Genomic DNA, 144,179 nt, shown 5'->3' on the forward strand with positions numbered 1-144,179 from the left:
GCAAATACCTTCAAGAAGAAAGTCTGGGCTAAAAGGGCTTCATCTCAGTCTAGAGGATATACCTCACAGGGTCTTTGAACATTTGGTGACAGGCATTTTGGGCATGTCTTCTAGGCTGAGGTGTAGCCCTTATGGGACAGACTCACTCTGGAAGAAGCTCAAGTCTCACCTCAAGATTTCTGTCTCCTCTGTCTGGGGCTGTCAGGGGGGACAGAAGCCAAGGGAACCCTGCACTTGGGGATCAGCCATAGGAGCTGCTCCCCAGGTGGGAAGATGGGAGTTAGCAGCTCAGGATGGGGACACAAGGTGAGTTCCAAACAGCTCTGTCTCAGAGAGTGTCAGCAGAGCTTTGTGATGTCAATTGCAAAGAGAGGGGGCATGTGACAGAAGAAGCCCTGAGTCACAGCCCCATTCTGAGGCAAGGGAGAAGCAAGTAGCATCCTGAGGCTCTCTTGCCTTATTAACCCATTGCATTTATTCTCAGAACCTCCTGCCTAAAATAAAGACATTATTCCACCTCCATCTCCTTACATTCTAAGCCAGAAATACGTGTGAGTTATCACTCAAGTGCACAGAGATCTCTATTTTCTTCCTCCTTAAATGATACTTTTAATACTAATAAATTCCTCAAAATTTTTACCACACATAGGGGAGGCAGAAGAAATAGAGCTTCAACACTGATTTAATTAAAAATAATTCAAGCTAATTATTATTAATGAGATGCTTGCTTGGCTGCTTAAGCATGTATTGTTATAACACCCAAAAAATAATGAAAACACTGTTCAAAATTTATGGTGTGAAGGAAAATAATTAGCTTGAATTGTTCAATAATTATTTTCCTTCACACCATAAATTTTGAACAGCGTTTTCATTATTCTTTGGGTGTTATAACAATACATGCTTAAGCAGCCAAGCAAGCATATCCTCAGTCTTTACTAATGATTCCAAGGAAAGGCAACTCTACTTCCTAAGGGTAGTCAAAGTATGTGAAATGTAGAGGGTGAGGGAAGAAAAGGTGGTAGCTGGAGGTTCCAACATTCAATCAGGTTTAATTTATTTACTTTTGTCCTGGTATATAATTCTATTATTTTTATTCTTGTTTGGTAAGTTTTTTCAGTTTTATTTTTGATTGACAAATAGTAATTTTCATATTTATGGTGTACAATGTAAAATTTCCATACATGCATACATTGTGTAATGACCAAATCAGGGTAACCATGATATTCACCACCTTAAACACATATTATTTGTTACAAATATTTATCAAATTAAAATGAAAATGTTTATCAGTGGTGTCCTTCTCTCAATTTGTTTTACACACACTAGTGTCTAAGGCTATGTGCTATCCACTTGTCCACTTCAGTGGGCTCTTTCAAGTTAAGTTTTTGCTCTTCGAAAGAAATACTTCTCCTATCACTTTCTTCAGTCTCCAAATGTAAATGCACAATAAATGTTCTGGACAGTATAGAAAAATTACTAGACTGCGGATTGTGGTAAATTCCAAATCACATTAAATAGCAGTAAAGGGTATCCACAGGCTCTTCCTTTATTCATGCATATTTATTTCTTAGCTGTGGTCATCAACCTTTGGAATTCTCTAATTGACTACTCTTTCACTTTGTAATAAATGTTAAATATTATCTATATGATATTTTATTTGAGTATTCTATTACCAAGGAGATGAATACTCTTTCATATATGGTAAATTATTTATTCATTTATTTTTAACCGTGAGCATTAATTTTTTAATATTGTATGTATTGCAGATTTGTGTGTCAGTTTTTTGTCTCTAATTTTAATATGTTTTAAATATATTAAATAATGTATTTAAAATATATCTAATTTTAATATATTTGAATTTGTTAGTTTCTTGTTTCCTCTTTTCCTTACGTCAAAAACTGCCTATTCTTTGTCAAAAAATAACCCCACGGTGACTTCTGCAAGTTTGCCAGTTGTACTTTGCACATTTGAATCTACAATCGATTATTATCTATAGAATAGAGAGGAATGAATGCATTTTACCGATTAAGGCCAGGCACAGTGACACACCTGTAATCCCAGCACTTTGGGAGGCCAAGGCGGGTGGATCATGAAGTCAGGAGTTTGAGACCATCCTGGCCAAGATGGTGAAACCCCGTCTCTACTAAAAATGCAAAAATTAGCCAGGTATGGTCGTGGGCGCCTGTAATCCCAGCTCCTTGGGAGTCTAAGGCGGGAGAATCGCTTGAACCTGGGAGGTGGAGGTTACAGCAGGCAGAGATGGCGCCACTGCACTCTAGACGAGCAAAACCATGTCTCAAAAAAGATAAATAAAATTTAAAAAAAAGAAAGAAAAATCTTAAAAGTAGGGAGATAAAAAACAGAGGTAAGCCACAAATTTGTAGGTACCATCCACAAGGCCCTGATAGAACCCAGAAGAAAAAGAAGTAGATAGTGAGTATAATAATTAATATTTAGTGAAATATCGTTAATAGATAAGGATAAAAATAAAACATTCTCAAAAATATGAAGACAAAGAGATTTTATTACCAGATATTCTTAATATTATGCTTCCAAAAGAAATGAAAAAGAGACACTTGTAAACATACTGCAATATCTATCATGTATATTAAACTAAAAATGAGAGAATTGGCAGCATTAATTTCAGAACTATTTAGACACATCGAAACTGTAAGTCCATACATTTAAGTTAAATTAGATGGCAAGTTCTGTACTACTTAAATAATTTATGTGGTGACAGAATAATCTGTTTTTAATAAAAATATCTTGTTAACTTTCTGTCTCACAGTTTTCATCACACTGATTATCTTTTTATCAGATCTGAGTAGCACAAAAGGACTGACAGTGGCATATACATTGTTCACAAGCCTCTGGACACCCAGGACAACAAGGTCATATGCCCACAGCAAGGTTGAGGTGAATGAGATGATGAAATCTACCCAGTAGATGACCACAAAGAAACTCACTAGGAGCAAGATGGTCTGAGTGGCACTTTTCTCTGGGGAAGGTCTTGGGGAGAGGCTGGTGCTGTAAAAGTACTGGAATTTCTTCTGGTGCCTGAACAAAAGCACCACCATGTATGCACTTGAAAGCAGCATTATTCTTATAAGCAAAACATCTCTGGATAATGACAGAGTAAGAAACAGTCTTCTGATGATGGAGTTCATGGTGGAAAAGCCAACAGTATTTACTGATATGCAGAAGATTGCTCAGGGTTACACTGGAAGAAGCTATAGTGTACAAGATGAGATTACTACTGAAAAAGAAAAAAACCTGAGAAAACATAAAAAGAAGAAGAAATGGCAGGTGAAAACGGTGGGTTTATGGTTAAACCTCACCAATCAAGAGCTGCTGGGGCTGATAATTATGCCCTGAAGAACACTCAGGAAGCAGGTTGTGCAGATGGAGAAACTTCTCATTATCTTGTTTAGGTAGGATAATACTTTACACTTGAAGTCATTCTGAAAATACAGTGACTCAAACACACCTGGAGAAAACAATGACAGCATAGTAAGGAGCATCACTATGTGGATGAGGGCCAGGTGATAAATGGTCAGGTCAGTGGGCTTAGGACTGCATTACAGAAGTGTGAAGAAAATGAGGAAGCTGATGGTTGAGATTCCAATGCCAGCTTGGAAAAAAGAGGTATTCTTCAATGAAAACTTAAGTGGAATATAATAATATAAACTGTGAAAGAGAAACATATTTTGAATATCTCAAAATAAGACTTTACATCATAAATGTTATTTATGGTATGTTCAAATCATCACTAACATGTTTTTATCTCATAAAATTCTTAATTCTAGTACATAAAACTTCAAAAATAGTCTCAGCATTATTTTATACACTATAGTGTATAAATATATATATTCCAAGAATATTTGTGGGTATACATATTTAAAAAATTTTTTTTTAAATCTGACTCTCGCATCACAGCATTTTCTCAGACTCTCTTTCATATTTAAGAACTTTTGTGATTACCTAGGCTCACACTCAATTCAGGTAAGATCAGGTGCATTCAGGGTGGTATGGCTGTAGACACCAAACTCGTAATTCAAATTAAGCTCCTTATTTTAGAGTCAACTGATTATCACCCTTGGTTGTATCTGCAGCCTCTGTTTGTCTTTGTCATATAATATATGGCTGTGGACACCAAACTCGTAATTCAAATTAATCTCCTTATTTTAGAGTCAACTGATTATCACCCTTGGTTGTATCTGCAGCCTCTGTTTGTCTTTGTCATATAATATATTCCTAGTACCCACGGGTTAACACTTGGGCACTTTTGTGGGGCATTATTTAATTTATCACAACTCCTATTAACTGTATTTTATTAAAATAATCCTGGCTCTGTCCAGCTCGTGTTTCCATCCCAGAGAACCCTTATGTAAACTTTTTTTCTTGGAAGAAAATTGCAACCCAGTGCAGTGGCTCACACCTGTAATCTCAGCACTCTGGAAGGCTGAGGTGGGCAGATCATTTGAGGTCAGGAGTTCAAGGCCAGCCTGGCCAACATGAGGATACCCTGTCTCTACTAAAAATACAAAAATCAGCCAGGAATGGTGGCACGTGTCTGTAATCCCAGCTACTCAGGAGGCTAAGGCAGGAGAATCATTTGAACCTGGGAAGCAAAGGTTGCAGTAAGCCAAGATCATGCCACTGCACTCCAGCCTGAGTGACAGAGCTAGAACTTGTCAAAAGAAGAAGAAAGAAGAAAGAAGAAGTGTAGCAGGACAAAACGGAGTGGGCAAGTTGCAAAGGCCAATCTTACCAAGTTTTAGATCTCCAGACTCCAAGTGCGCATTCCTTCCTGGTGTTCAGCCACTGTGTTGATCCTCCATGGGGGCCTGCCACACACTGCTCTGGCAAGGCATCCCACTGGGGCAAATGCCTACCTGGGAGCGCTCTCAGGATCCACGTTGCTTGGGCTGGTCGGTGTCCCCCACAGGGATGTTCCACAGGGCAGGCTTAAGCCACCTAAGGCGCTGCCTCGACCATCTGCCAATCACCTCGCTTCCCGGTCAGGGAACCAAGAAATGTAGCAGGACAAGCCACAGACAAAACTCCTCAGACATGGAGTTAAAGAAGGAAGGGGTTTATTCAGCCAGGGGCATCGGCAAGACTCATGTCTCCAACAACCGAGCTCCTCGAGTGAGCAATTCCTGTCCCTTTTAAGGGCTCACAACTCTAAGGGAGTGCGTGTGAGAGGGTCATGATTGATTGAGCAAGCAGGGGCTACGTGACTGGGGACTGCCTGCACCAGTAATTAGATCGGAGAAAAACAGGATAGGGATTTTCACAGTGCTTTTCTATAGAATGTCTGTAATCTATAGATAACATAACCGATTAGGTCAGGGGTCGATCTTTAACTACCAGGCCCAGGGTATGGTGCCAGGCTGTCTGCTTGTGGATTTCATTTCCACCTTTTAGTTTTTACTTTTTCTTTCTTTGGAGGCATAAATTGGGCATAAGACAATATGATGGGTGGTCTCCTCCCTTATTCCCCTCCTTTGAGACTCTCACTCAGTAGTGGGAGTTCTCACTTTTATTTTTACTACCCATGTCTTCTTGCAAGACACATTGAGAGTAAATGACACAAGACCAGTATTTACATTTATTTCTACACAGTCCTAATTTATGACAGATGTACTTATTTTCTGCCATATAGCCTCTTTTCTAATTAAGAGAACCACACCTTATTCCTAATTTATTACTATTAATGACAGCACAGGCATCAAATTTTAAGGTGACTTGTTTGGGCACCCCTTTTTCTTCTGTTTTGGCTAACACTTTACTCATATCATTTATGAGCCCCCACCAGTCCTCAGTCCTTAATCTTATTTTAAAAACTGTGCTCAGGGGAGGCTCAGATGGGTCATAACACACATCAGGTTGGTCATTTCCTGGGCTACATAACTTGTATAGAATAACATTATACAAACAAATTCTTTTTAGAGTTTTCTCATGCTTTGGCCGTGCATGGACCAGTCAGCTTCCAGGTGTGACTGGAGCAGGGCTTGTCATCTTTTTCAGAGTCACTTTGCAGGGGTTGGTGAAGCTACTCCCGTACACGTACTGCTCTCAGTCTACTGAGGTTTAAGGATGGTCTCGGAGGTTGGGCCTGCTAGAATGAACTGAATCCAACACCTCTACACAGTTATGTTTAACTGGGCTCTCTGATACAGGGAGCAAGGTGGTGGGGTTTAGGGTGTTGCAAACTTCAATGGTTATGTGGGGATTTTCACATAGCAAGCTTTGGTACTTGGTTAGTCTAGCATTTGTTAACCAATGATGTCTTTTGGTAGTCATTAAAGTTACCACAGCATGGGGGGCCTTTATATTCAGGTTATTCCTAAGGGTTAGTTTATCTGCTTCTTGTGCTAACAGGGCCGTTGCTGCTAGGGCCCTCAGACCTGGGGGCCAGCCTTTGGAAACCCTGTCTAGTTGTTTTGAGAGACAGGCCACTGGCCTTGACCAGGGCCCCACAGTCTGGGTTAAAACTCCAGCTGCCATTTTTTCTCTTTCTGACACATAGAGTGTAAAGAGTTTTGTCAGGTCAGGTAGCCTCAGGGCTGGGGCCGGCATGAGTTTTTCTTTTAACTCACGAAAGCTCGCTGCTGGTGGTTGTAATAGATGTAGTTTATCTAATCTACATTTTTATTAACTGTCATCCACCAAAATATTGACTCAAATCCTCAGCTATTTGATTTCAAGCTTTAAATTGATCTGGTATTCCTCGTGGGACTCCAATTGCATCTAAATAGAGATGAGAGTCCAAAGACCGATAAGGGACTTCTCTCGCTTTATGATGTCTTATTTCTTTCCCTTCTGGTTGATGAAATGCCAGGGTGAAAGGGATAGCCAATTGGACTAAAGTACAAGTGCCCCTCCAGTTATTCGGCAGAGTGCCCAGTAAAGGTCCACCACAATACCACCACACATCCACTCGGAGAGGAACAAGGGCTGACTGATTGATAAGCTCTTGAAAATTCTTAAGCTCACTGCATCCTTTCAGGTCTCCAGGGAATGTTAAGTTTTCTCCCTGTCGTGAGAGACACGAAGTGAACTTAGTATTGGGAGATGGAGGCTGGATGGCCCTCGGGGGCTGACCCGCAGGGTGCCGGACTTTGGGATATAGCAGAGAGAGCTTGGCATGACTTATTACTCCAGGCTGTAGAATCCTGGAAAAGAGCTACCATGCAGCCTACACCTGGTCGACTGGAGGACCACCTTAGTGGAAAGGGGACAATCTGGGCCTCTGGCCTGCCATGTGCACAAGCGTAACAATTGCTTTTGTTTAACGTGCAGATGGAATATTTGATCCATTTTAACCAGGCATTTGCATCTTGGTATCCTGTCTTAACTGCTAAAGTTTGTTTTAAGTCTTTAACTTCTATGATTCTCTAGTAAAATGAATGTATGGTTTTAGGAAATTACAAAAACCAGTTGGGGTAGTCCATCCTTGCTCTTTAGTGGTCCACAGAATGTTGGACTAACTACAGCATGAAAGCTCTACACCGGGGGGCAAGACTCCTGGTTGGCACTGGGGTCTTTATTGAAAACTTCCCAGATTAAATGGTCCTAGTTTACTAATGCCCAGTCTGAGGAGAGTCAGGAGGGACAGAAGTACTTTTCTGAAGTAGAAAGCTGTCTTTGACTCAGCAAGTCCTTTCAGGGTATAACAAGGCAAGCATTAAATGCAACAGTTTGAGGTGAAATTGACTTGGTTATGTTAATAACTAGATGGTCAGCAATACAATGAGGAAAGAAGAAAGAGTAATAGAATAGATGAAAAGAGTTAAATTTGTCTTAGCTTTAGTTTGGTAGGGTTTTCCCCTGGGATTATGGCCCACGACTCTGGAGGGGGTGGCGCTTTCTTGACTCAGTTGTGATGAGTCTATCTTTTTTTTTTTTCGTTGTATGAACAGCAGTCTTGGTGGTTAGCAGCACAAGGTAGGGTCCTTCCCAGGCTAGCTCGAGTTTTTCTTCTTTCCACCTTTTGATGAGAACATGATCTTCAGGCTGGTGCTGGTTTACCAGAAATTCTAGGGGGCACATGTGCTAAAAGACTTTTAGTTTTTGAGAGAAAGGAAAGTGGAAGATAAATCAAGTACATACTTCTTAAGAAATTGACCTTTTGTTTAAAATGTGGGGACCTTGGCAGTGGACTTTATAGTCCTTAGTGCCTTTTTACTGAGAAATTTCCTTTAGCACCTATTTTTATTCGTTTTTAAACCAAAGAAAGTCAAATACCATTTTACATTTAACAATGCTTCTTGTATGATTTTTATACCAGATAAGCTAAATTTTATCTTTATATTAGTGTGTTATTAATGTTACATCTAATTTTAATAAAACCTTGTAGACATATTTATCTAATTTTTAATGTTTGACCATAAGGTAAGATTTTATAGACTCTTTTTAACCTTTTATCATTTTTGCTAAAGAACAGGTTGGTGCTTTAAGTAAAACCATTTATGCTTTTACTTTAATGTCCAGTTCACAGAAAAACTGGATGATACTTCTTTAACTTTAGCTAATATGTTTACACACAGAATTTTCTTTACAATTAATGTTTTTAAAACTTGCTTAAACCTTCAAAACAATAATTTTTTTAACTTTTTAATGTAGGTAAAAATGTACATCCTTATGCCTCCTTATAATCCTTTTACCAAAGGTATATTTTACTTTTCTTATACACCTTGCATATAAACCGTTTTTTAAAATAGTTTTACATTCTGGAGGCCTAGTTACTTTTAAATTATACAACATTTTTTGCATAAATTCTTTTTTATAACACTTTTCTCTTTCATGACTTTTGCAGACAATTCTTCGACATCCCTCAACTTTCTGAATTACAAATATTTCTTTCTTTAAACAACAGTTAATTTATTTCAGGACAAGAATTTACCATACAATACTTTCATATAAATTCTGCCCCCCCGTTTTTTTCCCTTTTTCTCCCCCACTTAAGATACTTCTGAACTGGTGAGGTGTGCTCACAATGAGGTTCCCTCTAAAAGTTTTTTTTTTTTTTTTTTACTTTCTTTTTGTTGTTGTTGTTAGTAAAGCAGTTGACACTACAGATTGAATGCATTTGGGCCATCCGCGGGTTATTGGGTTAAGGATTTTTGATAGGAAGGCCTCAGTGTTTTCGGGATACACCCTTGTTTACACTGACAACAAAGTGGTATTGGAGTGTTACAGGGTTATGGAGAATACCTTCAATTATGAATTATAGGTTTTAAATTTACCTTGGCTTTTAAAAGAATAGGGTATGCTTTTTTTTTCCTTAACTACTTGTATATCTCTCTCTCTCTTTGACTTTATCTCTCTTTCCTTTTGCCTCTGTCTCTGCTTCTTTCTCTCTGCCCCTTTCTCTCTCTCTCTCTCCTTGACTCCCTCTTTGTCTGTCTCTTCCTCTCTATCTCTTCCTCTCTCTCTTTGCCTCTTTTCCTCTCTGTCTCTTTCTTTTCTCTCTCTCTGCTGGTCTTTCCTTGACTCTGCCAGCCGCTTATGCTGCTGTTCTCTCAACCACTGTGTGCTGGCACGGGGGGGTCTAAAACCAGCTGTAACCAAGTGTCCATGTATGGGAACTGGTCTGGGTTCCTTGACTTACAGGTTACCTTGTGCCATACCTTTGAAACAAGGGGCCTGTCCAGGCTTCCTTCTAATGGCCAACCTACCTCTAATGCTGGCCAGTCTATCTTACACAAAGTTTTAAGTTTTCCTAGTGTCATAGTACTCCATAGTCTCCTTTAATTGCTTTTTTGAAAATTTTCAACACAGTTCCTAGTAGGGTGGGCTTATTGTACCTGACCTATGCTTCTTTGAGACAAAAAACCACGCCTCACACCACACACACACCACAAAACAAAGAATGGGTAAAAAGGGCACACACACACTTTTGCAGTTTGCAGCAAACCAAAATCAAAATCAAAATCAGAGTATCCAGAAATCCAAGCCAGGTCAAAACCAAAACCAAAGCATCAAACAATCCAAGTCAAATCAAAAACAAAAACCAAAGTGCCAGTACAGGCACACCGTGGGTGATCAGGCCACGCTTCCACTCAAATGGAGTAGGCAAGTTCCCAACCAATCCTGTCAAGCAATTCAAACCAAGTCAAAACCAAAACCAAAACCAAACTGCCGATAAAGGCACACAATGGGTGATCAGGCCACGCTTCCACGACAGAGTGGGCAAGTTTCAAAGACTAGTCTTATCAAGTTTTAGATGTCCAGACTCCAAGTGCCCGTTCCTTCCTGGTGTTCAGCCACTGTGTTGATCCTCCATGGCGGCCTGCCACACACCGCTCTGGCGAGGCGTCCCACCAGGGCAAATGCCTACTTGGGAGCACTCTCAGGATCTGCATCTTTCCGGCTGGTCGGAGTCCCCCGCCGGGATGTTCCACGGGGCAGGCCTAAGCTGCCTAAGGAGCTGCCTCGACCATCCGCGATCACCTCGCTTCCCGGTCAGGGAACCAAGAAATGTAGCAGGACAAGCCTCAGACAAAACTCCTCAGACACCGAGTTAAAGAAGGAAGGGGTTTATTCAGCTGGGAGCATCGGCAAGGTCAGGGGTCAATCTTTAACTACCAGGCCCAGGGTGTGGCGCTGGGCTGTCTGCTTGTGGATTTCATTTCTGCCTTCTAGGTTTTACTTTTTCTTTCCTTGGAGGCAGAAATTGGGCATAAGACAATATGAGGGGTGGTCTCCTCCCTTAGAAGGAGAAGGCGAAAATCAAGCTCTCAGTATTTAGAGGACCTACACTACCATTCTCTGCCTTTTAACATCAAAAAAGTTGCATTAAAATGATGACATGATCTTTGTTGAGACTTCAATTATTACAGAGATATCCTTCCATGCCTTGGAAAAATACTAAGGTCTTTAATACTGAAGATAATTTGCTATATCTTAAAGAAAATATCTCTGTATCAGAATACTTTATAAATTTATGGAATACTTTTGCAATTACTTTTTCTTGTTACTGTCCCTGAATATAGGCACTATTATTGTATCCAATTAAGTTAATCCAAGGCTTAGAATAATTTAGCTTTATAACACACACACACACACACAAATTAACAAACAAATTACTCAAACTTTATGATAAAAATGTTAAATTATGATTTCAAGGTCACTTACAATTCTACCAACCTATAAATGTAAATATGTAAGACAATGAAGATAATTTGACAACATTTTTTGGTTATACTGAGAAATTCACATCTGAGTTAGAACACTGCTCTAATACCAACTGATGTGGATGTTTTTACAAAATAGAAATTGTGTAGTTGATATAATCATTGTTGTTTTATCTCCCAGTGCATAATCTTGTACAGGTACACATTTATCGCAATGTCCAAAACCAAACAACAGACCACTGCCACCAATATATACTGGTGCCTTCAACATACTTGGATTTTGCTTTCATGTTAGATCCAGAAGCTCCAGTATTATGTCAGATTAAAGGAATAATAATCTCTCCATTTAAAGTACAACAGTTTTGTAACAATAAAACAATAGTTGTACTTGAACTACTGACATATAAATAATCATTTAGTAAATATATAGCAATCACTTTACAAATATACTGCATGTATTGTAAGTCATGTCCCAGAAACAAATAATAAAATTAGAAAAAAAGACACAGATAAGAATTCTAGTATTCTTTGCTTGCTCAATGTTGTATCCAGGTCACATATTTTAATACATGCTGCACATTTTTTAAATAACTACTACCTACTACAAAAGAGTTTATCTGTTAAATTATCATTTTTTTTTTTCTCTAATGAGGATTTTGAGGACGTTGGTCCTGAGTCTAGAGGAAAGAACAGTGATTTTCACAAACTAGGCATTTAGTTCAATTTGAATTTTAAGTAAATAATGGATAATTATTTTGCGTAAATATCTTCAAAGAATTGCTTACACATACTACACACAAATATGCATAGCTATACAAAAAAGTTTTTTGTTGTTTATTCTAATTTTAAGCTTAAGTGTGTTTTCTGTATTTTTATTTGGCAAATCTGTCACATCTACCATAAAATTATCATAAAATGTGAAATAACATATTATAGACCTAAGGAAGACAGAACAGAACAAAATTCATACAGGCCATATGATTTGGTCAATGTAAAAGAAAATTGCTTCCTAAATAATATATAAAAATATAAATTGAGATGTATATGTGAGCTCTTGCTATAAGATGTGGCAACCAGGTATTCCTTGGGCTGAGAATAAAGACCCTATGCAATCTGAGAGACATACAATACAGGTCAAGTACATTCTCATTTTACTTGATTTATCTTCTATATAATGCAAGTTTCAATACACACACATGCGTGCACGCGCACACACACACACAATGGTGGGGAAGGTAACACCAATTTTAAATGGACCCAGAATAAGAGACTGATAACAAATTTTGCAGGTTTAGATCATAAAAGAAGACAGTGTTTTAAAAGACATTAGCCATACACAAGAACCCAAGTGCTATTATGCATAGAATAATATTCTATTTTGGACTGGGTGAAGGGACTTATGGCTACAATCCCAGCCCTTCTAGAAACTGAAATAAAAGGATAGCTTGAAGCCACGAGTTCAAGACCAGCCTGGTCAAAATAGTGAGTTCCTGTCTCTACTTTTTTTTTTAGTTTAAATTAACTGGGTGTGGTGGCACATGCCTATAGTCCTAGTTCCTAAAGAGAACGAAGCAGGTGAATCACTCAAGCTCACTGAATTGTGGCTGTAGTTAGCTATAATCATACTACTGCACTCCTACCTGGGTGACAGAGCGAGAGACCCATCTCTGAAAAAAAAAAAAAAGATATAAAGTCTATTTCCTCATTTTTATAATAATGTCTACAGAATTTTACACTGTACCTGATTTGGATTAAAATTACATACAGCCTAAATAATGAAATAAAATAATGCACTTGTTTTATTATTGTATTGATAGCTTCATGGTCATTACCAATTTTATCATATTCTATGAATGGCACTTAACAACTATGACTGGTCACTGACAACATAAAGTGGTTATGAGAATTGCAACTGACAAGTGAGGGGGTTGGATGATTTAGTGGTAATAGCTGAAAACCTTAAAAATAGAGCTTGGCATTGTAGAAAAAAACACTTTTCAACCTAGATTATTGCATGAAAACTGTGAAATGCAGCAATGCCAAAGAAAACCCAATTATGATAGGCATGAAATGACTGAATAGATTAAGTATATTTCAATTTGTTTGGCTATTTAACTTACTGTAGGATGCAGGTAGGACATTTGCTAACATAAAATTTTATGATCTCAAGACACTTAATTCTCAGGTCTCTGAGTAAAAAAAATATAGACTGAAAGTGTCACTGAAGAAACAGGAAACAGAAAACACTTGAGGGGCTTTGTCACAAGCCATGGGCTACAAATTTGGGGAAATTCTAAAATTCTGCCAAGCAGTGGTGTGTGTGTGTGTGTGTGTGTGTGTGTGTGTGTGTGTTGGGGAAACCAGCCCCACTCCACTCAGCGGGTACCCCAAGTCCAGTGGAGACAAAGGAGTTAGAAAGAGACAGAGTAAGTGTTTAAAGGGTGGGTCCAAGGGACCGGAGCATCGGCTCATGGCCCAGAGCTCTTGGGCTCCACCCAATTTATTGGTTTATAAACTCTTTGTTCTTACAGCAGATGGGAGCAGGAGGAATGGATGAGGAAAAGGATTAATCAGTGAAGGAGAACTCATGAGTCATTTGATAGGATGTATAGCAGTGGCAGTTTCTGTGAATTTCCTTGAGCAACAGCGTGTGTCTAAACTATTTAAGATCTTTAACTTACCGGGACTGAAATGGTTGGGAGTGGGTTTCAGGAGGAGCCAAGATGTTTGACTATACTCCACTGCTTCAAGGGAGTGTTATTTCCCTGAGCAACCTGTAGCATGCCACTGAGCAGTTATGCTCTCGGGACATAAAGACATGAAGGCGGTAAGGAGACGTTTCTCCTCAGAGGCGGCCCATGGCTTCCCATGGGTGTCTCACACAGGGGAGACCAACTCAACTGGCACCCCAGAAGCTCTCTTTCCCACGTGTGTGTGTGTAGGGGTGTGTGTGTGTGTTTTAATCTCTGGATGAAGAGTATACATGAGCAAAATAAAAATATAGCACTTTTATTTTTTAAAGCTTGTGAGGTTTTGCACTATTATATCTCTGTGCATCACTCCAATGTGAAGAAGGCTGTATCTAAAATTCAGTTTGAGAGGAAAGACATCTGTGTCCTCTGTACCTCAGGTACACTGATCAGGATCAGCAGAGGTCCCTCGCTTCTGACTTTCTTACTTCCGAATGCATGAATGCAGAGTTTGTTATCATAAATAATTTTAAGACAAATTAAAATAATCTGATGTTCAAGGACACAGAGGTTTACTGTTATGTTTTTAAGACTTTTGTAACCTTGTGTGCCACAATCTCTATCAGCATTATTTTGTGTTTTTATCCTACCCTAATTTCATCCTGTCTTTCATTTTAAAGAAACATAGACACAAAGAACACTATTTCTACTGAACGTAGAAATAGCTAACTTACTAATTCAACAACTAACTTGACATTTACTAGTTATGTTTATGAATATATATTTTAATTAGATGGCAAACTTGGCTGGGAACAGTAGCTCACTCCTGTAATCCCAGCAGTTTGGGAGGCCGAAGCAGGCAGAGCACTTGAGGTGAGAATATCCAGACCAGCCTGGTCAACATGGTGAAACCCAGTCTCTACTAAAAATACAAAAGAATTAGCCAGGCATGGAGGTGGAGGTTGTAGTGAGCCAGCACCATGCCACTGCACTCCAGCCTGGGTGACAAAGTGAGATAGACTTTGTCTCAAAAAAAAAAAGAAAGAAAGATAGGAAAATAAAATCATAAACTTAGAAGTGATAGGGATACAAGAAGACCCTTTTTGAAAAGGAAATACTATAATCTTAATATTTCTGTAAATTATTACTCATGACTAATCAATCTCACCTAAAGAAATATAAAACCAATTTTATCAGTTTAGTTTACAAAACACAGTAATAAAACTGAATTAATTTAAGACAGTATTTAAAATTATGATGAATACTGCAAGTGCCCATTCAGGTAAAATTTTAACTCTGTAAAGATTTAATAAATAGTAAAATGTGACATTTTTAGATAGCTATGTGGTAATCAGAAAAAAAAAGAAAAAATTTTATAAAACAGTAAAACAAAAGGATCTTTGTGGTTTCTGATAATTTTTATTATAAAGTATTGCAAACATCTAATATATTAAGATAACACAATTTGAAGCAATCCTAAAATATTATAAACATGCTAATGATTCTCCAAACTAAAAAGAACAAAGAAAACTAAATAATCTCTCAATTGGCTTATGTTTGCTTTAAAATATAAAATTTTACATAAATGAATAAAATAAGGTATAATATAGCTAATTCATTAAATACCAACTCAAACACAACACCATGAAAATACAAAGGTCTTTCCACAAATCTATAAATTTATGTCCTCATAAGAGTAAATTTATATTTTATCTTGAAAAATGTTCTGCTGTTAGCAGTGATTCAGTGATAGACTGATTATGAGAAGCAATTCTCCTAACATACCACTGAGAAAATGCTGCCTCATGCCACCACCCACTTGAGTCTTCAGTTCTCACTGTTTATGCAGATGAATAATAGACACTCACCCAGCAGAGTCTTTCAGTTGAATCTTTGTATGGAGGTTGAGGCCCACAATATGTTATAAGGAAATGATGCCGAGAGCTCATCTCCCTTTAATTGTCATCTCCCAATAATTGTCATGTCACCTGCAGAAGCAGGATAGCCTAGGGATAAAGATTATTAGAAAGGAGCCAACAAGGGGAAAACTAAACTTAACTAAATTTTAACTCCTGAAAAACAGCAGGTGAGGAACAGATGGGCTTTAAACTTTGTCACATGTGATCTCACTTTCATGGTAACCTTGCCCAGGCAGGTTGTCTGGTCTAAGTCCTTGTCAACAAAACAGAAGTCAAACAATATTTTTACTTAAAAGAAACAGAATATAATATTGGGTTTCTTGATGTAACCCCATTGGTTCCAGAGTGTCCTGTGGTATTGATACATGTTCCTCAATGGTCTCAAAATTCCTCAATGATCTCAGGGTAACAGATAGACTATAAGCTACTTGAGATGCAGTTTTCCTCTTGTTGCCCAAGCTGGAGTGCAATGGCGCAATCTCAGCTCACTGCAACTCCACCTCCCAGGTTCAAGTGATTCTCCTGCCTCAGCCTCCCGATTAGCTGGGATTATAGACACACACCACCATGCCCGACTAATTTTTTGTATTTTTAGTAGAAACGGGGTTTCACCATGTTAGCCAGGCTGGTCTTGAACTCCTGACCTCAGGTGATACACCCACCTCGATCTCCCAAAGTGCTGGGATTACAAGCGTGAGCCACCACGCCTGGCCTAAAATTTGCTCTCTTAAAAAAAAGAGGAATTTTTTTTTTATTACACTTTAAGTTTTAGAAAAAAAAAGGAAATTGAAGTTAATGACTGCAGAAAATTTGGGGAAATTACGTATCTGTGGAAATTGAACAACACACTCCTAAATAACCATAATGTCAAAATAAAATAATTGGATAATATTTTCAGATAAATAATAATAAAGCAACATATTAAAACTTATGAGATGCAGCAAAAACCTGCTCAGATAAATTTATAGCAATAAACACCTACATTAAAAATGAACAACTATAACTTAAAATCAATAAACTAATATTTGGCACAAACATGTAAAGGCAAATTACACATCAAAACTGGAGGAAAAATATCAGTTGGAAAATACAAGTCATGTAGAATAGGAAGACTGGAGAATAAAATGCCTGGGGATAAGGGTTCTGAAAACTGTCCACATATTTCTGAGAATCTAGAAGCCCATATGCATGCTCAGGAGTAGGCACGGGTAAGATCAATGTTCAGAAAAGCTCTAAGAAGATCTTATCAGTCATGACTGCTTTACCCTCGAATATGGTTTGGCTCTGTGATCCAACCCAAATCTCATATCAAATTATAATCCCCACGTGTTGAGGGAAAGAAGTGATTCAATTATGGTGTGGTTTTGCCCATGCTGTTCTCAAGATAGTGAGTGAACTCTCACAAGATCTGCTGGTTTTATAAATGGTAGTTTTTTCTGTTCTCTCACTCTCTCTCCTGCCACCTTGTGAAGAGGGTACTTGCTTCTCCTCCACTTTCTGCCATGATTGTGAATTTCCTGAGGCCACTCCAGTCATGCAGAACTGTGAGTCAATTAAACCTATTTCTTTTATGAATTACCCCATCTCTGGCGTTTCTTTATAGCAGGGTGAGAACAAACTAATACACCTTCAAACTCAGCATAAACAGGGAAAAGAAAAGGCAAAGATCTAATCTTCCTGGTTTGTAAGCTGAGCTGCAATAATTAAGATGTTTTGGGCAAGCAAGCATTTGAGAAAATCTCTGTCAAATTACTAGCTCATAAGATAATGAAACAGAGGCTTTTATTCCATACACAACAAAGAATACAATATTTACATTAATATCTTTGAAAAGTCATTAAACAAATATAAATAGTCATGAGAAACAAAAACCCAAAGGATTAAAAATATGATTTCAAAGTTACCATATTATAATATCAAAATGTAGTTTTCAAAAAAGCAAAACACAAGGCAGGCAAAAAAATATCACTCATTAACAAGATAACAAATTAAAAGAAACAGTCCTAGAGATATCCTAGACATTGAAAGACATTAAAAAGTCTTTAAATCAATGGATTTAAATATGCTGAAAAAGAGAGTAAACCATAAGAAAGAAAAAAAATTGGGAAAATGATGTCTCATCAAATAGAAAGTATCAATAGAGATAGCAATTATAAAATAAACAAAAAATTCTGAATTCAAAAATTAAAATCACTGAAAAAAAAATTTGCCAGAAAGCCTCTACAGTAGAATGAGTAGAAAGAAAAAAAAAAGAAAAGAATTAGCAAAGTTTAGTCTGTTCAATTTTAATGATTTAGACTGACTAGGAGAAAGAGAATTCAGAAAAATTACAAGGCCCTAAGATACTAATGACAAATCATTACAATGCCATCACAAGGATTATGGAAAATCCAAAGAAGAGGGAGATAGTAAAATGATCAGAAAAAAAATTGAAGGAATAGTGGCTGAAAAATTTCTAAACATGATAAAACTCATGAATCCACACATCCAAAAATATAACTGAGCTCAAAATTGTATACCCTCAAAGACCTCCACCAAAGACACATTACAATCAAACTTTCAAAAGTTACAGACAAAAAAAATCTTAAAAATAGTCATAGAGAAAAGACCCATCATATACAAAGATATCATAGCAAAATTAGCAGCTAATTTCTTGCTAGAAAAAAGTCATGAGACAGCAGGATGACATATTTAAAGTGATAAAATAAAACAACAACAAAGAAGTCTATTTCCAGCAAACTATTCTTCAAAGATAAATGAGATATCAACACATTTCTATATTTTAAAAAAATTATACAGAATTTCTCACTAATAGATCCATTCTGCAATACATGATAAAGACTATCTTTTTGGCTGAAATAAAAGGACACACTGTAAAATAACTTAATGCCATATTAAAAGAACAAATAACACCAGTAAAAGTATATATATACAACAATTAAAATGCCACTATGAACATATTTTTATTTCATAACTTATTTAATCTTTTAAAATTCTTTTATATATGATTCAGAAGACTAATGCATAAAAGTAGCTAAAAATCTGTGTTAATTTCAGGCTATGCATAATTATATAAGCTGGAAACACATATAGTTGCAGAAACAAATCTGTGTGTAATCAACCCAAATTTCAAGTGGTATTGATTTATTATACATGGTCATACATTCATGAGATTAGTTATAATCCTTAATCACTAAAACAATAACTTTAAATAGTCAAAAAGGAATTAAAGAGGGAATAAAAACTGTAGACTTGAAAAATATCAATAGAATAAAGACGTCAGCAATAAACTAAATTTGAAAAAGATATATGACAGAAAAATAAGTAGCAAAATGATAGAATAGAATCTTTTGTAAATACTTTAAATAGAAATAAACTGTACAATTACAATGCAAACATTGACAGAATGGTTTAAAAATCATAAACATAATCCAACTTTGTTATCTACAAGAGACTCTCATTAGTTTTCTCTTTAGATCATAAGAATTCCAAAAGATACTTTATACAAACAGTAGCCAAAAGAGCTGGGGTGGCTATACTTCAGCAAAATAAATATTAAGACGAAAGTGTTACAAGTGACAAATGAGGACATTATATATTGAAGAAATGTAAACCTATCAATAAGACATAACAATTGTAAATATGTATGCACCCAACAAAGATCCCAACACATGAAACAAAAAGACAGTTAATGACAGAAGTAGAAAGTTATACAGATTTGTTGACCTAAATATACCAACTAGACCTAGCAGTCAAATACAAGTACATTTCTTCAAAAAGAAATTAATTTGGTTTTCAGATTTTGTGAATAGTTTTTCAGAAATTAATTTAGCAATATTATCCTATGGAATGTTTATTTTTTAAAAGCCATTATTTTAAACTTTGCATAATATCACACTCAATTCAATGTTTCTAGTATATTTATCATTATGAAACCATAAAAGAATAACTTTAAACTATTTCTACTTTCATTAATAGACCATCATGAATCTACTCTCAGACTCTATTGATATGCCTTTTATGAATATTTTTTAAAAACTACACTCTTGTAGTATAATTAACATTTTCTCTCTATGCAATGGTACATTTGGCCATATTTCCAGCTGGTTTCTTTCATTTACTATAATGTATTTGAGACAGTCTATTCTTCCTTTCATTATGTATTAGGAAACGTATTTAGGAGAGAAAAACAGAAACAACCTATGTTGCTTCATATTTCGGCCTCTTTTTCTTTTCCTTAGAAATGTTAAGTCAACTACCAGCAAAAATACTAATTAAGCATTAAGAATTATAAAGTTGGCCAGGCATGGTGGCTCATGCTGAGAAGCCAAGGCAGGTGTATCACTTGAGGCCACGACTCTGAGAACAGTCTCGCCAACATAGAGAAATGCTGTTTCTACTAAAAATACAAAAATTAGCTGGCATGGTAGTGTGTGCCTGTAATCCCAGCTACTCATAAGGCTGATGCACGAGAATCTTTCAAACACAGGAGGTACAGGTTGCAATGAGTCAAGATCATACTACTACACTCCAGCCTGGGTGAGAGAGTAAAACTGTCTCAAAAACAAACAAACAAACAAACAAAAAACAGTTAAAAAAATGAGATCTAGGATTTGGTAAAACAATAGAGTCAACAGTTAACAATAATTCATTGTATGTTCCAAAATAGCTAAAAGAGAAAATTTGGAATAAATATTTGAGCTGATGAATATCCCAATTACTAAGCTTTATTACATATTGTATGCTCATATGAAAACATTACATGTACCTTACATATATGTACAATTGTTACATATCCATCAAAATTAAAAATAGGCCAGGCACGGTGGCTAGTAGGATTTGTTACATAGGATCTGCCACAGTCTTCACATTTCTAGGGTTCTCTCCAGTATGATTTCTCTTATGTTTTGTAACGTCTGAGGACCACCTATAGGCTTTGCCACATTCTTCACATTTGTAAGGTCTCTCTCCAGTATGAATTCTCTTATGTTGAGTAAGCACCAAGAACCACCTACAGGTTTTGCCACATTCTTCACATTTGTAAGGTCTCGGTATAGTATGAATACTCTTATGTTGAGTAAGTTCTGAGAAGCTTTTAAAGGCTCTACCACACTCTTCACATTTGTATAGTTTCTCTCCAGTATGGATTCTCTTGTGTTTAATAAGGTTTGAGGAGCAGGTAAAGGCTTTGCCACATTCTTCACATTTGTAAGGTCTCTCTCCAGAATGAACTCTGTTTAGTAAGGTCTGAGAAGCTATTAAAGGCTCTGCCAAATTCTTCACATTTGTAAGGCTTCTCTCCAGAATGAATTCTCTTATGTTGAGTAAGCTCTGAGAAGCACCTACAGACTTTGCCACATCCTTAACATTTGTAGGGTTTCTCTCCGGTATGGATTATCTTGTGTTCAATAAGGTTTGACGAGCAGCTACAGCTCTTCATAATTCACATTGTTAAGGTCTCTCTCCAGTATGGATTCTCTCGTGTTTAATAAGGGTTGAGGAGTGGCCAAAGGCTTTGCCACATTTTTCACATTTGTAAGGTTTCTCTCCAGTATGAATTCTCTTATGTTTAGTAAATTCTGAGAAGCTTCTGAAGGCTCTTAATTTTTTTCAATATGGAAGAAATGCATTAACCATATTCCCAGCAATCATTCTGCACACAGCATTCTCAGTTCTCAGTATTTACCCCGAGTTACTCAGGGATAATTTGTATCTCTGTAAAGAGGCAGAAGAAGGTGCTAACTGGATGTGCAGCACATTTCACATAAATGCTTTTCACCTGCACATACTGGGGATTTAATTTAATTGGGCTGTCAAATGCATAGCTAGATACTTACTGAATATAGTCATACTATTTTTTTGGCAGCTAATGGCATCTGTTATCCATTAGTTTTATAGAATTATTTGCTTGACTGAAAAATAAATATTTTTACTCTATGTTGAGATACTAAATTTTCAATCTTCAATTTTCAATGTTAAAGCAAATCAGAGAGGAGAAATTTGTGTACTCTGTAGAATGCATTTTTCTGGCCTATCAAAATTCTTCTCGTATTGCATTGGAAACCCTAAGAAGCCACCTGAAAAATATTCCCTTCAAATCCTTTTGGCAGTATTTTAGATTTAGAAGGTCAAATACTTGATGATTGGGCAAAATCAAAATCTTTTCTTTGCTTTTTATTAGTAAACTAGCCATTTTAAAAAACAGGTAATTATACCAAGCCATTCAAAGATGTGAATTTGATTAATTTTTAAAACATTTTATTTGTATACAATTATAAATTACAAACATGTTATTATGGTTTTTCTTACTTTTTTAAAAAATTTATTTTTAATCAACTTACTCCCTTTTTATTTATTTACCATCGGTTTGCTCTCACAGAATAAATTACAAACTATTGTTTTGCTTAATCCTTTTAACCACCATGTCAGGCAAACAGTTGGAGGATATTAGCTCCCATTTTATAGAAAAGAGTGGAAACACAGTACCCATATTTAGTGTAAGACAGAGCTGGGATATAAGCTTTGGGCTTCCATAGTCACAACTGCTTTTTCCATAAGTTTGTAATACGTCATTTTAAAGTAATCTGATTTCACAGTGTTTTACAGTATAAGAGTAACATCTATAGCATCTCTTCTTGGCAGGTTACCTCTGGAGAGAACCAATCTAATTATCTCATAAGTGGGCATCTTTTAAGGCAGTTACACCTCTAACTTGATTTCCCAGCTGTGCTTGAGGGTCCCAGGAGCCAAAACTGCAGCCTAACTGATCTGAAAGGAGCAGGGAATAGAATGGTCAAGCATGTTTCCAAGTTTAACCTAGGCCTGGCACATCCTCACCAACTGCTCAGATGGCAAGTGGGGGGTAAATAAGAGAAGATAGTAGCAGGAAGGCCCACTTGGGGTGGACACTGATAAAAAACACAAGCAATATCAGACCCACTGTTTTCAGGATGAAAATCCCCAGATGCCCACTTGCTGGTCTACTAGCTACTATGTCATTATCAGCAGGACAAGGGGCAATACTTCTGGAGACTAGAATATGCAAGGAAAAAATTAAGGTGCCTGCCTGTCTGGGGCCTACAAAGACAAACTGGGCTAATTTCATTCATGCCAAATGAAGAAAATTGTTAATTCCTTCATGATTTGTGTTTTAAGGGAGAGTGCTGATCATCAGAAAAATCAAGTAATTCTATCCTGAAGCCCAGGGGGAGAAATGGTGGGCATCGACGGTGGAGGGGGCAATGCTATCTGCCACCATGAAGGGAAAAAGCTATCTTGGTAAACTTTGGTCTTCCACAGGGCATGGAACCAGAGTAGCAAGATCAGGGTCTGCATGACAGATCCTGATTAAGAGCAGGACTTCCTCACATAAGGTACACGAGGGCTGGGTGCGGTTGCTCACGCCTGTAATCCCAGCATTTTGGGAGGCAGAGGTGGGTGGATCACTTGGGGTCAGGAGTTCGAGACTAGCCTGGCCAACATGGTGAAAACCCTGTCTCCGTCTCTACTAAAAAAACAAAAATTAGCCAGTCATGATGGCGCATGCCTGTAATCCCAGCTACTTGGGAGGCTGAGGCAGGAGAATCACTTGAACCCAGAAGGTGGAGGCTGCAGTGAGCTGAGATCACACCACTGCACTCCAGCCAGGGCAACAGAGTGTCTCAAAACAAAGACAAAAACAAAAAACAAAACAAACAAAACCTGTAAGGTGCACAGGTATCTGAGAAGGGTCTAAACACCATAGAACTGCAATCAACATTTTGAATTTATACATGTTTTTCTGGTGAAGGGGTCCCCATTCTCAAATCTTGAGCTTTTAGGAAAAAGTACTAAGCCAGTTTCAGCTTAGAATACAAAAGCCACCAGATACACTTAGAGCCAGTCAAGTCTGAGAGCTCTCAAAGCCATCACTGAAAAGTTGGAACATAGACTCACAGCAGAGACAAGTGAATATTTATTTTTGTGCCTTTCTTCCTATGTGTATTTCATGTCTTTTTCAAAACAAGTCCCCAGGAATCTCCAGATTCAGTTATATCCCTGTGCTTGGTTGCCTGCTGCAGGAGTCTTAGGGAGCCTTGTACAAATGCTAGAGTTACTCATTTACCAACATTAAACCCTAGAATAGAAGATGGAACAAAGCAGGACTCCTTCCTCCATAGAATGTGCTGCTTTCAGACGAGGTGGCAGCCAATGTAGAAAACTCTGGAAATTTTCCTTGGAACTGGACTGTGATGAGAGTTACTTGCCATGAACATAAGCTACTGTCTTTTCTTTGACCCTTCCTTTCCAGTTTTTGAAGATAAACCAGGAAATAATCTTCTCTGAAAATACTTGATAAAAATTCTCCAAAAAACCAAAAACATGTTTCCACTTCATTCATAAAAATTCACTGCAGTTTTGGAACCTGGGTCTAGTTCAGCTGGCGGGTACGCTGCTTGATGCGTTCATCTTGATAGCCAGGTGTGCCAATCTCCTTGAGGAAGCCTATTCTATTTTTGGTAGCATGACAGGCTACTGAGAGGTGGAAAGGGCACAGGAAGAAGAAATTGCTTATCTGGAAAGGCAATTTCATGACTAGTCTTCCAAACAAATGACAACAAACTTCCCCAGATGCTCCTCAATCACTGTGTTGTCTGTCAGAGGGATGGTCTTATTCTTGACCTTGGCTTGTCCACGTTTCAAAATGAGTTCCCAGACAGACTTCAGATTTGGAAATACTCAGGTCCCATAAGGTTCCACTATATAAGCTTCCACTATAAGCAGATTTTTAGATTCTGGGGGGTGACTTTTACAAACACACCTCTAAAAATTTTCTTTAGGTGAAGGCTTGCAATGGTTCTCTGCACCAGTAAACTCACACCATCAATCCTTTCGATGAATACAACAAAGGCCAAGGAATGTTTATCTGGCAATTCCAAGGCATAAGGTTTCACTTCTAGTCATCTGAGACACACCTGCTTTGACACAAAATATCCTTAAATAGCACACGATTTTTTCAAACCAATAGATGAATATATTACCATATCTAAATTAATTTTCTTAAATGTGGTGGTATAGATACACAATGGAATACTCTTTAGTCTTAAAAAGGGGTAAATCCTATTATTTAAAACAATATAGATAAATTTGGAGGACATTATGCTAGATGGAATAAACCTGACAAAAAAGACACATACTGCATGATCTCATTTATATGTAGAGTCTAACAAAGTTTAACTCAAAAAAGTAGAAAGTGGCATAATGGTTATTAGAGGCCAGGAGTGGTGGGAAAAAAATAAGAAGTTGTTGATCAAAGGGTACAAGGTTTCAAATAGACAGGGAAAATAGGTTTTGAGATCTATTACACAGCAGCATGACTATAGTAAGCTGTATTATATATTTCAAAATAACCGAGAGTAAATTTCAAATATCTCACCACAAAAAATGATTGCTAAGTGAGCTGATAAATATGTTATTTAACATGGCTTATTTCATATTATATACCTATATTAAAACATCCCATTGTATCCCATAAATGTATACATCTTTGTCAATCTAAAATACTAGTAATTAAAAAAAAGAGAAAAACTAAGAAATTAGGCTAGAGAAAAAATGTTTTTTCATCTTAAAATTCCAGGAAACATACACATATATATTTTTATTTCAACTGGCTTGCTCATTTTGTGATGTAGGTAAGTAAACTTTTAATATCATGAATAGTCTGAACCCAACACTCAGGAATAAAATGTTGATTTTTAATGTTCAAAGCAATATAATACTTTAAAAGACTCTAAAGCAACTGTTTAAAATTCTCTAAATGTCTAAATAATTTACTTCACTTTTTAGAGAAGTTATTTGAATTCATATTTTTAAACTACATTTAAATTTAACAAATGAACATAAAGAATTGATTAAATAGATGAAAAAACAATTTGCCTCCTTCTCTAAATTTAAAATTGACAAACACCCAGCATTTAAATGCTTATTTATCTAGTGTTACTGGAGTGTGAATAGTACTCAATAAGAAATCTTTTCATATTTGTATCCATGCTGTATATGAATATATGGGAATTTGCCAAACTCTATTATACCACAGACTGAATAAGAATGAAAATGAGTTAGAAACTGCTAATGTGGCCACCTTGTTTTCAGGACCAGCATTTATTATGATCTAACAGAATCAACAAATAAGAGCTTATAAATTGTCCATACACTTGCTATGTGCTGAGTGCTCTTCTGGCACCTTTATTTGCATTAATTGCTTCAATTTTACCAAAACCCTAGGATTTTGGCAGTATTATCCTCAGTGTACAGCTGAGGAGTCAAGCACAGAGAGGACATAAAACTATTCAGGTCATACAGCCCCTAAGTGGCTGACCTGGGACGCAATCGGGAACCACCTGATACTTAGTTTCAATCTTAACCATTATGCCAAACACACTCTAATCCAATGCTTGTTTTCATTCCTGACCTCACATTTTGACTTTAAGTTTTCTAATTTAGTAGAAACAAAGAGAAACTTAAATACCATTTTTTTAACCCTTAGCTAGTATGTAGAACTTGATTTTCAGTTTAAAGTACTTATTATTAAGTCTAAAACAAATACTTTGGTAGATGAATTCTAACAATGATGTCGCTGTTCTGACTTAAAAAGGCAATAATTTTACGTTTAAAATATATTGAATTTTTACATTAAAAGCTAACATGAGCCTATTATTATATAGAATATTTGTGGTCTGCAGGCACATCATCATCCATTGAGTTTCTGAAAGTTTCAAAAAGAATAATATAAAAATACTTTTGTTGAATAATTAAATAATATTAAGTTTTCTCAGTGACTAAAATAAAATAGATTGGAATTACTGGTCAGTCACTTACAATGTGGTTTTAAATGTTATTTACTGAACATATGTGAAGTTTTTTAAAAAACTCATTTTAACAACTTATTTTCATTGCTTTTTCACATCTATTAAAAAATCAAAATTTCTGTTACTTGAAATCTATAAATTTTGTCCAGATATAATCATAGTGCTAATCTTAAAAGAGCTGTATACTTAGGATTATGGAAAACCTGTCCTCTATTTATACTTAGAAAATAAACTACTGCTTTCAGGTAAACCCAGTGAGGCAACTGTGACTCAAAATCATACGCTATTAAAATATTAATGCTATCATCCAGATGAAATTTTATGTATCTGCATGTTCAAGTTGTTTAACTTAATAATTCAGAAACTAAATTTTTATAAACTATAAAAAATAAACTAAAAATATAAAGAATTGTTTTTTCTCAGTTTTTAAATACTATCATTATTTCTAGTTGACTTAACAGTAGATTTTAGATGCTGTCACTGTAGAAACTAGAAATGTCATGATTGACTCTGCTTTACTTTCTGCCTTCCTATTTCACACAAACAGAGCAGCACAAGAAAGGCCAGAAGTGCTACATTTTTGTCATTGTTGTTGTTGAGAGGGAGTCACTCTTGTCACCCAAACTGGAGTGCTATGGTGCAATCTTGGCTCACTGCAACCTCTGCCTCCTGGGCTCAAGCGATTCTCCTGCCTCTGACTCTTGAGTAGGTGGGATTACAGGTGTGCACAAACGTGCCAAGCTAATTTTGTATTTTTAGTAGAGATGGGGTTTCACCATGGGCAGCCTGATCTCATTGACCTCAGGTGATTTGCCCACCTTGGCCTCCCAAAGTGCTGGGATTACGTGCATGACCCATTGCGCCTGGCCAGAAATGCTACATTTCGATTCAAACACATTAGTACCCTTCTAGGGAGAATATATGTGTGAGCATATTAACTTGAAATTCATGGCATCTTTTGTTGAAGTACAGACTTCTATATGGCAAATAATAAAAACAGAAATCTAGCACTGCAATTCAATCAGAAAGGTATTCTAAACCTTCTTAACCCATTGTTCCTTTTTTTACCAGAATGATTGTGATGGAGTAAGCATTTGCAGCAATGTAGGTCTTGAATAACCCACACTGTCTGTTTCATCATTTTTGAGCTATGGCAGTAAGACTTTTATGCGTTTTTTAAAAATGTTTCCTTTTCCTAATTCAGCAATTTAGCATGATTTTCACAGCCTCACATTTTCAAAAATGGTTCATTCTGAAAAAAAAAAGGGGGATTAAACATACCATTTTTCCCTAAAAAGAGTTGAATTACAAATTAACTCTATAGTGTATGGTACAGAGAATAAGTGATAAAGATGTAGAGTCATTTATTTTGCTGCATACTTAGGAATAAAACACTTCTCAGGCTATAGGCCAAGAGCTTTCAGAGACAGTAGCTTATAGAATGCAAAGAGACCTGGTAAACAAACATTCATTCCTATGCCTTAAGGAGTAAATAATTATTTCACCACTAATTACAACTATTAACCCAGAACTGGAGAAATCTAACATGTCATTATACCACAAAGGATTTTATTATTTTATTTTAAATTCAGAAAGTACATATGCAGATTTGTAACATTGGTTTATTGCATGACGTTGAGGTTAGGGCACTTAATAATCCCATTTCCCAAGCAGTATATATCATATCTGATAGTTTCTCAATACTTGTCTCCCTTCTTTTTTTCTTTTTAAAATTCCCAGTGTTTACTGTTTCCATCTTTGTTTCCATGTGCACCCAATGTTTAGTTCCCACATATAAGTGAGAACATGTGGTATTTGTTTTTCTGATTTGTGTTAATTTGCTTAGAATATGGCCTTCTGCTGTATACATGTTGCTGCACAAAAAATTACTTTACTATTTTCTGTGGCTGCATAGTATTGCATGGTGTATAAGTACCTCATTATTCTTATCCAATCTAAGATTCCTAAGTATCTAGTTTAATTATATGTCTTTGCTTTTGTAAATAGTGCTGCAATAAACATGTGATTGTTTAGTGTCTTCTTGGCAAACTTCTTTATTCTCCTTTGGCTATATACCCACTGATGAGGCTGATGGGTCAAATGGCAATTTTATTTTTAGTTATTTGAGATATCTCCAAACTACTTTCCACAGGAGCTGAATTAATTTGCATTCTCACCAAGTGTATAAAAATTTCCTTTTCTTCAAAACTACATCTGCTTTTTCACTTTTTAATAACACCAATTCTAACTGGTGTAAAATGGCACCACACTGTCATTTTGATGTACATCACTCTGATGATTACGAATATTGAGCAATTTTTTTTGCATGTTTATTGCCAGCTCTTAGGTCTTCCTTTGAGAAGTGCCTATTTCATTTGTCTCCCTTTTTCTTATTAAATTTCTCATAAATTCTGTATATTAATCCTTTCTATATGCAGTTTACAAATTTTTAATTCCATAATGCAGGTTGTCTGTTTACTTGGCTAATAGTTTCTTTTGCTGTGTAGAAGCTCTTTAAGTAGACGGAATTTTTGATTTTTGTGTTGCACTCACTTTTAAAATGTTAGTCATAAATTTTCTTTAGGGGCCAGTATCTAGAATAATTTCTAGGTGTTCACCTAGGATTTCTATAGCTTGAAGTCTCACAGTTATTAATCTATCTTTAGTCATGTTTCTTATATGGTAAGAGGTAGGGGTCCAGTTTTCTTCTTCTGCACATGACTAACCAGTTTTCTCAGTACCATTTATTGAACAGGGAGTTAATTCCCATTCATCTATTTCTGTTGACTTTGTCAAAAATAAGTTGGTTGTAGAAGTGTACCTTTATTTCAGGGCTCTCTCATCTGTTCCAGGGGTCTACATATATATTACTGTAACAGAACCATGTGATACTGGTAACTGTAGCTTGTAGTACAGTTTGAACTCAGGTAAAGTGAGGCCTCCAGGTTTTTACTTTTTGCGTATAAAGTTGCCTTGGCTATTTGGGTCTTTTTATTCTTCCATATAAATCTTAGAATAGTATTTTTTTCTATAAAAATGGCATTGATAGCGTGATAGAAATAACACTTAATCTGAAGGTTGCTTTAGTCGGCCTAGACATTTGAATTATATTGATTATTCAATTCAATGAGCATGGAATGCTTTTCCATTAATATTTATGTTGTCTCTAATTTCTTTCAGCAGTATTCTGTGGTTCTCCTTGTAGAGATATGTTACTTCTTTGATTTAATGTTATTTCTAGGTATTATTTTTTATTAGTGTCTATTGTAAATAGAACCATGTTCTTAATTTTAGTCTCAGCTTCAATGTTATTGGTGTGCAGAAATGCTACTCATTTGCCTTTATTGATTTTATATTCAGAGACTTTACTGAAGTCATTTTTAGAATTAGGAGTCTTTTGGTGAAATCTAGGTAGAAAATTATGTCATCAGTGAAGATAATTTAACTTTCTCTATTTTTACATAAATGCCTTTTATTTTGTTAGATTGCTCTGGCTAGGACTTCCAGAACTATGTTGATAGGAGTGTTTACAGTAGATATTCTGGTCTTATTTCCATTCATGTGAAGAATGCATCCACACTGGCTTGTTCAGTATGATATTGGCTTAGAATTTGTACTAGATGGCTCTTACTATATTGAGGTATGTTTTGCCATTGCCTAGTTTGTTGAGAATATTTTCATAAATATTGGATTTTCTTAAGTGCTTTTTCTGCATCTATTTTGTTAATCATATAACTTTTTGCTATTATTTTTACAAGGTAAATTGCACTTATTGATTTGCATATAATGAAACATTCTTGAATACACAGAATAAAACGATTGTGGCAAAATACTTTTTTATTTGCTTATGAACTCAGCTTGCTGGTATTTCATGGAGAATTTGTATTAATGTTCACAGGAATATTGGCTTGTGTTTTTCTTTTGTTATTGTTGTGTCTTCACTAGATTCTAGTATCAAGATAATACTGATTTCATATAATGAGTTAGGGTGGAATCTCACCTTGATTTTCCTGGAATACATTCAGTAGAGTTAGTACCAGCTCATCTTTGTATATGTGGTAGAATTTGGCTGTGAATTCATCTGATCCAAGGCTTTTTATTATTATTATTATTCTGAGACAGAGTTTCATTCTTATTGCCCAGGCTGGAGTGCAATGGTGTGATCTCAGCTCACCACAACCTCCACCACCCAGGTTGAGGCAATTCTCCTGCCTCAGCCTCCCAAGTAGTTGGAATTACAGGCATGTGCCACCACACCTGGCTAATTTTTGTATTTTTAGTAGAGACGGGGTTTTTCTTGTTTTTCAGGCTGGTCTTGAACTCCCGACCTCAGGTGACCACCTGCCTCGGCCTCAAAAAAGTGTTGGGATTACAGGCATGAGCCACCACACCCAGCCATCCAGGGCTTTCTATGATTGGTATGTTTTATATTACTTATTCAATCTCACCATACATTTTACACATTTTTGCTCTGTTCAAGACTTCTTTTTTTTCTGGTTCAATCGTGGAAAGCTGTGGGTATTCAGAAGATTATTTATTTCCCATAAATTTTGTAATTTGCATGCATAATGATGTTCATAGTAGTCTTTAAAACTTTTTTTATTTATGTAGGATTAGTTATGATTTCACAACTCTAAAATTTAAATAGTTGCAGAATAAAAGTTTGACATAATTTAACATCCCCTTATGCTAAATCTCTGAAAACACTAGGTACAGAAAAAATCATCTGAAGCCAATAAATCTCATGTGTAGCAAAAAACACCTAAGAACCTACTAAACAGGAAAAGTTGTAAGTTTTTACTCTATGAGCTAGAACATGGATGTCCACTTTCTTCAGTCCTACTAAACAATGGTACAAAATGTCCAAGACAGAGAAATTAGAGAATAAAATCAAAGGAATTCAGATTGAATAAAAGAAGTTAAATTATCCTGTTTGAAGATGACATAATCTTATGTATAGAAAAGTTGAACACTTTACTAAAAACTATCAGAACTATTAAACAAATTCATTAAACTTGCAGAACACAAAAGCAACATCCTAAAGTCAGTAGGACTTCTATACCCTGACAACTATCTCAAAATGAAATTTAAAAACAATCTTATCCACAATAACTGTAGTAACTATACTTTGAAATAAATTCAACCAAAAAGTTGAAGCACTTTACATTATACACTAAAGAACATTAAATAATACAAAAATGGAAAATATTACTCATTCACGAATTGGCATTAATATTATCAACTATCTGTATTACACAAAATGATCTACAGATACAATGGAACCTCTATCAAAATACCAGTAACATACTTAAAAAGGTGACAGTTTCTTAGGGAAAAGACAGTCTTCAATAAATGGTGTTGAGAAAACTTTATATCCACATTCAAAGCAATAAAATGAGATCCTCATCTCAGAATTCAAAATAAATTAGTTACTTAAATGGAAGACTGGAAACTCTAAAACTACTATAAAAATATAGACTAAAAGGCTCACAACATTGGTCCTGGGCAATGACTTTTTAAATTAAATGTCAAAATCCCAGAGAACAAAAGAAAAAGTGGAAGAGTCAGATTATTTCAAATTAAAAACCTGCTGCATGGAATCTAATACAATCAACATTACAAGACAACTAAACAATGGGAGAAAGTATTTGCAAATTATTGAGTGACAAGGGGATAATATAAAAAATATGCAAGAAACTCAAATGACTGCACAACAAAAAACAACTATGAGCAAAAGGCTTAAATATTTTTCAAAAGACATGGCCAACAGATACATTAAAAAATGCTCAGTGTCAATTATTGTCAGAGAAAGGCAATAAAAAATACCTATGAGCTATCAAATCACTCCTGTTACAATAATTCTTACAAAAATGAAAAAGAAAAAAGCATTGGTAAAGATGTAAAGAAAATGCTTGCACACTGTTGGTTTGAATGTAAATGAGGACAGCCATTAAAAAAAGAGAGATTTCTGAAAAAAATTTAAAATCAGTCTACCATATAATACAGTAATTGCACTTTTAGATATATATTGGGGAACCTGCCCCGATAGTCACATAGGTTCTTTTCTACTTTCCCTAAGTGTCGGCCGGTTTGAGAAATAAAGGGACAGAGTACAAGAAGAGAGAAATTTTAAAGCTGGGCGTCCAGGGGAGAGATCGCATGTTGGTAGGTTCCATGATGCCCCACAAGCCGCAAAACCAGCAGGTTTTTATTAGGGACTTTCAAAAGGGGAGGGCGTGTGCAAATAGGTGTGGGTCACTGAGATCATGTACTTCACAAAGTAATAGAATACCACAAGGCAAATGGAGGCAGGGAGAGATCACAGGACCACAGGACCGGGGTGAAATTAAAATTGCTAATGAAGTTTCCGGCACCATTGTCATTGATAACATCTTATCAGGAGACAGTGTTTTGAGAGCAACCATTCTGACCAAAATTTATTAGGTGGGAATTTCCTCTTCCTAATAAGCCTGGGAGCGCTATGGGAGACTAGCGTTTATTTCATCCCTACAGTCTCAACCATAGAAGACAGCCCCACTCAAGAGAGCCATTTCAGAGACCCACCCCCAGGCACGTATTCTTTCCCAGGGATGTTCCCTGCTGAGAAAAAGAATTCAGTGATATTTCTTCCATTTGCTTTTGAAAGAAGAGAAATATGGCTCTGTTCCGCCTGGCTCACCGGTGGTCAGAGTTTAAGGTTATCTCTCTTGTTCCCTAAACGTTGCTGTTATCCTGTTCTTTTTTAAAGGTGCCCAGATTTCATATTGTTCAAACACACATGCTCTACAATTTGTGCATGTAACACAATTATTACAGGGTCCTGAGGCAACATACATCCTCCTCAGCTGACAGGATTAAGAGATTAAAGACAGGCATAGGAAATCACAAGAGTATTGACTGGGGAAGTGATAAGTGTCCATGAAATCTTCACAATTTGTTTAGAGATTGCAGTAAAGACAGGCATAGGAAATTATAAAAGTATTAATTTGGGGAACTAATAAATGTCCATGAAATCTTCACAATCCACATTCTTCTGCCATGGCTTCAGCCAGTCCCTCCATTTGGGGTCCCTGACTTCCCGCAACAGATATATATTCAAAATAGAATAAGAATGAACAAATACTTGCACTTCTATGTTGTTTGCAGCACTCTTCACAATAGCCCAAATGTAGAATCAACGGTTCAATATCTAATACATAAATGAATAAATATGTTATATATACAAAATGGATTATTTATCTTAAAAAAATTATATTATTTTCAATGACATGGGTTAACCTAGAAGAGATTAGTTGAATTAAGTCACAGAAAGACTAGTATCTCACAATTCCACTTACACATGGATTCTAAAAAACTTAATCTCATTGAAGTACAGAGTAAAATAGTGACCACCAGGTGCCAAGGTATTTAGAAGAAAAGGGGGGTTGGAAAAATGTCTATCAAAGAATACATAATTATGGTTGCATAGGAAGAATAAGTCCAAGAGATTTATTGTACAGCATGGTGACTATAGTGCATAATAATGTATTTGTATTTTTGAAAAATACTAAGACAATGCCATGTGGTCTCACTGCAAAAATGTTAGCTCTGTGAATTAATGCATTTATTACACACGATTAAGCATTTGACAATGTATATATACTTCCAAATATCATATCTTAAAGAATAAATACCCATTTCATCTATCAAGTTAAAATTGTATTTTTAAAACTTTATAGAAAGTTAACAATATTTCAAATATGTTCTGTATGTCATAAACTTGCCTGAATAGTACTAACAATATACAGCTTTGTGCGGTTTTGTCATTTGTCAATTATAACCATAGAATCTCTGATAGTTAACATCATGTTCTGGACACAGCACAGCACAGTGCCTGGGAGAAGCCAATGTACTTTAGGGCTTTTACTTGAAGTTTGGGACACCTGGAGTTTCTGGTGATGATGGTAATGAAATGAAAGAGAGTAAAAGTGCAAGCATTGCTGGTGGTCCCATGACTGGCCACTCTGTAAACACAGTAAACAACTTCGCAAGCAAAATAACAGAAAATCTTTTAATTCAAAAACGCATAACCTTCACGTTTTCCAGAGAAAATAGCCAGGGAGTTGGCTACAGTTAGGTGACAAAGTATAAAAACTGTATGCTAAACTTCACCCAATAACAAAAGTATATAAAATAACAGTGAGAAATTCCTTCAAATTGTAATATCAATATCAAAAATTATTCAAATTTAAAATCTACACAGGTAATTTTATTATTTTGCAAATTTTAACATTCACACTTAAATACAGAAAATTCGGCATGGAAACATAAGTTGTGCTATATCACAAAACATTAAAAATTCCTTACCATTAACTGTTAGAAATTTAATTTTGAAGATATATTTTATATTTGACACACTTTGTGTAAGAATCTTTTAAAATTTTACTTTTACAAACAAAAACAATGGTAAATGATTTAATTCTCTCCCCTGTGGATACTGTATGCCTTTATCTTTATCTGATGTCAAAGTTATATTGATAAGCAAACTCTCCAGTTAAAACGAACTTTTAGTACATTAAAAATACCAACTTTCGGGCTGTGAGCAGTGGCTCACGCCTGTAATCTCAGCACTTTGGAAGGCCAAGGTGGGCAGATAACCTGAAGTCGGGAGTTTGAGACCAGCCTGACCAACATGGAAAAACCCTGTCTCTATTAAGAATACAAAATTAGCCGAGTGTGGTGGTACATGCCTGTAATCCCAGCTACTTGGGAGGCTGAGGCAGGAGAATCACTTAAACCCAAGAGGCAGAGGTTGTGGTGACCCGAGATTGCCATTGAACTACAGCCTGGGCAACAAGAGTGAAACTCCATCTCAAAAAACAAAACAAAAAAACAGCTTTCTCATCAAAATCTACAATACTATGTGAAATGACATGGCATAAAAATAAAAGTGAGAACACTGTAGCCACAACACAGAAAGAAAAGGTCTGTGATGCATACATAGTTGGAATACACATAAGACAGAAAAACTGAAGATAATCAGAAAATAAAGGCAGAATTTATCTTTAAATTCAAGTGTCAGGTGTGCAGCCTGGAAAAAATGTTCTCTCCACATGAAGAATCAATGTTATTTCTTCACCATTGATATTTTCCATCTCTGACTTGAACTTGCAAACTAACTACAGCAGAAATTATGGAGCATCTGTTACATGAGAAGCACTGTCATTTTTGTTTGCTACACTCAATATATCAAAACATCTTTGCCGGATGTGGTGGCTCAAACCTGTAATCCCAGCACTTTGGGAGGCCGAGACTGTCGAATCACCTGAGGCCAGGAGTTCAAGACAAGCCTGGCCAACATGGTGAAACCCCGTCTCCACTAAAAATAGAAAAATTAGGCAGGTTTCATGGCAGGCACGTGTAATCCCAGCTACTGGGAAGGCTGAGACAGGGGGACTTGTTTGAACTTGAGAGGTGGAGGTTGCAGTGAGCCGAGATCATCCCACTGCACTCCAGCCTGTGTGACAGAGTGAGACTCTGTCTCAAAAAACAAAACAAAACAACGACAGAAAAAAACAAAAAAAGAAAAACCCAAAATCCTCATGACTCATAAAGCCTCCCAAGTAGTTACCTGAATAAATTGGCTCAACAGATAAATTTACTTCTGTCAATTTTAAAAAGTGAAAGGAACAACAACTGTATAGTAGGCTTATAGAAGGTTCTCCAATTGAACACAATGAAGTGCTCTAACTAAAAAGTATAAATATACTAATTATGGAATTGCATCTAAAAATTATTTCATGTGCCCTACTAAATTTTATGAAAATTAATTACTAACCAGCTCACAATGAATACTTCTTATACTATAAAACAAAAAATTATAAGAAACAGGAAAAGTGTGAATCTGTACAGTAATGAATTAAATAAAAAGTATAGGTCTGTATTCAGCATTCTTGGTTTTTAGTTTTCTAGTAAATTAGACACCTTCTTAAAATAATTTGTTTTGTTCTAGTATTTCTTTTTTTCTGAAAATAAGTAAAACTCATACATACACAAACACACTTACTCTACAATTGTATTACAATTAAAGTATATCATTAGACTACCATGTATATTTAAATTTATGTGAATCAGAACTCAAAGTCTGTATGTGTTTGCAGGCAGAGAGTTCACATGTTCAAAGAAAAATATATAACAAATTTTTAAAAATACTTATTCAGGACTTAGATAGGTATGGATTTTCTTTATATTTTTCTGATTTTTATTATGACCATAAAAATAAAAGATACAGCATGAAGTAATTTGTGAGTTGAATTATATCATTACTAACTTCCCCCCAAAAAAGCTTAAGTTTTTTCAATGAAAATAGCATATTTTGAATGCAATTGTTACTCTCCAATTTTCTTATTTTAAAGTTATATACAAATAATTTATCTAACAACTTTAGTTTTGGGTAATTTTCTACAGTCAACACTCTGATTTAGTGTAATGTCTGGAGGGTCAGTGTCTTAGTTATTTCAATTGTGAAATATCTGAGGCTGACATAGACTTAATTTTGAAGTAAATGTCTTTTTCATATTTACTGCATCTGTAAAAATATATTTTATTATGAACTCTCTGGGGTTTTTAGCTGTCATTTTTTAACAACTCTTCAGTCAAAATCATTACATTTATTAGGTTTTTCTCCAATATAAATTCCCTGATGTTGAACAAGTTTTGAGAAACTGCTTCAGGGTTTTCCTCTAATACCAAATCTGCACAATAATATCTATGACACAAGTAATCATACTACAACCTCCTGTATATTTGTAATGTTTGTCTTCAGAATGAATACTCTTCTTCACTTTAACAGCTTATATTTTCTGAAAGATATTTAGACAGTAATTGCACTTACAATGCTTTTATTAAGTATGAGTTCTTGGATGATGATTAAGATATGAGCAGATATCAATGGCTTTTCTACGTTCTTTATAATTGTACAATTTTTTTCTCAAGTATAAATGCTTTCTTGTGCAATAAAATGTGAGCACTAGTTAAAGGTTTTGTCACATTCTTCACACCTGTAGTTTTCTACAGTATGAATTATCTTACCTACAATCAATAGTGACAACCATTTAAAGTCTTTGATACATTCTTCACATTTCTGGGGTCTGATTTATGATTTATATTTTCAAAAGTTTGAGGTGGGGCAGGCATGGTGGCTCATGCCTGTAATCTCAGCACTTTGGGAGGCCAAGGCAGGAGTATTATGAGGTCAGGAGATCGAGACCATCCTGGCTAACACAGTGAAACCCCGTCTCTACTAAAAAATACAAAAAATTAGCCGGGCATGGTGGCGGGTACCTGTACTCCCAGCTACTTGTGAGGCTGAGGCAGGAGAATGGCGTGAACCCAGGAGGCAGAGCTTGGTGAGCTGAGATCATGCTACTGCACTCCAGCCTGGGTGACAGAGCGAGACTCCATCAAAAAATAAAAAATGTTTGAGGTGTTGTTAAAAGCATTGTCCCACCTTTTAGGTTTGTAGAGTTTTTCTCCAATATAAATTATTTTATGTCTGCTATGAACTGAGGACTCGTAAAAGGCTTTGCCACATTCTTCGTGCTAGCAGGGTTTCTCTCCAGTATGAATTGTGTGTAATAAGTGTTGAGAACTTGTTAAAATCTTTGTCACATTTTTCACATTTGTTGGAATTCTCTCCAGTATGAACTACCTTATGTTTAGTAAAGGTTAATAATACACTAAAGGCTTTGCCATGTTAACATTAGCAGAGTTTCCAACCATTACGCATCATCTTATGTTTTGTAAGGCTTAAGGACCAGTTAAAAACTTTCCCACATTTATCACAAGCATAGGGTTTCTCTTCAGTGTGAAGTCCCTTATGGTTAATAAGGGTTGAGGACTGGTAAAAAGCTTCCTACATGCTTCAGTATGAATTCTTTTATGTTTACCAAGGGCTGAGGATTCACAAAAGCCTTTGCCACATTCTTCACATTTGTATAGGGTTTTTCTTTAGCATGAATTCTTAAGTAAAGGCTGAGAATACACCAAAGCCTTTCCCCACTTTTCACATTTGTAGGGTTTCTCTGCGGTATGAATTGCCTTATGTGTAATAAGGATTGAGGACCAGTTAAAGGCTTTGCCATATTCTTCCCATGTGTAGGGTTGCTATCCAGTATGAATTCTCTTATGTCTAGTAAGGTTTGAGAAATAGTTAAAAGATTTTCCACATTCTTCACATTTGTAAACCTCTCCAGTATGAATTATCTTATGTATACTAAGGTTTGATGGCTGGTTAAAAGCTTTGCCACATTCTTCACATTTGAAGGGTTTTTATTCACTATGAATTCTCTTACGTGTAGTAAGGGATGAGGAGTCACAAAAGCCTTTGCCACATTCTTCACATTTGTAGGGTTTCTCTCCACTATGAATCTCTTATGTGTAGTAAGGGATGAGGAGTCACAAAAGCCTTCGCCACATTCCTCACATTTGAAGGGTTTCTCTCCACTATGAATTCTCTTATGTGTAGTAAGGGATGAGGAGTCACAAAAGCCTTGGCCACACTCTTCACATTTGAAAGGTTTCTTTCCAGTATGAATTCTCTTATGTTTAGTAAGGGTTGATGACTGCTTAAAAGCTTTCCCACATTCTTCACATTTGTAGGGTTTCTCTCTAGTATGAATTCCCTTATGTTTTGTAAGGGTTGATAGGTGGTTAAAAGCTTTGCCACACAGGGATGAGGAGTTGCAAGTGCCTTTGCCACATTCTTCACATTTGTAGGGTTTTTCTACACTATGAATTCTCTTATGTGTAGTAAGGGGTGAGGAGTCACAAAAGCCTTTGCCACATTCTTCACATTTGAAGGGTTTCTCTGCACTATGAATTCTCTTATGTTTGGTAAGGGTTGATAACTGTTTAAAAGCTTTCCCACATTCTTCACATTTGTAGGGTTTCTCTCCAGTATGAATTGTCTTATGTTTAGTAAGGGTTGATAGCTGGTTGAAAGCTTTCCCACATTCTTCACATTTGAAGGGTTTCTCTCCAGTATGAATTCTCTTATGGTTATTAAAGATTGAGGAGTGATTAAAAGCTTTGCCACATTCTTCACATTTGTAGGGTTTATCTCCACTATGAATTCTCTTATGTTTAGTAACGGTTGATGGGTGGTTAAAAGCTTTGCCACATTCTTCACATTTGTAGGGTTTTTTTTTCCCACTATGGATTATCTTATGGTTCCTAAGGATTGAAGAGTGATTAAAAGCTTTTCCACATTCTTCACATTTGTAGGGTTTCCATTGTGAATTCTCTTGTGTACAGTAAGTTTATAAAACTGATTAAAAGCTTTGCAACATTCTTCACATTTGAAGGGTTTCGCTCCATTATGAATTCTATTATGTGTGGTAAGGTTTGAAAACTAGTTAAAAGCTTTGCCACATTCTTCACATTTGAAGTATTTCTCTCCATTATGAATTCTCTTACGTGTAGTAAGGTTTGAAAACTGGTTAAAAGCTTTGCCACATTCTTCACATTTGAACGGTTTCTCTCCACTATGAATTCTCTTATGTTTAGTAAGGTTTGATGACTGGTTAAAAGCTTTGCCACATGCTTCACATTTGTAGGGTTTCTCTCCAGTATGAATTATTTTACGTATAGTAAAGTTTGATGACTGGTTAAAAGCTTTGCCACATTCTTCACATTTGTAGGGTTTCTGTCCACTATGAATTCTCTTATGTTGCGTAAGGGTTGAGAAGAAACAAAAGCCTTTGCCACATTCTTCACATTTGAAGTGTTTCTCCCCAGTATGAATTTTCTTATGGGTTGTAAGGTGTGAGGACTGGTTAAAAGCTTTGCCACCTTCTTCACATTTGTAGGGTTTCTCTCCAGTATGAATGTTCTTATGTGTAGTAAGCTGTGAGGATCAGTTAAAGGCTTTGCCACATTCTTCACATTTGCATGGTTTCTCTCCAGTATGAATTATCTCATGTGTAGTAAGGTATGAGGACCAGTTAAAGGCTTTGCCACATTCTTCACATTTATAGGAATTCACTCTAGGATGAATTCTTTTATGTTGAATTAGATGTAAAAACAGGCAAAATGATTTGTCACATTTGTTACATTTAAAAGGTTTCTTTTTAGTATGTCTTATCTTACATCTATTTGAATTTGAAAATTTATAAAAGACTTTGACATATTTATAACATAGAAATGTTTTGCTCTGGGTAGCTGTCAAACATTTGTTAAGTTTCTCATAAAATCTTTGGTGCATTTTACAATCATCCACACTTTTACACACTTTTCTTAGTGGTAAATTCTCATCTCCACATTTTCCATATCTTCTCAGTATCACTTTTTGAAATGAATTTTTTATGTTCTGCTCTGGCCAAAGGTCTTGGGCAAAATAAGAACACATAACTGAAAAAAATAAAAATTACAAATTACTCCACTTGCTACACTAAGATTTGTATACTCCATATATCTAAACTATAAAATTATACAAACTACATAAGCAAGACGGCACAGAAAAGTACCACAGACTCTAATTCCTTCATAGACATATAAATTCAACAAAAGCACACTGAAGAAAATACATTTGTGAAAGATTTATAAATGAGTTACTTGTGTGCAGTACCCCAGGAGAGCACAATGCAGAGAGTCACATAGAAGGAAAAGCCTGTAACATTTACCCAACAAAGCTCTTCCTGCTCCCCAAACATAATATAGTGCCTTTAGAAGTAAATTGTCAACTCCTGGTTTTTTTTTCCAAAAAAAAAAAAAACAGAATAATAGTGACACACATATTTCTATTTGTGGCTTTTCACACACTGGTTTCTGTCTCCCATGGCATTAATTACTAAAGGAAGTGGTGGCTAATATGGTTTGGTTCTGCATCCCCACTTATACCTCATTTTGAATTGCAGCTCCCATAATTCTCATGATTTGTGGGAGAAACCTGGTGGGAGATAACTGAATTATGGGGCCGGGTATTTCCTATGCTGTTCTTCTGGTAATTAACAAGTCTCACAAAATGTGACAGTTTTTATAAAGGAGAGTTCCTCCGCACATGCCCTCTCTCTGTCTGCCACCATGTAAGATGTCATTTTGATTTTCCTTTATTTCCTAGCACGATTGTGAGGCCTCACCACTTATGTGGAACAGTGAGTCCATGGAAGCTTTTTTCTTTATAAATTACCCAGTTTTGGGTATGTCTTTATTAGCCGCATGAGAACAGACAACTACAGTGGTATTCTTTAGAATGACAGTTTGAGTCTGCTAAGACCAGACCAAAGGTAAATGCTACAGCAGTAGACAGACTGCAGTACCACAGAGAGAAAACACATGTAGAAAATGATGACTGGCCATTAAGAAGAAACATTAATAAATTTATTTAACTAAACAATGAACACAAAATTTCAGACAAGATACATTCTAAGAACATGTTTGAGAGATTCCCATAATCTCTAGCTAAAACAATTGGTTTCAGGCTATGGCAGAAAATAAGCTACATTATAAAGACTGTGACAGATAGCTCTTTTAAAATGTCCAAATCTCAATCAAAGATTACAATGCATACAAAATATTACAGCAACACAGCCCCATATAAAAAGTATAAAATGTTCAGAAAGCAACCATAAAATATGAAGATGCATAAATTAATTTTAAAATTTTTAAATAAATTGAATAGTGAGTGAAATAGGAAAACAGACAACTATAAAAATGGAATAACAAAAGCATTAAAATATCAAAAAATTGTACAGGCAACAAATACAAAAAGAAATAATAACTAAAAATCCTAGAAGAGGCCAGATGTGGTGGCTCACGCCTGTAATCTCAGCACTTTGGAAGGCTGGGGCAGGCAGATCATGAGGATAGGAGTTCGAGACCAGCCAGACCAACATGGTGAAATCCCGTCTCAACTAAAACTACAAAAATTAGCTAGGCACGGTGATGTGCGCCTGTAATCCCAGACACACAGGACGCTGAGAAAGGAGAATTGCTTGAACCCGGGAAGCGGAGGTTGCAGTGAGCCAAGATTGTGCCACTCCACTCCAGCCTGGACGACAGAGTGAGATTCTGTCAAAAAAAAAAAAAAAAATCCTAGAAGAAAAAAATGATGTAAAAATGTAGAAGCTCAACAAACAAACTAGGATATGCATAAAGATATTTATAACAAACATATATATGAACACAATTTCAAAAGTCACAGACAAAAAGAAAATTTTGGGGGCTACAAGAGAAAAGTGATGTGCCATTTACAAGCATAGTCTTATGAGATAACCAGTGAATTTGCCAACAAAAAATTTGCAGGCTAGAAGGGAACTATGTGTTAATAGTCTAAATCCTGAAAAACATATCTGTCAAGTGAGAATAATACCAACAACAAAACTGTTCTACCAAATAAAAAGAAAAAATCTTCCAAAATAACCAAATTCTGAAAGTATATTGGCACTGCATGTGTCCTACATATCAAAGATGATAAAAAGAGTTCCTTTCACTGAAAAAAAATGATGCAAGAAACAACACCTAATTATATGAAAACACATCGTTCTGAGAAAGACATGTACATACACAAAAATAGAAATCCATAACACTATCATAAAGTTGCAAAAAACATTTTAAATTATTGTTTAAAATTTTAAAGATAAAAGCAGAGAAATTTTTATAAACATCTGTTAATGAATTTACAACATAAAGTGATATAATTAGCAACATAAATAACAAGTGAGAGCAAATGTAATGAGGAGGAATATTTGTTTGCAACTGACGTTAATTTTTTACAAGATTAAAGTATATTGTTGTATCTTTTAGAGGTTGTATGTAATCCCCAAGGTACCACAAAGAAAATATCTGTATAGATACACAAAAGAAAATAAGAAAGTAAAAGCATATTAATACAGAAATTAAAAAGACACAAAGAAAGACCAGAAAGAGAGGAAATGAGGAACAAAGATACAAGAATTAAATAAAAGAATTAATAAAATAGCATTAGTCTTTCTATTTAATTATATATATACACACACACATATATATAACTTTCCAATCAAGAGACATACTTTCAATAAAGAGATTTATACAACATATTTTAAAAACAAAGACCCAACTTGCCTTTCTACAAGTCATTTCAGATCTAATGGCAGAAAAAAAAAAAAACAAACAAACCTGAGAGCGGCAAAATAGAAGTAGATGTTCCATGCAAATATTAAAAAAAAAATGGTAGAACAGCTCAAAATAATATACAAGCTACATCGTAAGTCAAAAACTATCATATTTTATAAAACTTACTTGAAGTCCAAACTCCAAAGATATAAAGAAAGATATTAAGTAATAATAGATTCATTCACTGGGAACCTATGACAAATTTTTATGTACATTTGTGTGTGCATATCTCACATTAAGGTTCGAAGTATATAAAGCAAATATTGACAAAACTAAAGAATCACAGAGCATATATTAGTAGGATACTTCAATACCACATATTCTATAATAAAAATGAAACAAGACACAATATTAGTAAAGAAACAGACGACTTGAAGGCAGTATAAAACAACTATTCCTAACAGAGGTGTAGAGAACACTCCTCAACAGCATCAGGATACACTCATCTCAATACCTCATACAACATTCTCCTTGATAGACCACTTCTTAGGCCAAAAAAGAAGTCTTAACAAAATTTTTAAAACTGATTTTAAAAAATTACTATCATCAAAATAGAATGAGAGTATAAAACCGTAAAAAACTGAAAAATTCAGAAATACATAGAAATTAAATAACAAACTTTTTAACATGCTGTTGCTGAAAGGCTGAAATAATTAACATTATGAAGATGTCCAAACTGCTCAATGTAATTGACAAATTTAATGCAATGCTTTTGGAAATTCACATGGCATTCCTGAAGTAATGCAAATTTCTGTCACCAAAATCATTCAGTAGATATAATTTGAAAATACTGGAATATCATTTGGTTTTCAAACACCAGAAAATATTCTAACTATAAAGATAAATTTTAATGACATTATGCAAAGAGAAATGAGCCAGCCACAAAAAGACAGAGATTGCATAAAATACATAAAGTAGCCACTCTCTCAGAAACAGAAAACAGAGTGGTGCTTGAAAAGTGCCAAGAAATGAGAAAAATTCATGTTGTGTAATGTATTGAGATTTGGCTTTGCAAGATAAAAACATTCTAGCAATATGTAGCATAATAATGTCAATGTAACATGATCAAAATGAATATTTAATAATATTGTATTATAAATTCTGTTTTGTGTTTCTGACAAGTAAAAATGAACAATACCTAGAACAGATTCAGATATGTGATAGTTTTAAAATTATCTTCAAATCTAAGATTTTCTCCCGGTCAGGAGCAGAGGCTCACACCTATAATTACAGCATGTTGGGAGGCCCAGGTGGGTGGATCACGAGGTCAGGAGATCAAGACCGTCCTGGCCAACATGGTGAAACTCCATCTCTACTAAAATACAAAGAATTAGCCGGGCGTGGTGGTGCACACCTGTAGTTCCAGCTACTCTGGAGGTTGAGGCAGTGGAATCACTTGAACCCAGGAGGCAGAGGTTACAGCGAGCTGAGATTGCACCACTGCACTCCAGCCTGATGATAGAGCAAGAGTCCGTCTTAAAAAAAAAAAAAAAAAAAAAAAAGATTTTCTCGCACACAAAAATAATACAGATTCACAGATAGGTGTTGAAATTAGAAAAAGTTTCATGACTACTCACTTAGGGTTAAATAGTCATCCACAATAAACCTACGCAACAAATATACTAGTCATAAAATAACAGAGGGATAGTATTTATCCAGGCAAAAAAAAAGAGATAATTATATTGGCAATAGACATATAGCTGATACATATTTGATTTTGCTCCATACTGTCTTAAATTATAAAGAGTTAAATATTGTCATACACTATATTATAAACTAATCAAACCACAATTAACCGGTGTGAGGTGGCATACCCTAAAATATATAACACAAAAATATAACTGTCAAACAAAATTATAAATGGAATGTAAAACTGATTGGACACCATCAAGTGGATCAATATATTCACAAAAGGAATCTTAGAAGACTATAGGGAAAAAGTAATATAGAGGTTACTTGGAGATAAAAATGTCAAACAACTTTCCAAATTTTGATGTAATAAAAAAAAATTCTTAGCACTAATTCTTGATTCTAAATTATTTTACTTCAAAAAGAAGATACAAGTAAATACTTTCCAAAATCAAAGGTAAGGGTACCATACTCCTACAAAACATGCTACATGGTGGACAGGCACAGTGGCTCATGCCTGTAATCCTACAGCTTTAGGTAACCATGGCAGTGAGATCACTTGAGACCAGGAGTTCAAGATCAGCCTTAGCAACACAGTGAAAACGCATATAAAAAAAGAAATGCTAAAATGAGTCAATTTGCTGAAAAATAAAATGATAATGAACAATATTATAAAACCGCATACAAATTTAAAGCTGTCTACTAAGTGTAAATATAAAGACATATAGAATTCTTTACTATCATAATGATGGTGCATAAAACTCTTAAGGTTGTATAGAATATGATAAAATATAAATCTGTTACTAGGTACACAATATAAAATAATTTTCATTATCAATAACACACTGGAAAATGAAGAAGTATACTTTTTGTGTTCAACTGAAGTTGTTATGAGATTAAAATACATTATTTTAACTTTAAGATGTGTTATGTAATCTCCATATTTTAAGATTACAAAATATTCATAAAAAATATGCAAAACAATATTAAAGAATCAAAACCACTGCAAAATTAAAATAAAAATTAAGGCGGCAAAACAGGAAATGAGAAAACATATCTACAAAAAATACTTAAATCAGTGCTAATAAAACTGCTAACAGTGACTCCATGTTTTAAGCAATTATTTAAAATATAAATTAACTAAACCACTTAATAAAAAGAAATGTAATCTCAGGACTTTGGGAGTATGACATGGACTGAACATTTGATCCCAGGAGTTTAAGACTAGCCTGAGCAAAAAAAAATCCTGTCTCTACAAAAAATACCAAAACAAAACAAAAAAACTGGCTATGTGTGATGGCATATACTTATAACCCAGCTACTTGAGAGACTGAAATGAGAGGATCATAAAAGTTTCAGAGATTGAGGCTGCAGTGAGCCACAATCACACCACTGCAAACCAGTCTGGCTGACAGACTGATACCCTATCTCAAAAATAAATGAACAAATAAATAGATAAATGAAATTATAAAAAGAAATAGGAATAAAATGCCTGAGTGTTTTAAAAAATGCATACAATATGGTGCCTACAAGAGACTTATTTTAGCATTGAGTCAAACAGGCTGAAAGTAGCAGTGGAAAAAAATTTATATTTCAGGCTAATAGTAAGTACAATTTGTTTAGGTGGTCATAATTATATTAGACATTATATGCTTTGACTCAAGTACTAGCATGAGACAAAGACTTATATAACGGCAAAAATGGGTCAAGTTACCAGGAATCTATAACTATTATATTTATCTATCTATATATAACATCAGGTCTTTAAAATATATTAAGCAAATGTTAAGTGAAGAAAAAACTACATAGGAACATAATAATTGTAGACATCAAGATCGCATTTTCAATAATAAGTAGAACATTCAGATGAAAATTCAGTAAGAAAACAGAAAACTTAGACATTATAGACTGCATTAATTACTTTGCATATAGCGGAATACCTGAAAGTGGATCATTTATAAAGAAAAAAGGTTTATTTGGCTGCCAAATAAGCAGACTGTACAAGAAGTGTGTGCCAGCATCGGCTTCTGGTGAGGGTCTCAGGAAGCTTACAATCATGCTGGCAGGCCATGAATAACTGGACATATCACATGATAAGAGACAGAGCAAGTGTGAGTGAAGTAGTCATGTTCTTTTAAGGAAACAACTCTCACTTGAATCAATGAAGTGTAAACTTATTGATTACCAAAAGGATGGTGTCAAGCCATTCATGAGGAAATTACCCCTATGACCATGACCCAAATACCTCCCACCAGGTTCCACATCCAACACTGAGGATTATAATGCAGCACAAAGTCTGGAGAACATGGACACCCCTACCATATCATAGACCACCTAGGCTTAACAGACAAGTATAAAACTTTCCAGTCAAAAGCAAGAGAATAAACAATATTCTTATTTGCACCTGGTATATTCTGTAAGGACACACAACAAGTCTTACAAAATTTAAGAATACTGGTTAAGTGCAGTGGCTCATGCCTATAATCCAACACTTTGGGAGACCTACGTGAAAGGATCACTTGGGACCAGAAGTTTTAGACCAGCCTGGGTAAACTAGTGAGACCCTGTCACTACACATAATCAAAAAATTAGCCAGGCATGGTAGTGCATGTCTGTAGTCCCAGCTACTTGGGAGACTGAGGTGGGAAGGATCACTTGAGCCCAGGAGGTTGAGGCTGCAGTGAGCCAAAATCATACCACTGCACTCTGACCTGGGCAACACAGTAAGATGTGTCTCAAAACAACAACAACAACAAATAAACTAAAGACTGTATTAGTCTGTTTTTACACTGCTGATAAAGACCTACCAGGAACACAGAATGAAAAAAAGGTTTAATTGGACTTACAGTTCCACATGGCTGGAAAGGCCTCAGAATCACGGCAGGAGATGAAAGGTACTTCCTACATGGTGGTGGCAAGAGAAAATGAGGAAGATGCAAAAGCAGAAACTCCTGATAAAACCATCAGATCTTGTGAGAATTAATCACTACCACAAGAACAGTACAAGAGAAACTGCCCCATGATTAAAATTATCTCCCACCAGGTACTACCCACTACATGTGGAAATTATGGGAGTATAATTCAAGATGAGATTTGGGTGGGGACAGAGAGCCAAACCATATCAAAGACCAAAATAATACACGTGTGTTTTCTGACTAAAACTGAATGAAACTAGGAATGAATAGCAAAAGTAAAACTGACAAATCAAAAAACATATGAAATTAAAACACACTCTTCAACATATTCTTGCTCGAGTCAAAAACTTAAATTTTTTAAAGATGTTAATGCAACCTACAGTGATACACAAATTCAGTATAATCCCTATAAATATCCCAATAGCAGCTTTTTACAAGAATATTGGTTGAAATTTTAAAATTTGATTATGAACTACAGCCAAACACCCATGAAAAAGAACAAAGAGGCATTATACTTCCTGATTTCAAAACATGTTAAAAGCTACAATAACAAAAACAATGTGGTACTGACACAAAGACAGATAAACAGGTGAAAGAACAGAATAGAGATCACAGAAATAAACCTTTCTATATATGATCAAATAATCTTCCACTATGTTGCCATGACCACACAATAAAGATAAATAATATTTTATCAAATTTGATTAATAATTTGATTTTATAGTCAAAATATAATGTTGAAAACTGGAAACCTACATTGATAAAATAAAGTGGATCATTTTCTTGAGCCATATAAAAACAATAGTTTAAATAAAATACTTAGACACAATAAAGTAATAAATATCTTAGAAACAAAATAAGGGAAAGACATGATATTGCTCTTGGCATTATTTTCTTAGATATGACATTAAATGCTTGAGCAACAAGGAAAATAACAGAAACATTTAACTACACTACGCTTCAATATTTCTGTACATCAAAGAAAACATTCAATAGAGTGATGATGCCTTTTAGGAAATGGGTGAAAATATTAACAAATCACATGTGATAGGAATTAATATTCAGAATATATAAACAACTCAACATTTAAAAATAGAGTTGAATAATTAGATTTAGAAATGGACACATAACTGAACTAAACTTTAGAAAGCAGCATTTGAAAGGACATACAAAATTACTAATTTGTAGAGAAATGCATAAAAATTATAATGAAAACCAAAATCACCTCACACCAATTAGAATGGCCATTACAAAACTTTTAAAAGAAGCAAATCCATTGATGATGCAATGTAAATGAAACCCATGCTGATTGTTGGTGGAAAACAAAAATACAGCCATCACTGTAAAATGTTATGTTCCTCAAATAATTAAATATGGAAGTATCATCAAATACAGCAATCTCAATTATGAATCTATATCCAAAGTATGCAACTCAGGACCTGGAAAATACATATTTGACCATCTATGTTTATTGTACCAGTATTCACAAAAGCCAAAAGGCTGAAGCAACTCAAATTTCTTTCACTTACAAACACATAAAAAAAATGTAACATACACATACAGTGGAATATTATTTAGCCTTAAAAAAATCTTGTCACATTTTAAGATAAACCTTAAGAATATTATATTACCTAAAATAAGCCAGTAACAAAACAATGAATACTATATGATACCACTTATATGAGATATGCTAAGCAGTCACATTCATAAAAACAAAGTGGAAGAATGTTTCTCAAGGGCTGAAGAGAGGGGAAAGTGGGCAGTTGTTACTTAGTGGGTACTGAGTTTCAGTTTTACAAATGTAAAATCTCTTTTTTGCATAACAATGTGAATATACTTAACATGCCTGAAGTGCAGAGTTTTTTTTTTTTTCTTAAGATAGGGTAAGGCCGGGCACGGTGGCTCACGCCTGTAATCCCAGCACTTTGGGAGGTTGAGGCAGGTGGATCACCTGAGGTCAGGAGTTCAAGACCAGCCTGGCCAACATGGTGAAACCTGGTCTCTACTAAAAATACAAAATTAGCCAGGCGTGGTGGCACACGTCTCTAATCCCAGCTACTTGGGATGCTGAGGCAGGAGAATCACTTGATTCCAGGAGGCGGAGGTTGTGGTGAGCCGAGATCATACCATTGCACTCCAGCCTAGGCAACAAGAGTGAAACTGTGCCTCAAAAAAAAAAAAAAAAAACCCAACAAAAAAACCAGGGTATTGCTCTGGCATCCAAGATGAAGTGTAGTGGCACAATTATGGCTCACTGTAGCCTAAACTCCCAGGCTCAGGTAATCCAGCCCCATCAATCTCCCAAGTTGCTGGGACCACAGGGGCACACTATCATGCGTGGCTCTTTTTAAAATTTTTTTGTAGAGAGCGGGTCTTTATATGTTCGCCAAGTTGGTCTCAATCTTTTCAGCTCAAGCACTTAGATCAAATACTTTGAAAGTATTAAAGCTATGATGCCTTTTAGTTCATGGCTATCACTCTAGTGGAATGGTTAGCATAGGGAAGTGTGGTTTTATACAGCTCATAGTAGGCCATTGCCTCTGGAAGGAAAACATAAAGCGACACCAGTACCTACCTAAGATCACAGACATCTGACACTGTAAGATTAGATCCCAAAGGGGACACCACAGGGGTTCCTCTGGACCTCAACGTCTCTGAAGGGGACACCCCTGGCAGAAATTCTGAGGTCTAGTACTAAACCCTCCCTAGAATTTTCTCTCACATTTGCCATACCGTTTGGCCCCCAACATTGTATGGAATCTGGAGTTTACTATTGAATGGGAAAGTGGAATGGCATTGCAAAAATACAGGCTGTTGTGCTCTGGTTCTAAGCAGGGGGCCTGGTTAACATGTGATGCTCTCCTTTGGTGCTGTTTGGCCCCAGTGTTCTTTGGAGTCTGCAGAGGTTGGGCCTTTAAAAATTAAACTGCCATGGAAACTGTTTTACCCAAAATTTTGGTTCACAGCCTTTATCGGATTATCTACTGGGGCAAACAAAATAAAACCAGTGAGCTTGTATTGCTATGTCATGGCTAGGGTTCTAAGCTATTAGATCTTCATTTGTGTGTATACATGTCTAGATGTGTTTGTTTGTACACTTATTGTTACATGTTGTGTCTACCAAATTAGCTTGTAAGTAAGAGCGCTCAAGTAGTAAGTATAAGTAAATTTCAAATACGTGTGACTTAAGTATAACTTAATAAGCTAGCTTTAAAATTATTGGTAAAAACAGAAATGTCTTCAAAATGTAGATGTATGTCCTAAATTATGCAAGTCAGAAACTAGGTTGGTTAAATGCTTTAAAGTCATGAACTGCTTCTTTGGCTTTTTAAAGTTGTTCGACTTTCCTGCTTTACAGGTTTTTAAGGGCTGGGGACATATGCCATGCCCCTAGCTAGGCGGAAACAGACCTGATCTGCACCTAAGTACATAGCTAAAATAACTTACCAAGTATTTCACCAAAATTAATCATTGCTAACAGTTGCCATTTTAACATGTAATTGAGAACACTGAAAACAGATTTATATGCAAGGTGCATAAGGAAGTGAAATATGTCTTTAGTAAAATGATATAAGGCATGAAAATGAAAATTTTTGCCTAGTTTAGAGGGTTAAAGGATTGTTTTAAATAAGATACAACTAAAGGTTCAAATAAGTTATAGAAAGTTTGTAAAAATTGTAAAGAGAATCTGTATGTGAACATATTGACTAAATTCAAAAGGGTATTGTTTGGTTTTTCCATAAATTGAACATTGGAATAAAAGCACAACAAGTGTGTGTTGAGGCACTGACCTACCCTTTAACACAAATATGTAAAGGGTTATAAAACATTTTTAAGAATCACACCTCATGATCAAACTGGTCAAGATTGGATAAAATTATCTATAAGGTTTAATTTAAACAGTTGAGGTTGACAATAATAGCCTAATGCAAGTGTGAAATTTGGCTTTCTCTCTCTTGAAAAAGATTTTTCTTTGACTTGAATAAACTCTCAAAAAAGAAGGGAAGGACAAGAAACACACTGTTTGAAAAACTAGGTCTTCCCTCTTGACGAGTAAAGGTTTCTGCTTTACAAAAAACAAAAACAAAAACAAACAAACAAAAAAACACACACAACACTTTGAGTCATTTAAACAGATGACTTATGGTAACCTGAACTTCTATTAAGTGTTTTGAGCCCTTAGAGCTTCAAAATTGTCTCTTCTAATCCCTAGCTTTTTGATGCTACAGAGGGCCCCTGGGACATCCAAGGGAGAGGTAAACAGGATAATTTGACATGTTTACTTACATAGGATTGATCAAGTGGTGTTTGACTTTCAGGTTATATTTTAGTGAAAAATGTTAATGTGTGTTCCAAAAGTTGTATGGAATTCCTAGAGTTCTGATGTCTGAGTTTGTATTATCAATCATAATTAAAGTTATGTGTTAGGTTATTATAAATCACAAAGGTGACTAAATTTCTTTTGTCAATCATGTCTTTCACTGTGACTATCCTAGGACATTCTAACATTCATAGATAATTGTTGTTTTGATCCTCCTCAAAGAATGGATTATCACCCTTGAGTGCAGGTTTCTGATAACTTTGCAGATTGCGAACAGGAGTTGACTGGGTGAACTGAATAGAAGACTAATCCTGTCTGACTTTTTGCTTGGAGCATTGCAGATCCTTATGTTTTGTTTTTCAAAATCAAGGAAGCTTTTGAGTTATTTGTACCGTTTGACAATCGTGGAAGTGAACCAACCAAAGATCTCTGACTATAGCTCAAAAAATATAAGCGATGGGCTGTCAAACTTCAAATGGTATACAAATACAGCCTCAGTAGATAGATCTCTTTTACTGGAAACCCTTGGATAGGCCTCTGAGAAAGAACTATTGTTTTCCCAGAACAACACCCCATGTCAGCATTAAGCAGTTAAGAATGGTCATTGTCCCTAACGCCCCTATTCTAACAACAGTTAGCTGTACCTCTTCAGAGGGGGGATTGATGGAGTAGCTGCTGCCATTATGCTGGCTGCAGCAGAGAGGCGCAGCTGGGGTTCCACACTCCATGGAGCTGGTGAGATTCCGCCCCTTCTGAGTAGGGCAGGAACTCCTTGGTTGCTGCTGAAGACTCAGGCTTTCTGCTCTACAAAGCAAACAGGAACCCTGCCCTCCTGGGTGGGGCAGCAGCCACCCAAGCTATGGCTGTGGATCTGATCCTCCTTGTGCTTGTGGTGGTGGTGGTGGTTGGGGGAACAGGGTCAGGCAGGAAAAGGCAATATCTGCCCTCCTAGGTGCAGCTGCAGCCGCCTGACCCATGGCTGCAGACCTGGGCCTCCTGCTCCACAAGGACAAGCAAGAGCTCTGCCCTTTTCAAGTTGGTGGGGTTGGAGCTCCCCGGGTGCAGCTGCAGCCACCCTCTCAGGCAGAAGACTGGACTTCTCTAATGCCTACATCCGTGGGGTCCTGGGAAGACCCTCCCCATTTCTGCTGGCTTGGAGGTGTCTGCTCCTGCTGCATGGCCTCTCTTCTCTCCCAGCACCCATGCACTTGGAGCTCAGAGCAGGGTTGGAGCCAAACCCTGGGGACATATAAATGGCAGCGGGAAGAAGACAGATTCCTTGGCAGAAGAGAGTGAGTCCCTTGTAGGGCCCAACATTCAGGGGCCCGCAGACCAGAGTGGGGACTTCTGGTGCCTCCTCCAGGCCTGACCAGGGCCACCCAATGGACAAACTGGAATGCACTTTCTCCTCTCTGCAGTCCAGAAAAGCCCCAGGATCAGCCAGAGAGGGCAGAGGACACAGAAACAATGGGATGACCAGCGCAGAGAGGAGCTACCTTCTCTGCTGGCAGCTTCAGAGACCTGCAGAGACCGCAGAATGATCTGTCTGCACAGAGAAGCCACCCCCTCCAGGGCCTCCTCTCTGCTGAGAGCTGAACACTCAATGGGATGACCTGCCTACAGAAAGGAGCTACCCACTGTGGGTCTCCTCTGAGCTGTTCTAACACTAAATAAAGATCCTCTTTGTTTTCTTCCCCCTTCACTTGTCTGCATACCTTATTCTTCCTGGATGCACGACAAGAACTCGGGCAAAGGTGCCACTGGCCACAGAGGTTTCCAGGAAGAAAACTGACACCTCAAAGATTCCGTAACACTAATTATCTCATTTACTTCAGGCATAACATGTAAACTCTAACATATTGTCCTAAATGTCTAAATCTAATGTTGCAGACATATTTGAAATAGGAAACAGAAAGTAGAAATGTACAGAGATAGTGACATCAGTAAGATGGAAAAATAAAAGGTGCTCTATTGTCTTATTCCCCCACAGCAAGAAAATTTGTCAACTCTGTTCCTGGCTAATGACCAGGAAATGGTCCATCCAACTTGGTCTCACTGAGAATTGTGAACTTACTCTGTAACCATCCCAAACTCCTCCCAGCCACCGTCTGGGAGAGGTCCTGCCCTTCCAGAGGCCTGGAGGAAGATACAAATTAATAGCCATGCAGGCAGGCCTGCAGACCTTGGCCTTTACTATGATCACTCAAGCAGTTCAATGACTCAGTTTCAGCTTACTGGACCACAGTTCATGGCGAGTTAGGCCTACATAGAAACCCACACAGTGACCTAGGAAAATCATCTTTGCTATTCTGTGAAAGTCATACTCATCCACATCCTGATATAAGGCCCACCATATGCAGAGCCAACTGCAGAAACTCCACTTAGTGTCTGTTCTAAAGATCAAAGTCGTGAAGGATATTCAGTCTGTCTAAAAGTAAAACGGAAATTATAACTACCCAAGCTCCTTGTAACAAGCCAACTAAAGGTGGACCCTAGTGTAGACTCGTAAGTCTTGTGACAAACCAAACTATAATCCTTCTCCACTACAAATCCAGAGAGCATCCCATCACCCTGGGGGCCCAACAACAACAAAAAATCTTTACCTTCTGAAACCAGTTTATAAAAACTTGGAGAGGTGTTTGCTCCTTCAAATTCACAGACACCAATGCAAAACTATATTGTGTCCATTGTCAATGCTTCTATTTTAAGATAGCACTGAAAGTATGTGGCAGAATAAGTAGTCAAAAAGTTTTCAAAAGCAATTGAGATTGAAGACAAATAAGTAAAAAGTTGCTGTTTCTAGATCATATGATCTTATGAATAAAAAACTATAAACAGTATATTAAAACCTGTCTAAACTAATAAATATACTGAGTAGATTAGAAAAATAAAATTAAATTACAAGTATAAGTTATGGTTCCATACACTTTAAACAAACTCTTTGATATAACAGAAAAACACTCTATTTGGAAGAGCATTAAAATAATAAATTTCTGATAACAAATTCAACCAGATGTAAAAAGTCTTCACAATGAAAGATATAAGATATCAATGAAAGAAATTAAAGCCACAAATAAATTTGAAATTTTTTATTTCTATGGATTCAAAGATTAAATTTTTTTTTTTTTTTTTTTTTGAGATGGAGTCCTGCTCTGTTGCCCAGGCTGGAGTGCAGTGGCGTGATCTGCGCTCACTGCAAGCTCCCTTTTTGTATTTTTAGTACAGATGGGGTTTCACCGTGTCAGCCAGAATGGTCTCGATCTCCTGACCTCGTGATCCACCCACCTCAGCCTCCCAAAGTGCTGGGATTACAGGCGTGAGCCACCACGCCTGGCCAAGGATAAATATTTGTAAATTGCCATATTATCCAAAGTAATCTATAAATTTAATAAACATCAAAATTTCACTGGTATTTTTCTCACAGTAATGAAACATACGATTCTAAAATTTACATGAAACTACAATAAACTTTGAATAACCAAAGCAATCTTAAGGAAAAAGAACAGAGCAGAAGGACATCATACTTTATAATTTCAAACTGTATTTCAAGAGTATAGTAATAAAAACTGGATGGACTGTGTAGAAAAATGAACAAAAAAATGGAACATAAACCACTACTCACCTGTTTCAGACATGATGCTAAAAGAGAATATAAATAGTTTCACATAGAGGTTTCTCAAAATTATGCAGATATTTGTGTGTCCCCCAAATCAATGGAAAAGCAGTCAGATTTTGCAGTCTCTTATACTTCATGGAGAGGACTTTGGTTATCATTGTAAACTTGAAGAAAGATCACCAAAGAGAAAGTCGAGTCTTTAGAAAATTTAAAAACATAAGACAGAAGGTGTCCCTATGTGACAGTAAAATAAAAAAATCCTCAGGCATCCCAGAAATTCTTTCCTTTGGAACACAGCTTCCCAAATCACATTTTAAGGACTGACTTTCTCTTTGACGTTTGGACCTCTCTTCTGTTGCATTCATTCTCACATACCTAGGGGTTTGGCTACAGTCTCATGTCTCTTCATATTCCAAGGCTGTTTTCCTTGCTCCAGATAGGTGATCACATCTGGCTCAGAGAAAGCAATACCTGTTTTATTAAAAATAAATAACATGAATATTGCTCATATTCTTCAATTCTCAAGCTAGTAATTTGCTCAGTAAAGATGATGTAATAGAATATTCTAGTAAATTAATCCCAAAATAGTAATTTATAACAGAAATTTCTAAATCTTTAGAAAATATTTTAAATTTGTATGTTCTTAATTTCACTACCCAGTACTACTGAATCAAAAACTGGTGGTGGAAGGCTGGGTGCAGTGGCTCACACCTGTAATCCCAGCACTATTGGAGGCTGAGGCAGGCAGATCACCTAAGGTCAAGAGTTAGAGACCAGCCTGGGAAAAATGGTGAAATCCCATCTCTACTAAAAATATAAAAAAAGTAGCTGGGTGTTGTGGTGTGCGCCTGTAATCCCAGCTACTTCGGAGGCTAAAGCAGGAGAATTGCTTGAACCCAGGAGGTAGAGACTGGAGTGAGACAAGCTTGCACCACTGCACTCCAGCATGGGGATAGCGCAAGATTCCGTCTCAAAAAAATAAAAAAACAGAAAAATACAAAAAAAAAACTGGTGGATTTTAAGGTGTAGCAAACAATATTTTATGCCACAAACCTTCTGGCATTACCAATAATCTAGAGTGAAAAACACAGATCAGCTCAGGAATGTGGAAAATTCAGATCAAGATGAAACGTCTTGAAGATACTCCTCTCTACACAGACAAATCCTCCAAATCCCCAAAATTTATTTCCAAACAGGAATCTGTAACTCATTTATATAAAGGAAAAACTACCAAAAAAATTCTACAAAAAAATAAATAAATAAAATAAAACCTTTGGAATATATTATGAAATGTGTATTGAAGTTATTCTCACCGAGAAAGACCAGGTTTCTGTAGTTCTCTAACATCACATCTCTATATAAATTCTGTTGTGCAGTGTCCAGGCATTGCCACTCTTTCAGAGAAGATTCTATGGCCACATCCATAAATGTCAATGGTCCCTGAAAACACACACATATACATATTTTACCAAGCAGCCATGGGCAGAATTTTTAATTTGACTTAAGATGAAATGAGAGAGTAAAGAGAAGTGCTTCTAACTTACGAGTGAATGAAATTCATAAAATAATTCTCAACACAAAAATATTTACTAATATATTCTTTAACTCTGTGTAAAGAGAGTGGCATAATCCACAACATCAGTGTATATATAATAGTTTTCTGGATTATAACATATAAAATTCAGGGCATAAACACAAACATACATTTTTGAGTGCTGTATTTACATCACACAAAATGAGCTGTGTATATTTTTTAGATGGAAAAGACGTTGAGTTAGAAGGCACCTCTCAAATTTCAATGCATATAATGAACTGGAGATCTTGTCTTGCAGATTATTTTTTTCAGAAGATTTGGAATAAAGTCTGAGTTTCTGAATTTCTAACAAGTTCACCAGTAATGTAACTGTTTTTGGCCTAATAAGAATATTTTGTCAAACATCCAGTAAATGAAAGAACCTGTGTTTTTCCATTTTTCTGGCCCATAAACACAAGTAAAGACATTTCTGCAAATTGGCCATGTAATCCTAATTAGAAGCCTAGGCTGATAACCACTTAGTTAAGAATTACCTCGCATGTTTGAATGACCTTATAAATCTCTTGATAATTTTGGGCCCCTCTAGGTAATGTGATTCCGAAGGTTTGCAAATGGTCCATAAATGTGTGTTTTAAACAAGTCCACTGCCAATGCTGATGGTACTCCCCCTGGGCTCATCATTAGATTAGTTAGAGAAAGCAGGCACAGCACAGAATCCCTTACACTCAGCACTCTTGTCACAACACAAATAATTTTGGTACAAATGAAGACAACCAATCTCCATCCTACAATATCATATTCTTTGCTGGCTCTTTAAAGTTTACAGAGAAAATAGGAGGCAGCAGTGTCTGAATAAGTCTGCATTTGGAAAACAACCTGTACACATGAACTAATGCAATGTTTATGAAGCAAGTACTATGTGATCAAGAGTATGTTACAGAGAACTGTGTTGGGAATAATATATTATGTAATTTAATCCTCATAACACCCCGGAGTTGGTACTGTCTAATTATTCTCATTATTAAGATAAAGGGCCCACCATTTTTATTTACTTTTCTGTTTCTCAGTCACTGGTTGTTAAAAAATGTATAGAGTAAAAGCTAAATATAGACAGATGAGAGGGATACAGAAAGGAAGGGTTAATGTAGTTCAGTGAAATTTTTATTGTATTTATATTTGCTTTCTTGTGACTTGTGGAGCAACTACTGGATCTGAATGAATAGAAAACAAGTTGCTAAATGGAATGTCTCTGCAAGCACTGGTTTTAATGGAAACTTTACAAATTAATACCTTAAAATACATACTTGATTTTTTCCATTTATCTCCTTCTGGGTTTCAGGAAATTGTGCATAACAGCTCTAGAAAGGATTCAACACCCAAAACTCTGATTTTTTAAAATCAGTTCTGTGAGGCAAGACTCCATGGTGGGGCCAGACCTAAATGAAGCCCCCAAATAAGGTGAATCTGAACAGAACTGGGTCAGGGAGAGGACCCTATGTAGAATTCTGCTCTCTATGACTCCAGGGTTATTTTCAGTTCTGTTTTTCCTAAGTTTATCTAAGAGAAACTTAAATGCCAGAGTTTGTGTAATTTTAATCTTTTTTGGCCACTGCCCTGTCAATTTTATAACATAAACTAATAAGTAATTTAAACAAATCTCTTAAGGTTTTCTAGGGTAATTTTAGTATAAGATAAATATGTATTCTTAGCAAGGTAATAGAAATACAAATAGTAATAACAACTCTTTTGTCCCTAAATATCTCTTAAGATGATGATATCAGAAGTCACAAAAATATAAAGTGGCCCAAGCAAAGCCTAAGGTTTTTTGTACACATCTAATCATTGTACCAATCACATGATGCTTAATTCAACAATGTATCTAGTTGCTAGTCTAGACTAAAAGTTCCTGGATGGTAAGAACCATGACTGCTTCAACTAGTTTTTGAATGGCCATAAAAAATTTAAAAAATTACTTTATCTGTTTGAGTCTCTACACCTCGTTTTTCACCCAAGTGCCAGGAAACTGGAGAAACTCTCATCTGGCTACCAACCAAAGACATATTTTGTATGAAGGGAGGAACAAACACAGGCTGACTCATTTCTCTTACACTGAGACTTGGCAGAATTAACTGCTCTTGTCTGACTGACACAATTCTGCTCTGGACATCCTCAAATTTCTCAGCAACACCAAGCTGATTGTGAGAGAGTTTTCAGTGAGCCTGGGCTGATGGCCCAACGGTAAGCGAGGCAGGAGAAACTCAGGCTGATTCCAAATAGAAAATGGAACTGCCCTGGTGGAGTTCCAGAACCTGGATCACCTGTCCTGACTAGCTGGCTCTTGGGTGAGAGGAAGGAGAATACTATACTCCAGAATCACATTTTACGGGTAGGTATAGTTGTGATCATGCTGTGGATACTTTGTGGTCTTGATCTCGCACTCCTAAGATGCTTGTTTACACCTGCAGAGTTTCCCTTCAGATTGTTTACACCTGGAGCCTCTCACATAACTATAGCAGGTCACTGGATAAGATCTGAAAAGTTCAAAGAGCCACACTCTCAAAAAGAAACTTTAAGATGTCAATGTTGACACCTCACAATGCAGAAAATGCCTCTTGTTGGTTTTCTGTACATTTTCAATCCAAAGTCTAACCCTGTCTTGTAATCCCAGGCAGAGGCCAGAATTTAGGTGCAGATTCTAGGTGGGATCAACCTGGCTCTACATTCTTGGGTGTTACAGCAAGTGGAGTACAATCAACGGAAAAAGCCCCTCACATGGGTTGCTCTAGCATTCTAAGTAATATGTCTACCTAAAAGGAAAAAGCTGAAGAAACATGAATATGAGTAGACAAGTTTATTTGGGCCAAACATGAGGACTGTAACCTGGCAGCAAAGATTCAAGTTGCCTGGTATCTATACTTTAATTAGCAGTAGTTACCAGTGGATTTGTAAAGGTAAAAAAAAAAAAAGGACAGAGAGTGGGCTGATACAAAAATTCTTATTTATTTACAGAAATAACATTAATTATTGGTTGGATATACATTGTGAAGGTTTAGGGTATGGGTTATAGTGTCCAGTGTGACATTATTATAGCTACTAATGGCAACAGTGAACAGTTTTAAGAGATGAATATACTTTAAAGGGGAAAAAAGACATAATTGTGCTCTAATTTTAATGTCTCTCTGACTTTGACAACTGAAAGAATTTGTATTCCTCAAATAAAAGGTTTTTTCCCCCAAATCTCAAGACCAACATTCAGAATATGGACCTGCAGGTTTAGGTCCTGGATTGTTGGAATAGCAATAGATGTTACCTGCACCTTTGTGGGCATAAAGAGGAAATTTGTGGGCATTTTAGCAAGAGGAGGAAGGGGAAAGTGGAGAATTTCATGTCTACATGTCATTACTCTCATTGGGTTTTTGGGCCCCATGGTCTGTGAATTAGTTTCAGGTCTGAAAACACAAGAGTCACTGAAAGAGGTAAAATGATTGATTGCTGCCCTGTGAAGTTTGTAAAAATCTGATCTAGCCTCTCTACAAGTGACTGTACAAGACAATAAACAGCAAATAGGCAGAGACACAATTCTGCCTGCATATTTAGGGAACAGCATGCACTTTGCAGCACAATTATGAGTTTGCTGGAAGGCTGAGGGGGAAAGTCCTTGCTAGAGTAAAGCTTAGTTGGCACCTTATATATTTATATCATGTCTAGTAATTCTAGACAGTGTTTGGGAACTATAATTAAGAGAAAAATTCCCTTCAGCCCCAGAGAAACTCCACGATAATAGAAAAGAGAAAAAACTGTTTTATTACACAATTAAACTAGAACATGACATAAATAAAAGTTAATCTGCTTCAGAGATTGCAGACAGAAAAACAGTCACCATAATTAGTCCACAGGTAGAAGAACGTATAGCACCATGTCACACATAGCTCATTCTAAATTCACCTGGTAATTAAGGTGCCCATGATGTATGCTAATTTGTTATATTCAATGACAAAATAAACTTTTCATATCTCCATGACAGAAGGCAACTTTGCAACTTGAAGCCAGGTGCCCGCTGAAGGTAGGCTCTCGCTCTCTGACATGAATGGTTAAATAGGGTGCTACCTTTTTGGCTATTTACATTTTAAAGCAATGGCTCTCTACTCCCTGAGCACTAGGCTATAGCCCACTCCTGGTGGCTAGTGTCCTCTCTTGACTCCTACCATCCAACACACAGGCACAGCTCACAGCACAGAGCTTACAGCTGGCAGCTCACATCTTACGTGAACCTCAGCTGCCAAAGCAGCACTCCAGTGCCACATTAGAGAGTGAAGCCTGAGCTGCAGGAGGAGAGCCTGCAGGCCTCCCAGGTAGAACTGTAGCTTCAAAATAATGGGAATAGGAGCGGTGTTTCAGCCTCAGTTTCTATTTATAATGGTGTCATAGAAAAAAATACTGCTGGATTTCTAACATGAGTCCAGATAGAGACAGATCCAAGAGCTCTCACTGTGACCACCCACCTCATTCACAGACGCCATCAATACTAATATGGCTTCTGAAAGACACCCAAAGCATTAAAGAGAAAAACAGCTTTCAGTCTAAGCAAGATTACATTGAAAAAAAAAGTTAAAAGCATCTTAAGAAAAAACTCAGATTACATGTAAGATTAAGTCAGCCAGAAAATATTTTCCTAAAAGGAATTTCTCTCTAAACACCCAAAGTGTACAGCTACTCTCAGCATGAGAAACATAAGCACTATGAAGAAACAGGTCAAATTCTCAGCAGAATTTTATAAGTTTCTCTTTTATCTCTGGTGCTCTCTCATCTCCTGCCATTGAATGGGGGGGTCTATATTGGAATACATCTGACAATTTCCACCAGCACTTTTTGATGAAGAATTGGAATTTGACTTTATTCATATAGTAGAATATATTTGAGTTGGGAACACAGCTAAGTGAAGAGCTATTATAGTGTTTGAGTGGCCACATCACTTGTGTTTATTTGTCCTGTAATAGCGGCATTCAAATTTAGTGAAATAAAAGACACTAAACTTATGCTTACCTATAGTTATTCCTATTGGATAAATTAATAAGCATGTCAGACTAACATCTCCTGTAACAATTTGGTAGTAAATTTATTCTGGATACTAGATATAAATATCTAAGTATAAATAATTTTAATGTAGTAGTCATAATGTATGTAGGATTTTTAAAAATTGTCTGTAACCATAATTCAATTAAGACAATTTATACTTCAAAAGTATTAATAAGAATATTAAAATAACTATGTAAGAAATGCATTCAGGCCAGGTACAGTGGCTCACGCCTGTAATCCCAGCACTTTGGGAGGCTGAGACGGGTGGATCACCTGAGGTCAGGTGTTCGAGACCAGCCTGGCCAACATGGTGAGACCCTGTCTCTACTAAAAATACAAAAAATTAGCCGAGCGTGGTGGCAGGCACCTGTAATCCCAGCTACTCAGAAAGCTGAGGCAGGAGAATCGCTTGAACTTGGGAGGTTAAGGTTGCAGTGAGGTAAGATCTCGCTATTGCACTCCAGCCTGGAAAACAAGAGCGAAACTCCATCTCAAAAAAAAAAAAAAAGTATTCAAAGTAAATATTGTGACCTTATATTCATACTTTGTCAAAAATACTGTTTAATTTATATAAATGAATGTTGTCTACAAACACTACACATAACTATGCTAATTGTTATGAAGTAATAAACAGAAGCCAAAGTACACTGTTCAGTTTATATACTGAACTGCTTTTGCTTTTGCAGTGTACATACTTCAGCCAGCAAATATTCAATAATTACCTTGGATAATCAGTTTCCATCAAACAAACTTAGTATCTTTTAGTCTTTATCATTCTACAATGCTAAATTTAATCTTATCTTTGTGCTCAACTTTTTTGTGCTCTTACAATGAGCTTTAATCTAAACAAATCTGTGTCTACTTTAAAAGACTAAAAACATGAAACATGGGCTAGGTACGGTGACTCACCCCTGTAATCCCAGCACTTTCAGAGGTCAAGGCGGGAGGATCACAAGGTCAGGAGTTTGAGACCAGCCTGGCCAACACGGTGAAACCCCATCTCTACTAAAAATACAAAAATTAGCCAGGTGTGGTGGTGCACACCTGTAATCCCAGCTACTCAGGATGCTGAGACAGGAGAATCACTTGAACCTGGGAGGCAGAGGTTGCAGTGAGCCGAGATTGCACTCCAGCCTGGGCAACAGAGTGAGACTCTATTTCAAAAAGAAAAGAAAAGAAACACAAACCTTTGCCAAAGCAAAAATAAAGAGCAATGAATCTGAGGTCCTAAATGAATACAATCTTGAGTCAGTAAGAATGAAAAAAGGTTTATTTAGCTGTTACAATTATTTACACATATTTTTTAAAAAGCACAGAAAAAACCTACATATAATCTAAATGCTTTAAGGGAGATAAACAAAATATACTCCCTGATTTTCAGGTAGGAGAATAAAGTCACTTATTTCTCATTTATATTTTCTCCTAAAGCAGCCACGTCTCTGGACATGTTTTTGAACTCTTGGACATCTGAATTTTAGTAAACACTGGATTCACGCATCTAAGGAGTAACCATGGGCACATGGTGCACTTGGAAGAATGTTTATGGGGTAAAAAGCTGAAGAGGAAAAGTGTTATATAAAGTCCATGGGTGCATATGAATAAAGCAAGTTCTCAGAGTCCTATAAAGAGGCTTAGATTCTGACACAATAACAGTGGCAGACTACAACACCCCACAGACACTATTAGACAGATTATTGAGGCAGAAAATTAACAAAGATATTAGAACCTAAACTCAACACTTGACCAAATAGTCCAAATAGACATCTACAAAACTCTCCACCTAAAAACAAGATAATATACACTCTTCTCATTACCATGTGGCACATACTCTAAAATTGACCACACAATCAGAAATAAAACAATCCTCAGTAAATTCAAAAATCCCAAAATCATACTAATCACACACACAGACTATAGCTTGATAAAAATATAATTCAATTTAAAAAACCCACTTGGGCTGGGCATGGAGGCTCAAGCCTACAATCCCAGAAATTTGGGAGGCCGAGGCTGGCGGATCACCTGAGGTCAAGAGTGCAAGACCAGCCTGGTCAACATGGCAAAACCCAGTCTCTACTAAAAATACAAAAATTAGCTGGGTGGGGTGGCACACACCTGTAATCCCAGGTACTTAGGAGGGTGAGGCAGGAGAATTGCTTGAACTTGGAGGCAGAGGTTGCAGTGAGCTGAGATCGTGCCACTGCACTCCAGTCTGGGCAACAGAGCAAGACCCCATTTCAAAAAAAAACAAAAGAAAAACAAAAACAAACAAACAAAAAACCCACTTGATACCATAAAATTACATGGAAATTAAACAGCCTGCACTTAAATGACTTTGGGGTAAATAATGACATTAAGGCAGGAATTAAGAAGTTCTTTAAAACAAATGAGAACAAAGATATAACATAACAGAATCTCTGCAACACAACCAAGACAGTGTTAATGGGAAAATTTATACCATTAAATGTTCACGTCAAAAAGGAAGAAAGACCTCAATTTAACAACTTATATCATCAGTAAAGAATGACAGAAGCAAGAGCAAATCAACTCTTCAGCTAGCAGAAGACAAGAAGTAACCAAAATCAGATGTGAAATGAAGGAGATTTAGACAGTAAAAACAACACAAAAGATTAAGAAATCTAGGAGTTAAATCCTTGAAAAAATTTCTAAGTTAAATAAACCACTAGCTAGATTAATGAAGAAAGAAGATCCAAACTTGAAATGACAAAAGAGATATTATTTCTGACCCCACAAAAATACAAATAACTATTGAAGTCTACTATGAACACCTCTATGCACACAAACTAGAAAATCTAGAAAAATGGATAAATTTCTGGACTAATACATCCTCCCAAGAGTGAGAAAAAAAAGAAATTGAGTCCCTGAATTGACCAATAACAAGCTCCAAAGCTGAATTTGTAATAAATAGCCTACCAACCAAAAAAAGTCCAAGACCAGAGAGATTCACAGCTGAATTCTACCAGATGTACAAAGAAAATCTGGTACCATTTCTACTATAACTATTCCAAAAAAATTGAGGAGGGACTTCTCACCAAGTAATTACATAAGAACAGCATCATTCTGATACCAAAACCTGGCAGCGATAAAACAAAGAATAGAAAACTTGAGGCCAGTATCTTTGATAAACATTGATGAAAAATCCTCGACAAAATACCAGCAAAACAAATCCAGCAGCACATCAAAAAGCTAATCCACTAAGTTCAACTAGGTTTTATTCATGGGATGCAAGATCGGTTCAACACACACAAATTAATAAATGTTATTAATCACATAAACAGAACTAAAGCAAAAATCACAAGATTATCTCAATAGATGCAGAAAGAGCTTTCAATAAAATTGAACATCTTTCATGTTAAAAGCCCTCAACAAACTATGCATTGAAGGTACATACTTCAAAATAATGAGTTATCTATGACAAATCCACAGCCAACATACTGAATGGAAACAAGCTGGCAGCATTTCTCCTTGAAAACTGGAGGAAGACAAAAGTGCCTTCTCTCACCACTCTTCTTCAACATAGAATTCGAAGTTCTAGCTAGAGCAATCAGGCAAGAGAAAAAATGTAGGGCATTCAAACAGAAAGAGAGGAAGTCAAACCATCTCTGTTTGCAGATGACATAATTTTATATCTAGAAAATCCTACAGTCTCAGCAGAAAAGCTCTTTAAACTGACAGGCAACTTTAGCAGAGTTTCAAAATACAAAATAAATGTACTAAAATCAGTAGCATTCCCGTACATCAACAACAGCCAAACAAAAAGCCAAATCAAAAACAATCCCATTCACAATATCTAGGAATACAGCTAACCAGGGAGGGTGAAAGATCTCTATGACAAGAATTACAAAACATTGACTAAAGAAGTCAGAGATGACACAAACAAATGGAAAACCATTTTATGCTCATAAATAGAAAAGATCAACATCATTAAAATGGCCATACTGCCCAACGAAATTTACAGATTTAATGCTATTTCTATTAAACCACTGTTAACATTTTTAACAGAACTAAAAACAAACAAAAAAACAAAGAACTACTTTAAATTTCATATGGAACCAAAAAAAAAAAAAAAAAAAAAAGCCCAAATAGCCAAGGCAATCCTAAGCAAAAAGAACAAAATTGAAGGCATTACATTACTGACCTCAAACTATACTATACTACAGGGCTACAGTAACCGAAGCAACCTGGTACTGGTACAAAAAAAACAGACTTATAGACCAATGCAACACAGTAGAGGCCTAGAAATAATCCAACACACCTACAACCATATGACCTTTAACAAAGCTGACAAAAGGAATTTGGGAATAAATCCCTATTTAATAAATGGTGCTGAAATAACCAGCTAGCACTACGTAGAAGATTGAAACCAGACTCCATCCTTATACCATATACAAAAAAAGACTTAAGATGAATTAAGATGATGTAAAGCTTAAAGTTGTTAAAAAAAATAAAAACACTGACAGATAATCTAGGAAATACCATTCTAAACATTGAAACTGGCAAAGATTTCATGAAGAAGGTACCAAAGCAATTTCAACAAAAGCAAAATTTGACAAATGGGACCTCATTAAACTAAAGAGCTTCTTCACAGAAAAGGAAACTATCAACAGAGTGAACAGACAACCTACAGAATTAAAAAAAAAATTGCAAACTACACTCTGACAAAGGTCTAATATCCAGAATCTATGAAGAACTTAAACAAGTTTACAAGAAAAAAAGCAAACAACTTCATTAAAAAGTAGGCAAAAAACATGCACGGATGCTTTTCAAAAGAAGATATACCTGTGGCTGGGTGGAGCCAAGATGGCCAAATAGGAACAGCTCCAGGCTACAGTTCCTAGCGTGAGCGACACAGAAGACGGGTGATTTCTGCATTTCCAACTGAGGTACTGGGTTCATCTCACTGGGGAGTGCCGGACAGTGGGTGCAGGACAGTGGGTGCAGCGCACCATGCGTGAGCCAAAGCAGGGTGAGGCATCGCCTCACCCAGGAAGCACAAGGGGTCAGGGAATTCCCTTTCCTAGTCAAAGAAAAGGGTGACAGATGGCACCTGGAAAATCGGGTCACTCCCACCCTAATACTGCGCTTTTCCAATTGTCTTAGCAAACGGCACACCAGGAGATTATATCCTGCACATGGCTCCAAGGGTCTTACACCCACGGAGCCTCGCTCATTGCTAACACAGCAGTCTGAGATCAAACTGCAAGGCGGCAGTGAGGCTGGGGGAGGGGCGCCCACCATTGCTCAGGCTTGAGTAGGTAAACAAAGCAGCTGGGAAGCTCGAACTGGGTGGAACCCACCACAGCTCAAGGAGGCCAGACTGCCTCTGTAGGCTCCACCTCTGGGGGCAGGGCACAGACAAACAAAAGACAGCAATAACCTCTGCAAACTTAAATGTCCCTGTCTAACAGCTTTGAAGATGGTAGTGGTTCTCCCAGCACGTAGCTTGAGATCTGAGAACAGGCAGACTGCCTCCTCAAGTGGGTCACTGAACCCCGAGTAGCCTAACTGGGAGGCACCCCCCAGTAGGGGCAGACTGACACCTCACACGGCTGGGTATTCCTCTGAGACAAAACTTCCAGAAGAAGAATCAGGCAGCAGCATTTGCGTTTCACCAATATCCGCTGTTCTGCAGCCACTGCTGCTGATACCCAGGCAAACAGGGTCTGGAGTGGACCTTCAGTAAACTCCAACAGACCTGCAGCTGAGGGTCCTGACTGTTAGAAGGAAAACTAACGAACAGAAAGGACATCCACACCAAAACCCATCTGTAGGTCACCATCATCAAAGACCAAAGGTAGATAAAACCACAAAGATGGGGAAAAAACAGAACAGAAAAACTGGAAACTCTAAAAATCAAAGTGCCTCTCCTCTTCCAAAGGAACGCAGCTCCTCACCAGCAACGGAACAAAGCTGGATGGAGAATGACTTTGACGAGTTGAGAGAGGTAGGCTTCAGAAGATCAAACTACTCCGAGCTAAAGGAGGAAGTCTGAACCAATGGCAAAGAAGTTAAAAACTTTGAAAAAAAAATTAGACAAATGGATAACTAGAATAATCAATGCAGAGAAGTCCTTAAAGGACCTGATGGAACTGAAAACCACAGCATGAGAACTACGTGACGAATGCACAAGCCTCAGTAACCGATGCGATCAACTGGAAGAAAGGGTATCAGCGATGGAAGACGAAATGAATGAAATGAAGCATGAAGAGAAGTTTAGAGAAAAAAGAATAAAAAGAAACGAACAAAGCCTCCAAGAAATATGGGACTATGTGAAAAGACCAAATCTACGTCTGATTGGTGTACCTGAAAGTGACGGGGAGAATGGAACCAAGTTGGAAAACACTCTGCAGGATACTAACCAGGAGAACTTCCCCAATCTAGCAAGGCAGGCCAACATTCAAATTCAGGAAATACGGAGAACGCCACAAAGATACTCCTCGAGAAGAGCAACTCCAAGACACATAATTGACAGATTCACCAAAGTTAAAATGAAGGAAAAAATGTTACGGGCAGCCAGAGAGAAAGGTCGGGTTACCCACAAAGGGAAGCCCATCAGACTAACAGCTGATCTCTCGGCAGAAACCATACAAGCCAGAAGAGAGTGGGGGCCAATATTCAACATTCTTAAAGAAAAGAATTTTCAACCCAGAATTTCATATCCAGCCAAACTAAGCTTCATAAGTGAAGGAGAAATAAAATACTTTACAGACAAGAAAATGCTGAGAGATTTTGTCACCACCCAGCCTGCCCTAAAAGAGCTCCTGAAGGAAGCACTAAACATGGAAAGGAACAAATGGTACCAGCCACTGCAAAAACATGCCAAATTGTAAAGACCATCAAGGCTAGGAAGAAACTGCATCAACTAATGAGCAAAATAACCAGCTAACATCATAATGACAGGATCAAATTCACACATAACAATACTAACCTTAAATGTAAATGGGCTAAATGCCCCAATTAAAAGGCACAGACTGGCAAAATGGATAAAGAGTCAAGACCCATCAGTGTGCTGTATTCAGGAAACCCATCTCACGTGCAGAGACACACATAGGCTCAAAATAAAGGGATGGAGGAAGATCTACCAAGCAAATGGAAAACAAAAAAAAGGCAGGAGTTGCAATCCTAGTCTCTGATAAAACAGACTTTAAACCAACAAAGACCAAAAGAGACAAAGAAAGCCATTACATAATGGTAAAGGGATCAATTCAACAAGAAGAACTAACTATCCTAAATATAAGTGCACGCAATACAGGAGCACCCAGATTCATAAAGCAATTCCTTAGTGACCTACAAAGAGACTTAGACTCCCACACAATAATAACGGGAGTCTTTAACACCCCACTGTCAACATTAGACACATGAACGAGACAGAAAGTTAACAAGGATATCCAGGAATTGAACTCAGCTCTGCACCAAGCAGACCTAATAGACATCTACAGAACTCTCCACCCCAAATCAACAGAATATATATTCTTCTCAGCGCCACACCACACCTATTCCAAAATTGACCATATAGTTGGAAGTAAAGCACTCCTCAGCAAATGTAAAAAAACAGAAATTATAACAAACTGTCTCTCAGACCACAGTGCAATCAAACTAGAACTCAGGATTAAGAAAGTCATTCAAAACCACTCAACTACATGGAAACTGAACAACCTGATCCTGAATGACTACTGGATACATAACGAAATGAGGGCAGAAATAAAGATGTTCTTTGAAACCAACGAGAACAAAGACACAACATACCAGAATCTCTGGGACACATTCAAAGCAGTGTGTAGAGGGAAATTTATAGCACTAAATGCCCACAAGAGAAAGCAGGAAAGATCTAAAATTGACACCCTAACATCACAATTAAAAGAACTAGAGAAGCAAGAGCAAACACATTCAAAAGCTAGCAGAAGGCAAGAAATAACTAAGATCAGAGCAGAACTGAAGGAAATAGAGACACAAAAAACCCTTCAAAAAATCAATGAATCCAGGAGCTGGTTTTTTGAAAAGATCAACAGAATTGATAGACCACTAGCAAGACTAATAAAGAAGAAAAGAGAGAAGAATCAAATAGATGCAATAAAAAATGACAAAGGGAATATCACCACTGATCCCACAGAAATACAAACTACCATCAGAGAATACTATAAACACCGCTACGCAAACAAACTAGAAAATCTAGAAGAAATGGATAAATTCCTCAACACATACACTCTCCCAAGACTAAACCAGGAAGAAGTTGAATCTCTGAATAGACCAATAATAGGTTCTGAAATTGAGGCAATAATTAATAGCTTACCAACCAAAAAAAGTCCAGGAACAGATGGATTCACAGCTGAATTCTACCAGAGGTACAAGGAGGAGCTGGTACCATTCCTTCTGAAACTATTCCAATCAATAGAAAAAGAGGTAATCCTCCCTAACTCATTTTATGAGGCCAGCATCATCCTGATACCAAAGCCTGGCAGACACACAACAAAAAAAGATAATTTTAGACCAATATCCCTGATGAACATCGATGCAAAAATCATCAATAAAATACTGGCAAACCGAATCCAGCAGCACATCAAAAAGCTTACCCACCATGATCAAGTGGGCTTCATCCCTGGGATGCAAGGCTGGTTCAACATATGCAAATCAATAAACATAACCCAGCATATAAACAGAAGCAATGACAAAAACCATATGATTATCTCAACAGATGCAGAAAAGGCCTTGACAAAATACAACAACCCTTCATGCTAAAAACTCTCAATAAATTAGGTATTGATGGTACGTATCTCAAAATAATAAGAGCTATCTGTGACAAACCCACAGCCAACATCATACTGAATGGACAAAAACTGGAAGCATTCCCTTTGAAAACTGGCACAAGACAGGGATGCCCTCTCTCACCACTCCAATTCAACATAGTGTTGGAAGTTCTGGCCAGGGCAATCAGGCAGGAGAAGGAAATAAAGGGCATTCAACTAGGAAAAGAGGAAGTCAAATTGTCCCTGTTTGCAGATGATATGATTGTATATCTAGAAAACCCCATTGTCTCAGCCCAAAATCTCCTTAAGCTGATAAGCAACTTCAGCAGTCTCAGGATACAAAATCAATGTGCAAAAATCACAAGCATTGTTATACACCAATAACAGACAGAGAGCCAAATCATGAGTGAACTCCCATTCACAACTGCTTCAGAGAGAATAAAATACCTAGGAATCCAACTTACAAGGGATGTGAAGGACCTCTTCAAGGAGAATTACAAACCACTGCTCAATGACATAAAAGAGGATACAAACAAATGGAAGAACATTCCATGCTCATGGGAAGGAAGAATCAATATTGTGAAAATGCCCATACTGCCCAAGGTAATTTATAGATATAATGCCATCCCCATCAAGCTACCAATGACTTTCTTCACAGAATTGGAAAAAACTACTTTAAAGTTCATATGGAACCAAAAAGAGCCCACATTGCCAAAATCAATCCTAAGCCAAAAGAACAAAGCTGGAGGCATCACTCTATCTGACTTCAAACTATACTACAAGGCTACAGTAACCAAAACAGCATGGTACTGGGACCCAAACAGAGATATAGACCAATGGAACAGAACAGAGCCCTCAGAAATAATGCCGCATATCTACAACTATCTGATCTTTGACAAACCTGACAAAAACAAGAAATGGGAAAAGGATTCCCTATTTAATAATTGGTGCTAGGAAAACTGGCTAGCCATATGTAGAAATCTGAAACTGGATCCCTTCCTTATACCTTATACAAAAATTAATTCAACATGGATTAAAGACTTACATGTTAGACCTAAAAACATAAAAACCCTAGAAGAAAACCTAGGCAATACCATTCAGGACATAGGCATGGGCAAGGACTTCATGTCTAAACCACCAAAAGCAATGGCAATAAAAGCCAAAATTGACAAATGGGATCTAATTAAACTAAAGAGCTTCTGCACAGCAAAAGAAACTACCATCAGAGTGAACAGGCAATCTACAGAATGGGAGAAAATTTTTGCAACCTACTCATCTGACAAAGGGCTAATATCCAGAATCTACAATGAACTCAAACAAATTTACAAGAAAAAAACAAACAACGCCATCAAAAAGTGGGTGAAGGATATGAACAGACACTTCTCAAAAGAAGACATTTATGCAGCCAAAAAAACACATGGAAAAATGCTCATCATCACTGGCCATCAGAGAAATGCAAATCAAAACCACAATGAGATACCATCTCACACCTGCACAGGAGGCTCCCCAGAAAGAACTAATTGGGCATTTCATAAAATCTTTTTGCAGGCTCAATATTAGCCTTAGCTTAGAGTAAATGGGCTCAAGCTTTAATTTGCATCTCAGAGTTATTCACCTGGCTTTTGAAACTGTAAAATCCAACAAAATTACTCAAACACAGTATTCATATAAGGGAAGGAAATTTTAAGGTGTCTACATTTCATACCTCAATAAGAAAATCAAAAGTGTCTATTCTTTTCAAACAATAAATTTATTATTGAATTATTTCAATTAAAAATCATGTAGTAAACAATTAGTCACATGGGAACACTTCTAGGAGGTGCCAAGTTTCATCTAATAAAATTTAGCATGAAACTCAGAAATCAAGATAAAGAGATATAGAACAGAGATAGTTGCTGTCACAAACGTACCCTGAAAGAAGAGGAACTAATGTTTTCATGAATCTATGTAACTCAGTTATCTACCACATTTTCTTGTGGAAATGTATTCATTTTCTACAGCCAAAATGGAAGATTTTTTCCTGTTCTTTTCCTTCATAGCTAGCATTCTAAAAGCTAAGCCTTAAAATTCTGTTTGAAATCACCAAGCCATAAAAGACACACCTGAGAAAATTTCAAAACTCAACGTTGGGAAAGAAAAAGGTAAATGAGAATTTTCAACAAATGGAATATATGATTAGATATTATTTTTTTTCTGAAACCCACCTCTTTTATGCCATTTGCAAATATATATATATTTTTTTACCTTTCAAGCCCTACTAATATAATGCAACTTAAATTAAAAACTGAGGTCCAAATAAGTGAACAAATCTTTTACAGGTGATAAGCCTAGAGAGTGGCAGCACTGATTAAAAAACAAATGTGCCTTACTCATGTGTCAAGTAAGGCCATTCAATCACTTGAGAGATTCTCCCACCCCATCCTGCTCAATTAAGTGCTCAATAACCACCATCTCAGGAGACACTGCACTATGTATGCCCCAGTGAGTGCCTCAGATGCGTTTTATTTCCAAGTTCTTGCACCATCTCACTGGGGTCAGGTTGTTTTTGACTTTTGGGATGCCATATTTTTCTTTCACAAATTGTTCACTATTTTTCTTTAACTATTTATTTCACTATTCTTCTGTCTCCTTAAAAAAATCCAGGGGGCAGAAATTATTTCTATGTTTTTCCCTCAATACCAGCATCTGATTGGCTGACCAGCAATGTGTCTCCAAGAAATGGAAGCTGGGTTGGGTAAAGACAGTTTTAATGTCTCAAGGGGTTAGCTTTTCAAAAAACTAAGTACACTAGGTGATTCCTGTCAGCCCTAGGGCATGCACCTGCTTCCTTGAGAGGCTACACGCCATACACCTCAGGTTTTCCTTGAGAGGCTACACGCCATACCTCAGGTTTTCCTATGAGAGAATATAACCCAGGAGCTGATATTTACTAGACACTCTAGCAGACATAACTGTGGTGGGTATCTTGGTTTATCCCCAAACAATACTGAAACCCAAGACCAGGAAAAACTCAAGGGTGGCTGAAAACAAATAATCCCAAAAGTTTCCCAAGGGAAACCTTGACCCAAAAACATTCTGATAAGACCTCTGTACATAGAGAAGATAAAAGAGAGACAAAGTTTTTTTTGTTTGTTTGTTTTGTTTTTTTTTAACAATACAGTGTCAGGGGATTATACTTCACTTTCTTCTCAGGGGAAATATTTTTCAAACACATCTTTGCAAAAGCCCCATCCAATGCTTTGTCAAAAAATGATTAATTCATGGCCGTGTGCAGTAGCTCAAACCTGTAATCACAGCACTTTGGGAGGCCAAGGTGGACAGATCACTTGAGGTCATGAGTTCGAGACCAGCCTGGCTAACAAGGTGAAACCACGGTTCTACTAAAACTACAAAAATTAGCCAGGCGTGGTGGCACGCGCCTGTAATCCCAGCTACTCAAGAGCTGAGGCACGAGAATCGCTTGAACGCGGAAGGCAAAGGCTGCAGTGAGCAGAGATCCCGCCACTGCACTCCAGCCTGAGTGACAAACTGAGACTCCATCTTAATTTTTTAAAAATGATTAATTAAAATACGATATCTAAAATGTACACTAAGGGACAAATAGTTGATAATGTGAATTAGGGAGGGGAAATTGGCATTTGGGAATGTCAAAAAGAAGAGGAAATTTAGTATTTTACTGCAAGCCAGAGTTAGGAAGAAGGAATGCAGGGTGGTGGGGGGTTAACTTGAGAGGTTGCTTGGGACGCATGTGAAAAACGCAGGGAAAATCATTCCCCTGTGGAGTGCGAAAATAGCTAAGTGGCAGGCAATGAGACTGATGTGGCTCTAGTTTTTGGATTTTGACTTAAAAAAAAATCTAACTGGAACATTTTTTTTTTTCTGTAAATTACTACTACATTGGGGGAAACAAAATTCAGACCTAACCAACTATTAACTGCCAAGTAACCTGTGATTGCATAACCAGGCAATTAGTACGCTCAGCGTGGAAATTAAGAAAGTACCTAACTGTGGCCGGGCGCGGTGGCTCACGCCTGTAATCCCAGCATTTTGGGAGGCCGAGGCGGGCGGATCACGAGGTCAGGAGATCGAGACCATCCTGGCTAACACGTTGAAACTCCCTCTCTACTAAAAATACAAAAAATTAGCCGGGCGCGGTGGCGGGCGCCTATAGTCCCAGTTACTCTGGAGGCTGAGGCAGAAGAATGGCGTGAACCCGTGAGTAGAGCTTGCAGTGAACCGAGATCGCGCCACTGCACTCCAGCCTGGACGACAGAGCGAGACTCCAACTCAAACCAACCAACTACCTAACTGTACCTAACCGATTAATGAATGTGGGTTTTTTTCATCATGCACCTTATAAAAGTCTTCTCTTAAACCCTCTACCATAGACCACAAACTACAAACCATAGCTGGGTGCTCTACAATTTTTGAACCACTGTTTGAATAAATTATTTAATATGTTTGCGGTGACTGCCATAAACTTTTCATAAGAGAAAAGAGGGAACGAAAGCTCTCCGCTTCATGAACCCCGCACCCCGAGTCAGGATTCTCCCCTGACTACCCTCCCGTGGTCCCTGCACAATCGGGGAGAGATGTGGCGCGGTGGGTGCAGAGCTGCCCAGAGAGGACTCCAGGCCGGGCATAGTTACTACGCAGGTAAGAGACAGGACGCCCGGGGTCCCGCCTGTCCGCCCAGCCGCCATCTTACGGCTGAAGGGGACTGAGGGCCGAGCTGCACCAAGGTGAACTCGGCGCCTCAGATTTTGGAGCTGACTGCTGGAAGGCCTGAGTCCCGCTACAGCCACTTCCGACAGCTTTCAACCAGCCCCTTCCCCCTCTCTGGAGATGTCGGACCCGGCACTCTCACCATTTCTAGGTTTCCTAGTGGGTCCTGGCGTCTTAGCTGTGGATCTCCCAATACTTGCAGGTCACAGTGTCACACAGACTGGGTCTCCAGAAGCGGAGGACACAGAGCAGTGAAGACGAGACCAGGAGCTCTGGCTGCAGGAAGAGACAAATGACCCGACAAATCCCGGAAGCCGTCCTGTGCCTTCCAGCTGCGTGTCTTACTGGACTGTTCCTAGTTTAGAGTCTCTGACTGGATAACGCGTAAGGCCCGCCCCTTCAGTCCCTGAGTGACAGAAGACTTGACCAGACACTGGGCTGAATGAAGAAAGAGTGACAGCCTGGGCTGCAACCTTTTCAGGCAGGGCTTCCTCCCTGAGCTGAGCTAGGACCAACCGGGAGTGTATTTGCATTTAACCTTGTGTACAAGGTGATGTGCATTTATAAATAACATATTATATGGCTATTCGCAAATGAAAAGAATATAGTAACGATTATTTAACAATTTCAGATTTTATGAACTTCCTAGCTTCTGGTCCTTTGAGCAGGCAGCCTGAGATTTTTAAAAAGGAGACAATCCTCTAAAATAAAATGTGAGCCAAATGTAAATTTTAAAATTTCAAGTAGCCAAACTTTTTTATTTTATTTTATTTTATTTTATATTGAGACTGAGTCTCGCTCTATCACCCAGATTGAGTGCAGTGGCGGCGATCTCGGCTCACTCAAACCTCTGGAACTCCCGGGTTCAAGCGATTCTCCTGCTTTAGCCTCCCAAGTAGCTGGGATTACAGGCGCCTGCTACCACGCCCGGCTAATTTTTTTGTATTTTTACTAAAGACAGAGTTTCACCATATTGGCCAGGCTAGTCTCGAACTCCTAACCTCAAGTGATCTGCTCGCTTTAACATCCCGAAGTGCTGGGGTTACAGGTGTGAGCCACTATGCCCGGCCATCCCTGTCAGTTTTCTAATAGTAAAAAATAATAACCATCAACAAAGGAATTATTTTTTAATTCGTATTCTTATTAGTCAAAAAACATGTCCCCAGAATAATGATAATTTTGGAGTATTCTTATGGTAGCATCTTACTAAACAATATAGAACTGTTTTCCTCAATACCTATAAATAATTGTCAGTAAATAAAAGAAAAACAAGATGGCCTAATCACTAGAATGAACAGAGAACATTTCTTTAAAATACAATTAAAATGTTATTAAAGGGCAGTGATGTGTTTCTTAAATTCAGTTACATGCCATTTTACACAATTGTAGTTTTTTCTTTTTTACTATTCTTTTGATATTATAACAATAGGAACATATTGCAACTCTTCCCTTGACACGTTAGAGGAATGTTTACAGTTATCTCAATCTTGAGCTAGGGCACATTTTAATGCTTAAAGATACTATTTTATCTACTTGAAAAGAAAAAACCTGAGTTGTAAAAATGAAGAAATAGACCTTAAAATTTTTCACTATCCTTTTTTCTTCCAGCACCTTTTCTTCATGTTTCAAGAAAGATGGCTTTACATAGTAACTTAGAAATAATACCTAATGATTAACAAAATGACGGATGTGATGAATTACCTTTTTCTTGAGAAATAATACATCAACATATTCCTACTCATACATTTTTACTGAAACATGTAAAATATTAGCATCATATATTTATCAAGGTGTCATATACAAAAACTGTTGACAAAATGTCCTCAGAACCTACAGAATACATTTAAATGTTATGTTCCCTTTTTGGAAACAAAGTCATTCAAATGTAATTCACACTTTCTAAAATGTAGTAGTTTTTGAATTCTCATTTACTGTTTCATTTTTATTTTTTCTTTTTTGAGATGGAGTCTCGCTCTGTTGCCCAGGCTGGAGTGCACTGGCGCCATCTCGGCTCACCACCACCTCTGCCTGCCGGGTTCAAGTGAATCTCCTGCCTCAGCCTCCTGAGTAGCTGGGACTACAGGTGTGTGCCACCATACCTGGCTAATTTTTGTAATTTTAGTAGAGATGGGGTTTCACTATGTTGGCCACACTGGTCTTGAACTCCTGACCTCGTGATTCTCTAGGCTTGGCCTCCCAAAGCGCTGGGATTACAGGTGTGAGCCACCGCACCCGACACTCATTTACTCTTTTAATTATAAATGTAAGAATAATCTCTTTGATCACTAGCAATACTATACCCCAAGGTTAACAGTAAAATCTCCCAAACTAGAATATTTCACTCACAAAAATTTTGGTTAAACTTTAAGACTATAAAAAATGAGTCCTGGCACAGTGGCTCATGCCTGTAATCTCAGCACTTTGGGAGGCTGAGGCAGGAGCATCACCTGAGGTCAGGAGTTCGAGAGCAGCCTGACCAACATGGAGAAACCCCGTCTCTACTAAAAATACAAAATTAGCCAGGCGTGGTGGCACATGCCCTGTAATTCCAGCTACTCTAGAGGCTGAGGCAGGAGAATCGCTTGAACCTGGGAGGCAGAGGTTGCAGTGAGCGGAATTCGCTCCACTGCACTCCAGCCTGGGCAAGAGAGAAACTCCGTCTCAAAAATAAAATAAAATAATAAAAATAAATTAATTAATTTAAAAAACTGAAATACTTCATAAGACCATGTTTGTCCTTTTCATATGTGTGTATATATATATATATATATATATATTTTTTTTTTTTTTTGAGACAGAGTTTCGCTCTTGTTGCCCAGGCTGGAGTGCAGTGGTGAGATCCTGGATCACCGAAACCTCTGCCTCACAGGTTCAAGCGATTCTCCTGCCTCAGCCTCCCAAGTAGCTGGGATTATTGGCACCCACCACCACATCTGGCTAATTTTTGGTATTTAGTAGAGACGGGGTTTCACCATGTTAGTCAGGCTGGTCTCAGTCTTCTGACCTCAGGTGATCCACCCGCCTTGGTCTCCCAAAGTGCTGGGATTACAGGCCTGTGCCACCGTGCCTGGCCTTATGCAGCACTTTTAAAATGAAACCTTCCTGTGGTTTCATTTTTAGGCAGACTTTACACTGAATAGTGTTTGGATTTTTTTTGGAAGGCTCTTTGAAGGATGAATTTGTGATTCCGTTAAAAGGTTAGTTGGTTGCCAGTTGCACAACCAGTTTGCTTTATTTTCATTTTGGGGGTCTTTTCCCTAGAGCAGCCATAGTGTACTGTGGGAAGTGGAGCTGGACAGTGTCCTTCCCTGGCTGTATTAATTTGCGGTTGGGCTGTGTGCAGTGCTGAGAAAACCTTGGGCCTTGTTGATTATCTACACAGTGTCTCTGGGCACATTATTGACCCATTGCTGCTGACTGCCTATGACTCTTGAGTTTTAACACGGTCTCCATGACATCCATAATAAAACATGCTTTCTTATTGCTACTCACTCTGGGAGCCAACTGATTCAGCCTTGGAACACCACAGTGTTTCTGTTTATTGCATATGGGGTAAAATGTTATAGCAATTTTAGGATTCTGTCCTGTGTCATTTAATAGCTACCTCTATAGCAAGATTCTACACACAGTTAAGTTTTTATTGTCTTTTAAAAAGCCTGTGCTAGCTTTGTATATATTGTCAACAAGAAATTTAACATAATTAATATAAAATATTATACTTTTAAAATATTGGGCTACTGAAAAGAGTATTTTGTATTAACATTAGACTTGACATGTTGCTGTATCATGTATTTTCAAAATTAAATTGTAAAACATTTCCCAAGGATTATGCTGTGATTTGCTACTATGCTAAGTATTTGTTACAGTGAATGGGGAGGATGTGGGGCGATTAAAGTTTCTGACTGTGTTTGATTAATATGTTTCTAATTTGCCATCGTCAAAATGTCTTTCAAGATCCGTTTTAACTTCTCTATATCAATTTACATGAAATCAAGTAAAACCTTTCATTAGTTACCTTGAAAGATTTATTTAATTGAAGCATTAATTAATGAAAAATGGGTTTCTTTGTGTATGTATCTTTTTGTTTTATATTGGAGGCTTCATGTATTTTATTAATATTATATTATTTTAATTTTTATTATTTCCAATATATTTCCTAATCCACAATTAGCATTAATAGGGTACAATAATTTGTACCCTAAGTATTGATGGAAATTATAGCACTTCAAAAGGAGCTCAGAGATCCTAAGAAACGGGCTTTATTCTGTTGAAAGGCTGAATAAAATGTACATGTTTCTTAAAGATAGTTTAAATATTTTAATGTATTTAAACTACTATTACTGTAGGAAAGGCCGTATAGCTCAAAAAGGGCAATTAATACTTGTGTTGGACAGTTTTATAGAAAAGATAGGTCACAAGTTAGGTTAATATCGTTGTTGCTTTTTAGTAAAGTTGTATAGAGTGTTTTCATTAGAACAAAGATTTCTTTAGCAAACCTTATTTTCAATAAATTCAGACTTTGGGGACTATAATAGAGCTAATTTCTGCTTATTAGTATATGTTCAACTTCATGAAAATGGCTACTATGCCATTGATAGCAGTATGTTCAAATGATTAGTAGCTCACCTCTTTAAAATATTTAAAATTTGACAATTTATATCAGTGAATTTTGCAATTAAAAAAAGAGAAAAGGATCTTGCTTTTAAGCTGTCATGTTATCAAACTACCAACACTCTTCAAAAGCATTTTGAAATGCTCATTCCTTTGTTCTGGTTTATGGATTTAGTTTTCATGTTTTATCAAACTTTAGTAGGTAGATTTTATGTTTGAGGGATACATAGTTTTCTGAAGGTATGCTTTTAAAAATATCAAACCATCGTAAAATGATAATTTTTAAATTAAATATTTTGCAAGGATGGCTTCAGAGGGTGGGGTGGTATATAGTGCAGCCTTAGTGGGCTGCCTCTGTTTGACAGATCTGTACCTGACCTCAGGTGATTTGCCTGCCTTGGCCTCCCAAAGTGCTGGGATTACAGGCGTGAGTCATTGCGCCAGGCAATATGATTTTACTGTTGCAGTTTTGATACGTGTTTCCAATGTGTGGATCCATCATTGCACGTATCTTTGGGTTGAACAAGCCCCACCCGTCCCCAAGTGCTGAGCACTCCAAGCCGTGGCCCTGCCTTGGAAGGCAATGCTTCTGAAGGTTCCCGGCGAATCTCTAAGAGACCACAGTTGGAAGTTAGTGTTTCTGCCTTTACCAGCAACATACTCATCCTATTTTAAAAGAGTGAAAGGTCACTAATTAATCTTTTCCCTTCCCTTGGGTAATATTACCTTCTGGGAGGCAGAGGACAGATTTTAAAACCCATGGTGCAAAGAACACAAGAGCCATGGTTTGCAGTACTTCATCAGACCACTTGATAAAACAAAGGGACTGTTTTCAGGAAAGGGATTACTTACTGGCCAGAAATGGAAAAAAGGCTAACGGAAAGGTATGATGGAAATAATTTCTCCAAACCTTCCTTGTAGCCCAAAAAAGAAGAAAAATAAGCCACACATATATGAGATGTAATTTGTCTAGTAGTTAGACTGATTCCACAAGCCACACCTAAAGCCAGCTTTTTGTCACAGTACAAGGATGCCTTCTCTCATCTTTGATGACTGGCTGGTCTTTGGTGGAATAGGGATTTATCCCAGAGCGCCCCTCTTATCTCTAGGTTTAGCATTTCAGTGTGATGTGACATAAGTACCTTGGACAGGGTAGTCAGAAAATTCAGGTTCCAGGCAGGGCCCCGACCACAGAGGGGTTAACGGGCTCTGGGCAACCGCTTACCCTCCTTCATGCTCAGCTGCCCCACCTGCAGAATGAGGGGTGGGACTGAGTATCCTCTACAATAACTTTTAGCTTTTAACACTCTGTGCTTTCCTAAATCCAGGGCTAGGGGAAGGCATTGGAACTGCCAGTAGGGAGGTGTGAAGCCCGGGTTTGGTGATCTGCAGTCCAAATTGTTTTCATGTCAATTTTTGGCCTTTGGGTCAAGTGGCAAAGAGTCCATGCAATTTGCTTTATACAATAAATGAAGTGTAAATGCAATGCTTCTAAATAACACAGTATTTTAAATTCACCATCTTATTAGACAAAGAAATCTGGAGGTAAATATTTCTATAAAACAAATACCTTCGTGGTAAGATATCTTTTTAAAATAAATCCAGACTTTCATATATTAGTTTTATATAAAGCTAAGGGCAAGCATACTAGGAACAAAATAAACGATATAATATTAAGTACATTTTTAGCTAGTTGCCACATGGTGCCAAAACCCTGTACCACTCAGTTAAAACCATCTGTTAAAATGACTGTTATGTATCACGTAGATAACTGATTGATTTTCTCACCTTTTAATTAGTTATTTTGTCATTGTGTTGATGCAACTTAGGTGAAAGGTTTTTCTTTCCTAAAAACTCATAGGTCATTTGCACTTAGTTACAAATGGCTATCTCGGGAGCACTGACGTCATGAATGATTTCCTCTAACGGGTCAGAGCTATACTTCTCCCAAAACAACTTTTCATCTTCTAAAATGAGGAAGGTCTAATTAATCTTGGCCTTCACAATTACTCTCTCAGCACTGGAAAGAGCCATGTTCCTTTATACTGCATCTAAGCAATTTACATTAAAATAAATATGTTTCAAAGCTCTGTATATTCACACTGAGGTACGGAATGAAAACAGGGAAGAGAGAACTACTTCTTTTTAATGGACAATGAACTCACTGAATCATATGCTGGACTTTTAAAGGGTAACAAATCAACCCTAAAAATGATTTTAAAAATCTTATATCAAATTGGAGGCTTGATTATCACACATTACAAAGAAAGTATATAAAACAATTCAAACATGACAGGTAAGCTTGACAGAACACCCACACTTTGCAGGAACCTGAAATGCTCGGTGGATCTTTGCAAAAATTCGAACGGAAGTTACATATGCCACTGAACAATGTCACTAAAATCAAAGTCTAGGCAATGAAACCTGGTTCTGTATCCTCCATGTTTTCTCTCTTGGTGTCAAATATATTACCTACAATAGAGACAAGAAAATGCAGGGGGAGAGCCGCTTCTCTAAGGAAGAGTTGTACATGTTTCTGTGACATGGCTGGAGGTGGGTGTTCTGGACAAGTAAAGAACTTACTGGGGAGGTGTCTGTGTTTCACAGTTAGTCGCTAAGTTTTTAGCCAAGGCTTTAGTTGTCCTCCATGGGCAATTGTAGAAATTTGAAACTTGTAATGATGATTTTTTATGACAAAGCCCATGAATGTGTGTTACTATTAGAGTATATCCACATATTATCCAGTAATAGAAAATGGCCTAATAAAATATAATTTACCCACAAAACAGAATTATCATGCAGCTATTAAAATAATGCATATGGCACCACTGCACTCCAGCCTGGGCAAAAGCAAGACTCTGTCTCAAATAATAATAATAATAATAATAATGCATATGACTATTTGTCATAAAGTGGAAAAATGTTTGTTAGGTAAAAAACAAAGAAAAACTTAGGAAACAAAATTTTACATGTTTGATCTCCACCATATAAATAAATAAAATGGAGAAACATTTGCAAAAAATCATCCAATAATGGTTGTCTGTGGGTGGTAAAAGCAATTGAAATGTTCTTTCTTACACTTTTCTTTATTAATTTTTAAAAGAAAAGTATGTAAAATGCCAATTTATGACAATCGCCAAGTCCAGATCAACATCCCCCATTTCAAATTCGGAAGCCCCATTTTAAATTTTAGAAAGCATTGTTTTGATTTCACTTTCTCTATACTTTTTTAATGTGAATTGCCTGCAGCTCCTGGGTGGCTTTTCTTGAGTCCCAGACCCTTTCACACGTCTGTGCTATAGCATTTATGTAATTCCTTCTGCCTCTCACACTAGTCTGAGGGCATTTGTATACCAGCACCCAACACAGGGCTGATTCCTGGTAGTTGTTCCAAAAGGCTTAGTGAAGAGGGTTAAGGGAAAATAAAATGGATGCACTATAGAAGTGCATCCATTTTGTTAAAACATGAGGAATAGAAGGTTGCTTAAATAGAATGCATCCAAACAAATGTCCTCTGACCTTCTGCCTGTAACCCTGCCCTAGTCACTTCTGGTTCATAGAAACACTTAAGGATTTAAACCTCTTTCCCTGCCCTTCCCCAAACACACAAATTTGGAAGGAGGAAAAAAGAGCTTAATATACCTAATGCTAGATGACGAGTTAGTGGGTGCAGCGCACCAGCATGGCACATGTATACATATGTAACTAAGCTGCACAATGTGCACATGTACCCTAAAACTTAAAGTATAATTTAAAAAAGACCAAAAAAATGCAATAAAAGCATTGTTGAATCTTTGAAAAGAACGAACTGTTGCTAGCTCAGATAAATTGGGTAATGAGAGTCTGTATCAGAGCCCTTGGTCGCTCCTGTGGTTTTGACCAGTGAGGCTCAAATTCAAGGATGAAACCACATGTGCAAGAAAGGTGGGACCCTTAAAGGGATAAACATTTTTATCTGTCATGCTGCTTAGTGATTTGTATCAAATATCTATCAATAGTTTAGTAAAAAGACCTGCAGGTGTGTTATACTATTTTCTTCATTATGACCTCACAGCCTTGGGTAAAGTTTGAGAAAAGACTGGAAGAACTGAGTTTGAGCTGCAGTGAACTGGGCCGACTGATGACGAACATTTTAACTGTACTCCTAAAGGCATTAGCACATCCATCATCTCTTGGGATCTTTAAGAAACATGCAGAGAAAAGCTGGCTTTTGCTTAGGTATGAGAAAGCTATATCGTATCATGGCTGGGAGTCGAGGGACCTGGGTTCCGGCCAGGCCATCAACCAGCTGTGAGACCTTGGGAAAGTCACTTAATGTTTCTGGGCCTCAGGCTTTTCTTCCTGTAAAATAAAAGGACTGGATAAAAAGAAGGGATTGGACTAGATGAGCTCTCAAGTTCCTTCTCATTCTCAGATTCCTTGACTTTTTTTTTTCAGTTCGATGAGGCTCTTCTAGCACCCTCTGTGCTCAATTTTCTTATTAGAAACAATATCTCCATCTTCAGATGGGAAAATACAAAGGCATTCTGTACTCCACTTGGAGGTGTATATAAACTTCAAGGGGAGTGGTTTTCAAATAATAAAAGCTCACTGTGTCACATGACACGGGGAGGACAGGCAGTGCAGATGCCCAGGGCAGGGGTAGGGGAGCCCTTGGGTGAGGGAAACCACTTGGGAAGCACAGCTAGAAAGGAATGGTGCTCCCCTGAAGGGCCTTTTGAAGGGCAGGTCTATTATGATTAGGATTTCATAGATCTGCTGGGATTGGACCTGGGTGATAAGAATGAGGCTGATATAAATGCCCTGATATTCAGAGAATGACAAATTGGGAAGGAACAACAGAGATCACGTATTTCAATTATCTTAATTCACAAATGTGAAAACACAGTCAAATAAAAAGAGAAATCCCTTTTATATAATGACTATATATGGTAAGAACTTGATGTAAGCAGGTCTTTTTGCACTATGTAGCTCATTTCATTTATCTGTCCATCGATCTGTTGCTTAGCTACTCAGTGGCAGAGAAAGCAAAGTGTCACTTACACGGCTAAATTTTCCTGTTGCTCTGAAGCTCTGAAGTTCACTAACACATGCCCATCCTACACCTGTGAATGTGGCTTTCCTTGCCATTTTGGGATATGTGCTGTCCGTGAACACATGGCCTAGTGAAGTTCCTACACAGCCTAGATACTCCACTAATATTTGCTGAATTTAACTCAAACCGACCACCTGAAATCTAGAGGAAAAAACATTTGGTTGAGCTTTTTCAGTAAGAGGGTTTTGGGGGGTACCTGGGTTTTCTGGTCAGAGAATCTTCAGATATCCTTTTGAGAGCAGTCAGTAGAGTCCTGTGACCAATGAAGGGAACACATTGTTTTCCACAAGGCTCATTGATCAGTTACCTGCCCCTCTGGCTCTCAGATATGAACCCATGCACAGGTAGGAAGCCAGGGTCAGAAGCATTACTTGAGAGTCAAATAATATGAAGTTGGAATTATGTCTGTGGCTTAACACAACAGTGTGGCAGCTTTTGCTTTCATGGAAGGGGGTCTTCAGCTGATCTGGTCCTGGTATTAGGAATGTGCCACTCACGCCGGATGGCTGGGCTTGTTCAAATCACTCAATTAAAACACAGTAGTCATTGAGTGTCCACTGATTGATTGCTCAAGGCTCTAAGACCTTTTGGAGGAGGTGGGAGAGGATAGCCTAGCCATGAATTTGATCACACAAAATTACTGGTCCCTGTTTTAAAGTGAAATCTCATTTCATGTTAAAAATATTGTGTAATGTCCAACGGTTTGGGGAGGCAAAATGTTGTGATACTTAGCTCTCAGGATTTGCTCTTCTGAGATTTTTATGAAAATAAGGGTGTGAGAAAAATGCTTTTCTATTCAATACAAAATCATCTCTGCATATAGGGCCTTGAGAAGCTCCAGTGTCCGGGGCCTAGGTCCACTGCAGAAGCAGTTTGCTCAAGCGTCTGCATGTCTAACATTAAAATCATTTTCAATGCAAACATTTTTGTGGGCTGTATTTTCCAGGGGGTGATGAAAATGTAAATGCATTTTATTTACCTGTTGATGGTAGAGAAATGCCATCCAGTCTTTCATCACCATCAGCAATCTCTGCTGGTTACAAATATAAAACACAAATCTCGTTAGTTTCAGAAGGCACATTCATTTTACTGAAAACAGTGATAGAATTTTCAAAACTCCAGTATGCATAACAGTTTTCACCATTCTTTTCCCTTTTCAGCTATCATTGGTTCATATTATAGATGTTAATATCGTTATTTTAATACAATATTTTTTGATAATAGTGATATAAACTTTCCTGCATTATAATTTTTTTTAATCTTATGAACCTCATTCTATTAATCACTGATGATTTCTGTTTATTTTTACTTATTTACATAGGCTTAAATATCGAACCAGCATGTGGGTTGAATTGTTTAAATAGGGTCATCGAGGGGATGTGTCAGTGAATTCCTGCTGTAGAACTGCACTTGGCATTGCTGGAACCACTCCTTGGGGGGAAGCTTAGGAAATCTTGAGAATGAACCTTTCTTTGGAGATGACTGATTCAGATCATAGAGCTGCCAATCTAACTCTGGCATCAATGTGGTCATGAAGAAGGAACAGGCATTGCTTCAACACATTCTCCATTTCTACATTTGAAAACGCAAACCTTCGCTCATCTCTGATAAATGTATCCATCTCCTTGGGAGTTTTCCAAAGCTAGATCCTTCAGTCACAAAAAACCTTCTGTTAAATGCAAAAATAAAAAGGTGCTCATGTGTCTCCTGATAATGGATGGGGTTATTAGTTTCCCTAACATGTGGGGACAGGGAAAACATCACATTATGGCCCTGGGATAGTTGTGGTGGTGCCCTCCAAGGCCCAGGGTCTGTGGTCCCGACAGGAAGGCCCCTGCTGACTGCATAATGTGTGTGGGCAGCCCTTGTGAGGCTGTTGAATGAGGTCAGCCTTGGCACCATGTTGTAACATTGAGTCAGTAGAAGGCTAAACCAGTACTACATACTTGTTTTTATTGTTGTTGCTTTAAACAAAATCAGGGCTTAGCTATGCCTAGAAACATTGTAAGGCTCCCCTGTCTCCTTCATCCTCCAACATCTTGTCCTCAGATGAACACTCACTGGCATTAGTGAAAGACCCCTTGTCTGCTGACCTGCTAGATCCACCACAAAAAGAGGTCACTGAGAAGGGACGAAATATGCAAGACTAATCTAGGTTGGAGAAGATTAGCAATCACCAAAAATGATGTTGTAGGTGAATACTTAATAACATAAAAATATTCAGTCAAACCATGGAATAAGTGGTGTGATTAAAATTCTGGAAGCAGGTTTATAGAAAAAAATACAGGACGTACTAAAATGTTAACTGTGTTTCCCTCTGGATGAAAAGCTTTAGGTATTTTAAATTTTGTTCTATGGCTTTTAGAAATTATTTTATATATGAAAAATAATGAACATATGTTTATATTTAGAAGGCATTATTTTATTCTAATTGGTTTGAGTGAGTTGGAATAGACAGATGGTCTGCATGGTAGTTCTCTCATTGCCTAGGATTTTAAAAATCCTTCAATAATAATCATAATCATGATAATCTCCACCATTTATTAAATGCTTGCTGAGCACTTGACATGCAATGTGTCACTGAATCCTTAGGAAACTCTACAAGGCGGGTCTGTTGTTATGCCCATCTTAGCAAATGAGGAAAGTGAGACAGAGGTTAGGAAACTCACTCCAGGTAACACAGCTAGTAAGTAACAATGCCAAGGACATGAATCAGGTTAATGTCTGGGCTATTCATCTCTTTGCTATTAATAGTCCAAATATACCACATGCATGAATATGAGCTAATTTCTTAAATCTTTGAGTTCTAGTTCATTTTATATTTTAGCAACTTTCTTTACATGTATAATTGCTTTTCATTTAGTTATAACAAGATTGGTTTGGGGTATAAACTGATCTTCTTTTGTAATTCAGCTACCCTCCCTTTGAAAAGAACAGGCCTATGCCATTATGTGCTTTAGTATGAAGAGAACACATATAACCAAAAAAAATAGATGATTATATATAAATTAGAACATGCTAGCTGCGTGAATAGGGGCCGAGAGTCAAGGAGGAAGAGCATTGTTGTAATTGTTGTATTATTCAAATTTAATTATAACATGTATCTGCAACAACAAGCTCACATCTTTCTTCCCTGGTGACAATCAAGTTGTTAAATTTGGAAAAGATTGAGCAATCCAATAAACATTTAACAGCAGTGACATCTTTACTCTGAGATCTAACAAAATTAATATATTATGATTTCAGCTGTGAGAAAATCATATAATGAGAAATGATAAAAATGCATACAAGGAAAGGAATCATTGGAGTTATAGAATAAAGATTATTCCACGTGATGAGAGCCCCAAATGAATTTCTATTTGGATTAGCACAATGGCCTTTCAAATCTGTGTGGGGCACTTCTTTTTTTTTTTTTTTTTCAGAGGCAGTGCAGGCCTACTTAAGTGATAGCCAATTAGCTTGTGGAGTCAGAGTCTCTACCTCATTCCAGGAATGGAGCTAGATATGATAAATAAGGTTGAAGTTATGCAATATCTATGTGACACTGCATTATCATTTAGACTGAAAATCATCAAGACAAAAAGCATGAGAGCAGGTAATATTATTGATCCAGACCTCTCGGTTCCTACTGGCATCATGGAAGGAAAGAAAGTGGCTCTAGTTTGAATTTGCTGGGGCCCCACTTCTGTGCCCTAGAGGAGAATGATGTGTAACAGAATTTGGCAAAATGAGGAGACGAACTGTATTTGGCAGGTCATTGCTGATATACTATCATTTGGGTCTGCATGTTAGGGTTGGTTTTGTCTTAGAGCCATCTTCCACTTCTCTGTTGCTAATAGAACCTGCTAGGAATGCAGAAAAGAAGGGCAAGGTGCCGATCACAAGCATCTGGGCAGATCATCTAAACCAGTGGTCAAAAGTTACAATGTTCGACATCAAATATTCTGATGTCTAAGGGGCAGGAGTGGGCAGCCTTCCAAGTGAGTGGAGGCTCCTCGAGGAGGGGAGGGGTGGGGAGCAGGCTATGGCTTGGATCTCATCCTGTAGAAATGGGCAAACCTGGGGGAAAATGGGCATTTGTGATATGAATTATTAATAGAAATGTGACATGGTTAGGGGATGTGTTCCCCGGCCAGTCTGCTTGTGGGAAAGAGAAGAGGGATGTGGCGGCATATCCCTATTGGGTGCGTGCCTCTTTGCTGGTGGAATGGGAGAAGGGAATAGAGACCAGAACTCATAATGATCGCTCTCAGCGTCTGATGACAGAAGGAAAATAAGGTGTGTTTATGTCTAAAATATGCAGCATAAGGAAGGCAACAGAACAACATTTAAATTGTGTTTCTTACTCAGTCATGTGATCCACTGCCAGCAAGGTCTCTCTGGGTCCCTGAGAATACCCTTCTGCAGAATTTCCCCACGATTTTTTTTTTTTTTAAGAAACAGTGTCTTGCTCCGTCACCAAGACTGCAGTGTTAGTGGCCAATCATAGCTCACTGCAGCCTCAAACTCCTGGGCTCAAGCGATCCTCCCATCTTAGCCTCCCAAGTAGGTGGGACAACAGTTGTGTGCCATCTTGCCTGGCTAATTTTTAAGGTGTGTTTGTGTGTGTGTGTGTGTGTGTGTTTTTGTGTGTGTAGATAGGGTCTCCATCTCCATAAAATATCTGGAGATGTTGCCCAGGCTGGTCTTGAACTCCTGGGCTCAGGCAATCCTCCTGCCTCAACCTCCCAACTACTTTTAATTTTTGTGGAACATCCATACTGCTTTTCATAATGGCTACACTAATTTATATGAAATTAAAAAATAATATCTAGAGATTTGTGGCCTCCTAGAGATAATTATTGCTATTTGATGGGAGAAAGCTGACTACACAGGGATTCTTCACTAGTAAACTGGCCCCTACTGTCACTTCGGAGAAGCTGAGACTTCAGTGACCAAATCTGAACAGTCACAATTCAACTGGTGCTCATTTTTCCAGGAAGAATAATCCCAGAAGCTCCAAGCCCAGAATTTTAAACCCACTCACACAATCTGTGCATGCACATGTGCACACATCCCCACCTTACAATCCCTTTTACTTGATGTGTTGTTGCTGGTGGAAGAGATTTCTCCTTTCTTCTTCTTCTTCTTCTTCTTCTTCTTCTTCTTCTTCTTCTTCTTCTTCTTCTTCTTCTTCTTCTTCTTCTTCTTCTTCTTCCTCCTCTCCCTCTTCTTATTCTTCTTCCTCCTCTTCCTCCTCCTCCTTCCTCCTCCTCCTCCTTCTTCTTCTTTTTTCACCATAAGCAACTTGTACTTTTATAAAGTCATGCAGATCCAAACAAATAAAAATCAATAGGCAAAGAGAAGCAAACCATACAAGAGAGACCCAGTTTTCATATATAAGAGCATTAGGCCACAAATGAGATTAGCAATCTTTTTCACTTGTACTATTCAAAGCAAATGGCCTGACATAATTTTTACTATTTAGTCTGAAGGTGAGTTTCAAAATTCATTTGAATAAGACTTGAAGAGATCAAATCACAGCATATTATACACAGTATTTCCTTCAAAAGACAAGACACTGAAATAACCTAGAGCCAAGTATTGTACTTTTCAAGGTCTAAGAATTCATAAGTGCTTCTCCAATTATTGTTTTGCACCTTAGTCATACCTGAGCCTCTTTTAAACCTTCTCCTGGCCAGTTTAATTTGATCCTGTAGAATCTGTACCCAATCTCTTGGGCCAGGAAGCTTATCCACATGGTTAGCTGTACAGTACATTTCTGTGAAGACTGAAAAAAATGAAAAATATTGTTAAATACCTCAACAAGTAAAATATGCAGATCTGAAACAGAAATATATTCTAAAAAGAAAAAAGTATATTTCTAAAGGATGTCGGTTCTGCACGATATATCTTCAGTATCTCTATTATATTTCTTTGGCAAAGATGGAGATTGGGAGGTCCTGCCTAGGTCCAATGCATTGTGCTTCAAAATGAAACTGGCGATAATCACTAAGTAGTTTGTATGGAAGCTGTTCTTTCTACTGGCTCCACATCCATGTGTATGTGTCTTATAAGCAGAGAAGAAAATGTCTCCTAAGGGTCTACCGACCTTATAACAAGGTTTAGCAAATGTATTAAAAGGGTTCACTTTTTTTGTTGTCAATTCAAAATTGAATGCAAAATTATAGGAAAAGATGGCATTTCTCATGGTGATTTCTACTAACTCAATCAGTACTCAAATAATAATGCAGTTGGTGTCACGATGAAAGTTCCATTTCTACTTCAAGTCAACCCCTTGTACATTGCATGAGCTCCCAGGAAAGAACTACCTGATTAAGCACAAAGGGAACTAAGGAGAACCCCATGGCAGGACACAAGGGAGGCAGGACAATGATCGTGGGAAAGCTGTGCACAGTGTATGGCTGCACACGCGGTGCTGGGGTTGACATTTCTGCCTCACACTCACTCCGGAGCACTTTTAAATTCATCTTTTCAACTTGTTTCTCATAAGGTCAAGATCTGGTAGGCCATCACATCACGTTGCCTCCTTGATATTTAAAATATTGGTAATTTCAATGTTTTAAAAGATTTCTCTTAAAAAAAAGGCAAAAGAAAATACTGACAGATTTAACTACAGAAAAAGGTAAAATTTCTATTGAATGAAAAATAAGACATTTCATCAGAGTGAGAAAAGCTAGTTGTACTAAATGTGACCAAAAATGTTCACTATCTACCATCAGATAAAGAGCTCATTCAAATAAAAGAGTAACTTCGAAAGTCCCTATAGATAAATGGGCAAAAAATATTTAATAAAAAATGTTAGGTAATATGTTCAATTAATATGTAAACCAAAGAACTGCAAAACACACTTTATACCTACTAAAATTAGAAAGACTATTTAGAAAGCTAATACTCGATACTGATAAAATTGGTACATTTAAACATTACTGTTGATGCAAACAGGCAAAACCCTTTTGAGAAATAAGAGTAATATTTAATGGGAGACATAAAACTGTTATACCTTTGGACTGGTAATCTTACTCCTGGAAATTTATCCTAAGGAAATAATTTGAAAAAGAAAAGCAGCTATATGTGATCTCTACTGTCAAACACATGGAAACAATCCAATTGTGCAGGAAGAGATGGATGTCAGTAGTGTGGCGGATACATCTCAGGGAGCCCAGAGTGAAGCAAGGGGCTCCCCTTCAGGAAGCTACTGTGAAAGTCTGAGCTAATGAAGGATCTGGGGCCTCTGAGAGAACTGGCATTGTTTGGTTAATCACATGATGTGGTAAAAAGAGAAGAAAGGGAAGGTGTGAGAGCTAAAAGAGCATCGCAGGCTTGGTTTGGAGCATGCTGAGTTTGGGGTGTTTGTGGAGCACCCACGTGGAAATGGCAGATATAGTTCTGGTTCCAGGACCGTCAGCAGATACCAAAGTCTGCAGATTTTCAAGTCCCTGATATAGGCCAGGCATGGTGGGTCATACCTGTAATTTCAACACTTTAGGAGGCTAAGATGTGAGGGTTGCTTGAGGCCAGGAGTTTGAGGCCAGCCTGGGCAACACAGTGAGACCCTGTCTCAATCAATCAATCAATCAATCAATCAGTCAGTCAGTCAATCAATCAATAAATAGATAAATCCGGGAGTGGTGGTACAAGCCTGTGGTTCCAGCTACTCAGGAGGCTGAGGCAGGAGGATCACTTCAGCCTAGGTGTTCGAGGCTGCAGTGAGCTATGATCACACCATTACACTCCAGCCTGGGCAATCAAGCGAGACCTTAAGCAACTTGTACAATTGTGCCCTGAGACACCAGAGCATATAACAGCAGTGGAGGGGTGCCCAGCCTATTTGTGTTATTTTTTATTGTTGCATTGATTTTTTTTTTCTTAACATTTTCAATCTGCAGCTGGTTGAATCTGTGGATGCAGAAACTGCAGACAAGGAGGCCAAGTGTATTTAGACAGAGAAATCTATAGTTCAGAGAAGGGGCCAAGCTGAGTACACTGGTTTAAGAGGCACAGACATACATGTTGTGGTTAAAATAGTGAGAGAGGCTGGGCACGGTGGCTCACACCTGTAATTCCAATACTTTGGGTGGCCAAGATGGGTGGATCACTTGAAGTCAGGAGTTTGACACCAGCCAGGGCAACATGATAAAACCCCATCTCAGCTAAAAATACAAAACATTACCCAGGCGTGGTGGCACGTGCCTGCAGTTCCAGCTACTCAGGAGGCTGAGGTAGGAGAGTCACTTGAACCCAAGAGAAGGAGGTTGCAGTGAGCCAAGATCGCACCACTGCACTCCAGCCTGGGCAACAGATCAAGGCTCTGACTCAAAAAAACAACAACAGCAGCAGCAACAAAACAAAATAGTGAGAGAGAGAATGCTCACCAGAGAGAACACAGAGAGTGGAAACGGGATAGGCTCGGTTGGGAGCCCTGGGGCATGCTATGCTGCCAAGGAGAAGGTGGAGGCAGAAGAGTGCATGAAAGGGCCCAAGCACGGCTGGCCAGGCAGGAGGGGCGGGGAGAGTGGTGGGAAGGCCAGTGAGTGGTTCTAATCATTAAAAAGTCAGGAAACAACAGGTGCTGGAGAGGATGTGGAGAAATAGGAACACTTTTACACTGTTGGTGGGACTGTAAACTAGTTCAGCCATTGTGGAAGTCAGTGTGGTGATTCCTCAGGGATCTAGAACTAGAAATACCATTTGACCCAGCCATCCCATTACTGGCTATATACCCAAAGGACTATAAATCATGCTATGTGAGAAATGCAAGTCCTTTGAAATAATCAGGCCCAGAGAGATATTCAAATGAGACAGCAGTTCTGTCCTGCTCCTCTTTGAGCTGTGTGTTCATCTAGGCTGCTTGCTGTTGCCACAGTAGCTATAAATTAACCAATAATGCCACACCAGACACTATAATCCACACCCAATAATAGTGTAACAGTGTATAGCCGGTCACTAATAAATGTTATTTCCATAAGCCAATGAGAATTTGTGACAAACCTCTTTGCATCATCCCACTTCTGGACCCTTTTTTGCCTTTAAGAAACTGCTTGTTGCAAAGCTCCAAAGGGAGTTCATATCCAAGGATACTTGGGTCTGTTTCTTCCAGGCAGCTGTCCTCATTGTGGCTCAAGTAAACTCTTTGAATTACGTTTTGTGCTTCAGCCCCTTCCACTTAGATTAACAACATGGATTTGTGTCACCATGTACAGCAATTAAAATGTTTACACTTTTCCCCTCGAGGGCACTGATGTGTTTTCCTGAGCACTTGGAATAGCTACGTAGTGTTTCCTGTCTAGATTATGGTTTCTCAATCTTGGTGCTACTTACCTTTAGGACCAGAGGATTCTTTGTTGTGGGAGGCTGCCCTAGCAATGCTAGGTGATTCTTTTGACCTCTAAATTTCACACCTCTGCCAGTCTTGACATCCCCACAATAACCCTAGACATTGACAAATGTCTCCTGGGGAAAATTCTCCATCAGTTGACAGCCAAATTTCCTGAAATATTGGAATTGTCAATTGAGTTTTTATGTTATCCAAAATAAATATTTTTCTTTGTTTTTAAACATCTACTTCCATCTACTTATCTACTTATTTTTACTTTTATTTGTAACTTAATTCCATCAAGGAGAGAGAGTGCATTTTCTGTTATCCTAAATTTTTGAAGAATGTATTGATTTTTTATGACCTGATACATGGATGATATGTAGATATTACATGTTTGTATTATCAAATTTCAGGGCGATAATAAAATAAATACTTATAATATTTATATTGTCACTTTATATTAGTTATTTTCTTTCTTCACTACAGGAGTTTTTCAACCTATAGGGTATTTTTCAATTCTAGGTTATCCAGTAGATTTTGAAATGTTATGATTAAATATCTACTTCTCAAGCATTCATCTTTGCAAATGAATCAATCCCAAGCTCTTATAATGCACATCATATAAAGGGCAGATTAGTCAATATATGGTTCAGAAATAGTTATGTAACATCTATAATAAAATTAAAAATTTAGATCCTTAACTCAGATAACAATAATCCAAATTAAAATTTGATTTAATTACATAATTTAAAATGACACCAGAATACTAGTAAAAATGTAGATAAGTTTATATAATCCTTTATAGCTGCAGGACTTTATTAGCATAAATTCAAATACAGGAGCCAAAGTAAGATTGAGACCTATAGTCAAAGTTAAAGTGTACACATTATAGGGGCATGATTAATCTAATTTAAAGCATAATAACATGGAGAAATATTGCAAAACATACATTTTACTGAATTAATTGTTAATATCTAATCAGTAAGTGAGAACAAAGGTAAAGAGTAGCTACACACACACACACAAGTGCAATATTGTCAAATAAATGTGATGTTCACCTACACCAGAAATCACACCAGTGTTTTCTCCACAGAAGAGTAAAGATTAAAAATCACAATAATATTTACTGTACATATGGAGGTAAAGATACTCAAAATATTACCCTAAAATACCTTTTTTTTTTGAGATGGAGTTTTGCTTTTATTGCCCAGGCTGGAGCGCAATGGCACAATCTTGGCTCACTGCAACCTCAGCCTCCCAGGGTCAAGTAATTCTCCTAGCTCGGCCTCCCAAGTAGCTGAGATTACAGGCATGGGCCACCACACTCGGATAATTTTTTGTATTTAGTAGAGACGGGGTTTCACCATGTTGGTCAGGCTGGTCTCGAACTCCTGACTTCAGGTGATCTACCCACTTCAGCCTCCCAAAGTGCTGAGATTACAGGCGTGCGCCTGGCCAACTTTTTGACATATTTCAAGATGGCTACTCGGAAGACTGGAAATAGCTTCTTCTACAAGAATAGCTGAAAAGTTGTGTTTGTTGGGGAGATTTGCATTTGTAGAGAAAATCTGCATTGATACAGACAGACTTTCCCTGAGATACTCCCTTGTCTGGGTTTAGGAAACATTAACTGAGTCTGGCACGTTTACATTTCTAAAAACCATTTCCTATCTATACTTCCCAAGAGGAGGGCTGCTCCCTGTGAGGTTTCATCCGTGTAACAAGACCACCTCTCCTGCCAGGCTCCTCTGTCTTCCTTGTCGTCACTTGTCTTCCACAAAGACTGATTTACCAATGTACAGCTCTGTGTTTTCTGTAACCTCAAGACAGCATAGGCGTGTTGACTACCTTGCCTTTCCTGGAGTTTTTATATATATAGTATATATTTGTATATCTATTTATAATATACAAATATTTGTATATATATATTTATATATATTATGTAAACTCCAAGTGCATACTTGTGCACATATCTGTAAACCTTTTTTTCTGTTAATTTGAACATTATCAGTTTGTTTTATAGACTCAAATAATTAAAGCTTCAAGGGAAAAATTTAAACTTTCCTATAGAGAAAAGACAAATATATAGGTGACAAATAATATTTAGAGTGTAAGACGCTTTTTAAAGGTATATTTGCAATTTGTGTCAAAACATTTAAATATACATTTGTTACTTTAACTATAAAATTTCAAATAATTTAAGCTAAATACATAGTATATCCAGAAAATTTGGCAATATTTGTATGTAGCACCTTACTGTGCATTACTGTAACCAGCTGTCTAATATAAAGAACTAATTAAGGTAGCACCTACTTTTCAAATATCTCATTTTTTTCACAGACTTATTAAATAAGACAAATAACATATAAACTTTGTTTTTAAATTTACAGAATAGTAGTTTTCAGCAGATGGTTTATTTTAGCAAATTCCATCTTCACATTGTGCTATGATTTTATGAGTTCCAGCTGTTAACAGATAATATTTTACTGCTGAATCTATCATGTGTGATATAATTGCTCATTGTGTGCCTTAAAACACAAGCAATATAGTTATTTTCAACTTGGAGCAAATTAAAATCTTATCAGCCATTTAAAAAGTCTAGAGTTGTCTTCTTCTGGTTAATTATTTTAAACTTGTATTTTTCTCTTTATGTTTTTAGTGAGTTGTCTTATCAAGGAGAAGAACTAAAGCCGATTATTCTTTTTTTCTCTTCCATCCACCTCGCAGGTGTGTTAATAATTTCATTTCTCAGAAAGTGTTCTCTCATATCCATCTTACAAGATGAGAGACCTTTTAACATCTTCCATTCGGATGTGATACCAGTAATGGAAAATATTCCAGCTTCATGAATATGGTGATACAAATAGTTATCCGTCTAACCTCTTTCAGTGCCAAATGTTTACTTTACTCAGTGAATTACTCAGTTGACTGGTAATTTCTTCTGAAATCACAAATGAGAGGATCAGAGGTCTGGCTGTTGCCTGTACCGCATATGACTCCCAGTGCAGACAATTGTTTCTATGGAGCACAGACAGTTGAAAGGATTGACTTCCTGCCTAGAATAGTTTCTGCTGTGCTTCTTATCCTTCTTGTGGAGATTTCAGATTATCTGAATTGCTTTTCTATCTTAAGAAAAAACTCAACAATTCTCCCACCTGAGAGGAATGTAAACTGTAGTAAGTTAGCAGAACCAATCCGTAAAGTTTTTACATTGTTTATTGTAAAATGCAGTGTTGGTGTCTCCATCACTAACCTTTTCTATCCCTCATTGCTCTTTCTTTGACTGCAATAGGATACCTCTAGGCAAATATGTATTCCTGAGACAGAGTGCCCTTTTGGTGAGCTATAAGTACACTCAATGGTAGGCTGAAATACTCGTTTTTATCTATGGCAAAATAGAATCATATCAGTGATTTATTTTAAAAGGAAATTTAACTCTTGCTATGGTTTGAATGCTTGCCGCTTCCAAATCTCATGTTAAAATTTGATACCCAATGTTGCAGGTGGGGCTTACTGGGAGGTGTTGTGTCATAGGGATGGACCTTCATGAATGGATAATACCCTCCCTTAGGAATCTGAAGCTATTCTCCCTCCTCGGTGCTCTCAGGAATGAGTTTACCATTCTTTATTCAACTATAATTCCCCCACCTATCCTTTTTGAGATATTAATTACATGTATGTTACACTGCTGCATATTGTCTCATGTATCAGTGAGTTTCCGGCTTTCTTATTTTAGTTTACTCTTTGTCCTTTCGTTTGTAAAGCTTCTATTTTTCTCTATAAATTTTCTGAATGTTAGGGTAAAATCCATTACTTATTCTGTCTCATGGAATTTTTATCTCAAATATTTATTTTTCATCTATACATGTCACATTTTTCATTTTATAACTTCTATTTTTCTCCTATGTTCAATTTTCATTTAAGTTCTTTGATGTATATATGTATTTATCTATATGTACTTATAAAATATATTTACTTTAAGGACCTTGAAAATTCCTTCTTCTCTGTCATTTATAAATGACTTATTTTTATCCTGTTAATATATATTTTAATAATATATATCTTCCGGCTTCTTTGCATGTCAGAGTTTTTTTGGGGGGGGTATTTTGATGTTATGCTATTGAATATCTAGATTTTATTGGCTACCTTTGAACAATGTTGTGGCAGGTCGTGCAGTAACTTCAGGATGAGTATTTTTCTGTTGTTGTTTTAAATCTTCTCTTTAAACTTTGCTGAGTTAGTCTAGAGCCATCTGTCATTTGAAGCTAAATGAGCACTGTCACTAGGGCATAAACCTCCAGTGGTCTTTACTGAATATTCTGGAGGTACAGAGGGGATTCCCTTCTCTGGCTGGTCAGAGCTAACGTGTTTTCCTGTCATGTGATGCCAGGGAAGTGTTTTTCTTCCAACTCCCTGGTAGAGTCCTTTGCTGAGCTCCTTAGAATTTCATTTATGTACATTTGGCTTAGGGACTTGGGAGAAACCTTAGGCTGATTCTTGGTTCCTTTTTCTGTAAACGTTCTCTTCTACTACACATTCCAGCTGCTCAACATTTTTTGATTTTTCTGGTTCATCAGTGCAATGACAATGTCTACTCTCTCTGGGATTCCTCTCTACTGCTGTCACAGAGAACCTGGGAATAAAGCAGGACTCATTCTGTCTCCTTCTCTTCTCTTGCGGAGCACAGTCCTGTGCTGTCTGATGTTCAGTACTTCAAAAAAAGTTTCATATATTTTGTCCAGTTTACTATTCTTTAACTCTAAAAGAGTAACTCCAGTCCCAGTTACAGCATCATGTTCTGTAACTCTACTCCTTGTTGCTTCATTCTGCCATTGTCTGGTATGATCGCTCCTTTCCCTTCTGTAATCAGGCCAAGAGCATAATATAATACTAGATATAACTGCACAGCTTGCCTCCGTTGTGTAAAATAATCACTGAGACTTAACTGTGTCCAACTTTTTAAATGTGAATATAAGTACAACTAAAGCTATATTTTCGTTAATATTTGCATTGCATGCTTTTCCATTATTTACTTTCAACATATGTGAAATAAAAATAAAAATTATAAAAACTTTAAGAGAGTCCATTTAAAAAAATCTGGTCTGATTATGTTTTAACTGGTTTATTACAACGTGCATTCTTGACTTCAGGGTCTAATATAATTGGTACATTTGTCTATTTGCAAAAAAAACTTGACAATATTTTAAAATTAATTTATCCAACTCACAACTTAGATGCTTCTGCTGTTGTATGGAAGATACATTTTAAACTTTATGAGATAGCATTCTGTTATACAGTCGATATCCAATTAAGTTTCTCTCCATGTTTATTTCTTTCATTAAAATAAATCGTTCTTCTAACTGCAAACTTTCATCAGGGATCATGGCTCTTCTACCTGAAGAATAATCTTTAGTAATTCCTTTCCTGTGGGTCTGCTTGGGAGAAATTCTTTATTGTATATTTGCTTTTGATGGATATGTCCACCAAGTAGACAGTTCTACGTCGGCACTTATTTTATTTCAGGACTTGAAAGATATGAATACCTCACTTGTTGGCTTTCATTGTTTCATTTGAGAAGGTTGTTATCAGTCAACTCTTTCTCTTTGTAGTTAGCCCAATTTTTTTATCAAGTGCTTTTTATATTTTTCTTTTACTTTTCAGAAATTGTCCCATTATGTTTCTAGGTGTGTCCTCTGTGTGTGTTTTCCCTTGATTTGCAAAGCCTCCTGAACCTGTGGTTTAATATTATTGGTCAATTTTGATAAAACCTCTAACATTGCCACTTAAAATGCTGTTCAGACCAGCTGTTTTCTCCTTCTTAGATTTCAACATGTTAGATTATTACTGTATCCTTATCCTTTATATTTTTAAATGACCTTTCTCTACTTTTTTTTTAGTTGGTTAATGTGTATTAGTGTATATATTTTTATTTTATTTTATTTTATTTTATTTTATTATTATACTTTAAGTTTTAGGATACATGTGCACAATGTGCAGGTTTGTAACATAAGTATTCATGTGCCATGTTGGTGTGCTGCACCCATTAACTCGTCAGTTGCATTAGGTATATCTCCTAATGCTATCCCTCCCCTCTCCCCCCAACCCACAACAGTCCCCGAAGTGTGATGTTCCCCTTCCTGTGTCCATGTGTTCTCATTGTTCAATTCCCACCTATGAGTGAGAACATGCGGTGTTTGGTTTTTTGTCCTTGCGATAGTTTACTGAGAATGATGATTTCCAGTTTCATCCATGTCCCTACAAAGGACATGAACTCATCATTTTTATGGCTGCATAGTATTCCATGGTGTATATGTGCCACATTTTCTTAATCCAGTCTATCATTGTTGGACATTTGGGTTGGCTCCAAGTCTTTGCTATTGTGAATATGGCCACAATAAACATACGTGTGCATGTGTCTTTATAGCAGCATGATTTATTGTCCTTTGGGTATATACCCAGTAACAGGATGGCTGGGTCGAATGGCATTTCTAGTTCTAGATCCCTGAGGAATCGCCACACTGACTTCTACAATGGTTGAACTAGTTTACAATCCCACTAACAGTGTAAAAGTGTTCCTATTTCTCCACATCCTCTCCAGCACTTGTTTTTTAATGACTTTTTAATGATCACAACTCTAACTGGTGTGAGATAGTATCTCATTGTGGTTTTGATTTGCATTTCTCTGATGGCCAGTGATGGCCAGTGATTATGAGCATTTTTTCATGTGTTTTTTTGGCTGCATAAATGTCTTCTTTTGAGAAGTGTCTGTTCGTGTCCTTTGCCCACTTTTTGATGGGGTTGTTTGTTTTTTTCTTGTAAATTTGTTTGAGTTCATTGTAGATTCTGGATATTAGCCCTTTGTCAGATGAGTAGGTTGCAAAAATTTTCTCCCATTTTGTAGGTTGCCTGTTCACTCTGATGGTAGTTTCTTTTGCTGAGCAGAAGCTCTTTAGTTTAATTAGATCCCATTTGTCTATTTTGGCTTTTGTTGCCATTGCTTTTGGTGTTTTAGATGTGAAGTCCTTGCCCACGCCTATGTCCTGAATGGTATTGCCTAGGTTTTCTTCTAGGGTTTTTATGGTTTTAGGTCTACCATGTAAGTCTTTCATCCATCTTGAATTAATTTTTGTATAAGGTGTAAGGAAGGGCTCCAGTTTCAGCTTTCTACATATGGCTAGCAAGTTTTCCCAGCACTATTTATTAAATAGGGAATCCTTTCCCCAATGCTTGTTTTTGTCAGGTTTGTCAAAGATCAGATAATTGTAGTTATGCAGCATTATTTCTGAGGGCTCTGTTCTGTTCCATTGATCTATATCTCTGTTTTGGTACCAGTACCATGCTGTTTTGGTTACTGTATCCCTGTAGTGTGGTTTGAAGTCAGGTAGTGTGATGCCTCCAGCTTTGTTCTTTTGGCTTAGGATTGACTTGGCGATGCGGGCTCTTTTTTGGTTCCATATGAACTTAAAATGGTTTTTTCCAATTCTGTGAAGAAAGTCATTGGTAGCTTGATGGGGATGGCATTGAATCTATAAATTACCTTGTGCAGTGTGTCCATTTTCATGATATTGATTCTTCCAAACCATGAGCATGGAATGTTCTTCCATTTGTTTGTATCCTCTTTTTTTTCATTGAACAGCAGTTTGTAGTTCTCCTTGAAGAGGTCCTTCACTCCCTTGTAAGTTGTATTCCTAGGTACTTTATTCTCTTTGAAGCAATTGTGAATGGGAGTTCACTCATGATTTGGCACTCTGTCTGCTATTGGTGTACAAGAATGCTTGTGATTTTTGTACATTGATATTGTATCCTGAGACTTTGCTGAAGTTGCTTCTCAGCTTAAGGAGACTTTGAGCTGAGAAAATGGGGTTTTCTAGATATACAATCATGACATGTACAAACAGGGACAATTTGACTTCCACTTTTCCTAATTGAATGCCCTTTGTTTCCTTCTCCTGCCTGATTGCCCTGGCCAGAACCTCCAACATTATGTTGTATAGGAGTGGTGAGAGAGGGCAATCCTGTCTTTTGCCAGTTTTCAAAAGGAATGCTTCCAGTTTTTGCCCATTCAGTATGATATTGGCTGTGGGTTTGTCATAGATAGCTCTTATTATTTTGAAATATGTCCCATCAATACCTAATTTATTGAGAGTTTTTAGCATGAAGCATTGTTGAATTTTGTCAAAGGCCTTTTCTGCATCTATTGAGATAATCATGTGGTTTTTGTCTTTGGTTCGGTTTATATGCTGGATTACATTTATTGATTTGCATATGTTGAAGCAGCCTTGCATCCCAGGGATGAAGCCCACTTGATCATGTTGGATAAGGTTTTTGATGTGCTGCTGGATTCGGTTTGCCAGTATTTTATTGATGATTTTTGCATCAATGTTCATCAAGGATAGTGGTCTAAAATTCTCTTTTTTGATTGTGTCTCTGCCAGGTTTTGGTATCAGGATGATGCTGGCCTCATAAAATGAGTTAAGGAGGATTCCCTCTTTTTCTATTGATTGGAATAGTTTCAGAAGGAATGGTACCAGTTCCTCCTTGTACCTCTGGTAGAATTCGGCTGTGTACCCATCTCGTCCTGGACCCTTTTTGGTTGGTAAGCTATTGATTATTGCCACAATTTCAGAGCCTGTTATTGGTCTATTCAGAGATTCGACTTCTTCCTGGTTTAGTCTTGGGAGAGTGTATGTGTCGAGGAATTTATCCATTTCTTCTAGATTTTCTTGTTTATTTGCGTAGAGGTGTTTGTAGTATTCTCTGATGGTAGATTGTATTTCTGTGGGATCAGTGGTGATATCCCCTTTATCATTTTTTTATTGCGTCTATTTGATTCTTCTCTCTTTTCTTCTTTATTAGTCTTGCTAGCAATCTATCAATTTTGTTGATCCTTTCAAAAAACCAGCTCCTGGATTCATTAATTTTTTGAAAGGTTTTTTGTGACTCTGTTTCCTTCAGTTCTGCTCTGATTTTAGTTATTTCTTGCCTTCTGCTAGCTTTTGAATGTGTTTGCTCTTGCTTTTCTAGTTCTTTTCATTGTGATGTTCGGGTGTCAATTTTGGACTTTTCCTGCTTTCTCTTGTGGGCATTTAGTGATATAAATTTCCCTCTACACACTGCTTTGAATGCGTCCCAGAAATTCTGGTATGTTGTTTCTTTGTTCTCCTTGGTTTCAAAAAACATCTTTATTTCTGCCTTCATTTCGTTATGTACCCAGTAGTCATTCAGGAGCAGGTTGTTCAGTTTCCATGTAGTTGAGCGATTTTGAGTGAGTTTCTTAATCCTGAGTTCTAGTTTGATTGCACTGTGGTCTGAGAGACAGTTTGTTATAATTTCTGTTCTTTTACATTTGCTGAGCAGAGCTTTACTTCCAAATATGTGATCAATTTTGGAATGGGTGTGTTGTGGTGCTGAAAAAAATGTATATTCTGTTGATTTGGGGTGGACAGTTCTGTAGATGTCTATTAGGTCCACTTGGTGCAGAGCTGAGTTCAATTCCCGGGTATCCTTGTTAACTTTCTGTCTCGCTGATCTGTCTAATGTTGACAGTGGGGTGTTAAAATCTCCCATTATTACTGTATGGGAGTCTAAGTCTCTTTGTAGGTCACTCAGGACTTGCTTTATGAATCTGGGTGCTCCTGTATTGGGTACATATATATTTTGGATAGTTAGCTCTTCTTGTTGAATTGATCCCTTTACCATTATGTAATGGCCTTCTTTGTCTGTTTTGATCTTTGTTTGTTTAAAATCTATTTTATCAGAGACTAGGATTGCAACCTCTGCCTTTTTTTGTTTTCCATTTGCTGGGTATATCTTCCTCCATCCCTTTATTTTGAGTCTATGTGTGTCTCTGCACGTGAGATGGGTTTCCTGATTACAGCACACTGATGGGTCTTGACTCCTTATCCAATTTGCCAGTCTGTGTCTTTTAATTGGAGCATTTAGCCCATTTACATTTAAAGTTAATATTGTTATGTGTGAATTTGATCCTGTCATTATGATGTTAGCTGGTTATTTTGCTCGTTAGTTGATGCAGTTTCTTCCTAGTCTCAATGGTCTTTACAATTTGGCATGTTTTTGCAGTGGCTGGTACCGGTTGTTCCTTTCCATGTTTAGTGCTTCCTTCAGGAGCTCTTTTAGGGCAGGACTGGTGGTGACAAAATCTCTTAGCATTTTCTTGTCTGTAAAGTATTTTATTTCTCCTTCACTTATGAAGCTTAGTTTGGCTGGACATGAAATTCTGGGTTGAAAATTCTTTTCTTTAAGAATGTTGAATATTGGCCCCCACTCTCTTCTGGCTTGTAGAGTTTCTGCCGAGATATCCGCTGTTAGTCTGATGGGCTTCCTTTTGTGGGTAATCCGACCTTTCTCTCTGACTGCCCTTACCATTTTTTCCTTCATTTCAACTTTGGTGAATCTGACTATTATGTGTCTTGGAGTTGCTCTTCTCAAGGAGTATCTTTGTGGCATTCTCTGTATTTCCTGAATCTGAATGTTGGCCTGCCTTGCTAGATTGGGGAAGTTCTCCTGGCTAATATCTTGCAGAGTGTTTTCCAACTTGGTTCCATTCTCCCCGTCAGTTTCAGGTACACCAATCTGACGTAGCTTTGGTCTTTTCACGTAGTCCCATATTTGTTGGAGGCTTTGTTCATTTCTTTTTATTCTTTTTTCTCTAAACTTCCCTTCTTGCTTCATTTCATTGATTTCATCTTCCATCACTGATACCCTTTCTTCCAGTTGATTGCATCGGCTCCTGAGGCTTCTACCTTCTTCACGTAGTTCTCAAAACTTCGCTGTCAGCTCCATCAGCTGCTTTAAGCACTTCTCTGCATTGGTTATTCCAGTTATACATTTGTCTAATTGTTTTTCCAAGTTTTTAACTTCTTTGCTATTGGTTTGAATTTCCTCCTGTAGCTCGGAGTAGTTTGATCGTCTGAAGCCTTCTTCTCTCAACTCATCAAAGTCATTCTCCATCCAGCTTTGTTCTGTTGCTGGTGAGGAACTGCGTTCCTTTGGAGAAGGAGAGATGCTCTGGTTTTTAGAGTTTCCAGTTTTTCTGCTCTGTTTTCTCCCCATCTTTGTGGTTTTAACAACTTTTGGTCTTTGATGATGGTTGTACAAATGGGTTTTTGGTGTGGGTGTCCTTTCTGTTTGTTAGTTTTCCTTCTAACAGAGAGGACCCTCAGCTGCAGATCTGTTGGAGTTTGCTAGAGGTCCACTCCAGATGCTGTTTGCCTGGGTATCAGCAGCGGTGGTTGCAGAACAGCGGATTTTCGTGAACCACAAATTCAGCTGTCTGATCGTTCCTCTGGAAGTTTGGTCTCAGAGGACTACCCAGCCGAGTGAGGTGTCAGTCTGTCCCCACTGGGGGGCGCCTCCCAGTTAGGCTGCTAGGGGGTCAGTGATCCACTTTAGGAGGCAGTCTGCCCGTTCTCAGATCTCCAGCTGCATGCTGGGAGAACCACTACTCTCTTCAAAGCTGTCAGACAGGGACATTTAAGTCTGCAAAGGTTAATGCTGACTTTTTGCTTGTCTGTGCCCTGCCCCCAGATGTGGTAGCTGCAGAGGCAGGCAGGCCTCCTTGAGTTGTGGTGGGCTCCACCCAGTTCAAGATTCCTGGCTGCTTTTTTTACCTAAGCAAGCCTGGGCAATGGCAGACGCCCCTACCCCATTCTCGCTGCCGCCTTGCAGTTTGATCTCAGACTGCTGTGCTAGTAATCAGGGAGACTCCGTGGGCATAGGACCCTATGAGCCAGGTGCGGGACACAATCTCCTGGTGTGCGGTTTTCCAAGCCCGTTGGAAAAGCGCAGTATTAGGGTGACAGTGACCTGATTTTCCAGGTGCCATCTGTCGCCCCTTTCTTTGACTAGGAAAGGGAACTCCCTGACGCCTTGTGCTTTGGCTCATGCACGGTGCGCTGCACCCACTGTCCCGCACCCACTGTTTGGCACTCCCTTAGTGAGATGAACCTGGTACCTCAGATGAAAATGAAGAAATCACCTGTCTTCTGCATCGCTCACGCTGTGAGCTGTAGACTGGAGCTGTTCCTATTTGGCCATCTTGGCTCCACCCCTCGTTTCATTATTTCATCATTTCACTTAATTTCATCATTTCATACCATTTCTTCATTTCATCATTTCATTTTTTCATTTCATTGCATCATTTCATTTCACCATTTCACTTCATCATTTCATCATTTCATTTCGTTTCCTCATTTCATTTCACCATTTCATCATTTCATTTCATCATTCCATTTCATCATTTCATTTCATCTCATTTCATTCCATCATTTTATCATTTCATCATTTCATCATTTCACCATTTAATTTCATCTCATCATTTCATCTCTTCATTTCATCATTTCATTTCATCATTTCATTTCATTTCAGTGATACAAGTATTTAAGTGCTAATGTGATGCCCAGGAGACACCCTATTTCCCTTTGTAAAACACCTCCTTCAACTAAAGGCAACTTCTCATGGCTAGCTAAGTCCACAGAGACACCAGCCTCTCTTCAACCACCCAGTTTGATTTAGAACCTCAAACAGCACCTCAGTTTCATAAAAACGTAACACATAAACACAACACTTGGTTGTAAGTGAGCCAACAGCTTCTTGTCTCTTTCTCTTCTCAAGGATTAAGGCCGTGTCTCCCCAACTACTTTCAGTGGAAGAAAAGATCCCCTGGACAAATAAGTTTGAGAACTGTTGTTGCAGAACTGCTCAGAACCTTTAAAACACAAATCCTCATCTGCAGGGATCTTCAGGAGGGAGATGACTGATGCAGCACAACTTTCTTTCACAGGAGCATCTTGCAGAATACAGTATGAGATACAGAAAGGCTGCATTGAGTCAAGGGCCCAGGCCTTGGTGGGGGTGGGGTAGGAGCTCTCCAGATAGCATCTAATGAGTAGGAACATTCAGGTGGCTTTTTTTTTTTTCCTTACTGGCAAAACTGTGTGTGCACCATGAATGAAACTGGTCTCCCTTATTCATATCAAAACTAAACCCAAATTAATTGGCTAAATTGGGACTCAACACCTCCAGGGGCCACGCAGAAGAAAGTCCCACCACACTTTAAAGTAGCTTACCTCATCATATTTCAGAAAAGGAAAACGCCTATGACGAGTATGCTGCTAATACAAGTCTACAGATAATGCTGTAGGAAAAATTATTTTTCCCAATCCTAGCTGGCATAGTCCACATTTTGCATTACACTTCCCCCCTTTTTTTAAATTTTAAACACAGGTCCTTTTCTCTTCTTTCTTTAAATTTTAATTTAGTTATACAAGACGGAGTCTCAGTATGTTGCCCAGGCTGGTCTTCAACTCCTGAGCTCATCCGTCTCCGCCGCCCAAAGCGCTGGGATTACAGGCCTGAGACACTGTGCCCGGCCTTAAACACAAAGTTTAATTCATTCTTACAATTATCCTGAGATTAGAAAAATGGAAGAGGAAGAAAAATGGCAAGCAGGTAGGCTGATTTCGGCTTCATTATTTGGAAGGACAGTTTGCTCAGTTAAAACACACTACTGCCCACAAAGGCCAAGAAAAAGGCTTTTTGCGGCGGGGGCAAAAAGCCGCAAAAAGCCGGGGCAGCAGGGGGAAGAAGCCACGGTGGCGGGGGCAAAAAGCCGCGGCAGCGGGGGCCAAAAGCCATAAAAAGCCGCGGCGGTGGGGGCAAAAAGCCGCAAAAAGCGCGGCAGCAGCAGCAAAAAGCTGCAAAAAACCGCGGTGGCGAGGGCAAAAAGCCGCGATGGAGAAGGCAAAAACCTGTGGCGGCCTGGGGAAAAAGCCGTGGCTTCGGGGGCAAAAAGCAACGGCGGCGGGGGCAAAACGCCGCGGCTGCAAAATGCCACAGTGGCGGGGGCAAATAGTAGCAAAAAGCCGCGGCGGAGGAAGCAAGAAGCCGCGGCGGCCGGGGAAGAAAGCCGCGGTGGCGGGGTTAAAAAGTCGCGGCGGGAAAAAGCCGCTGCGGCGGGATCAAAAAGCCGTAGCGGCAAAAAGCTGCGGCGGCGGGGGCAAAAAGCAGGGGCAGCAAAAATCCGCGGGGGCGGGGCAAAAAGCCGCAGCGGCAAAAAGCTGCGGCGATGGGGGCAGAAAGCCGCGGCGTCGGGGGCAAAAAGCAGGGGCAGCAAACAGCCGTGGCGGCGGGGGCCAAAAGCCGCAAAAAGCCGGGGCGGCGGGGGCACAAAGCCGCCGCGGCGGGGGCGGGGTTAAAAAGCCGCGGCGGCGGGGGCGGGGTTAAAAAGCCGCGGCGGGAAAAACCTGCGGCGGCGAGGGCAAAAAGCCGCGGTGGAGGAGGCAAAAACCTGCGGCGGCATGGGCAAAAAGCCGCAAAAAGCGTGGCTTCGGGGGCAAAAAGCAACGGCGGCGGGGGCAAATAGTAGCAAAAAGCCGCGGCGGCGGCGGGGGCAAGAAGCCGCGGCGGCCGGGGAAGAAAGCCGCGGTGGCAAGAAGCCGCGGCGGCGGGGTCAAAAAGCCGTAGCGGCAAAAAGCTGCGGCGGTGGGGGCAGAAAGCCGCGGCGACGGGGGCAGAAAGCCGCGGCGGCGGGGGCAGAAAGCGGTGGTGGCGGGGGCACAAAGCCGCGGCGGCAAAAATTCGCGGCGGCGGGGGCAGAAACCAGCGGCTGCGGGGGCAAAAGGCCGCGGCGGCGGGGGTAAAAAGGCCCTGCGGCGGGGGCAAAAAGCCGCAAAAACCCGCGGCGGCGGGGGCAAAATGCCGCAAAAAGCCCTGGCGGCGGGGTCAAAAAGTAACGGGGGCGGGGGCAGAAAGCCGCAGCGTCGCGGGCAAAAAGCCGCGGTGGCGGAAGCAAAATGCCGCAAAAAGCCGCGGTGGCGGAAGCAAAATGCCGCAAAAAGCCGCGGCGGCGGGCGCAAAATTGCACGGTACCGGGGTCAAAAACCCGCGGCGGTGGCGGCGGCAAAAAGCCGCATCGGCAGGGGGCAAAATAGTGGAAATGGGGTAGAAGGCCAGCACAGCTTGGCGTTCCTGGAGTGTGATGTGGAAAGAAAAGTGCAGGGGAAGACAAAGATGTAAGTAGGCTTGACTCAGTGCAGCTAAGAACCCAGATGTTAACCTTGATGTTATCAGCTAATTTTTTGTATTTTAGTAGAGAAGGGGTTTTACCACGTTGGCCAGGATGGTCTCGCTCTGCTGACCTCATGATCCACGCACCTCAACCTCCAAAAATGATGGGATTAGAGGCATGAGCCACAAAGCGCTCAAAAAATCTATTAATTAAAAAATGTGTATGTAGCCATCTTTAATCTACCATGTCCATTAGCAGATAAATAAGCAAAATAACAATAAAAGAAACATAGATACTCTGATTTAATAAAAATTTGAAAACAGACCAAATTACTGTATGATTTTAAAAAATCTGTTACTATTGAGGATGAGGGTTAGTGTTTGGAAAGGGGCAGGAGAAGTATCACTATTTTTAGTAATGTTCTATTTTCATACATGGTTATAAGCAAATACATGTGTTTCATTAATCAAGCTATCCATATTTAATCATTGTACTTTTCTGCATGTATATGTCAATAAAATGTTTTAAATTATATACACCAAAAATACACAAAACCACAAGAAGACATACACAAATGTTAAACCTAGAGAGAAATTCGAATATAAGTAAGTCTCTGAATGACTGGTAGAACAAACCGAAAAATAATCAGGTTGGAGAGGTTTGGAACAGCATGATTAGCAAAATTGACATATCTGTCTTTTAATATAGGCAGAAACATAGATAAAGAAACGACTTGTCTCAGAGTATGATTTCTGAAAATAGTGGAATCGAGTTTGAATCTAGTAAGTACATATAAATAAATTTCTTAAAACTCCTCTTATGTTAGCTAATTAAGAAATATTATTGTAATGGATATTAGAAAATATTTTAATAAATTGAGTGGATTTCACACGCTAAGGAAATGATCTTACTTGCATTTGATAGTTCAATTAGATACATATATACCTATAGGTAGTTTAAAATATTTCTAATAACCTTATATACTTTTAAAAAGCATTGATATCTGTTTGCACTATCTGGTCTATAGAGTACACACACCAAACATGATTATAGCTCTTCTGCTATAAACTTCAAATGTCTAATTAATACAAAAATCTAGAATGAGAAGAGTTCTTTGCAATTTTTTTTTTTTTTTTTTTACCAAATAGAATATAGGAAAGATAACTGCAAATATACCTGACACACTTATCTGTGAGTATGGTAGTAGCCTTTATTTTTATTTTATTTTGATTGGCATAAAAATACACAAACATGCCCTCTTCCTAGCAGTAGGTACACAGTGACAACAGAATCAAAGCATGTGGCTATGTGCATATTTCTATTTCAAGACGCAGAGCACTCTATTCCTCTTCTCTGCCCTTTCTAGATGGCACAATTCCTCATGAATCTAAGTGCAGTCACAGGGTGGATGAAGGTGACCTGCCATTTATATGCAATTGATCTCTATTTTGGAAGTAATTAAAGTAAAAATATATTTTTAAAAGATAATTTCAAATTTCAGTGCAAAGTAGTATGGTTTCACCCCTTTTCTTTGTAACATTTTTTCTAAGGTTGGAAAAGTAAGGTAGGCTTTAGTACGATTTTTAATAATAAGTTTTCAAAGTGAGACGCAAAATGGTGGCGCCAACACATTTCAAGTCTGCTACATTTTGAATACACTTATTGGAGAAAATACCTTCTCATCATTTTTCTCTTACAGGAAAGGAAATAACATGTACAGTTGACCCTTAAGCAACACGGAGGTTGGGGTGCTGGCCCCCCTGCACAGTAGAAAATCCACTATAACTTTGACTCCCCCAAAACTTAACTACTAATAACCTACACTAAGCCTTGCAAATAACACAAGCAGTCAATTAACACATATTTAATGTTATATGTCTTATATACTGTATTCTTAACAAACATGCCAGAGAAAAGAAAAAGAAAATCAGAAGGAAAATATATTTACTAGTTATTAAATGGAAGTAGATGATCAAACAGGTCTTCATCCTCATCCTTTTCATGGGCAGGGTGTGGAGAAGGATGTAGAATTGTTGGTTTTGCTAAGTGGACCTGCACAGTTCAAACCCCTGTGGTGCAAAAGCCACCTGTATAGCCATTGAATAGCAATTTATTTTTAGAAATTAAACTCACTAAAATACTCTTAGAAGGATGCCAAGAAAAAAATCAATAAGTATTTTTGGTTCATCTATTTCATCATTTCATTTCATTTCATCATCATTTCATCATTTCATTTCATCCATTAATTTCATCATTTCATTTCACTTCATCATTTCATCTCATTATTTCATTTCATCATTTCATCTCACCATTTCATCATTTCATTCTTTCATCATTTCATCTCATGATTTCATTTCATCTCATCATTTCACTTCATCATTTCATCTCATGATTTCATTTCATCTCATCATTTCATTACATCTCATCATTTCATCTTTTCATCTCATCATTTCATCATTTCATCTTTTCATCTCGTCATTTCATTTCATTTCATCAATTCATCATTTCAGTTCATTTATTTCATCATTTCATTTCATCATTTCATTTCATCATTTCACCTCATTTCATCATTTCATTTCATTTCATATCATCTCATTTCATTTCATCATTTCATCTTTTAATTTCATTTCATAATTTCATCATTCCATTTCATCATTCCACTTCATCACTTCATCATTTCATTTCATTTCCTCATTTCATCATTTCATTTCATTTCATCCTTTCATTTCATTTCATCATTTCATCCTTTCATTTCACTCTTTCATTTCATCATTTCATCTTATTTCATCTCATCATTTCATCTCATCATTTCATTTCATCATTTCATTTCATCTCATCATTTCATCATTTTATCTCATGATTTCATCTCATGGTTTCATTTCATCTCATCATTTCATTTCATCTTTTCATCTCGTCATTTCATTTAATCATTTTATTTCATTTTATCTTTTCATCTCGTTATTTCATTTCATTTCATCATTTCATTTCATCAATTCATTTCATTTATTTCATCATTTCATCATTTAATATCATTTCATTTCATCAATTCATTTCATTTATTTCATCATTTCATCATTTCATATCATTTCATTTCATCATTGCATCTTTTCATTTCATTTCATCATTTCATCATTTCATCATTTCACTTCATCATTTCATTTCATTTCATTTCCTCATTTCATTGCACCATTTCATTTCATCAATTCATCATTTCATTTCATCACTTCATCATTTCATCATTTCATTTCATCATTCCATTTCATCATTTCATCATTTCATTTCATCTCATCATTTCATTTTATCATTTCCTTTCATTTCATCTCATCATTTCATCTCATCATTTCATTTCATCTCATCATTTCATCATTTCATTTCATTCATTTCATCATTTCATCATTTCATCTCATGATTTCAATTCATCTCATCATTTCACTTCATCTCATCATTACACCATTTCATCTCATGATTTCATTTCATCTAGTCATTTCATCTCATCATTTCATTTCATCTTTTCATCTCGTCATTTCATTTCATCATTTCATCTTTTCATCTCATCATTTCATTTCATTTCATCATTTCATTTTATCAATTCATTTCATCATTTCATTTCATTTCGTTATTTCATCATTTCATCATTTCACTTCATTTCATTTCATCATTTTATATAATTTCATCATTTCATTTTATCATTTCTTTTAATTTCATTTCATCATTTCACTTTACTTCATCATTTCATTTCATTTCATTTCATCATTTCATTTCATTTCATCTTTTCATGTCATTTCATCATTTCATTTCATTCTTTCATTTCATCTCATCATTTCATCTCATGATTTCATTTCATCTCATCATTTCACTTCATCTCATTTCATCATTTCATCTCATGATTTCATTTCATCTCATCATTTCATTACATCTGATCATTTCATGTTTTCATCTCGTCATTTCATCATTTCATCTTTTCATCTCGTCATTTCATTTCATCATTTCAGTTCATTTATTTCATCATTTCATTTCATCATTTAATTTCATCATTTCACTTCATTTCATCATTTCATATCATTTCATCATTTCATTTCATTTTATCTTTTAATTTCATTTCATAATTTCATCATTCCACTTCATCATTCCACTTCATCATTCCACTTCATCATTTCATTTCATCATTTCATTTCATTTCCTCATTTCATCATTTCATTTCATCCTTTCATTTCATCTCATCATTTCATCCTTTCATTTCATTCTTTCATTACATCATTTCATCTCATCATTTCATTTCATCATTTCACTTCATCTCATCATTTCATCATTTTATCTCATGATTTCATATCATTTCATTTCATCTTTTCATCTCATTTTTAATCATTTTCATTTTATCTTTTCATCTCATCATTTCATTTCATCATTTCATTTCATCAATACATCATTTCATCATTTCATTTCATTATTTCATCATTTCATCATTTCACTTCATCATTTCATCATTTCATATCATTTCTTCATTTCAGCATTTCATCTTTTCATTTCATTTCATCATTTCATCATTTCATCATTTCATTTCATTTCACTTCATCATTTCATTTCTTCATTTCATTTCATTTCCTCATTTCATTGCACCATTTCATCACTTCAGCATTTCATCATTTCATCTCATCATTCCATTTAATTTCATCGTTTCATTTCATCTCATCATTTCATCATTTCATTTCATTTCCTCATTTCACCATTACATTTCATCTCATTTCATCATTTTATCATTTCATTTCATCATTTCATTTCTTCATTTCATCATTTCATCATTTCCAGGAGACATCCTACTTCCCTTTGTAAAATACCTCCTTCAACAAAAGGCAACCTCTTATGGCTGGCTAAGTCTACAGGGATACCAGGCTCTCCTCAACCACCCAATGTGATTTAGAACCTCAAACAGCACCTCAGTTTCATGAAAACGTAACACATAAACACAACACTTGGTTGTAAGTGAGCCAACAGCTTCTTGTCTCTTTCTCTGCTCAAGGCTTAAGGCCGTGTCTCCCCAACTACGTTCAGTGGAAGAAAAGATCCCCTGGACGAATAAGTTTGAGGACTGTCATTGCAGGACTTCTCAGAACCTTTAAAACACAAATCGTCATCCGCAGGGATCTTCAGGAGGGAGATGGCTGATGCAGCACAACTTTCTTTCACAGGAGCATCTTGCAGAATACAGTATGAGATACAGAAAGGCTGCATTGAGTCTTTTTAATGGCCCGGGCCTTGGTGGGGGTGGGGTAGGAGCTCTCCAGATAGCATCTAATGAGTAGGAACATTCAGGTTGATTTTTTTTTTTCCTTATTGGCAAAACTGTGTGTGCACCATGAATGAAACTGGTCTCCCTTATCCACATCAAAACTAAACCCAAATTAATTGGCTAAATTGGGACTCAACACCACCAGGAGCCACGCAGAAGAAAGCCCTACCACACTTTAAATTAGCTTACCTCATCATATTTGAGGAAAGCAAAACGCTTATGACCAGTATGCTGCTAATACAAGTCTACAGATCATGCTGTAGGAAAAATTATTTTTCCCAATCATAGCTGGCATAGTCCACATTTTGCATTACAATTTCCCCTTTTTTAAAATTTAAACACAGGTCTTTTTCTCTTCTTTTTAAACATTTTAATTTAATTATACAAGACGGAGTCTCAGTATATTGCCCAGGCTGGTCTTCAACTCCTGAGCTCAAGCGATACATCCCTCTCCGCCTCCCAAAGTGCTGGAATTACAGGCCTGAGACACTGTGCCCGGCCTTAAACACAAAGTTTAATTCATTCTTACAATTATCCTGAGGTTAGAAAAATGGAAGGGGAAGAAAAATGGCAAGCAGGTAGGCTGACTTCGGCTTCATTATTTGGAAGGACAGTTTGCTCGGTTAAAACACACTACTGCCCAAAAGGCCAAGACAACAGAAAAATACAGACTTATATAAATAGATTTTATATGTGACAGCAGTTTGAATGGAGACTTTTTCAATGCAAATGACAAACAGCTGTGCTTGGGAATAAATGACAAAGAATTTTTTTATCTCAACAGCTGTCCTGAGAGCACGTCTCTACATCTCTACCTGCATTCTGGAATCAGGGAGAAAGCCAAAACGGATGATAAGACACTAGGTCAGCCGCGTCCAACCCTTTGACTACAAGGACTTTTCCGCCTATCTGTGGTGGTGGGTATCATGAAAATTATGCACAAACCTTTTTTTTTTTTCTTAAGCTCATCAGCTATCATTAGCATTAGTGTATTTTATGTGTGGCCCAGGAGCATTCTTCTTCCAATGTGACCCTGAGAAGCCAAAAGACAACTGTGCACTAGATCAAAAGGCTACTCCTTCTGGAAGCAATTGTAAAGAATTTCTGACATTATCTTCACATGAAAACCAATGGATAGTGGGACAGAATGCAAAAATCTTCAAGTATTTTTCTTGTTGGTTTTTTTTTTTTGAGTCAGGGTCTTGCTGTGTGGCCCAGGCTGGAGTACACTGGTGAGATCACAGCTCAGTGCAGGCTCAAGTGCTCCTCCCACCTCAGCCACAGTAGTAGCTGGGACTACAGATGTGCACAACCACCCCTGGCTAATATTTTATTTTTTGTAGAGACGGAGTCTCACTATATTATCCAGGTTAGTCTCAAACTCCTTGACTCAAGGGATCCAGGACAGGATAACAGGTGTGAGCCACCACATCTGGCCATGTGCATGAACTTTTAAGACAAACACAAGGCCCCACAAAAGTTAAGGTTTTCCCACCTAATTTCCAGGGGATCTTTTGGTGCAAGGATGAGAAGCCCTTAAAAGTACCCAGATAACTCCAAAGATTCAAGACAGTTCATTGGGGCTGAGCCAGCCCACTGGGCAGACTGACCTTCAAAAAAGGCCCACCCATGATATATACCAGGTGGCTCTCCAAGAATCTCTCCAGTCCTCAGGGTCCCTAAGGTACTGGACAGAGCTAGGAAAGCAAACCCATGTGCTTCTTCCTTCAGGCAACCCCTTGAGGTCAAGACCCCACAATCAGACGAGGATGGAGTGGCTCACCCTCAGTCAACAGGCCAGACTCAAGGTGGTATTATGTCTTAACCAAGGGTGTGGGCCTCCAGGTCTCACTCCCAACTCAGTGCTCCTTTAATAACCACACTTTGTTAATTCTGCTTAACGGGTTCCAGGCAAGTCAGTTCTCCCTCAGGCCTTTGGTTTCCTCACCTACAAGATGAGAGGGCTGGACCAGATGGAAATTCGGGGGGTAAGGGGATGTCCGCTCGCAGCCCACCTCGCCCACGGGCCCCTCAAGCCTCCATGCCAGTTCCCACCACGCACCCGCCCCACACATCCTGCCCAAGGTGAGGGCTGGTCCCGGGTCCTCCTGCTGCCGCATCAGCGAGTGCAGGAGGGAGGGGAAGCCTCCAACGGGGCGACTCGGGCTCAAGGATGCAACTGGGCCAGGAGTGAACTCAGGCACGGAGGGAGGTGTCTGGGCCGCTCCTCGAGCCCAGCCCGGGTCCACGACCCCCTTACCTCCAGGGTCCGTATCTCCTGCTGGGTGAGGTCCTTGGACACAGCGCACTTGTTGCGCAACCGTCACAGGCTGCCGATGGAGATGCCGATAAGCTTCTGGAGCTGCCCACAAGCTTCTGGAGCTGCCCACACTGCTGCAGCGTCTGGCTGGCTGCGGCCCCTGCGCCTCCCACAGAGGCCGCCGCATCACCCCCGCCACCGCCCTCCTTCTTCTCTCCCCTGGCCGCTACGCGCAGCGCCACTCTATGCAGGCCGCAGCGGCCAAGGCGGGGAGCCCGGGGCGCGGGCGCCTAGGCAAGGAACCCCGGAGCCAGGAGAGCTGGACCAGGAGCGCCCCTCGGCGCCGCCCGAACAAGGACGCCCGTAGAGCCGGCAGCCGAGTGTGCCGCTCCCGCCCTCAGAGCCGCGGCGGTGGTAACAAAAAGCGGCGGCGGCAGGGGCAAAAAGCTGGGGCGGCGCGGACAAAAAGCCTCGGTGGCGGGGGCAAAAAGCCACGGCGGCAAAAACCGGCGGCGGCGGGGGCAAAATGCCGCAAGGGCAAAAAGCCGCGGCGGCGGGGACAAGAAGCCGCGGTGGCGGGGGCAAAAAACTGCGGCGGCAAAAAGGGGCGGCGGCGGGGGCAAAAAGCCGCAAAAAGCCGCGGCGTCGGGGGCAAAAAGCCGCGGCGGCGGGGGCAAAAAATATATATATATATAAAATATTATAAATATATATATTATATATTATGAATATATATAATATATAAATATATTATATATAATAAAATATATTTATATATTATATATAAATTATATATATTATAAATATATATAATAAATCTTGATTCTAAGAATGTTTTCATTATCACTAAAACTTTGATAAATGTTTTATTCATTCGTTTGTGACTATATTGCATGATAAAAATTTAAAGATTTATTATGTTTGAATCAAACCCCACGATTTGTGTCATTTCCCCCTGGAATGTGGAAGTCTGAGTTTTTAGTTCACAAATTTGGCAGAACAATAAACAGAGCGGCGCAGCTCAAAGCACTAACTCCTCCGGAAGCAGCAGGTCAAAGTACATGCCAGACATTAAGCAGCAGAGCAACTTAGCAAGAGAAGACAGATCCTCAGGTTGGTGGGCAATGTCTGAACAGTCTGCTCATGGCACCAATTGTTAGTCACTTGCAAAGATGTGGCTTTAAGAGGGTAAGAAATTACTACTCACATAAATTACATTTGTGAGGTAAGTAGGAAGGCCTTTCAAGGTGATCTGACATGGCTTGAATGTGCAAGAAAAGGAGCCAGGCCTGGATTTTTATTGAGGGTAGGTGGCATGCTAGGGTGAGAATTTATTCCCATGGACAGGGGTTTGAATGGTTTCAATCTGCTGCTGGTACCAGAAAAGGGACCACCCAGGTTTCCTCTTACTGTATTATTTTATACACACACACACACACACACACACACACACACACACACACACACACGGTTTAGGATTAAAAATAGTCAAAGACGACCATCAAAAAATGAAGATAGTTCCTTTTGGTCAGCCTGGCAAGTAAGGACGTAGAAGGTGACATTCGCATCAGCGAAAGTAAAAAGGGAAACATAGGCCAGCAATTCTCCTAACATCTATCAGAAAAATAAGTTCACAGGGCAAATCACCATCCCAAATTGGACAGAAGGACACACACATCCAGAGAATTATAACTTACTTGATTAGTAAACCACAAGAAACCCCTATGGGAACAAATACAGGTGTAAGAAAACAAACCATTATTGATGAATGGCTAAAAGTTTGAGAATTAACATTTTCAGGGTATACAAATTTATGAACTTTACTTTCAGAAACATGACATGGCTTTTACAGGGAAGATGATAGAAAAAATGCTTCTTGATTCCAGTAGGAGGAAGGGAAATGTAGCCATTTTTAACTATTCCCAGAAAATTTTCTTTTTAACATTCCTATCTTCAATATAAACTATGTATCAAAAGCCTAACCAACTGAGATTTTACCAGAGCCAGACTTCCTGGAGTAAGAGAAATGCCCAATTCCATCCCCCTCTAACCTTCTTGATCCAGTTAAGAGAGGTAAAGAGTGAGAAGTCCTCATGAAATTCACAGCCTAGGGATACACCGTTTTGTTTTGTTTTGTTTTAATGAGGCTAATGCATAAGTCAATAGAGTGCTTTGCCTAAGCTCTCACATTACCACTACATCAACAGCAGAATAAATACATGGTAGCAGAATACAACTAAAAGAACTGTATGCCTCAGATCTTGTTAAATAAGTCTCTAAGAGACCACAAGGAAATTGAATAATGTTGATAAAGTGGACACATGTATATGTAGAAATACACAATGTACTGACACTGAGTCATGAACAAATAGAAAATCTGAACAGACCTATAGTTGCAGATTGATGCAAAAATCACCCCTCCAGAAAAGAAAAGTACAAAACTGTTATGCTGCTGAATCTATCAAACATTTTAAGAATTAATTATCAATTATCCTCAAACTCTTGCAAAAACCTGAAGATGCAGAAACACTTCCAAATTTATTCTATGAGGTAGGCCAAAATTACAGTGACATAAAAAATGAACAAAAGCACTACAAGAAAAGAAAGTTGAAGAAAAATGTTCTTTATAAATAATATAAAAACTATAAAATAAATATTAGCAAAATATATTTGGCAGAATAATAAGAGGGTTATCTACCAAGACTAATTGAGAGTTATTACTGAAGTGCAAAGATGTTTTAACATATAAATATCAATAAGTGTAGCCAGGCACAGTGGCTTGTGCCTGTAATCCCAGTTACCCAGGATGCTAAGGTGATAGGTTCACTTCAGTCCAGGAGTTCAAGAGCAGTCTAAACAACACCATAATATCCTGTCTCTAAAAATAAATAAATAAATAATAAATAAACAAATAATCATAATATACCTCATTAGTACTGTTAAACACCACAATATCTCAATTTACACAGAAAAAGCATTCTACAAGATATTACTCATTCATGGTACAAACACACAACATAATCAACAGTGAAATACAAAAAATGTTTTCCCTTAATATCAGGAACTAAAAATAGTTCCTCTTTTTTACCACTTCCACTCAACAGAGTATATAAAATTTTAGCTTAAGCAATAACAAAAATAAAATAAAGACAAAAATGCATATGTTAAAAAGAATAAAATAGAAATATCTCTGTTCACAGTAATCATATATGCACACAATTCTGAAGATTGTACAAACAGAAAAACACCTCAAAACAGTTTAGAATAAACAAATTAAGTAATGTTGCAAGATACAAAATGAACTTACAAAACTCAGTTGCATTGATGCACACCAATAATGATTAATCTGAAAAGGAAATTAAGAAAACAATACCATGAACAACAGTATTAAAAAGAACAAAATGCTCTGGAATCAATTTAACCAGGATGACAAACTATTTGTACAATAAAAACTTACAAAATGCTGCTGTAAGAAATTAAAGATACAAATAAATGGAACAGTGTCTTGTGTTCATAGGTGAAGAGACTTTTTTTAAAATTTCAACTTTTATTTTAGATTCAGGGGTTACAGGCACAGATTTGTTATGTGGGAATATTGTATAATGCTAAGGTTTGGAGCACATAGGTAGTGAGCACAGCAACCAATATGTAGTATATTAACTTGCCCTCCCCTCTGCACACTTTAGTAGTCCACCGTGTTTACTGTTCCCATATTTATGTCCATATATGCTCAATGTTTAGCTCTTATAAGTAAGAACATGCAGTATTTGGCTTTCTGTTTCTGCATTAATTTGCTTGAAATTATGGCCTCTGGTTCCACCTATGTTGATACCAAGGACATGATTTCATTATATTTCACAGCTGTGTAGTATTCCATGGTGTATACATACCAGGTTTTCTTTATCCAATATACCATTGATGGGCATCTGGATTGATCCCACATCTTTGCTATTGTGAATAGCACAGTGATGCATTCAAGTGCATATGTCTTTTTGGTTGAATGACTTATTTTCTTTTGGGTATATACCCAGTTGTAGGATTGCTGGGTAAATTGGTGGTTCTGTTTTAAGTTCTTTCAGAAATCTTGAGACTGCTCTCCATGATTGCTGAACTAATTTACAATCCTGCCAATGATGTAAAGTGTTTCCTTTTCTGCACAGCCTTGCCAACATGTTATTTATTGACTTTTTAGTAATAGCCATTCTGACTAACATGAGATGGTATCTCATTGTGGTTCTGATTTGCATTTATCTGATAATTACTGATGCTGAGCAATTTTTCATGTTTGTTGGCCACTTGTATATCTTCTGTTCAGGCATATCTGTTCATCTCATTTGCCCCTTTTTTATTTTTTAATGGTTTTTTTTTTTGGCTTGTTGATTTGAGTTCCCTATAGAGTCTGGATATTAGGCTTTTGTTAGATTCATAGTTTGTGAATATCTCCTCCCATTCTGGAGGATGCCTCTTTCCCCTGTTGATAGTTTATTTTGCTGTGCAGAAGCTATTTAGTCAAATTAAGTCCTACTTGTCTATTTTTGTTTTGGTTGTAATTGCTTTTGGGGACTTAGCCAAAAACGACTTGCCAAGGCTGATGTCAAAAAACTATTTCCTAGGTTACCTTCCAGAATTTTTATAGTTTGAGGTCTTACACTTAAATTTTTAATCCATTTAAATTTAATTTTTGGGCATGTTGCAAGGTAAAGGTCTAGGTTCAATCTTCTGCATATGGCAAGCCAGTTATCCCAGAATGTATTGACTAGGGAGTCCTTTCCCCATTGCTTGTTCTTGCCAGCCTTGTCAAATATCATATGGTTGTAGGTGTGTGACTTTCAGCAGTGTTTTGTAGTTCTCCTTGAAGAGATCTTTCATTTCCTTGGTTATCTGTATTCCTAGGTATTTCTCTTTTTTGTGGCTATTTTAAGTGGAATTGTGTTCTTGATTTCACTCTTGGCCTGGACATTGTTGGTGTATGGAAATGCTACTTATTTCACCATAATCAGTACTGTTTACACTGATTTTGTATCCTGAGACTATACTAAAGTTATTAATTCTAGGAGCCTTCTGGCAGAATCTCTAGGATTTTCTAGGCATAGGATCATATTTTCAGCGAAGAGAGATAGTTTGACTTCTTTTCCTGTTTGGTTACTTTTTCTTTCTCTTGCCTGATTGCTCTGCATAGGACTTCCAGTACTAAGCTGAATAGGAGTGCTGTGAGTGAGCATCCTTGTCTTGTTTCAGTTCTCATAGAAATAGTTTTAAGTTTTTAACCTATTGAGTATGATGTTGACTGTGGGTTTCCCATAGATGACTCTTATTATTTTAAGGTATGTTCCTTGGATGCCTAGTCTATTGAGGATTTTTACCATGAAGTAGTGTTGGATTTTATTAAGAAGACCTTTGTGTATCTGTTTAGAAAATCATATGGTTTTTACTTTTGATTCTATTTAGCTGGTGAATCACATTTATTGGTTTGCATATGTTGAACCAGCTTGCATCCCAGGAATAAAGCCTACTTGACCATGGTGTATTACCTTTCTGATGTGGTGCTGAATTTGGTTTGCTAGTATTTTGTTGAGGATTTTTACATTTTCTGTTCATGAGGGATCTTGGTCTGAAGTTTTGTTTTTTCACAGTGTCTCTGCCAGATTTTCGTATCATGCTACTGCTGGTTTCAAAGAATGAGTTAGGAAGGAGCCCCACAGCCTTGATATTTTGAAATAATTTTAGTAGGATTGATATCATTTCTTCTTAGTATGTCTGGTAAAACTCAGCAGCCAATCTACCTATTTCAGGCCTTTTTGTTGTTGTTGTTGGTGGTGGTGGTAGGTTCTTTAGTACTGATTCAATGTCAGAAGTTGATATTAGTCTACTTACAGTTTTGATCTCTTTCTGATTCCATCTTGGGAGACTGTGTGCTTCCTGGAATTTATTCATTTTCTCCAGATTTTCTAATTTGCGTGCAGAGCTGTTCATAGTACTCCCTGAGGATCTTTTGTATCTCTATCTGATCCATTCTAATATAACCTGTCATTTTTATTGTGCTTATTTGGATCTTCTCTTTCTTTTTTATATTTGTTAATTTGGCTAGGAGCTTATCAATTTTTTTTTGAAGAACCAATTTTTTGTTTTCTTGGACTGTTGTATACATTTTTGCATCTCAACTTCATTAAATTCTTCTCTAATTGCTGTTATGTCTTCTCTCATGCTAGCTTTGGGGTTGGTTTGTTCTTTTTTTCAAGTTCCTTTAGGTGCAAAGTTACATCGTTAATTTGAGACATTTCTAACTTCTTGATAAAGGCATTTAGGGCTATAAAGTTTCCTCTTAACACTGCTTTGGCTGCATCTCAGAAATTTTGGTAAGTTGTGTTCCTATTTTTATCAATTTCAAGTAATTTTTATATTTCTGCCTTACTTTGATGTTTACAAAGGATTTATTCAGGAGTAAGTTGTGTAATTTTCATGTATTTCTGTAGGTTTGAGAGATCTTCGTATTCATTTGTATTTTTTATTGTACTGTGCTCCAACAGTGTGCTTGGTGAGATTTCATTTTTCCTTAATCTATTGAGGCTTTATTTATCACTGAGCATGTGGTTGATCTTAGAATTTTTTTTTGTGCAGATGAGAAAAATGTACATTCTGTGGTTGTTCGATGGAGTTTTCAATAGATGTCTATTAGGTCCAATTGGTCAAGTGTTGAGTTTAACTCCAGAGTTTTCCTGTTAGTTTTTTTTTTTTTTGGCCTCAGTGATATGTCTAATGCTGTAAGTAGGGTGTTGAAGTCTCTTACTACTATTGTGATGTTGTCTAAACCTTTTTGTGGGCAAAGAAAAAGTCATTTTGTAAATCTGGGTGCTCCAATATTAAGTGTATATATATTTAAGATATTTAAGGCTTCTCACAGGATTTTACCCTTTATCAATATGCCCTTGTCATTCTTCTTTTCATCGGTAGGCAAAGAAGAAGTCATTTTATGAATTTGGATGCTCCAGTGGTAATCACATATATATTTAAGATAGTTAAGGCTTCTTGTTAGATTGCACCCTTTATCAAAATGCTCTTCTTGTCCCTCTTAGTTTTTTTTTTGTTGTTTAAATTTGTTTTATCTAATATAAGAATAGTGACTGCTGCTTGTTTTTGTTTCGTTTGCATGGTAGAATATGCTCCACCCTTTTACTCTGAGGCAAAGGGTGTGTCTTGAAAGCAACAGATGGATGGGTACTGTCTTTTTATCCAGGATGCCACTTTGTGTCTTTTTTTTTTTCCTTTTTTTTTTTATTATACTTTAAGTTTTAGGGTACATGTGCACATTGTGCAGGTTAGTTACATATGTATACATGTGCCATGCTGGTGCGCTGCACCCACTAACTCGTCATCTAGCATTAGGTATATCTCCCAATGCTATCCCTCCCCCCTCCCCCCTCCCCACCACAGTCCCCAGAGTATGATATTCCCCTTCCTGTGTCCATGTGATCTCATTGTTCAATTCCCACCTATGAGTGAGAATATGCGGTGTTTGGTTTTTTGTTCTTGCGATAGTTTACTGAGAATGATGGTTTCCAATTTCATCCATGTCCCTACAAAGGATATGAACTCATCATTTTTTATGGCTGCGTAGTGTTCCATGGTGTATATGTGCCACATTTTCTTAATCCAGCCTATCATTGTTGGACATTTGGGTTGGTTCCAAGTCTTTGCTATTGTGAATAATGCCGCAATAAACATACGTGTGCATGTGTCTTTATAGCAGCATGATTTATAGTCATTTGGGTATATACCCAGTAATGGGATGGCTGGGTCAAATGGTATTTCTAGTTCTAGATCCCTGAGGAATCGCCACACTGACTTCCACAATGGTTGAACTAGTTTACAGTCCCACCAACAGTGTAAAAGTGTTCCTATTTCTCCACATCCTCTCCAGCACCTGTTGTTTCCTGACTTTTTAATGATTGCCATTCTAACTGGTGTGAGATGATATCTCATAGTGGTTTTGATTTGCATTTCTCTGATGGCCAGTGATGATGAGCATTTTTTCATGTGTTTTTTGGCTGCATAAATGTCTTCTTTTGAGAAGTGCCTGTTCATGTCCTTCGCCCACTTTTTGATGGGGTTGTTTGTTTTTTTCTTGTAAATTTGTTTGAGTTCACTGTAGATTCTGGATATTAGCCCTTTGTCAGATGAGTAGGTTGTGAAAATTTTCTCCCATGTTGTAGGTTGCCTATTCACTCTGATGGTAGTTTCTTTTGCTGTGCAGAAGCTCTTTAGTTTAATTAGATCCCATTTGTCAATTTTGTCTTTTGTTGCCATTGCTTTTGGTGTTTTGGACATGAAGTCCTTGCCCACGCCTATGTCCTGAATGGTAATGCCTAGGTTTTCTTCTAGGGTTTTTATGGTTTTAGGTCTAACGTTTAAATCTTTAATCCATCTTGAATTGATTTTTGTATAAGATGTAAGGAAGGGATCCAGTTTCAGCTTTCTACATATGGCTAGCCAGTTTTCCCAGCACCATTTATTAAATAGGGAATCCTTTCCCCATTGCTTGTTTTTCTCAGGTTTGTCAAAGATCAGATAGTTGTAGGTAAGCGGCGTTATTTCTGAGGGCTCTGTTCTGTTCCATTGATCTATATTTCTGTTTTGGTACCAGTACCATGCTGTTTTGGTTACTGTAGCCTTGTAGTATAGTTTGAAGTCAGGTAGTGTGATGCCTCCAGCTTTGTTCTTTTGGCTTAGGATTGACTTGGCGATGCGGGCTCTCTTTTGGTTCCATATGAACTTTGAAGTAATTTTTTCCAATTCTGTGAAGAAAGTCATTGGTAGCTTGATGGGGATGGCATTGAATGTGTAAATTACCTTGGGCAGTATGGCCATTTTCACGATATTGATTCTTCCTACCCATGAGCAAGGAATGTTCTTCCATTTGTTTGTATCCTCTTTTATTTCCTTGAGCAGTGGTTTGTAGTTCTCCTTGAAGAGGTGCTTCACTTCCCTTGTAAGTTGGATTCCTAGGTATTTTATTCTCTTTGAAGCAATTGTGAATGGGAGTTCACTCATGATTTGGCTCTCTGTTTGTCTGTTGTTGGTGTATAAGAATGCTTGTGATTTTTGTACATTGATTTTGTATCCTGAGACTTTGCTGAAGTTGCTTATCATCTTAAGGAGATTTTGGGCTGAGACGATGGGGTTTTCTAGATAAACAATCATGTCGTCTGCAAACAGGGACAATTTGATTTCCTCTTTTCCTAATTGAATACCCTTTATTTCCTTCTCCTGCCTGATTGCCCTGGCCAGAACTTCCAACACTATGTTGAATAGGAGCGGTGAGAGAGGGCATCCCTGTCTTGTGCCAGTTTTCAAAGGGAATGCTTCCAGTTTTTGCCCATTCAGTATGATATTGGCTGTGGGTTTGTCATAGATAGCTCTTATTATTTTGAAATATGTCCCATCAATACCTAATTTATTGAGAGTTTTTAGCATGAAGGGTTGTTGAATTTTGTCAAAGGCTTTTTCTGCATCTATTGAGATAATCATGTGGTTTTTGTCTTTGGCTCTGTTTATATGCTGGATTACATTTATTGATTTGCGTATGTTGAACCAGCCTTGCATCCCAGGGATGAAGCCCACTTGATCATGGTGGATAAGCTTTTTGATGTGCTGCTGGATTCGGTTTGCCAGTATTTTATTGAGGATTTTTGCATCAATGTTCATCAAGGATATTGGTCTAAAATTCTCTTTTTTGGTTGTGTCTCTGCCAGGCTTTGGTATCAGAATGATGCTGGCCTCATAAAATGAGTTAGGGAGGATTCCCTCTTTTTCTATTGATTGGAATAGTTTCAGAAGGAATGGTACCAGTTCCTCCTTGTACTTCTGGTAGAATTCGGCTGTGAATCCATCTGGTCCTGGACTCTTTTTGGTTGGTAAACTATTGATTATTGCCACAATTTCAGCTCCTGTTATTGGTCTATTCAGAGATTCAACTTCTTCCTGGTTTAGTCTTGGGAGAGTGTATGTGTCGAGGAATGTATCCATTTCTTCTAGATTTTCTAGTTTATTTGCGTAGAGGTGTTTGTAGTATTCTCTGATGGTAGTTTGTATTTCTGTGGGATCGGTGGTGATATCCCCTTTATCATTTTTTATTGCGTCTATTTGATTCTTCTCTCTTTTTTTCTTTATTAGTCTTGCTAGCGGTCTATCAATTTTGTTGATCCTTTCAAAAAACCAGCTCCTGGATTCATTAATTTTTTGAAGAGTTTTTTGTGTCTCTATTTCCTTCAGTTCTGCTCTGATTTTAGTTATATCTTGCCTTCTGCTAGCTTTTGAATGTGTTTGCTCTTGCTTTTCTAGTTCTTTTAATTGTGATGTTAGGGTGTCAATTTTGGATCTTTCCTGCTTTCTCTTGTGGGCATTTAGTGCTATAAATTTCCCTCTGCACACTGCTTTGAATGCATCCCAGAGATTCTGCTATGTTGTGTCTTTGTTCTCATTGGTTTCAAAGAACATCTTTATTTCTGCCTTCATTTCGTTATGTACCCAGCAGTCATTCAGGAGCAGGTTGTTCAGTTTCCATGTAGTTGAGTGGTTTTGAGTGAGATTCTTAATCCTGAGTTCTAGTTTGATTGCACTGTGGTCTGAGAGATAGTTTGTTATAATTTCTGTTCTTTTGCATTTGCTGAGGAGAGCTTTACTTCCAAGTATGTGGTCAATTTTGGAGTAGGTGTGGTGTGGTGCTGAAAAAAATGTATATTCTGTTGATTTGGGGTGGAGAGTTCTGTAGATGTCTATTAGGTCCGCTTGGTGCAGAGCTGAGTTCAATTCCTGGGTATCCTTGTTGACTTTCTGTCTCGTTGATCTGTCTAATGTTGACAGTGGGGTGTTAAAGTCTCCCATTATTAATGTGTGGGAGTCTAAGTCTCTTTGTAGGTCACTCAGGACTTGCTTTATGAATCTGGGTGCTCCTGTATTGGGTGCATAAATATTTAGGATAGTTAGCTCCTCTTCTTGAATTGATCCCTTTACCATTATGTAATGGCCTTCTTTGTCTCTTTTGATCTTTGTTGGTTTAAAGTCTGTTTTATCAGAGACTAGGATTGCAAGTCCTGCCTTTTTTTGTTTTCCATTTGCTTGGTAGATCTTCCTCCATCCTTTTATTTTGAGCCTATGTGTGTCTCTGCACGTGAGATGGGTTTCCTGAATACAGCACACTGATGGGTCTTGACTCTTTATCCAACTTGCCAGTCTGTGTCTTTTAATTGGAGAATTTAGTCCATTTACATTTAAAGTTAATATTGTTATGTGTGAATTTGATCCTGTCATTATGATGTTAGCTGGTGATTTTGCTCGTTAGTTGATGCAGTTTCTTCCTAGTCTTGATGGTCTTTACATTTTGGCATGATTTTGCAGCGGCTGGTACCGGTTGTTCCTTTCCATATTTAGTGCTTCCTTCAGGAGCTCTTTTAGGGCAGGCCTGGTGGTGACAAAATCGGTCAGCATTTGCTTGTCTGTAAAGTATTTTATTTCTCCTTCACTTATGAAGCTTAGTTTGGCTGGATATGAAATTCTGGGTTGAAAATTCTTTTCTTTAAGAATGTTGAATATTGGCCCCCACTCTCTTCTGGCTTGTAGGGTTTCTGCCGAGAGATCCGCTGTCAGTCTGATGGGCTTCCCTTTGAGGGTAACCCGACCTTTCTGTCTGGCTGCCCTTAACATTTTTTCCTTCATTTCAACTTTGGTGAATCTGACAATTATGTGTCTTGGAGTTGCTCTTCTCGAGGAGTATCTTTGTGGCGTTCTCTGTATTTCCTGAATCTGAACGTTGGCCTGCCTTGCTAGATTGTGGAAGTTCTCCTGGATAATATCCTGCAGAGTGTTTTCCAACTTGGTTTCATTCTCCGCATCACTTTCAGGTACACCAATCAGACGTAGATTTGGTCTTTTCACATAGTCCCATATTTCTTGGAGGCTTTGCTCATTTCTTTTTATTCTTTTTTCTCTAGACTTCCCTTCTTGCTTCGTTTCATTCATTTCATCTTCCATTGCTGATACCCTTTCTTCCAGTTGATCGCATCGGCTCCTGAGGCTTCTGCATTCTTCACGTAGTTCTCGAGCCTTGGTTTTCAGCTCCATCAGCTCCTTTTAAGCAGTTCTCTGTATTGGTTATTCTAGTTATACATTGTTCTAAATTTTTTTCAAAGTTTTCAACTTCTTTGCCTTTGGTTTGAATGTCCTCCCGTAGCTCAGAGTAATTTGATCGTCTGAAGCCTTCTTCTCTCAGCTCGTCAAAATCATTCTTCATCCAGCTTTGTTCCGTTGCTGGTGAGGAACTGCATTCCTTTGGAGGAGGAGAGGCGCTCTGCATTTTAGAGTTTCCTGTTTTTCTCTTCTGTTTTCTCCCCATCTTTGTGGTTTTATCTACTTTTGGTCTTTGATGACCAAAAGTTCCATTTCGTTCCGTTCCTGTCCGTTCCACTGCGCTTCACTCTTCTCCGCTCCACTCCACTCTGGTTGATAGAAAAGCATTCTATTCCGTTTCATTCCATTGCATTCCATTCCATTCCATTCCACTGGGGTTGATTCAATAGCATTCTATTCCGTTCCATTCCATTCCATTCCACTGGGGTTGACTCAATAGCATTCTATGCCGTTCCATTCCGTTCCGTTCCGTTCCGCTCCACTCCGCTCCACTCCACTGCACTCAGTTTGATTCAATAGCATTCTATTCCGTTCCATTCCATTCCATTCATTTCCATTCCACTGTGGTAGATTCAATAGCATTCTATGCCGTTCCATTCTGTTCCGTTGCGATCCGTTCCGCTGCGCTCCGCTCCTCTCCACTCCACTCCAAGCGGGTTGATTGAAAATCATTCTATTCCGTTTCATTCCATTCCATTCCATTCCATTCCATTATATTCCATTCCACTGGGGTTGATTCAATAACATTCTATTCCATTCCGTTCCATTCAATTCCATTCCATTCCATTCAACTGGGGTTGATTCAATAACATTCTAAGCCATTCCGTTCCGTTCCGTTCAGTTCCGTTCCACTCCGATCCGCTCCACTCCCCTCGGGTTGATTCAATAGCATTCTTTTCCGTTCCGTTCTGTTCCATTCCATTCCTTTCCATTCCATTGTATTCCACTTGGGTTGATTCTATAGCATTCTATTCCGTTCCGTTCCGTTCCTTTCCACTGCGCTCCGCTCCGCACCGCTCCGCTCCACTCCACTCAGGTTGATTGAAAAGCATTCAATTCCGTTTCATTCCATTCTATTCCATTCCATTCCATTCCATTCCATTCCATTCCATTGCACTGTGGTTGATTCAAATCATTCTACTCCGTTCCATTCCATTCCATTCCACTGGGGTTGATTCAATAGCATTCTATGCCGTTCTCTTCTGTTCCGTTCAGTTCCGTTTTGCTCTGCTCTGCTCCACTCCACTGCACTGCACTCGGTTTGATTCAATAGCATTCTATTCCGTTCCGTTCCATTCCATTCCATTCCATTCCATTCCATTCCATTCCACTGGGGTTGATTCAAGAGCATTCTATTCCGTTCCGTTCCGTTCCATTCCATTCTATTATATTCCATTCCATTCCATTGCATTCCACTGAGGTTGATTCAATAGCATTCTATTGCGTTCCATTCCGTTCCATTCTGTTCTGCTGCGCTCCACTCCGATCCACTCCGCTGCACTCCACTCGGGTTGATTGAAAAGCTTTCTATTCCTTTTCGTTCCGTTCCGTTCCATTCCATTCCATTCCATTCCACTGGGCTTGATTGAAAAGCATTCTATTCCGTTCCATTCCGTTCCATTCCATTCCACTGGGGTTGATTCAATAGCATTCTATTCCGTTCCATTCTGTTCTGTTCCGTTCCGCTGTGCTCTGCTTTGCTCCGCTCCACTCCACTCGGGTTGATTAAAAAGCATTCCTTTCCGTTTCATTCCATTCCATTCCATTCCATTCCGTTCCATTCCATTCCACTGGTGTTGATTCAATAGCATTCTATTCCATTCCATTCCGTTCCGTTCCGTTCCGTTCGGCTGCGCTCTGCTCCACTCCACTCAGGTTGATTGAAAAGCATTGTATTCCGTTTTGCTCCATTCCATTCCATTCCATTCCATTCCATTCCATTCCATTGCATTATATTCCATTCCATTCCACTGGGGTTGATTCAGTAGCTTTCTACTCCGTTCCATTCCATTCCATGTCATTCCATTCCATTCCATTCCACTGGGGTTGATTCAATAGCATTGTATTCCGTTCCTTTCCATTGAGTTCCGTTCCGTTCCGCTGCGTTATGATCCACTCCACTCCGCTCCACTCCACACGGGTTGATTGAAAAGCATTCTATTCCCATTCTTTCCATTCCATTCCATTGCATTCCATTCTATTCCATTCCATTCCACTGTGGTTGATTCAATAGCTTTCTATTCCATTCCGTTCCATTCCAATCCATTCCATTCCATTCCATTCCATTCCATTCCATTCCATTCCATTCCATTCCATTCCATTCCACTGGGGTTGATTCAATTGCATTCTATTCCGTTCCGTTCCGTTCCTGTCCATTCCGCTGCGCTTCGCTCCTCTCCGCTACACTCCACTCGCTTGATTGAAAAGCATTCTATTCCTTTTCGTTCCATTCCATTCCATTCCATTCCATTCCACTGGGGTTGATTCAATAGCATTCTATGTTGTTCCGTTCTGTTCTGTTCTTTTCTGTTCCACTCCGCTCCGCTCCACTCCACTGCACTTGGTATGATTCAATAGCATTCTATTCCGTTCCATTCCATTCCATTCCATTCCACTGGGGTTGGTTCAATGGCATTCTATTCCATTCCTTTCCATTCCATTCCATTCTATTCCATTCCATTCCATGCCACTGGGGTTGATTCAATAACATTTAATGCCGTTCTGTTCCATTCCATTCCGTTCCGTTCCGCTCCGCTCCACTCCACTCCTCTCGGGTTGATTCAAGAGCCTTCTATTCAGTTGCGTTCCATTCCATTCCATACCATTATATTCCATTCCATTCTTTTCCATCCCATTCCTTTCCATTCCACTGGGGTTGATTCAATAGCATTCTGTTCCATTCCGTTCCATTCCGTTCTGTTCTGCTGTGCTATGCTCCGATCCCATCTGCTGCACTCCACTTGGTTTGACTGAAAACCATTCTATTCCGTTTCGTTCCATTCCATTCTATTCCATTCCATTCCATTCCACTCCATTCCATTCCCTTCCATTCCACTGGGGTTGATTCAATATCATTCGCTTCCATTCTTTTCCATTCCATTCCATTCCAATCCATTCCATTCAACTGGGGTTGATGCGATAGCATTCTGTGCCGTTCCGTTCCATTCCATTCCGCTCCATTCTGCTCCACTCCACTCTACTTGAGTTGATGCAATAGCGTTCTATTCCGTTCCATTCCATTCCATTCCATTCCATTCCATTCCACTGGTGTTGATTCAATAGCATTCTATTCCGTTCCATTCCGTTCCATTCCGTTCCGTTCGGCTGTGCTCCACTCCACTCCACTCGGGTTGATTTAAAAGCATTCTATTCCGTTTCGCACCATTCCATTCCTTTGCATTATATTCCATTCCATTCCACTGGGGTTGATTCAGTAGAGTTCTATTCCGTTCCATTCCATTCCATTCCATTTCATTCCACTGGGGATGATTCAATAGCATTCTATGCCGTTCCATTCCATTCCGTTCCATTCCGTTCCACTCCACTCCGCTCCACTCCACTCCACTTGGGTTGATTCAATAGCATTCTATTCCGTTCCGTTCCATTCCATTCCATTCCATTCCATTCCACTGTGGTTAATTCAATAGCATTCTATTCCGTTCCATTCCATTCCATTGCATTCCATTTCATTCCATTCAATTCCATTCCATTCCATTCCACTGGGGTTGATTCAATAGCGTTCTATTCCGTTCCGTTCCGTTCCATTCCATTCCACTCCATTCCTTTTCTTTCCATCGCACTGGGATTGATTCAGTAGCATTCTATTCCGTTCCGTTCCATTCCGTTCCTTTCCGTTCCGCTGCGCTTCGCTCCTCTCCACTCCAATCCAGTCGGTTTGATTGAAAAGCATTCTATTCCGTTTCATTCTGTTCCATTTGATTCCATTCCATTCCACTGGGGTTGATTCAATAGCATCCTATTCCGTTCCATTCCGTTCTGCTCCGTTCTGCTGTGCTCCACTCCACTCCACTCGGGTTGATTTAAAATCATTCTATTCCGTTTCGTTCCATTCCATTCCATTCCATTCCACTGTGGTTGGTTCAATAGCATTCTATTCCGTTCCGTTCCATTCCATTGCATTCCATTCCATTCCATTCAATTCCATTCCATTCCATTCCACTGGGGTTGATTCAATAGCATTCTATTCTGTTCCGTTTCGTTCCATTCCTGTCCGTTCCACTGCGCTTCACTCTTCTCCGCTCCACTCCACTCGGGTTGATTGAAAAGCATTCTATTCCGTTTCGTTCCATTGCATTCCATTCCATTCCATTCCACTGGGGTTGATTCAATAGCATTCTATTCCGTTCCATTCCATTCCATTCCATTCCATTTCATTCCATTCCATTCCACTGGGGTTGACTCAATAGCATTCTATGCCGTTCCGTTCCGCTCCGCTCCGCTCCAGTGCACTTGGTTTGCTTCAATAGCATTGTATTCCGTTCCATTCCATTCCATTCCATTCCATTCCATTCCACTGTGGTAGATTCAATAGCATTCTATGCCATTCCATTCCGTTCCATTGCGTTCCGTTCCGCTGCGCTCCGCTCCTCTCCGCTCCACTCCAAGCGGGTTGATTGAAAATCATTCTATTCCATTTCGTTCCATTCCATTCCATTCCATTCCATTCCACTGGGGTTGATTCAATAACATTCTATTCCGTTCCATTCCATTCCATTCCATTCCATTCCATTCAACTGGGGTTGATTCAATAGCATTCTAAGCCATTCCATTCCATTCCGTTCAGTTCCATTCCACTCTGATCCACTCCACTCCACTCCACTCGGGTTGATTCAATAGCATTCTTTTCCGTTCCATTCCGTTCCATTCCATTCCCTTCCATTCCATTGTATTCCACTTGGGTTGATTCAATAGCATTCTATTCTGTTCCGTTCCGTTCCTTTCTGCTGCGTTCCATTCCGCTCCGCTCCGCACTGCTCCGCTGCACTCCACTTGGGTTGATTGAAAAGCATTCAATTCCGTTTCATTCCATTCCATTCCATTCCATTCCATTCCATTCCATTCCATTCCATTGCACTGTGGTTGATTCAAATCATTCTATTCCGTTCCATTCCATTCCATTCCACTGGGGTTGATTCAATAGCATTCTATTCCGTTTTGTTCCGTTCCGTTCCGTTCCGTTCTGCTCCGCTCCGCTCCACTCCACTCGGGATGATTGAAAAGTATTCAATTCCGTTTCGTTCCATTCCATTCCATTCCACTGTGGTTGATTCAATATCATTCTATTTCGTTCCATTCTGTTCCATTGCGTTCCATTCCGCTGCGCTCCGCTCCTCTCCGCTCCACTCCAAACGGGTTGATTGAAAAGCATTCTATTCTGTTCCGTTCCATTCCATTCCATTCCATTCCACTGCTGTTGATTCAATAGCATTCTATTCCGTTCCGTTTTATTCCATTCCATTCCATTCCATTACACTGGGGTTGAATCAATAGCATTCTATGCCGTTCAGTTCCGTTCTGTTCCGCTCCACTCCGCTCCACTCCACTCCACTCGGGTTGATTCAATAGCATTATATTCCGTTCTGTTCCATTCCATTCCATTCCATTCCAATGATGTTGATTCAATAGCATTCTATTCCATTCCATTCCATTCCATTCCATTCCATTGCACTCCATTCCATTCCATTCTACTGGGGTTGATTCAATAGCACTCTATACCGCTCCTTTCCATTCTGTTACATTCCGTTCCGCTGTGTTCTGCTCCGCTCTGCTCCACTCCACTCCACACGGGTTTATTGAAAAGCATTCTATTCCCTTTCGTTCCATCCCATTCCATTCCATTCCATTCCATTCCATCCCATTCCATTCCATTCCACTGGGGTTGATTCAATAGAATTCTATTCCGTTCCATTCCATTGCATTCCATTCCATTCCATTCCAATCCATTCCACTCCACTGGGGTTGATTCAATAGCATTCTATTCCATTCCGTTCCATTCCGTTCCGCTGCGCTCCGCTCCACTTCACTCCACATGGGTTGATTGAAAAGAATTCTATTCCCTTTCGTTCCATTCCATTCCATTCCATTCCACTGTGGTTGATTTAATAGCATTCTATTCCTTTCCATTCTGTTCCATTGCGTTCTGTTCCGCTGCGCTATGCTCCTCTACGCTCCACTACAAACGGGTTGATTCAATAGCATTCTATTCCGTTTTGTTCCATTCCATTCCATTCAACTGGGGTTGATTCAATAGCATTGTACTCCATTCCGTTCCGTTCCGTTCAGTTGCGTTCCGCTTCGATCTGCTCCACTCTACTCCACTCGGGTTGATTCAATAGCATTCTTTTCCATTCCGTTCCATTCCATTCCATTCCTTTCCATTCCATTGTATTCCACTTGGGTTGATTCAATAGCATTCTATTCCGTTCCGTTCCGTTCCGTTCTGCTGCGCTCCGCTCTGCTCCACTCCACTCCTCGGGTTGATTGAAAAGCATTCAATGCCGTTTCATTCCATTCTATTCCATTCCATTCCATTCCATTTCGTTCCATTCCATTCCATTCCACTGGGGTTGATTCAACAGCATTCTATTCCATTCCGTTCCATTCCATTCCATTCCGTTCCATTCCATTCTATTCCATTCCATTCCACTGGAGTTTATTCAACAGCATTTTATGCCGTTCCGTTCCGTTCCATTCTGTTCCGCTGCGCTCCACTCCGATCCACTCCGCTGCACTCTACTCGGGTTGATTGAAAAGCATTCTATTCCGTTTCATCCCATTCGATTCGATTCGATTCGATTCGATTCGATTCCATTCCATTCCACTGGGGTTGATTCAATAGCATTCTATTCCATTCCATTCCATTCCATTCCATTCCATTCCACTGGGGTTGACGCAAAAGCATTCTGTGCTGCTCCGTTCCATTCCGTTCCACTCCATTCCGCTCCACTCCACTCCACTCGGGTTGATGCAATAGCATTCTATTCCGTTCCATTCTGTTCCATTCCATTCCATTCCATTCAATTCCTTTTCTTTCCATTGCACTGGGATTGATTCAATAGCATTCTATTCCGTTCCGTTCCATTCCGTTCCTTTCCGTTCCACTGCGCTTCGCTCCTCTCCACTCCAATCCAGTAGGTTTGATTGAAAAGCATTCTATTCCGTTTCATTCCGTTCCATTCCATTCCATTCCATTCCCCTCCATTCCATTCCACTGTTGTTGATTCAATAGCATTGTATTCCGTACTGTTTCGTTCCGTTCCGTTCCATTCTGCTCCACTCCACTCCGCTCCACTCAGTTTGATTGAAAAGCATTCTATTCCCTTTCATTGCATTCCATTCCATTATATTCCATTCCATTCCACTGGGGTTGATTCAATAGAATTCTATTCCGTTCCATTCCATTCCATTCCATTCCATTCCAATCCATTCCACTCCACTGGGGTTGATTCAATAGCATTCTATTCCATTCCATTCCATTCCGTTCCGTTCCGTTCCGCTGCGCTCTGCTCCGCTCCGCTCCGCTCCGCTCCGCTCCGCTCCACTCCAGTTGATTGAAAAGCATTCTATTCCGTTTTGTTCCGTTCCATTCCACTGAATTCCATTCCATTCCATGCCATTCCATTCCACTGGGGTTGATTTAATAGCATTCTATTCCATTCCGTTACATTCCATTCCATTCCGTTACATTCCATTCAACTGGGGTTGATTCAATAGCATTCTATTCTGTTCCATTCCATTCCATTCCATTCCACTGGGGTTGATTCAATAGCATTCTATGCCGTTCCGTTCCGTTCCTTTCCATTCCACTCCGCTCCGCTCCACTCCACTCCACTCGGGTTGATTCAATAGCATTCTATTCCGTTCAGTTCCATTCCATTCCATTCCATTCCACTGTGGTTGATTCAATAGCATTCTATTCCGTTCCGTTCCGTTCCGTTGCGTTCCATTCTGCTGCACTCCTCTCCTCTCCGCTCCACTCCAAACGGGTTGATTGAAAAGCATTCTATTCCGTTCCATTCCATTCCATTCCATTCCATTCCATTCCATTCCATTCCACTGCGGTTGATTCAATAGCATTGTGTGCCATTCCATTCCATTCCATTCCATTCCACTGGGGTTGATTCAATTGCATTCTATGCAATTCCTTTCCGTTCCGTTCAGTTCCGTTCCAATCCGATCCACTCCACTCCACTCCACTCGGGTTGATTCAATAGCATTCTATTCTTTTCCCTTCCGTTCCATTCCATTCATTTCCAATCCATTCCATTCCACTTGGGTTGATTCAATAGCATTCTATTCCGTTTTGTTCGGTTCCGTTCCGTTTCGTTCCGCTCCGCTCCGCTCCACTCCACTCGGGTTGATTGAAAAGCATTCAATTCCGTTTTGTTCCATTCTATTCCATCCCATTCCATTCCGTTCCATTCCATTCCATTCCATTCCATTCCATTCCATTACATTCCACTGGGGTTGATTCAAAAGCATTCTATTCCGTTCCATTCCATTCCTTTCCATTCCACTGGGGTTGAATCAGTAGCATTCTATGCCGTTCCATTCCGTTCCATTCCGCTCCGCTCTGCTCCACTCCACTCGGGTTGATTCAATAGCATTCTATTCCGTTCCGTTCCATTCCATTCCATTCCATTCCACTGGTGTTGATTCAATAGCATTCTATTCTGATCCTTTCCATTCCGTTCCGTTCCGCTGCACTCCGCTCCGCTCCGCACCGCTCCACTACACTCGGGTTGATTGAAAAGCATTCTATTCCGTTTCGTTCCATTCCATTCCATTCCAATCCACTGGGTGTGATTCAATAGTATTCTATTCCATTCCATTCCATTCCATTCCACTCCATTCCATTCTATTCCACTGGGGTTGATTCAATAGCATTCTATTCCATTCCTTTCCGTTCTGTTCCGTTCCGTTCCGCTGCATTCTGCTCCGATCTGCTCCGCTCCACTCCACACGGGTTTATTGAAAAGCATTCTATTCCCTTTCGTTCCATTCCATTCCATTCCATTCCATTCCATTCCATTCCATTCCATTCCACTGGGGTTGATTCAATAGAATTCGATTCCATTCCGTTCCATTCTATTCAATTCCATTCCATTCCAATCCATTCCACTCCACTGGGGTTGATTCAATAGCATTCTATTCCGTTCCGTTCCGTTCCGTGCCGTTCCGTTCCTCTGCGCTCCACTCCGCTCCGCTCCACTCCACTCAGGTTGATTGAAAAGCATTCTATTCCATTTCGTTCCATTCCATTCCACTCAATTCCATTCCATTCCATTCCATTCCACTGGGGTTGATTCAATAGCATTCTATTCCGTTCCGTTACATTCCATTCCATTCCGTTCCATTCCATTGAACTGGGTTTGATTCAATAGCATTCTCTTCCGTTCCATTCCATTCCATTCCATTCCACAGGGGTTGATTAAATAGCATTCTATGCCGTTCCATTCCGTTCCTTTCCATTCCACTCCGCTCCTCTCCACTCCACTTGGGTTGATTCAACAGCATTCTATTCCGTTCCGTTCCATTCCATTCCATTCCATTCCATTCCATTCCATTCCACTGGTGTTGATTCAATAGCATTCTACTCCGTTCCGTTCCGTTCCGTTCCGCTGCACTCCGCTCTGCTCCGCTCCACTCAACTCCAATCGGGTTGGTTGAAAAGCATTCTATTCCGTTTCATTCCATTCCATTCCATTCCATTCCACAGGGGCTGATTCAATAGCATTCTATTCCGTTCCTTTCCGTTCTGATCCGTTCCGTTCCACTGCGTTCTGCTCCGCTCCTCTCCGCTCCACTCCAAACAGGTTGATTGAAAAGCATTCTATTCCATTTCGTTCCATTCCATTCCATTCCATTCCATTCCACTGTGGTTTATTCAATAGCATTCTATACCTTTCCGTTCCATCCCATTTCATTCCATTCCACTTGGGTTGATTCAATAGCATTCTATTTCGTTCCGTTCCATTCCATTCCATTCCATTCCATTCCATTCCATTCCCCTGGGGTTGATTCAATATCTTTCTATGCCGTTCCGTTCCATTCCGTTGAGTTCCGTTCCTCTGCGCTCCGCTCCACTCCACTTGGGTTGATTGAAAAGCATTCTATTCCCTTTCGTTGCATTCCATTCCATTATATTCCATTCCATTCCATTCCGTTCAATTGTGGTTGATTCAATAGTAATGTATTCCGTTCCATTCCATTCCATTCCATTCCAATCCATTGCATTCCACTGTGGTTGAGTCAATAGCATTCTATACCGTTCCGATCCATTCCGTTCCATTCCGTTCCGCTGCGCTCCACTCCACTCCACTCGGATTGATTCAATAGCATTCTATTCCATTCTGTTCCATGCCATTCCATTCCATTCCATTCCATTCCATTCCATTCCATTCCATGGGGTTGATTCAATAGCATTCTATTTCTTTCGGTTCCATTCCATTCCATTCCACTGGGGTTGATTCAATAGCTTTCTATGCCGTTCTGTTCCGTTCCGTTCCGTTCTGCTCCGATCCACTCCACTCCACTCCATTCAAGTTGATTCAATAGCATTCTATTCTGTTCCTTCGCATTCCATTCCATTCCATTCCATTCCATTCCATTCCATTCCATTCCATTCCATTCCACTGGGGTTGATTCAATAGCATTCTATTCCGTTCCATTCCATTCCTTTCCATTCCATTCCACTGGGGTTGATTCAATAGCATTCTATGCGGTTCTGTTCCATTCCGTTCCATTCCGCTCTGCTCCGCTCCACTCCAATCCACTCGGGTTGATTCAATAGCATTCTATTCCGATCCATTCCATTCCATTGCATTCCAGTCCACTGGGGTTGATTCAATAGCATTGTATTTTGTTCCGTTTCATTCCGTTCCGTTCCGTTCTGCCGCACTCCGCTCCGCTCAGCTCCACTCCACTCGGGTTGATTGAAAAGCATTCTATTCCCTTTCGTTCCATTCCATTCCATTCCATTCCATTCCATTCCATTCCATTCCATTCCATTCCATTCCATTCCTCTGGGGTTGATTCAATAGAAATCTATTCCGTTCCGTTCCATTCCATTCCATTCCAATCCATTCCTTTCCACTGTGGTTGATTTAATAGCATTCTATACCATTCCGTTCCGTTCCGTTCCGTTCCATTCTGCTCCGCTCCATTCCACTCCACTCGGATTGATTCAATCGCATTCTATTCCATTCTCTTCCATACCATTCCATTCCATTCCATTCCATTCCATTCCATGGGGTTGATTCAATAGCATTCTACTCCGTTCCGTTCCTTTCCGTTCCATTCCATTCCGCTGCGCTCAGCTCCGCTCCTCTCCCCTCAGCTCCGCTCCTCTCCGCTCCGCTCCTCTCCGCTACGCAACACCCGGGTTGATTGGAAAGCATTCTATTCTGTTTCGTTCCATTCTGTTCCATTCCATTCCATTCCATTCCACTGCTGTTGATTCAATAGCATTCTATGCCGTTCCGTTCCGTTAAGTGCCTTTCCGCTCCACTCCGCTCTTCTCGGGTTGATTCAATACCATTCTTTTTCATTCCATTCCATTCCATTGCATTCCATTCCATTCCATTCCATTCCAATGGGGTTGATTCAATACCATTCTATTCCGTTCCGTTCCGTTCTTTTCTGTTCCACTGTGCTTCGCTCCTCTCCGCTCCACTCCACTCAGGTTGATTGAAAAGCATTCTATTCCGTTTCGTTCCATTGCATTCCATTCCATTCCATTCCATTCCATTCCATTCCATTCCATTCCACTGGGGTTTATTCAAAAGCATTCTATTCCGTTCCGTTCCATTCCATTCCATTCCATTCCATACCATTCCATTCCACTGGGGTTAATTCTATAGCATTCTATTCCGTTCCATTCCGTTCTGTTCTGTTCCGCTGTGCTCCGCTCTGCTCCGCTCCACTGCACTCTGGTTGATTGAAAAGCATTCTATTCCGTTTCGTTCCATTCCATTCCATTCCATTCCACTGGGGTTGATTCAATAGCATTCTATTCCGTTCAATTCCGTTCCTTTCCGTTCCGTTCAGCTGCACTCTGCTCCACTCCATTTGGGTTGATTTAAAAGCATTCTATGCCGTTTCGCTCCATTCCATTCCATTCCATTGCATTATATTCGTTTTCATTCCACTGTGGTTGATTCAATAGAATTGTATTCCATTCGGTTCCATTCCATTCCATTCCATTCCTTTCCATTCCATTCCACTGGGGTTGATTCAATATAATTCTATTCCATTCGGTTCCATTCCATTCCATTCCATTCCTTTCCATTCCATTCCACTGGGGTTGATTCAATAGCATTCTATTCCGTTCCGTTCCATTCCGTTGCATTCTGTTCCGCTGCGCTCCTCTCGTCTCTGCTCCACTACAAACCTGTTGATTGAAAAGCATTCTATTCCGTTTTGTTCCATTCCATTCCATTCCATTCCATTCAATTCCATTCCATTCCATTCCACTGGGGTTGATTCAATAGCATTCTGTTCCGTTGCGTTCCATTCCATTCCATTCCATTCCATTCCATTCCATTCCATTCAACTGGGGTTGATTCAATATCATTCTAAGCCATTCCGTTCCGTTCCGCTCAGTTCCGTTCCGCTCCGATCCGCTCCACTGCACTCCACTCAGGTTGATTCAATAGCATTCTATTCCTTTCCATTTCGTTCCATTCCATTCCTTTCCATTCCATTCTATTCCACTTGGGTTGATTCAGTAGCATTCTATTCCGTTTCGTTCCGTTCCGTTCCATTCAGCTGCGCTCTGCTCCGCTCCACTCCACTCGGGTTGACTGAAAAGCATTCAATTCCGTTTCGTTCCATTCCATTCCATTCCATTCCATTCCATTACATAACATTACATTCCACTGGGGTTGATTCAAAAGCATTCTATTCCATTCCATTGCATTCCATTGCATTCCATTGCATTGTATTCCATTCCATTCCACTGGGGTTGATTCAGTAGCATTCTATTCCGTTCTATTCCATTCCATTTCATTCCATTCCATTCCATTCCATTTCATTCCATTCCATTCCATTCCATTTCATTCCATTCCATTCCATTCCATTCCATTCCATTCCATTCCACTGGGGATGATTCAATAGCATTCTATGCCGTTCCGTTCCATTCCGTTCCGTTCCATTCCACTCCGCTCCTCTCCACTCCACTCCACTCAGGTTGATTCAGTAGCATTCTATTCCGTTCTGTTCCATTCCATTCCGTTCCATTCCATTCCATTCCATTCCATTCCATTCCACTGTGGTTGATTCAATAGCATTGTATTCCATACTGTTTCGTTCCGTTCCGTTCCATTCTGCTCCACTCCACTCCGCTCCACTCAGTTTGATTGAAAAGCATTCTATTCCCTTTCATTGCATTCCATTCCATTATATTCCATTCCATTCCACTGGGGTTGATTCAATAGAATTCTATTCCGTTCCATTCCATTCCATTCCATTCCATTCCAATCCATTCCACTCCACTGGGGTTGATTCAATAGCATTCTATTCCATTCCATTCCATTCCGTTCCGTTCCGCTGCGCTCTGCTCCGCTCCGCTCCACTCCAGTTGATTGAAAAGCATTCTATTCCGTTTTGTTCCGTTCCATTCCACTGAATTCCATTCCATTCCATGCCATTCCATTCCACTGGGGTTGATTTAATAGCATTCTATTCCATTCCGTTACATTCCATTCCATTCCGTTACATTCCATTCAACTGGGGTTGATTCAATAGCATTCTATTCTGTTCCATTCCATTCCATTCCATTCCACTGGGGTTGATTCAATAGCATTCTATGCCGTTCCGTTCCGTTCCTTTCCGTTCCACTCCGCTCCGCTCCACTCCACTCGGGTTGATTCAATAGCATTCTATTCCATTCAGTTCCATTCCATTCCATTCCATTCCACTGTGGTTGATTCAATAGCATTCTATTCCGTTCCGTTCTGTTCCGTTGCGTTCCATTCCGCTGCACTCCTCTCCTCTCCGCTCCACTCCAAACGGGTTGATTGAAAAGCATTCTATTCCGTTCCATTCCATTCCATTCCATTCCATTCC

The 144,179-nt window shown here is 38.3% G+C and overlaps 1 protein-coding gene across 1 annotated transcript; it reads right to left on the reverse strand.

Annotated features, from left to right (window-relative positions):
* Positions 1 to 24,163: 24,163 nt before the first annotated feature.
* On the reverse strand, positions 24,164 to 57,781 carry LOC100967780 (zinc finger protein 85-like). The gene is given in 6 exon segments (XM_063598080.1): positions 24,164 to 24,267; positions 39,064 to 39,297; positions 39,331 to 39,876; positions 39,879 to 40,988; positions 56,587 to 56,682; positions 57,525 to 57,781. Coding segments are annotated over 6 exon segments (2,202 nt in total). The 5' UTR covers positions 57,637 to 57,781.
* Between the last annotated feature and the right edge of the window lie 86,398 nt (positions 57,782 to 144,179).

The sequence above is a fragment of the Pan paniscus genome, chromosome 18 (genome assembly GCF_029289425.2).
Source record: "Pan paniscus chromosome 18, NHGRI_mPanPan1-v2.0_pri, whole genome shotgun sequence".
Classification (NCBI taxonomy): domain Eukaryota; kingdom Metazoa; phylum Chordata; class Mammalia; order Primates; family Hominidae; genus Pan; species Pan paniscus.